Source organism: Dreissena polymorpha, chromosome 6, assembly GCF_020536995.1.
Source record: "Dreissena polymorpha isolate Duluth1 chromosome 6, UMN_Dpol_1.0, whole genome shotgun sequence".
NCBI lineage: Eukaryota > Metazoa > Mollusca > Bivalvia > Myida > Dreissenidae > Dreissena > Dreissena polymorpha.
This window is the reverse complement of record NC_068360.1, coordinates 95,822,207-95,959,144: the sequence shown is the minus strand read 5'-3', so window position 1 is coordinate 95,959,144 and position 136,938 is coordinate 95,822,207. Positions and strand designations below refer to the sequence as shown.

At 34.1% G+C, this 136,938-nt stretch overlaps 6 protein-coding genes and 2 long non-coding RNA genes across 10 annotated transcripts in view; 5 read left to right on the top strand and 3 right to left on the bottom strand.

The window, feature by feature from the left end:
* Positions 1 to 15,328: 15,328 nt before the first annotated feature.
* LOC127835913 (uncharacterized) lies at positions 15,329 to 24,672 on the top strand. The gene is made up of 6 exons (XM_052362334.1): positions 15,329 to 16,739; positions 17,262 to 17,330; positions 17,636 to 17,717; positions 18,095 to 18,205; positions 21,969 to 22,123; positions 24,535 to 24,672. The coding sequence occupies exons 1-6, from the start codon at positions 16,608 to 16,610 to the stop codon at positions 24,670 to 24,672; spliced, it is 687 nt and encodes a 228-aa protein (XP_052218294.1). The 5' UTR covers positions 15,329 to 16,607.
* Positions 24,673 to 25,864: 1,192 nt separating this feature from the next.
* Positions 25,865 to 32,884, top strand: LOC127836450 (uncharacterized). The gene is made up of 6 exons (XM_052363093.1): positions 25,865 to 26,011; positions 26,863 to 26,964; positions 27,298 to 27,414; positions 27,560 to 27,672; positions 28,062 to 28,162; positions 29,235 to 32,884. Exons 1-6 carry the CDS (start codon positions 25,955 to 25,957, stop codon positions 29,348 to 29,350), a joined length of 606 nt encoding a protein of 201 aa, XP_052219053.1. The 5' UTR covers positions 25,865 to 25,954; the 3' UTR covers positions 29,351 to 32,884.
* A 2,402-nt stretch (positions 32,885 to 35,286) lies between these two features.
* LOC127836413 (uncharacterized) lies at positions 35,287 to 37,593 on the bottom strand. Of its 2 annotated transcripts, none has more exons than XR_008028756.1 (4): positions 37,179 to 37,593; positions 36,704 to 36,906; positions 36,242 to 36,408; positions 35,287 to 35,737 (listed from the first exon to the last, which is right to left on the bottom strand). It is a non-coding gene; the product is annotated as an uncharacterized LOC127836413 (long non-coding RNA). The 2 variants fall into 2 exon arrangements; XR_008028757.1 differs by having other exon boundaries at positions 36,246 to 36,408.
* A 1,261-nt stretch (positions 37,594 to 38,854) lies between these two features.
* LOC127836414 (uncharacterized) lies at positions 38,855 to 56,833 on the bottom strand. Its single transcript, XR_008028758.1, has 5 exons — positions 56,347 to 56,833; positions 43,223 to 43,367; positions 42,604 to 42,712; positions 41,846 to 41,959; positions 38,855 to 40,568 (listed from the first exon to the last, which is right to left on the bottom strand). It is a non-coding gene; the product is annotated as an uncharacterized LOC127836414 (long non-coding RNA).
* A 12,577-nt stretch (positions 56,834 to 69,410) lies between these two features.
* On the top strand, positions 69,411 to 78,270 carry LOC127835912 (nephrin-like). Its single transcript, XM_052362332.1, has 8 exons — positions 69,411 to 69,568; positions 70,031 to 70,146; positions 70,894 to 71,211; positions 71,349 to 71,645; positions 75,976 to 76,083; positions 77,111 to 77,156; positions 77,317 to 77,369; positions 78,098 to 78,270. The coding sequence occupies exons 1-8, from the start codon at positions 69,411 to 69,413 to the stop codon at positions 78,268 to 78,270; spliced, it is 1,269 nt and encodes a 422-aa protein (XP_052218292.1).
* Positions 78,271 to 87,241: 8,971 nt separating this feature from the next.
* On the bottom strand, positions 87,242 to 119,223 carry LOC127833551 (hemicentin-1-like). Of its 2 annotated transcripts, XM_052358858.1 has the most exons (14): positions 98,169 to 98,367; positions 97,529 to 97,597; positions 97,087 to 97,398; positions 96,577 to 96,903; positions 92,729 to 93,022; positions 92,228 to 92,524; positions 91,742 to 92,023; positions 91,334 to 91,633; positions 90,910 to 91,227; positions 90,479 to 90,778; positions 89,397 to 89,510; positions 88,980 to 89,025; positions 88,707 to 88,759; positions 87,242 to 88,168 (listed from the first exon to the last, which is right to left on the bottom strand). In XM_052358858.1, exons 2-14 carry the CDS (start codon positions 97,584 to 97,586, stop codon positions 87,978 to 87,980), a joined length of 2,892 nt encoding a protein of 963 aa, XP_052214818.1. In that variant the 5' UTR covers positions 97,587 to 97,597; positions 98,169 to 98,367; the 3' UTR covers positions 87,242 to 87,977. The 2 variants fall into 2 exon arrangements, 1 of the variants encoding a protein (XP_052214818.1); XR_008027474.1 differs by lacking the exons at positions 87,242 to 88,168; positions 88,707 to 88,759; positions 88,980 to 89,025; ... (9 more) ...; positions 97,529 to 97,597; positions 98,169 to 98,367 and adding exons at positions 105,456 to 105,474; positions 105,874 to 105,987; positions 106,844 to 107,134; ... (7 more) ...; positions 111,031 to 111,196; positions 118,975 to 119,223.
* Positions 99,709 to 101,840, top strand: LOC127833560 (uncharacterized). The gene is made up of 3 exons (XM_052358870.1): positions 99,709 to 99,798; positions 100,492 to 100,833; positions 101,653 to 101,840. The coding sequence occupies exons 1-3, from the start codon at positions 99,753 to 99,755 to the stop codon at positions 101,658 to 101,660; spliced, it is 396 nt and encodes a 131-aa protein (XP_052214830.1). The 5' UTR covers positions 99,709 to 99,752; the 3' UTR covers positions 101,661 to 101,840.
* Positions 119,224 to 125,648: 6,425 nt separating the features above from the next.
* Positions 125,649 to 136,938, top strand: part of LOC127833554 (hemicentin-1-like) — a 168,466-nt gene continuing 157,176 nt past the window's right edge. The window contains exons 1-6 of the mRNA XM_052358860.1: positions 125,649 to 125,724; positions 125,937 to 126,275; positions 127,222 to 127,548; positions 127,770 to 128,060; positions 128,549 to 128,845; positions 129,302 to 129,583. Coding sequence (XP_052214820.1) covers positions 125,676 to 125,724; positions 125,937 to 126,275; positions 127,222 to 127,548; positions 127,770 to 128,060; positions 128,549 to 128,845; positions 129,302 to 129,583 — 1,585 coding nt within the window. The 5' untranslated portion in view covers positions 125,649 to 125,675. The remainder of the gene's footprint in view (positions 125,725 to 125,936; positions 126,276 to 127,221; positions 127,549 to 127,769; positions 128,061 to 128,548; positions 128,846 to 129,301; positions 129,584 to 136,938) is intronic.

The following is a 136,938-nucleotide window of genomic DNA, read 5'->3' as shown; positions in this document are numbered from 1 at the left end:
AAAACCTACTTTTTCAAGCTTATAACACTAACTTGTAACATGACTGCCTGGTTGTATATAAAGCCAATGCAACTTATTCATGCGTCTCATTTACAATCTGACAACAACCGAAGCGACAACCTGTTCGTCCAAACATTGTGCAAAAATTCATTCGCGAGAAAAGAAATTTCAATGCGAATGGGTCACCAGAAGAAGTACATGTTTAGCGTACATGTCCTTTCACAGATGTCGAGGGACGCGTTTTACGTCGATAACTAACAGTCCGTATGACTACTTGAACTACAAGCCAACGCTGGACCATGTGTTTCTCGATGAACCGACACTAGCTGCGTTTGAACGAACGAATTGACTTGATGTTTTCTGTTGCCGATGAAAAGATTGATATGTGCTACTTCAAAATATTGAAAACATTAGTACCAGAACATTTCGCAACTCTAAACGAGCGCATAAAGAAGGGTAGATACATGCAGTCGAATCCACACGTTAAACTACAGACTGCCAATATGCATAATACCAGTGTTGGAGTTGCATGGAATCGAGGATTTCAGCAAAGTTTATTCTGTGAAATCGACTTGTCTTTCTTTGGAAAGGACTCAGATACGATTGAAGCTGAACACCTACTTTCGAGCAGTCATGACATTACTACTCGATTGTACGGAAAACGATATCGTGGAAATATTGGTGAAAAAAGGAGTGCTACCGAGTAAAAACTTTCAGCTTGTCAGTCACAAGAAAGAGCTCACCATAGGTCTGAAAATTGTGAGAAGCTGTGGTGTAAAATATACGAAGCGTTGCAAACTGGCATCGAAATGAGAGAGATGAATGCTAACGTATACTCACTGCAACCAAAATATGGATATCCAAATACAAATTTGTGTCAGGCGTTAGAGGTTTTTGTTTGTGATGCATCCTTTGTACCGCAAGCACATCAACAGTCTTCACATTGAAACGGAGCTGATCGATGGGGAAAAGGTAGATTAGTCAATGCTATTCCTAATCGCAACGCAAATTTGTTGAAGATCCAAAGGATCGTCGAGACTCCCCAAAAGATGCTTTGCAAAAATTTGCAAAACAAATGAAATGCCTTGTTTTGATGTGAAGGCATGTTCGGAGCAAATGAGATAATCAGTATGCCGGTGATTTGTCAATCATGAAAGAAGAAATTGTGGAACGTTAACCCCAGAACAAGAGGTACAAGAACGCCCAATGCCGTTAGCGACATGTTACCTGAAGAAGACCCATGTAAAGTTTATTTCATCAATCAGTGTCAAAACGAAGAACAGAAGATATGCTCTCTCAAGCGGTTAGAACATGCATTCCCAACATTCACATCCCACCGAACTTTGTCGCATTTTGTGTGTCGAAGGAATTGCTGACAAACGGCCTCGTTTTGTACATTCCTGCAGATTTGTGTGGTAGTCTGTTGTGTGCAATTTTTTGTTATATAGCTATTACATGTGTTTTGTTAGATGAATGAAATAAAATCCAGCAATGTTGCGCTTCATACTATTTGTCTTGTTTGTGTCTCTATGTAGCTGTAACGATAAATGCTTCAAGAAATCGCCAGAGCGCGATCTGGGTATATACAATGGTGCATTCTCGTTCGTTTCCTATGATGATGCGCTAGAAAAGTTACGCAAAATTGTATATATTCCTGAGAGAATGTACACAACGCAATATGATATTCTCGAGGCCATACGAAAGTCATAAATCAAAATTTGGGCGTGAAAGACAATTATTTGACCATTGATAATCACAGGGACAGGTTTTGTTTCCAAATCAAAGGCAAACTCTTTTTGATTTTGACCGCGAATATAGGTAGGATGCTAGCTACTGATTCTCTATCGCGATTCTTGGTACCAGACAATACATCTAATCATGTTGCAGACATCGAAAAACGCAGTAGCGATAATGATTTCGTTACATCGACAGTTTCAAACGAAATTGACACACACACAAACAGAGAAATGGAAAACACAACGCTTGCTTATATCCCCAACAATGGTTCGACAACCACAAAGGTTAACAAAAAAAAGCACGCAAGCAACACTGAGAGTTGCACACGAACATACAACTAAAACATTAAGTAAAAACCTTAACACATCAGTTGTCAATGCCCTTAACAATGGTTCAACAACCACAAAGGTTGAAGAAAATAGCGATCTTGGCACATCGAGAGTTGCAAACGAAACTAGCACACGACAAAACTACAGTGAAATCCATAACATAACGAGTGGTAATATCACAAATAATGGCTCAACAACCACAAAGGCTAACGAAAATAGCGAAACAGGATCTGTCCTTGTTATAATCGAAGTTGTGTTTTGCATTCTAGCCGTGTTTGCAATCGTTCTTGGACTTATAGGATTTGTGTATAACGTTATAAAAACACAAGGGACTAAAATAAATATAAAACACACTTATACAAACGGATCTTGTCATTCTTGATGTTCTAAGCCAAGCATGCGGTCGTTTATCGTTTTGTGTTTGTTCATTGTTGTCCGCGCAAACACAACAGTTCAAAGCGTTTCTTCTTACGGTTTACAAAACTGTTATTGCAATGTGTGTGATCCGACTAAAAGTATTGGTAAAATATATGATGGATCTTGCTACTTTATCAGTATTGAGCAACAGTTCAAAGTTGGAAACCAGTTTTCAACGCACGTCAATGTACGTAAAACTGTAAACAGTACCGACTATAATGCATACGATGTGGTCATTTTTGGACAAAAAAACATTCATCTAAAAACGGTTTTCACTCAGTAAGCAACGAATTTATTTTGAACAACATTCAAGGTTCTATCAAGATAGCGCTGTTCAACAACAAAGATAGGCCTGCTCAATGCGTTCATTTGTTCAAACGAAAATATTTGGGCATTTCATGCGAAACGGCTAACGTAGCGCTGTTAAAAGCGGATCGAGGAGAGTTTGTGACTGTGTCACCTTTCAATCCGCGTGCGTACAAGACATGTTCATTTGACGAAAACGCAGCAGCGTCGATCACATCACCTAAAACTTGTTCGTGATGAATGAAGATGGCCAGTGCTTACCAGCAGTGCTGCAAACAGAAGAAGAGTTTCAAAACGCTTTTGACTATCTGATTAACAGAACGCACGACCCGAAGGTGAATGCAATATCTCAAAATTTGATGTTCAAAATTGACAGTCTGAACGAAACGCTCGAATTAAACGATTACGCGATAGTCTATTCGCGAGTGTCATATGATGAGAACAATACGTGCTTGTATATCGACGTGAATGAAAAATCTATTTCGTATGAAGATTGTACAACAAAACGAACTCTGTGTCAGATTAGAATTCCTGGTATGGGACTGGATTCACCGAGTGACGATGATTCTAAAATAAACAGCTTTTGGGTCTTATTTATTGCACTAACATTTGTGGTTGTTTCTTTGGGTATTGTCATAGCTATTGTGTATGTTTTGCAAGGATTTCGATCTCGACGTGTACGAACCACTACAACAGTTCAAATAACGAGTGCCTAATTCTGGTATAAGACCATTCACGCAAAGTCAGTAGTTGTCATAACGAAAAAAAAATGTTGAGCTGTGAGTTTGTGGCTGCGATGGTAGCAAATTATTTGGAATGCAAGCAGTTTGAGGACTCAAATGACTCTCTTTGTGACATTGTCGAATGTGTGATTTTGCTTGTAAATAGCACTGTTACGATGCATGTTCTTACGAAATATGACTTGATAAACTCTTGTGTCGATGAAGACTATTTCGCCGAATTGCTTGAACAAAAGCTGAACAGTGGTTTGAGCTGGGATGTGTTTGTGACTGCATTTGTTTTGTTTGTTGCCGTCGTGCATGAACGATCGAAATACAACCTTGAAGGCTTCTACCACCTGGTCAAGATTCAAGACGTTTTTCGAAAGTATAGACTAAATGACTGGGTTGAAAAACAACCTGGTAAATGGAATGCATTTGTACATTATTGTAAACATGTTTGTTGAATAAAAAGTAGAAAACAGAAAAATACGTTTTTGGTTGTTTTATTCATTATCGCTTTCACATTCAACTTCACTTTCTACAGATAACGATATGTTTGAAGCCAAATTTTCGAATAATTCACACTCATCGATAATGTCTTTGAGACCAATCATATCGATGATTTCTTTGCACATATCAGAACCATTGGTTTTTAGAAAACTGTGTTTCTTCTCAACCACGCCATCGCGGTCAAAAATGTTGAAATATAGTTTTGTATCGTCTGGTCTGTCCATAACAAGCATCAAGTCGTCCTCGTCGTCATCTTCACCCAATCTTACATACACATTCAAATGAACTGTTAGTCCAAAGCATGTGATTTTGATCTGATAATCGAACTCGGGTTGAGGTTCATAGTCAGGAGAAAAAAATGCATATGGTTCAAATGTTTCAGATTTTGACATGCGAAACAATTTCACCCTAGGCTCCTCTGTGGATATTATGCTCATATGCTTTGATATGATGTCCCACAACTTATTCGCAGCAGATTGAGATTTGATTTTCCATTTTCTTTTCTGTATACGTTTCTGCTCTGGTGTTTTCGAACGAGCATTGAAGCATATGCATTGAACGTTCTCCATGTTCTAAAATGTGACCAATGTGGCAACGTTTACAGACAAAGTGAAACGGTTTGTGAAATAGATCGTTACAAAATTTGCATATAAAAGCGCAGCATAAAAAGTAAGCTTCATTTCATTTGTTGATGTTCGCGACTCTATTTCTTGGCATTTTGCTTATTCGATTCATCATTGAAGAACGAAACCCCGATTTTTGGGATCACAAAAAGACTAAAATTGACAATAATAAGAAGCCATGATTGTTGCTACAATCCTAGCGGTGAGCTGTATTCAAGACTTGCGATGGTGGTTTTCTTATAGAAAAATACGAAAAGAACACATACAGGTTATGAAAGAACTTCGTGAAGGCTTTCAAGCAAATAGTTGCTGTCATCGCAAAGTCTGCAAAAAACGTATGGCTCAACTACAGCTGGAGAAAGAGCAAGCGGTGAAAGACTCACGAACTTGTATAGTTTGTCGCAATGACGAGAAAACCTGTGTGGTAACAGCATGCTGGCACTTGTTTTGCGTAAACTGTTGCTGGCGCATGCATATGAACGGGAACAAATGCGCTGTATGTAGAAGTGAAATGTGCGGTTGGACGCCGATTTATTGGACCGATTAGAAGTTATGACTTTGAGTGTTTTTATAGTATCGATAAATAAACCGTTTAAATGCATGTTATGTGTTCGTTGTTAGTTTGGGAAGAAGTAGTATATTTGAGTTATGTAGTTTTCGATGGATTGAAAAACTCGATTCGACAGTATCTGACAAAATGCTTACATATCACAATGCTTTGAACATGAAACGTTTTAATATCTCCTTTATTTTTTTTATTGTATGAATAAAACAAACACACAAGTTTACTGTTATTGTTTTTTATTTACAACATACAACATACTACACTTATGTCATGACATTTTCTTCTCTGCGCTTTCGACTCAGACTACGACTGAACACCTTTGTAAAGCTTTTCTTCCTAGGCCTTGAACGTTTTTCATCGTTTTCACTAAGTTCGTTGACAGACTTCGGTTGAAGGTTTTCCTTAGACTCGTTTTCTCTTCTGAGCAATTCGTTATCATACGCGGTTTTGTTGTGAAATGTAAGAAGTTGTGGAATGCGTTTAAGAAACATCACCACTTCTGTCATGCCTAGGTGCTCAGCGAGTTCGATCATGTTTACCAGACTAGAGATTGACTGCCAATCCGAGTAATCTAGCGTGAGACCGTTACATTGGTACTCAGACAGGTTCATGAGAATTTCAAACACGTTCATCAATTCTTGAACACTGTACTTCGGCTGAATCTTGACATGATTTGTCTTAACGTTAGTGAACATTTTCACAATTGCTGCTGGGTATGATCTTTGTTCTTTGCCCACATAAAATACAACCCTGTCTTTGCTTTGTTTAAGCGACTGAATGAGCTTTGAAGAGATTTCAATACCAATATCGTACTTCAGTTTAGTGAACAAGCGATTAGTGGCTTCGGTGTCAGTGACCCGTTTAATATCTTTAACGTTTATGGTTGACATGGTTGACATGGTTGTGTGTGGTTTGAGTGTTTCTATAGAAAAACTAACCTTAAATAGATTTTTATCGCAGTTTTCCAAACCGTAATTTGTGATTGTATAGACAGTTGAACATCCACAAAAAGTCATGTTTTTTCTTGAGCTGGGAATCACATCCTATAGTGTTAATCATAACAAGAAAAACATAAACGCCTAAAAGCGAGTAAGGACAGAGTGAAGTGTTTCTCGAAGTTTTGTATGTATCGTAAATAAACTTTATGTATGTGGAATTGTTAACCGTACTTTCGTCAAACAGAGAGAAAAAATTGTAAGCTTTCAGTCGGTTGTATCCACACATTGGATAACCAAACACTGAGTCAAAATGACTTGTTATTTCGCTAGTTGTCAATTTCGTGAACAGCGACATGCGTTCATCGTCTTTGAACTCATTGAGAACCATCGTGACACACGTTTGAATTCCGCACCCGAGTTTCGAGTTAATATCTACTAGCTTGATTTCGAATGTGCGTATTTGCTCTTCGTATTCTGTTATGTACTGCAAAATGCATAGCGAACATTCGTTGTGATGTCTCGAGTACATGGGTGAAAACAAGTAGGTGTTTTGAGCTAACTGTTCGTCTTCGTCAATAATCAAATCCTCATCGATATCCATTGATAAAGAAACACATGTGTACAGTTCAATGGTACAATTTATTTAACATATATACGAAAATATGACAAATACAAGTCAACATAATCATACAATATTGCAACAACGTAGTCATTGGTCATCATCGCTCAATTCTAGATCACTGAGTATTGTTTTTTCCTTTTTCGGTTTCTTAACAGTTTTTTTTTTCACCAGATTTTCGCATTCTCTTAACAGCCAGAGCGTTCATAATTTCCTCTTCATCATCGTTCAGCGTATCTGACATTTCTGCATCGGAGATGTCGATATCGGCATAGTTGCGTTTTTTCTCAACCTTGGAAGATTTGATTCGCTCTATCAAAGAAAACATGGTTTCGTCTTCCCCAGAACCGAGTATTTTGTTGAGCACATCAATTGGAACTCGATCGAAAACCTTGGAGCTCACAGTCTTCAAAACATCGTCTTGCAGGTTTTTTGTTTTCTTGATGCCCTTTATCAGATGCTGCGTTCTTACTTTGAGGCGTCTGTACTGCGCTAGTTTGGTATCAATCTGTTGTAATTTCTTAGAAAGGTCTTCTAACTTCGAACTATAGTTAGGCGACACGAAGACACCTGGCTCGACTTCAGAAACCCAATTCCTTTTCACGCCGTGTTGCAGGACAGCATTTGCAAACTCATTTATTCGTTCACGGTTGTTCAGCATTTGTTGTGCCATCGTTGAAAGTTATTGCGAGTGTGCTTATTTCGTTAAACGCATCAATATATATACGTGTGAAAAAATAATGCACGCCTTACTTGTTCATCATTGGCTTGAATAATCGAATGTAGTACGCCTCTTTGGCTTTACGCACGTGCTTGTCTCGCTCTGTCTCCAAAACGAATACAGTGTACCGTTCCTTAACATCGCACAAGTGTTTCCCACATTCTATCAAATGGTCAGTAGCTCGACACAAATGCTGCTCTGTTCGAATATGAGAGTTGTGTGTATGAATGCGTTTTCTCAGATTAATGGTCTCTCCAATGTACTCACCGCAGCAAGTGTTGCACTTCAGTACGTATATAACATCTGTTGATTTACAAGTTAAGTTCTCTCCATCTTCCACTATATACACAAAACCACAATTAAACTGAAAACTATTTCCACTCTTTATTTGAGAACATAAAGTGCAACGCATACCGTTACATGGTTTAACTTTGTAATCCATACAAATTTCGATATTTCGAGATTGTGAATAAAAATGTGTTTATACGCTTTTTTTTTACGCAAACGTGAAGATCAGCTGGTACCGTGAAATTTATTCCCTGTTCTTGCATAGCCAACGTAATGTCAAAACACGAACAGTTTTGCGAATTGAGCTGACTGAGATGTAACGTTTTACTAACGTTTGTGAAACAAAACTCGATTGTCAAGTCGAATATGCACACGTTTTCGTCTCCGATATCGTCTAGTATGGTTTCAAAAATGCTCTCGAGCAGTTCATACGAAGACATTGTAAATTGTGACAAGATGCATTCATCAACATGGATCCAAAATTCTTGAATGTAACCCTGGCTCTCGCTTTCAATCGTATACATGTCCTCATACGAAGAAGTCATTGTGAGTTGTGACAAGAACGGATACAAACGGTTTGATATATGTCATCAGTTTAAAACATTATCGTTACGACTAGCGATGTTGTGCAGTGCAACTATGAAGCAAATAACAGCCATCACAAGCACAATGAATCCACCAACACAAACAGCGACAGTTTCCCAAAACGTTAATTTTCTTAGTCCCGGTTCGTCATTCAATGTACTTTTACCCAACAAAACCTCGCAAATCGTGGGACTGTGTTTGCATTTTTCGATTGAAATGGTCTTTGATCGCATATCGACATACGTGCATTCTTGTCCACTGTTCGTCCTTTTGTTGTACACAATGAAGTGTTCGCTTGTGACAGAACTGTCATCTATATTTTTTATTTGAAACTTTGCCTCACTCATATTGTGTGCAGTGTTCTGAGTAATGCTAACCAAATATGAAACTAACTTATCATCCAAATCGTTAACACTCGCAATATTTGAGTGCGAACAATTTTCATCAATCCGAAAACATTTGCCATCATTCGCTTTCACAGCACCAATTTCGCAGTATGTAAAATTAGGCCATTGTATTCGTGGAACGCGAAAGAAATGTCCCTGTATCGCTATAAGCACAGCATTCGTGCTTTCGGTGCAGTTTTCAATATGGTATGTATTTCTGAATAACGACATACATTTTCTCTCAACAGTTTTGCCATCTTTGGTGCTGTAGACGGTAAGTTGATATGATGAGGTTTTTTTTGCGAGAATAACTTCGTTACTCACTTGTTTCACTGTTTGACTTAGTATCTCATGTAAAGCACGATCACGTTCGTTGATAATCAAGAGTTTGTACTCGCGAAATGGAGAAGAATGCGTATTAGAGGAAATCTTGAATGATGAATCCAAATTGATAAAATAGCACCGATTGTTGTGCAATTTGCCGATTGTAGTAGAACGATTGCATGTTCGGCAGTAACAATTTTGCAATCCATAAGTAGATACCTCTGCAACGGTCTGCTTGTCATGCTTAATTACCATTTTATGCTTGTTTATAGTATCTTGAATATTGCGAAATTGTTGGTTAACGACAGTATCGTTTTGAACTGGCAGATTTATGGTCTTTTTTGGATTGTTGCTTACATTTCGAATATCGTGAAATTGTTGGTGAACGATAGTATCGTTTTTTACTGACAGATCTGTGTTGTTTGTCCATCCGATTGTAGGTAAGATTTTCAGGTAACAAAAGTCGATATTTGGAACATTTGCATCGCTTTTCTTTTTCTTCGAATCATAGTCAGAGTAATCCTCGTCAAAGTAATCCTCGTCAGAGAGATCATCGTTAAAGTCAATTTTATCATCGATTTTTAAGCGGATCTCACTCATTTCTTGCTTAATTTGTGCGAGTGCGTCCCGCAATTCTTTGGACTTATGAGGGATATATTCTACTCCTAGATCATATTCTTTGACGTGCTTGTATAATGCCAAATCACTCAATTTTCTCTTTAATAACGCATCTTTGATTCGTGTTAACGCATGATTCAGTCTCTCGGGACTAGCACCTTGCACATTTACATCGCACCATGTCCCTAACGTTGTACACAGTTCAGTATTGAATCTGATGATGGCATGACCTTGTATCCCATTTGCACAAATTTCACTTCCAATATAGGTTAATGAAAAATTGTACGGTAGCAAAGGTATCCAAGCGTGTGTAGAAATCTCAGTGTACGCCGATTCCACAAACTCACTGATAGAGTACGTTTTCGGCTCAATTTGCAATCTAACTAATAGACTGGGTGTATCGTAAGTGATACCCATTTTTCCTACTACAAAACTATAGACTACACTGTATACCGGTTTCGAAAACGCTTTTCTCTTATTTGGACATCTAGAAAGACCTATGGATTTGCATTGTTGCTCATGTGCCTCTAAACTGAACTCTGGGTTTTTCATCCATTTGTTGAACAAACGTAAATCTTCGTTGACATCGTCGTATAATGACAGATAATCAAAGGTTACGTTTACCAACACATAAAAATCCCCATTTGTGACAACGATCAATTTATCCTGTAAAGGCTTGAAACAAGACTGTTCATAAAAATTTGGGTTTGGACGTCCTAACGCATTTGTTTCCACCACAAGAACGAGTAAAATCACACAAAAGTACTCACACGCACGCATAATGAACATTAAATAGTTGGTCACAAGTTGCATAAATACTTCATATATAGATTAAATCATTCATTCTTTTGCCAATCATCATCATGACAAGCAGTTTCGTGTCAACCAAAATACAAGATAAGGATGTTTTGAATCAGATCGAAATGTATGCGACTCGCAAGGCTGCTCTAGAACCAACAAAACGATCATGAGATTATTTGATGAAATTGTCGAGGAAACTGAAAGAAAAACTAATATCGGAAAAATCAAAATTCAACACGCACTAATGGAGTCTTGTACTTCAAGAAATACCTTTTCGGTTTGGTGTTTTGTGATCAAGGATGTGACAAACGAAACTTTGAGAGTTCTTGCTACGAAAGCGAACCGGTGCAGATTCGATTTGATGTATAATTATACTCACGGTGGAAACTGGATATGTGGCGCAATAGATTTCCACGGTTCGGAGAAGTCAGAAGATATTATCCAAGCGATACTTGAAACAGAGAACGTTTTTGAAATGTTTAGTGCCAATGCGATGACAAAATTTACCCATCAAATTGTGTCACATCGTGATTGTTGAATAAAATGTATTGTATTATAGCTTGTGTTTTTGTGTTTATTTTTTGATACTTCTCGAAAAACAAACAATACGCAAAATCGTTTTAGGTTTTTTTATTAACACATACATGCACAATCGAACACAAAAGAACAAACATGCCATAACTTTCAATGCCTGAGTCTTACATCTTCTTTGTTCATTTTCAATATCCATGTTATGATTGCTTATATTCAAATGTTTTGAGTCGTAGCGTTATCGAAAATACACCTAAACTTCCTATACAAATACATGGATGTTGCCTCTCATATTCATCCATGTATTGAACGAATGCCTCATAGTCAGAAAAATAAATATACTCGGTCTCTTCATCCCATAGACGTTCAACCTGATTTTGTTTTTCATCATCGATGCCACTGATTTCGTCCGAATAAAAATTGGTTTCTTCTCTATATTGGTCGTCCAAAAACTGTTCGTAAGATTCGAAAACCTGTTCTTCTAGTATATCGCAAGCATCATTAGTTCTGCAAACCCAACACATTTTTCTATCATGTTTCTCTACATCTTGATCATTGGAACCTTTTTGAGGTATGTAATTATCATCGTCGATTCTGTCCTGGTAATATGTTTGCTTTTGATCTCGTTTTGCATTGCGTATTTTTGTTCTTTGTTTTCTTTTTTAGCCTGTGTTCAGCCTTTTTACGCTGCTTTTCAGTTTGTTTTCGATTAGATTTGTAGCGGGTACGAGTACAAGTCTTATCAATTTTCGCCATTAGCAGCTCATCCAAATCACTATAATCATCGTATTCGTCATACTTTTGGTCATCTTCGGTTTGAAGGCTATCAACCGATTTATTTAAATATTTTTGGTTATCATCGCTAGAATGAACATCTTGATCGCTTTCTGTTTCCACAATTCCATAATTATCTCTTTCATATTGCTTTTCAAACTCGATTTCCAAGTACCTATAGCATAAGTCATAGTCAAAAAATTCAAATTCAAAAGGACAAGCACGGCAAAACCGTCGATGACTGAGTCTCACTTCTTCTTCTTTGTTCATGTTCCAATCGAACACAAAAGGGCAAGCGGGGCACAGCTGTCGATGCCTAAGTCTCACATCTACTGTGTCCATGTTCCAAATGGAAATGTGCGCATTGCAAAACACGCATCTAACGCAATTGAAAATAGTGTCGGAGATGACACAAGGGTCGTAGATGAACCCTTGGCTAGCCAGGTCTTCCTTTGACACCCTGCGTATGGATGGCCTGCCTTCAAAGGTTTGAAGTCTATGGTCCATATTTTGAAAGCGACTGAAGGCTCGTGGTTCAGATTTTCTAAGCCTCGCAAAACGACTGTACACAGACATGTTTGCGAACAAACGTTCTTAGACTTACTAACGTATTCATCTCCTATTTATACCATTTTTTGTAATGACTTATGCGATACAACTCTCGTAGTACAATTAGTGTTTGACATTGTATATTGAAAACAAAATTAGCCCGGCAAAATTAGCGGGGGGGTCTTTTTTAAAACCCCACCCCCCTTATTAAACCGTCAGAACATTTTCCGGGCATATCATATAGCGCCGCATCCCGCACCAAAAATGCACACAAGAAAAAAGTGGCTGTGGTGCTGTGCAGGGAGGGATGCAAGCAACTGAGTGATGATCAAACATCAAAGATTGTTGAAATTTTCACAAAAATGAAAGAGAGAGACATTGCTTTAAAAGAGATTAAAACAACTAGTAATTGATTTAGTGTGTTCTTTATAATATTTTGTTATTTATATAAAATTTATAACTTAATGGTCATTAAGGCATGCCTGCAAATGATTATTTAAATGGGTATGTTCAATTAAGTATGAACTGTATGATGTATTCAATAAGACCCAAACTTCACGACGCGATTTTCCCAATTTCAGGATTTCACGACTCGATTTTTCCCAATTTTGAGGTTTTCACGACTCAATTTTTCCCAATCGGACCGGTACAGGTACTTTTCCCAATTGGACAAGGAAAATCGCTGCCTTATCATCAATGCGTTCCAACGATGGGGCAATCTGTGAAACTGGTCCTGACGGGCAACTCTTCAACAAGAAGTTTCCTTCGCATACATTCCAAGTCTGCAATAGACATGTTTAAATATTTAATTCATTTTGAGGACTTCAGTACAAATACAAATTTGTACAGTTTATAAATTAAATTTCCTGGCAAAATGTAATCCATAGAGCATTACCCAGTACAAAAGTTGACAATCACAATAGCTCTATTTGCAATTTATGTTAATATTTCAGAACACTTAGTAATTTTTGTTGCACAAAATCAAAGTTTTTAATCACATCATCACTTATACATGTAAAAACCACCTTGCATGAAACTTTCTGTCAAGTAATACATATTAGGGATATGTATTTTACTCATGCAACTTTTTAAAAATGTTATGATTTTTTAAGATTCATTTTATATTCAATTTTCATGTTTGTAAGTCATTTTATCTTCTGTAAATGTTATTTACAAAAAAAGGCAGTAGATGTTGTTGAAAATAGAATATGATATCGATGTTGATTATTTATATTATTTTATTTTCTTTGAACTTTAGATAAAGTCACAAACTGAGTGTATTGCAAAGTCATGTTTAGTAATCTTCATTAAATTTTGACATAAATATGAATAGTAATTGCTATATATGACACATTTTTTATGAAAGCCAATGTCATGTGAGGCTTTTGCAAAACAAAAGGAAATATTATTTAATAAATTTCTGCTTTCTTAAATTTTCTAATTGAGCTTAATCATTAAAGGGGTTTCTTAATTACATTAGTTGATTTTACCTTATCGGTGGACCACTTTTTTGTGTAAATCACAGCTTTGCCATTCTGATTTATTATTTTGAAAACATGTGGCCTGCTGTGGTTACAAATGGGATTCATGTCGAGGTACTCAGCAAAGTTGTATACCTCACTGAGCTTGATCCCTGGAATCATCCATTTTAATATCTTAAAATGAAAGCTTGGTATATGTTTTTTATGTTTCACTTTGAATAATTCTTGTGGCTCTCAGAAAGACAAATTTTAACCAGATAATGAACAAATAAAGATGTACTAATAAAAAGGTATTGGTCAATCTGAGTATGGTTCATTTAATACACTTGCATGTCAACTATCAAGTGGCTTCAAAGTACTAGTATTGCAAAAGTTATGGCCAATGTTTGAGTCTGAAGCAAACAAACAAACCAACAAACAAACAGACAGGTCAAAAAAAAATATTTCCCCTAGCATAGACTAAGGAACAAAACAATGAAATTAAATACCTGTACATGTTGATGCCGATTTGTTAGCGATTTGGTAACAATTTAATAGACCCGATTTAATACTGATTCATTATTTAGTTGATTTTATCCCGATTTATTTGCACGATTTGTTTACGATTGATTGACGATTCATTAGTTAGCTCATTTGCTTGGGATTTCCATCGGTACCAAATCGTGAAAAAATCACGTCACTCGTCAACTGGTCTATTTACGATTTTTTCGACCGATTCATTCACATATTTTTTTGCTTGGGTGCAGTTAAATAATATACTCCTATTTCGAATATTTTAATGCTAATTCTGAACCTTAGTAAGGGAAGTTGTGTTTAAGAAGTATGTAAACACGGCCGTACGCTATTGTTTTGATACCTTGACTTCTCGTAATTATCAAAATAACAACAAATCGGCTTAACGGTTACCTATCATTGTTCAATGGAATGCTCCGAACGCTGGATTTGGGCAAGTTCATTTCTTAAATAGACAAAAATGTTTAGATAAAAACCACAAGACGAATAGCATTCTAAAATATCAATATTTGATTGAAAAAGTGCATTAGAGATTACATATGTTATGTACCCTCACAAAAGCATATTCATAAAAAAAGAATCGATAACACTTTCACATGTATGGTACGTGTAAACACCTACATGACATCATGAACCAATGACGTAAGACCGTGTGCAAAAAAGAGCGGGTCCCCCACTAACGGTCATTCTAGATGAAGTCTTTAAATCAGTGTGATGTGGATTAAAAAAAAAGTTTGGATTGCAAAATAAAAGTGAAAGTGTAACATTTTTTGGATGGATTACAGTGTTTATCTTATGAGGAGTTAAATAATTCATATTGGTGAAAATGACTGACTATGCAGTTTACTAAGAAATTGGATTGCATTTGAAGTGGTAAATGGATGCACTGCTCAATAATCTTAGCGTTTTTTTCTCCATTAAATTGAATGGTACTTTAAAATTATTCTTAAAGCCACACAACTTATTTGGCTTAGTAATTTTTTAAGTATAAATATGATACATTTTATGTATGCCAATTACAATATATTTGGAGATAATATAGAGAATATTGTGTGAGTGTTGAATAAAGATCAAGTTTTACCGACATCCGATGCTAAGAACCATGGTAGCGCGAGTCTAGCCGAGCATGATCAACTTGATCTTTATCCAAAACTCACATAATATTCTATTTATCCTATTAATTATTTATTCCATTTGTACATTTATAAAGTTCAAATAACGCATTTTTTTAGACAATTTTGACTTGTTCTTCACAAGATTATAGTTTAGTTGTATTGAAACTTATTTTGTGTTATTATAAGGGTAATGCTTAATTTAACATTAATCACATTTTTTAAACATAACACATCAGAATGATTATTCAAAATAGAAGGTCATAAAATTGTTATAAAAATTTATAATACCGATTTTTACTGTTTAACTAGTTCTTCTTGAATGCTCTGAGCTTTTATGATTTCATACGTACAACTTGTAGGGTCAATATGGCTGGGAGTTGTATAATTGCAACTAACTATTTACCTTGCGATTATTGTTCAATTGTTGAGATAAGAAGTCTCCACGCTAGGACTCATGAAAGTGCAGGTCAGCACAGAAGGTAATCGTGATGACTCCGCGATGACCTGTAAATAAACTCTGACATTCACACACTCCGGAAAAGTCTTCTGTTATGGATCATAATAAGGGACACGTCAGAAAAGTTTAACTGTTTCGCAATATAATTTTGGAGAATGATATGTTATTACCTGAAGTAGCTTCGTACTCGTTCCTGTACACGTTTGCTGATAAATGTGTATGATGACGATTGTGTAAAGCTTTGGGGAATAACATATTTAACATCATTATTCATAGTTACTGAAGTGATGGATTTCTTCTGTACAGGTAAGTTTGTTTTATTCCTATTTTCACAAGACGTCTATTTTCCTTTATTTTCTTCATGTCAATAGCATTTATTTTTATGCTACCGAGATAATCGTGTACAGTGATAAATCTTTTGAATGTACGGATAGGATTTATCGATAACAGTGCTAAAGAAGTGTGAAAAATAATACTTACCCAAATGTTGACAATCTTTCAAAATCAGGCTGTCAAAAATTGTCGTCCGTATCGTGTGTATGATGACGTCATACATTGATGACGCCATACACAAACTTTGAAATGTCAATAATTGTCGTCCGTATCATGCGTATGAGAACGTCATACACTAATGACGTCATACAATAACATAAATTTTGACATATGTCGTTTGGTAGTAAACATAACTGTCGAAAATCATGAGTTGGAACATCGAAGGGGAGTTTCCAGATTTTTATGTAACCATGAATGGAGTAAGGTGTGTTGGTGACTCCAGGAAACCTAACACCATAGAGAAGTGTGCCAGCGGAAATAACAAAGACGAAATATGGGTATGCCTTTTCCTTTTCTTTTGTGGCTAATTTCACCTATGTCTATTCGTTTAAAAGCTCAAAAGGATCATTGAAATTAAATGTACTGACAGTTTCATGCTGGTGATTTATTTTTAACTTGAATGTGCAGTTTATGTAGTGTTTTTTATATATACTCAAGGGATGATTGAACTTTACCGGTACGCAACACTTAACATCAAACAGCGTACCCTTACCCTAACCATTAACACTTAACACATAACAACTAACGCAACACCTTATAATCCTTTTTATCCTATATATTTCCTTTGTAACGGGGGCTACTGCCCCCAAACCCCCGCCTTGTCGATAGTGGTAAACAACTGCGTACCGGTAAAGTTCAATCTAGCCTATATTCAATCATTAATATTTCTTCAAATGCGATTGTCAAGTGCCCTGAGTGAGAATATTACCTGAATTAATTTAAACTTTAAATTGTATTGTTTAATTCCAGCCATCAGAGTGCATGTTTAATGCTTTGATATACAAAAAAATGGCTTGCAGTTCAAATTTGAAGGAGAAAAGAATGGGAAACGGTTGAAGCGGAGTCTTGTAGAGAAGGGTAACACAAAGGTATTCCTGTCCTGGGTGAAATAATTGTGTGCAGTGCATTTAGCTGCACATCGTTATTCTTATCGGTTTATCATAAATGTTTCTATGCCTTTCTTGATTTATTGTACCCTAGCGGTTTCTGCCAGCGACCAATTAGCAAATATTACTGTTAAAGATAGTGGTCACTGGCATTTTATTAATCAATAAATGAAACATTAGATTAAAAATATATCAAATTTAACGATTAATATCATATATAATGTACCTGAACAATCATTAACAAGGCAAAAATAAATTAAATGTTGTTATGTCAATTTCATTCACAGTTTTCATCTGCCATCTCCAATGCACAGTTTCTTGAAATGTGTGAAAGAATGAGGATTCCCGTGCAAAGAAAAGGGAAAAAAAGTAATTGTTACCATAATCATTAAACATTTTATTTTCAGTAATGATAAATCGACATGCCTGATTTCATTCAGGGAGTGATCAATCCAATAAATTATTCTATCAGGTTATTAAAAGTGCATCGTCCAACACGCAAATTCGTTGAATTGATATCTCCCGCGAAATAAATTTTGTTTATGGCCAAAACAATATTCCTCCACATATGGTGGATGAATCCGGGAGTATAATAACTCTAATTTGCAGGGAAATTACGTAGTGTTATATTGAAAATAGCATAGCAATTTCATTTTTATATAAATTATAAAGTTAATAAAATAGAAGTTATGTGAATTTGTATCATTGCATGTTATGTATCTGATTGTGTTTTTATTTAATGCAAGCTGTTCCTGCATGTACTAGTATTAATGTTGATCATGAGGTGGAACCAGTGCCAACACCTGTACCTTCAGAAGTTCACCAAGATTTGAAGATTTTAAAAGAAAAGTCTGCAGGTAAAAGTATAGGGTATAAAAAAAATTTACATTGACATATTGCTTTATATTTTTGCATACTTCTTTAACAACATAACCCCAATATATTAACAAGAGCAGACAACTGTATCAAGAATTTCTTAAGAATTATTATCCTTTTTATGTCACCCACCACTATAGTGGGGAACAAATTATTTTTGCCCTGTCTGTTGGTTCGGTTGTTGGTAAGGCCAAAATAAAAACAATGTGTTTGTGAAACACAATGTCCCCCTATATGACGTTTGATGTGGAGAAGATTATGTCAATGGGCATCGATGTTCTTTGCATTACAAGATTGCATTTAAATTTAGTATTTGACGAAATAAAAGCAAAAGTGTCGTCCCTGATTAGCCTGTGTGGACTGCACAGGCTAATCTGGGACGACACTTTACGCACATGCATTATGCACAGTTTTCTCAGAACGCGACTCGTTTGAGATACATGTAGTATGCCTCTTCTAAAAGTTTCATGAATCAAAACATGTCTGCCATACTCATATATTTGCATTTTTAATACTGTTCATCTCAGATGTTTTATGATCTCAAAGTAAATAATTCTAAAAGTAATAAAACATGTATGAAACTAGATCCAGTTTAATAATATCTAAAGTTTATGCTCTGTTTAATTTCAAAGTATTCATATATATGTTTAAATGGAAAACTGTATTGTTTTTAGCTCACCTGAGCGATAGCTCGAGGTGAGCTATTGTGATCACTCAGCATCCGGCGTCCGTCCGTCCGTAAACAATTTGTAAACATCTTCTTCTACTAAACCATTGAGCCAATTTCAACTAAATTTCATGTGGAGCATCCCTAGGTCATGGGACAAAAGAATTGTTAAAAAAAATTTGATCACATAACCAAGATGGCCGCCATGACCATATATGGTAAAAACCTTAAAAAATCTTCTTGTAAGAAACCGCTCATCAGATTTTCAAAAAATTTCACAGGGATGACCTTTGCGGGCTCCCCTGAAAAAGTTGTTCAAAGAAATTTGATTCGTCAAAAAACATGGCCGCAGGAGCTCGTTGAACTTTGCATGTTTATTCGTTTTTGCCTATTTTGTGAAAACTTTCAAAAATCTTCCACATTTTTTGTCCGATCCTTTCCAAATTTGCACAGTGTCTTTATATCAATGAGGACACAAACCCTACAAAAAATGAGCATTATTGGTCCATGAAGTACAGAATTACCTCCCCTTGAATTGAGAAAATGGTGTTTATGCAATAAAGTACAAATTTTTCATCCAATTCTTTCCAAACTTGTAAGGATTTAGCATGGTTCAAACAAGGGAAACAACTACGGTTTATGCATGTTCTTTTTATTACAGATTTGCCTCCCTTTAATTCATTCAAAATCTCATTTTACAGCAGAGATTCCAAATCTGACCTGTAAATGAGCCCCATATTTACTGCTGGTGCTATGTTACCTTTTCCCATTTGATCATTCTTAAGTATTGGTCTTGTAATGCTGCTACTGCTACTGCTACTGCTACTACTACTACTACTACTACTACTACTACTACTACTACTACTACTACTACTACTACTTCTACTACTACTACTACTACTACTACTTCTACTACTACTACCACTACTACTACTACTACTTCTACTACTACTACTACTACTACTAGTACTAGTACTACTACTACTAGTACTACTACCACCACCACCACCACCACCACCACGTCTTCTATTACTACTTCTACTACTACTGCCACTACTACTACTACTTTACCACTACTACTACTACTACTACTACCACTACTACTACTACTACTACGACTACTACTACTACTTCTACTACTACTTCTACTACTACTACTACTACTACGTCTACTACTACTACTACTACTACTACTACTACTACTACAACTACTAGTACTACTACTACTACTACTACTACTACTACTACTACTACTACTACTACTACTACACCACCACCACCACCACCACCACCATTCACAGTGACAAAAAAACGTATTCACACAATGGCTGCTACTACAACTTATAGCCCATATAGGGGGGCATGCATGTTTTACAAACAGCCCCTGTTTCTATGGGATTTTAACCACAACTGTTCATGTTTATCTCCGACACATATTTTTAGGTCACCTGTCATGAAGTGACACGGTGAGCTTATGTGATCGTGTGAGGTCCGGCGTCCGTTGTGCGTGCCTGCGTGTGTCCGTGCGTCCGTCCGTCAACAATTTGTTTGTGTAGACAGTAGAGGTCACAGTTTGCATCCAATCTTGATGAAATTTGGTCAAAATGTTTATCTTGATGAAATCCGGTTTGGGATTGTATTTGGGTCATCTGGGGTCAAAAACAAGGTCACTAGGTCAAATAATAGAACAACCTTCTGTAGACAATAGAGGTCACAGTTTTCATCCAATCTTTATGAAATTTGATCAGAATGTTTATCTTGATGAAATCTGGGTTGGGATTTTATTTGGGTCATCTGGGGTCAAAAACTAGGTCACTAGGTCAAATAATAGAAAAACCTTGTTTAGACATTAGAGATCACAGTTTTCATCCAACCTTTATGAAATTTGGTCAGAATTCTTGATGAAATCTGGGTGGGATTGTATTTGGGTCATCTGGGGTAAAAATCTAGGTCAAATAAATAGAAAAACCTTGTGTTGACAATAGAGGTCACAGTTTTCATCCAATATTTATGAACTGTGGTCAGAATGTTTATCTTGATGAAATCTGGATTGGGATTGTATTTGGGTCATCTAGAGTCAGGAACTAGGTCACTAGGTCAAATCATAGAAAAACATTGTGTAGACAATAGAGGTCATAGTTTTCATCTGATCTTAATGAGTCAGGTGAGCGATTCAGGGCCATCATGGCCCTCTTGTTTAAATATGTTTTTGATTGAAGAATATTAAATTTTGAAAAGGTTATATTATATTTGCCAATATAAGGGGAAAGTTCTACTGCCGTATTAATGTTATTAAATTATGTCTTCATGCCTTTCTAACCTGAACCCTGGGGTCCTTTGCACTAAGGGAGCCCCATTAATGGCCTATAGGGTAAATGTGCTTTAACCCTTCACCTTATAGCTTTGTTACGTGGCAGGTTAGCATGCTACAGTGGGTGACTATAATAGCCAAAGGGTACATAAAAGCTGTTAATATGGAACAATAGATACACAGAAAAGTATATATGTGCATGGTTACAACATCTAGCTAGGATAACACAACAATTAACTACAAATACAGCATAAAAGCAATGGTCTCTCAACACTTGAATAAAAAAAACAAAATCAAAATATTTCAAATGAACAATACACTGTTGAATCTACTGAAACAAATAATTCCTGAAGACTGCCATAGCCACTAAATAACTTATGCATCCAACCAAAATATTATTTTTCCCCGACTTTTCACTGACTTTCCTGAAATTTAATTTTTCACTGACCATTGTTTAATATTCCCTGTCTTTTCACTGACCTTGAAAAAAATCAAATTTCACTGTCTTTTCAAGTTAAGCAACAACTCTGTTAATGAATATGATGGCTTATGTTACACTGTCAAGCACTCGAATAGTCGTGCGTGCTGTCTTCTGACAGCTCTTGTTTATGAAAAAAATTTGTTTAATCTGTTTATTTATTATTTGTTAATTATTTGTATTCCAGTATGTCAATTCCATTGCCGCATAATTTTGTCATACTTAATTAATTGTTTGTTTAAACAATAATGGCGCGATAAAAATGTGTTATGTATTCAAATGTAACAGGTTTTTTCACGGTTGATCTGGATTGCCTTACGGCTCCAAGTGAAGAATTGGTGGTGCGATGCACAGACACTACATGGGTGCAGCAAATCAAAGAGAGCATGAGATCTCAACCATCACGGCCAGTCACAAGAATTCCGGTTCTGTGTGAAAGAGAGGTAAAAATATAATATCAGTTTCACATTACAATTAACGTGTGCCAATACTTAAATAATACATTTTAAACTTTTTACAAATCCCAAAAAATGTTGTTTTTTTTAAGTTTTCATTTTTAGCTCCACTGGCCAAAGGCCAGCGGGGCTTATGTCATGGTCCTGTGTCCGTCGTGTGTGCGTGCGTGCGTCCATCCGTGCGTTAACTTTTTTTTTAAAGCCACACACCTTAATATGAACTACATTTCATAGTAAATTTAAGTATAGATAAGAAACATATTTTATTTATGCCATTTAGAATATATCTGGTAGTTACAGGGTAGAAATCCATCTTTTTGCGCTTTAAAACTTAAAAAATAATCGCGTGTGTCGAAATGGACGTATACGTCTAGAAATCCTACTTTCGGTTTGAAAAGCGGAACCATTTGAAAAATAATAAATTACTTGCTAACTAGGCTATATATTTAATTTTATCTTTGCCAATTAGAATATATCTGGTGGTTACAAGGTAGAAATCCGTCTATTTTGCGCTTTAAAACTGAAATAATTATCGCGTTTGTCGAAATTACGTTTACGTATAGAAATCCTACTTTCGGTTTTAAAATTAAAACAAAATAATAAATTATTTGCTTACTAGGCTTTAGATATAATGACAATTTTGCACACTTTCAAATTGCATCAATATGTATTAATTAACATATATTTCATTTCAAGGTGTGTGGCTTTAAACATCAACTTCTCCTAAACTACTCGTCCAAATCTGATGAAATTTTCAGGAATGTTCCTGTGGTGAACCTTTTTCAAATTTGTTCAAATTATGCCCCTGGGGTCAAATTTGACCCTGCCCCGGGGGGGGGGGTAAAAAAATTGAAAATATGCTTATATAAGGCCTATTTTGTGCAAACTTTAAATATCTTCTTGTCCATAACCATTAGGCCTAGGGCTACCAAATTTGGTACGTATTGACATCTTATAGTCCTCTACCAAGTTTGTTAATATTATGCCCATGGGGTCTAATTTGACCCTGCCCCAGGGGGTCAAAAATTGACAATGAGCTTATATAAGGCCTATTTTGTGCAAACTTTAAAAATCTTCTTGTCCGTAACCATTGGGTCTAGGGCTACCAAATTTTGTATGTAGTGACATCTTATAGTCCTCTACCAAGTTTGTTCAAATTATGCCTCTGGGGTTAAATTTTACCATGCCCCGGGGGTCAAAACATTGAAAATTTGCTTATATAAGGCCTATTTTGTGTAAACTTTAAAAATATTCTTGTCCATAACCATTGAGCCAAGGGCTACCAAATTTGGTATGCAATGACATCTTATAGTCCTCTACCAAGTTTGTTCAAATTATGCCCCTGGGGTCTAATTTGACCCTGCCCTGGGAGGTCAAAAAATCGAAAATTTGCTAATGTAATGCCTATTTTGTGCAAACTTTAAATATCTTCTTGTCCATAACTGTATGGCATAGGGCTACCAAATTTGGTATGTAATGACATCTTATAGTCCTCTACCAAGTTTGTTCAAACTAAGCCCCTGGGATTAAATTTGACCGTTCCCCAGGGGTCACAAAATTGAACATATGCTTATATTGGGCCCATTTTCTGCAAACTATATAAATTTTGTCCTAAACCATTGGGCCTACTTCTACCAAATTTGGTAGGTAGTGACATCTACTAGTTCTCTACTTAGTTTGTTCAAATTATGCCCCTAGGAACAAATTTGACCTTGCCCCAGGGGTCACAAAAAAGAACATATGCTTAAATAAGGCCTATTTTGTACAAACTTTAAAAACCTTCTTGTTCTTAATTATACTAGGGCTACTAAATTTGGTATGAAGTGATATCTAATAGTCCTCTACCAAATTTGTTCAGATTATTCCCCTTGAGGTCACAAAACTGAACATATGACGTTTACCAGTGGAGATGACTGCGCCCGTTTGGCTATGACCAACAACAGCATCAACATCTTGTAAACATGAGATAAAACCCTGTCATTTAGTGCCATTTTAGGTCAGATGGTGACTGCTTACACAGGCATTGAAGTAAGAACATGTGTTATGAATGTTTTTCTTACAAACTGAAAAAAGTCGGGTTTTATTTAAATATGTCGAAAGTGACCATATATCCGGATGAAAATATTTTGGATGACATGTTAATTTCCATAGTAACTTTTTCCATACATGTATATAAAAATGCTCACCCTTCCAACTTTAAGCGCCCAGTGGGACGAGGGATAGAAAGAGAAAGTCACATGCTTGAGTACATTTCAACCCATGCGCATTACACGTTTTTTTCGCAAAGAAAAAACAGTGAAGCGATACAGGGCCATCATGGCCCTCTTGTTACTGTTATACCATAATGATTAAACACTTCTGAAATTCGCTGATACAATTATCAATACATGTACATTTAGATTCCCCCAGTGGATTTTTGCATTAACACAATGCATCCACTTCTGACACTGGGGGGAAACCATATGGTGACAGCCATGAAGGACCTGCTAATAGAAGAAGCTGGAAATCCTGATTATGAATGTTTGAGGCAAGTTTAACAAGAAAAATCAAGCATAATATTGTGTTGTCTGACTTTTGTTTGTTTCTAACAAACAAATTTCTTGTTAAGTTTTTGAAACAGGGTCTTTTTTCATTGTGCATACGTATGAAAAGAAACATTGTGGTGCATTCTTAATCATATTAGAGATCATTGCTTTCAACTTGGGAGATGCTCAATATGTCTAAGTAAAAAAAACAAAAAACAATCTTTTTTTAATTTGGTAATTCCGCTATCAATTTTGGGAAAAACTGACCTTACTTTCAATGGGAAAATGGCCATATTTCGGGCCCTGTTATAAAGCCATTATCAGTATACTATATTTCATAAAAACATGTATATTTACTCAAATTAAAATAATTAAACACATTTTTTATTCTTTTCAATAAAAGAGCGGAAAATACAAGTGAAAGATTAACTAATATTTTTTACTAGTGAATATATAAGGTTGGCATTTAAATCCAGCTTTTAAATGATGCAGGGATTTTCTTAGCCACTGTGGAACAACGAGCCTGCTCAAATTTGTGATTTTTTAAAGGACAAAATGCATTAAATTGTGAATTTTTACCAACTGCAAAGTGTGACATTTTAAACATTTGCATTTATAAAGAACGTATGTGTAAGAGACTTCATTCCTTCCTTTGGCCCATTCACCTTTTAATATTAACCACCACAGAGCATATTTTTCCGCTCTTCAACCTCCAAAAATATTATTATTTTACACTTTCAAGGAGGTTCGTTTTACGGCCTTACATAAAAAGCAGGTAAAATCCCTGCCTCAAAATACAAAACCTGGTGACGTTCTAAATTTTGACCCTCATTATTTGTTTGATATTTCTTCAAAAGGCATGAAGGAATAAAAAGAAAATTTGTTTGATTCAGTGTAAGATTGCATTTTTATCCCATTTTATACTGGCATTGACTGTATAACACAGCATGGAATAAACTAGGCTGAATACCACCTTGATACACAAAAAAAGGCTTATGCTCCATGTGTTCTAAGCCTCGCGACATAAACTTCTCTCTATATTCAACGCTAACCTAGTATTCTATATATATTTCATTCTTGGTATCAGAAACTAGATACAGAAACTTATATAAAACAATTGTTTGTATGAAACATGTAAATTAACACAAATTAAGATGAAAATCATGATTATAAAAATAATATAAAACCATAATTCTATACATGTACATGCAACTGTGAAATTACTAAGATTATACTGTTTTGATACAGGAAGGTGGATGTAGAAGTTTATGTTGGGCTTACGCCCAGAGAAGCCATGTTTGTTGGATCATGGCACAACATACAATGTTCACAGAAGCCAATGAACTTCCAGGTAAATAAAAAAATTACATAGTGATGAGTACAATTGTTCACAGGAAAGTCCGTGCGCTTTACATTTTCTTAGGTTGGCAAAATAAGAAAGATAAACAATATTAAAAAAATACCGGGCTTAAGTTAATGGAAGTTTTTTTTAGGAGCACTTCTAGCTTTGGTCTCAAAACTTCTAATATTCAACACTTAGATTTCGAAATCAGCCCAGTTTTAATTATATCAATTCATTCAGTGATTATAATTCATATCAACCAAATATAAGGCAACAAAAATACATATGCTAAACCATGACTGTACATAAAATAGCTTTTGTAAAGTAACACGAATTTATGTTAACTTCAGCTGAAAACATTAAATAATTAATGAACTTTCATATCAAAGCAAACTTCCAAAATAAAAGACCATAAAGTTGAGAATCCCAGTATTCATAAATTAATGTAAGCCCTGTAAAAAAATAATATTAGTGATCAAGATGTAGTCGCAGTTAAAAGTGTAACCTTACAAGAAACACAAAAGTTCGCATATAGTAATGGTGTTTTTTCCATTAACTAGCAATTGTCTTTCTAGTCGTTATATATATTTGATATCATTTCTAACATTTTCTTTTAATCTTGAAATGAGTTTGAATTTTTCTATTTGTTATAGTATAAACAAATACGTATTCACAAAACTCATCTTTAAATGTCCTAAATAATATTCAATTCATTTTTTTCTATTAAAATATTCAATGAAAAAGTAAAAAAGTAATAATAAAATGGAATTTCATAAGGTTTAAAATACAATTAACAGTGTACTCTTTCCATCATAAATAGGGTTACATATAAAACATAATCCTGACCAGCATGCTTTCAGGACAAAGTACGCATGGCGCGGAAAATATATGAAAGTAGAAGTACGTGTAGCAGCAATTGGAAGGGGGAAGTAATGGTGGCCCTTGGTTCTTTGGACAAAAAGGCATGTATCTAAATGTAAATGTACCAGTAAGCTGAGAACTTAGTCTTTTCATAAGTTTTGAATTTTCAATTATTAAAGTAAAAACAATCCTGAATCGTATATCTAAAACAGGTGTGGGTTGTACAAACAGCAAGTCAGTTACTGACTTACCATGAACAAAACATCTATTTAAAAAAATGATTCCATTATAATATATTAATGTTACAAGGAAATAATATTGGAAAAAAAACATTAAGATTTGTGCTGATTAATGCCAGTCATGTGTCTATAAACATAATCTTTTAAAACAAATAACAAATATAATGCTTTGTTACTTAAATAATTTAATAACAGGTTTACAAGCTTGAGGGCCTGGGCCCAGTTCTCTCAGTAGCTGCCTACAGCCAAGAAAACTGGGCAGCAGTAGAACGCATTTTCGAGTCCCACTCGCAAGAGTCATTCCCTCAAAACGTAAGAATCTGTGCATCTTACATTTTCTGTTCCCTTAAATAATTGACATACATGTATGTTAGTATGATTTGGTCAGTTCAGAGTTGTATCCTTTAAGTGATGGTGAAGGATATCAGTGAATTAAATGTTCTTGTTTAATTTTTAGTTATTCAGACAGCTGCAGGGTGTCCAAGACAAATCCAGGACACCCTACTTAATAAAGGCAATTGGCACTTCAGGATTAAAAGTTGCCAGAGAAATTGCTGAAGATAAAAGAAAGTAAGGTTATGTCAACATTGAAGTCCATCAGTTTTTAAGTTTTATTAACCAAGCTGAAGTTTGGGCATATTGTTATGGCCTTGGAAATCTTTATGTCATCTGGAGCTGTTCATGTGTCAATATCAATCTTGAAATAAGGAGTTTTGCCCCATAACTTAGCAGTTGGTAATATTTTTGTCATAAACTTTACCACACTTGCAATTCATGTATGCACAGTTGATTCAAAGACTATTAAATACATAATGGTGAAAAACATGGTTTTACACTAAACACAAACTAAAACACACCTTTAATTAATTTCATTGTTTTTGATTTTAAATAGCCAGCAACTCAGATATTTGTGTCAATACTTGAAATCCCATTTCAACCACCAATGTTTTTTTCATAAGAGACCACATGAAGCAATTAGCTGTGGCCACATTACAGATGGGGACGTGGGAAGACATCGAGGAGACATATACGTTGTCAGACAAGATGTTAGAGTTCACTGGTATGCTTATTTATTAAAGGTTATAATTTGGAGAAAAAATAGCCTATTAAAAATAATGGCTTATTTGCAATTATTAATCCTCTCATTACTACAATTGTATTCATTTTATAATGCTTGAAATATCATAAAATATATTTGTTACTTTCCTAAGAATTGAACAATTAGACCCTGAAAATCCTAGCCTGAAGTCCGCTTAAAAATATTTAACAGATCCATATTTCATACACAACTGTATGTTTCCTTGATCTTACAAATCCTTACTTCAAAACTTGTTTTAATTATATGCTTTCAAATTTCCAAAAAACATACGCCATTTTTATGGCAAGTTAAAATTGCAAAGCCCCTTCATACATGACATAGCAAGAGTACACATAGAGGATGAATGGACAATGATATTTCATTTATATGTTTCTGTATGTTATTTAATATATGCAATACAATTTCACCAAAAAAAACTAAACTGACATTTTCAAAAAAAGGTTTTATCATGAGTTAACAGAGCAATTGTTCTTATAGTTAAATATCACTTATATAATTTCAAATAAATCAACAATATTATAAAACATATTATACATCCAATAAATTCATCCAATCGGCATTCTTCATATGTGACCGTCCAATATATTCCGGTATTGGATCCAAAAAGTCTGTATTTTTTCCATATAGGACAGATGAGTACAAGTGCACTAAAGAAATTGTTTTATAACGATAAAAGCCGTTACTGAGAAAAAGTATCCGAAAGTACTATTATCGACTTGCACGGGCGCTCGTCTTGAAAATAGTATAGATGCAATTAAAGCATTTTAAAATCAAAATTAAAATGAAACAAAGAGCTGAAGAAAGAGATATATAATAAAAAGCTTATTTGACGTTTAAACTGTACAGTACGTGATATATTTGGACTCGCACACAGCCTTAAGGCTCATCCAATATGACGTCAGACTGTGTGCTTGTCAAATTATATATACGTATTGTGCAGTGAAACGTCTAATAACCTATAAAAAAGGGAAGTTTTAGATAACAAAGTAGATGTCTTATTTCTTGAATATCAATTACATTTTTATTATTACAGGTGACTTATCAACCCCTCAGGGACGTGAACGTTATTGTTACCACGTTGAAAAATTGTCCGTCAACGACAAAGATGCATGGACAGTTACAATAACTGTCAAAAAAAAATGGAATTGACGTGCCATTGCAGCCACAAATTTTACAAAAGTTCACTGAAAAAATTATTAAAACAGTGCAAAAAAATGTCACTGATTTTGAAGAATAAATAGATAGACGAATTTTGTTGAATTCTGTGGAATATCAATTTTAAGTCACAAGTGATCATGTGGGTGATCCACTCTTGAAAATACATTCTTTCTATGATCACGAGTGATTTAAAAATGATATTCCACAGAATAAAACAAATTTTATTTTCACTTCATGTTTTTTTTCAACGTTTATTGACATCGTAAACTAGTTTTGCTAAAGAATTTTGCTGGAATAGTGACTGTTATTTTTCACTGTTTGAAACAATGACGGACGGACGGACGACAGCGCCAAAACAATATCCCTCCGCCTCTGGCTGTGGATATACATGTATACTCATACCAAGTTTCAATGAAATCCGCCAAAGCACTTCCAAGATATGGCTCCGGACACAAAAGTGCCTATAGTAAAAAGCATTTTTTCAAGATACAAAGGGCCATAACTCTGTTTTTAACAGATGGTGTACAATGCCATTTGGTGTTCATCATCCTCTTATGCATATATATACTCATAACAAGTTTCAATGAAATCTGCCAAAGAACTTCCAAGAAATGGCTCTGGACACAAAAGTGCCGGATGGACAGCCGGACAGTCGGACGGACGGAAAACGCCAAAACAATATCCCTCCGCCAGAAACGCCTCTGGCGGGAGATAAAAATTCTCATATAAACTACGGTAATCTGGTGATAATTGTTAGTGACATACGGGACATAATTGTAACACTCTCATGTAGAGCTAAAATAGTAGAATTTGATTTCCGCATAAAGAGAGTGAATTATGTAAAGACTTTTAACTGAGATTATGTTCCGGTACTTTAATTTTATTTTTTTTTTCAGATTTTATTCAATTGATATAAGGGTTCGTTTAGAGTCATACAAGCAACTAGCTGTATTGTACATGTTAATACAATTTATTGTCAACCCTCGAACACCTTCTATGGGATGTGATATTTATATATCATTTGAATGCTTACTTTATTTATATTAATTTAAAATGTTCATGAAAAAAATGTCAAACAAATATAATGTGCATTTTCTCAACTAGGGGGGGGGGACAATTTTAGTATGAATAAGGCCAATTTTTTTTTACCTAAAACCAAAACCAGTCTTGGTTTTATTCATATGCAAAGATAACTTGCATGATAAATAGGAAATATTATACGAGTGTCTGATTGACATTAATATCATCATGCGAGCTTCAAGTCGAGCATGGTAATCTTGATTTCTATCCAACACTCGCATAATATTATATTTATCCAATTAATTTGTGGTCGTTTTTCGCTTTCGCTAAAAAATCAAAGCAATAGCGTTGGTTTCCCAATATTTGCAATGAATTGTTTGTTTAATTCAAACATTATCATTTGTTATGAAATAACATTGAATCATACAGTGTTATAAAATTAGAGGATCACAAAAAAAATGCTCTAAAATTAACAATAGTATAGAGCTAACGTTTATAGTATCAGTTGTAATTCTATCTGTTATCATGTAACAATAGGATAAACTATAATTTCTTCTGTTTAAGGCAATGGCAAACTGAAATTGTGTTGTTGTTTTACTTAAAATGTGTCATTTTTATGTCCCCCACCACTATAGTGGGGGACATATTGTTTTTGCCCTGTCTGTTGGTTTCTTTGTGTGTTTGTTTGTGTTTGTGTCAAACTTTGACATTTGCCATAACTTTTGCAATATTGAAGATAGCAACTTGACATCTGGCATGCATGTATATCTCATGGAGCTGCACAATTTGAGCGGTGAAAGGTCAATGTTAAGGTCATTCTTCAAGGTCAAAGGTCAAATAAATAGCTTCAAAGTGGCGCAGTAGGGGACATAGTGTTTCTGACAAACACATTTTTTGTTTTAATATGCATTTACTGTTAAGTTCCTGAACTACATTTTGATATTGTATTCGAATGACTGAAAATGATTGAACATGTTGATTATGTCATACATAATCTATGTATTTTTATTATTTAAAAAAATTGTGTCTACCTTCCAATAGTTATGTCAAATTAAAAAATAATCTGCATAAAAATCTTTTTTGGTGAATTTAATTATTACAGGTCAAGCTATTTAAGAGCATACACATTAATTTTTTAATTAATTATTAAATTTAAATCTATACCATACTATAAATTTTCAGTAAAAAAGAACACTATGAAACACATTATGTATTGATCCTCATTGTTAATATTGCAAGATTGCTAATTTATTTGTCTTTTTATGTGTGATTTGAAGCATTATTTGCATAACTAATGACCATTTTTCAAAGAACAAACATATTTACAATAAAATGAATCTAGCGTTTTTACTATTTAAACCAGCCAGAAATAAGGTGACCTTTTATAAACATTATTGGCATTAAAACCTTAATTTTGAAAACTGCATGTTGTTATTTATAACCATAATTATATGTAATGAAACATAACGTACAAGTCTCGATACATGTCAAAAACTTTCCAAAATGAAGTAAAACAGGGAAAACAATAAAATATGACTTTGCATAATGAAAATTGTTGCTTATTTATGAAATGAGGCATCCAGATGTGTTGAAAAATCATACAACAACAGCATATTATTTGATGATTTTTGATGGTTTACAGTGAAATATGTGTGACATAAAATGTATATTTCACTGTTGAAACAGTGAAAAATATAAATATTTTTCACTGTCATTTTTCTTTTTTTATATCCTGATCTTCTACAGTAAATGCAACGGCCCACAAATGACGTATGGCTCAAAATTGTGAGATGACGTAGCATCATATAATTCGTGTTCCCGCATAATATTTCAATAAACATGGAATTTATAGCAGTGAGTTTTTCAACTGGGGCATAAAATAATAAGAAAATTTATTAGTTTCAATAGACTGTCGATTTGTATTCGCTGGTGATCATAAAAAGTATATATTTTCACTTCCCCACACACAAAAAGAACAATTACAATTTCTATGATCACTTCACCAAACCAAAAAATATCCTACCTTTATTTCACATAATCATTCAGCATAAATCAATTGCATATTGTTTGTTCATACATATATGAGCAAATATTGCTACTGGAGCCTAATCCATGCATGTTTAGTGTCAAGCAAAGGCTAGTTTGCCCATGCGGTGCATGAGCAAAGGGGTTTGCCCAGACGGTGTATGAGCAAAGGGGGTATGCCCATGCGGTGTATGAGCAAAGAGGGTTTGCCCAGACGGTGTATGAGCAAAGGGGGTATGCCCATGCGGTGTATGAGCAAAGAGGGTTTGCCCAGACGGTGTATGAGCAAAGGGGATTTGCCCATACGGTGCATGAGCAAAGAGGATATGCCCAATGCGGTGTATGAGCAAAGGGAGTTTGCCCATACGGTGTATGAGCAAAGAAGGTATGCCCATGCGGTGCATGAGCAAAGAGGGTTTTAATCTTTGTTTTTATGACCACTGACATTTGCATGGTCAAAACAAAGCAAATGAAGCTGAAACAGTCAATTCTAGAATTAATGTCGTTTTCCAACTTCACATAATAGACTGTTATAATTTTTATGACACTTGATTGTTTATGGCTTTAAAAAGCTAGTGGTCCGGCCGAAATAACAACATCTGTAATTAAGTGGCCTAGGCTTAAATATAAACAATCTCTGCAATAAGTACTGTATAGTTGCAATCATCATTTGCACAGAAAAAAATCTCAAATTTATTTGAACTCCACACTCATTCCATCACGCGAAACCCTTAAGGTGTCGCAATACTGGTAGTTCAGAATGCCTTTTTGAAAACCACCGATGAAATAACATTTTAGTAGAAGATTATTATGCCTCACAAGATACAGAAAAGTATAATTTCCAAAACATGTCGATTAACGTGATCAGTTCTTTTTACTATATATCGTAAAAGACAAGTTATCTGAGCATATTGCATATTTATTTCTCTGGGGTAGTATCCATCAATAACAAACAAATGAAGCATAATATAGAATACAAAACATAGACATACGAGAACAAATGGCAAAAGGTTTATATGCATATGTATGTTATTAGCATTGCACTAACATGCCACAATGGTTTCAGTGTAACTTGACTAAACTTTGGTCTAGATCTAACTTTGGTCTAGATCTATAATGAATTAATAAAACAAACATAAAACCAGGATACAAGACAGACCATTATTTGATTGAAATAATCAATTACTATAATACAACACAAAGGACCTGGTTATTTTAAACTTAACAATCTTTTAAATGAAGAGTATAAAAATCAAATTAAAGCCCAATAAATACTCATCAATCAACAATTTCATAAAATAAAGTTAACCCATTATTAATCAGAGTTCCTAATAGCACTTTCAAAAATTTTTATTCAACAGGTTGTCTGGTAACATAATTGTTTGTAGATTCAAAATGCTTTTTTTTTAATTCCTGCAAATGCATCTATTTACGACACACGAACACTAACATGGTACCATGTAAGTGTACCATTTATATTATATTATAAAAAGTATAGATGGGAAAATAAATGGCATGTTAGTAAGAGCAAGAGCTATACCCATGGAACAAATACCGAATACTTTGGAAATCTTAAACAAGAGGGCCAAGATGGCCCTAGTTCTCTCACCTGAGAGGAGTCGGTTCATTTAATCTTTACCAAATGTCAAACTTGACCTAGATATTGTCCAGACAAACATCCTGGTCAAGTTTCATCATTAGTTCATCTGCGAGTCATGATCAATGTACCTATGAAGTTTCATGATACTAGGCGTAAGCTTTCTTGAGTTATCATCCGGAAACCATTTTTCTAAGTTGAGTCACCGTGACCTTGACAGCCATTGTGTGAATACGTTTTTTGGCACTGTGACCTTGGCCTTTGACCTAGTGACCTGATAATCAATAGGGGTCATCTGCGTGTCATGATCAATATACCTATGAAGTTTCATGAACCTAGGCATAAGCGTTCTTGAGTTATCATCCAGAAACCATTTTACTATTTCAGGTCACCGTGATCTTGACCTTTGACCTCCCTTCCCAAATAAGTGTGTAAAACTCGAGTTAAACACGAGTTTTATCCGTGTTAAACCAAGCGGTATTGGCAGTTGGTTTTTAGTGGGTTTTGGTATGTTGGTTTTTGTGAGTTTTGGTAAGTTGGTTTTTTCTGTGTTTAAAGTGGGTATTTTTACCAACTTGGTTAAAACTGAGTTAAACACAGAAAAAACTCACTTGTTACATAAATGTGGGCTTTGGTAAGTTGGTTTTTTGTGAGTTTTGGTAAGTTGGTTTTTTGTGAGTTTCGGTATGTTGGTTTTTTGCGAGTTTTGGTAAGTTGTTTTTTTCTGTGTTTAAAGTGGGTATTTTTACCAACTTGGTTAAAACTGAGTTAAACACAGAAAAAACTCACTTGTTACATAAATGTGGGCTTTGGTAAGTTGGTTTTTTGTGAGTTTTGGTATGTTGGTTTTTTGTGAGTTTCGGTATGTTGGTTTTTTGTGAGTTTTGGTATGTTGGTTTTTTCTGTGTTTAAAGTGGTTTTTTTTTACCAACTTGGTTAAAACTGAGTTAAACACAGAAAAAACTCACAAAAACCAACATACCAAAACTCACAAAAAACCAACATTCCAAAACTCACAAAAAACCAACTTAAACACACTTCTGTCTACAATAGTGTGTTTAAGTTGGTTTTTGTGAGTCTTTTGTTCGCTTAAGGGATCATAAAATTTTGCTTGTTTGACCTGTAACCTTTTTTAAAAAAAATATTTACACCTTAATGGTAAAAAGGTTATTTGAGATAAAATCACAACAGATCATTACAAGCCCCATGTGATTATAAATAAAAGACACACACAATTTGCAAAAAACAATGTTTATATTTAAAAAAACACAAATAATGTGAACATTTTTACAGTGCATTTTTAACAAAACCAGGAAACATCTACCCAAGATACATTATCACAATATGCGAGCACATTTAACATAATAAATTAAAATAAATAACATTCTCCTCTTTGGGCTACCACAGGTAAAAATGGGAGGAAGGGTATGAACCATGATTATATACAGTTTCAGTTAGTGAGGGGTGATACAGAGGATAAAATTAATAATAATTGTTTTTAACTGTGTTGGTGGTACCGGATTTATAAAATGACAACATTAAAGAATCCTTCATCCTATCTTTTCCTGGAATAGCCCTTTACACATATTTACACCTATGAACAAAGGAACATATTGCTCAGCACTAAACAGTTTATATATTCTCCCCGCAGTACATGACACGAAGCCTCCTCAAGGCCCATCTCATGTTCTCTTCCACTGTTGATATGGGCAGGGCAAACTTTTTGGAGATGACAACTGAAATGTATATGAACAATCAATGCAGGATTTTACTGTACATTACAGTATTAAAAAAACATGTAGAAGTTTATTCCACCCAAATCAAGTCTGATCTGAATGACTTGATTTTGGTCGAATAAACTTTTACATCAATATCATCAGTTCAGATATCCCATTTTAACATCATCTACATTAGAAGGATTTCAAAAGAGGTTTTTGAAACAAGGAGGCAAATTACTGTTGCTTGAATTTTTTATATCGTTCAAAATTAGAGCTTGATCGTTAACTTTATACTGAGGTTATTTTTGTCTGCCTATGTGTTAAATTCTCAAAACTTGTATACACAAACACAATTTTTAGTAACTCTTAAATTTTAGCAGTAGTATTAAATTAACGCAAGACAGATTATGTGCTGGAGTCAAATTTGAATCAATTGCATTATGTTTGTTTCAAAATGAATATGGAGGCAGTAGAACACCTATATATTTAAATCCCCTTTTTCCCTATAAAAAAGAATCATACCAACCATGGCGTAGTGTTCAGCAATCAGGAGACCCTCTCGAATCTCCCCCTTAGGGGTGGTTGAACAGCACTTCATAGAGCAGTCACCAGCTGATCAGGTCTGAAAACTATACTGTCATGGCCTTTGCGAGGTGCGTCTTGTGCATGATCTCATTTGAGATCAGGTCCTGAAAGATATTTTATAATGTAAGTGATAAATATTGCTGTTATGGTATATCTTGTTACTATAAATATTATTAATTTAAATCAAAACAAGTTTGTTTGCTTGTTGTTTTTGTTTGTTTATTTTTGCAATTTAAATCCTGTGATCACATGTGACTTAACGCTTGTCATAAATAATTAAAAGAAATTACGTGTGGTAGAAAATACTGTTTGATGTACCAAGATATGTGGTCTCATTTGGCTGTGTGGACTGGTCGGAAGTGTGACGCCTTTCAAATGCTAAAACCTGTATAGTTTTACCTCTCAACAAATCCAACTTTCCTTGGTCAAGGACAGGGCTCGGTTTTCCCACTCCTGATCTACTCAAGTTGGGCTGCTCGTGCAGGGTAAAATCTGGTGTCAAAATCCATACATCAGTAAGTCCCCCTTCTGCTGTCTTTTGGCAGGAATATTCTATCCAAAGAATCTTCCAATCAATGTAAATTTCACCTTGGGAGTTTGACCTTCAAATTTAAAATATAAAAGTTTTCATTGAATATGTGGGAAAGAAATCTGTTCATTAATGACCAGAAATAGGTATAAATAACATTTAAGATGACAATAATCATAAAATACAGCCATAATTATTCAAATGGTGTTGTTTTTCCTTATAATTGCATTACATTTATACTTATCCATTTACATTTCTAAGTGACAATACATAAATATGATAATGATCATAATTAATTCAATATAAAACTAAATAAAAAAGTGATGTAAAAATGAAAATACAAACCTAAAACAACTGTTCTTCAGTATTCCAAGATAACAGGCAGTTGATGAATTATGAGACCATATCACTTTAACCATCCACTTTGAATCTCCTTTGCAACAAACTTATTGTTGATTTACACATTGTAGTACATACACATTGTTTTCACCACACAATACTTCATGCTGAAAGTTATTCAAGACATTTTAAACTAGAATTATAAGTCTTAATGTTACTCAATTATACCTTAAAGCTCAGTCAGTTGATGAAAACCCCCTTTGTTTTCAAAACATAACTTCCTGTCTCCAGCCAATCAAAGTCGCTTGTTTTCAAATAGATGGTGGCTCAGCCAATCAAAAGTCTATCAACACCCCTTTGTTAGGCCTATAGATGGAGCACTGATACTGTGATAAGAATTAATGTTTATGATTTAATTGGGGGGGGGGGGGGAGGGCTAATCTCTTATGTGTGTCAGCCAATTACTAAATCTGAGAAATATCTACTGATTTCAACACCAGCATATATGTATTTATTGAATAATACACAGCACCCTTAGCATATTATATTTAATTGTGAATATTTAAAAAAAACATGCTGAATGGTGTTAGCAAATAATATTAATAGTATAAATATTATTTATTTTTATTGCCTTTTTAATTGTATGTTAAAGGTCAATGTGGTAGGCATTAATTGTATTGGGGTTAAATATCAGTATAAGAAAGTTAAAATAGTTATTGTTTTTATGTTGAGGAGATATAATTGATGCTGGCAAGCCCACATAAGTTTCCATATATTAATCAACACTTTCACACTGAAACTAGTTTTATTTATTATAGAAACAGTGTCACTCTCCCCCTCAAAAAATGAATAAAAAAACACACTGTAAGTCTATTGAATTCTCCAAAGAACATGAATTAAATGGAAGTATTCGCATTTTTATAGATGTGTGATTGTTCTTATAATATATTTAATATTTATGTATTGATTCAATGTGAAAGACAAACAATTTCATATTCAGGTATAAAACTAAGTTTGAACATTTTAACATATTTATAGTATCTGTGAACCTGTGATGTTCTGAAAGAGCAATTTTTATCCAATGTTTCCTTAAAATTATGGGGAGCCCATAAATGTACAAAAGGTGCAATGGCAAACAAGCTGTAAAAAAGCCCCTTTACAATTCACCTTGATAATATATGGCTATAAACATGAAACAAAGACCTAGTTGAAGAATTATTGTTTTATTGTGAGTTATGTTAATAAACAAAAGACCAACTTATTGATAAGTGTGTTAAAGTGAGTCTTTTAGCCTTGTTGCGGCTTTCAAATTATTTATAAAAATACCAACTTAAACTCGCTTAAACCCACTTCTGTTTATAAAAAGACCCACTTCTGTTGTAAAAGACTCGCTTATGAAACAAAAAGACACACTTAAACACACATAAACCAACTCATAAATAAAAAGACTCACTTTTGACACATAAAAAACCAACTTCTTACAGCAAAAAAACTCGCTTTAACACACATCTACTTTAAAAAACCAACTTTAAACTCAGTTAAGCACAGTTTAGCTCACATAAAACTCGCTTTTATTAGCAAAAACCAACTTCCGCTCAGAAAAACTTGGAAAAAACACAGTTTTATGTTGGTTTAAGTGTGTTTTGGTATGAAAGTGGGTTAACTTTTTGCAAGGGAGTGACCTCAAAATCAATAGGGGTCATCTGCGAGTCATGATCATTGTAGTTTCATGATCCTAGCCATAAGCGTTCTTGAGTTATCATCCAGAAACCATTTTACTATTTCAGGTCACCGTGACCTTGACCTTGTGACCTGAAAATCAATAGGGGTCATCTTCGAGTCATGATCAATGTACCCATGAAGTTTCATGATCCTAGGCATAAGTGTTCTTGAGTTATCATCTGGAAACCATTTTACTATTTCGGGTCACTGCAACCTTGACCTAGTGACCTGAAAATCAATAGGGGTCATCTACGAGGCATAAGCACTCTTGAGTTATTATCCAGAAACCATCTCGTGGACGGACGGACCGACATGAGCAAAAGAATATACCCACTCTTCTTGAAAAGGGGGGGGGGGCGTAATGAGAAAACTGCCCCCCTCCAAGCAGCCATGTTATTCAACTGACCGGAACCATTTTTTAACTCAACTCTCGTATCAAGGACACAAATGTTTTGAGCAAATTTCATGAAAATTGGGCCAAAAATGTGACTTCTGTGTTCACATGTTTTCACTATATACATATAGAGAAAAAAAAACGCCCACTGGCGGCCATGTTTTTTCACCGATCCCGACCATTTTTAAACTCGTCAGAGATATCAATAAAACCAATGTTTCGACAAACTTTCATGATGATTAGGCAAAAATTGTGACTTCTAGAGTGTTTACAAGGTTCTCTATAGCCAAATAGGGAAAACTGCCACTATATACATATAGAGAAAAATGCCCCGCCCACTGCAGCCATGTTTTTTCACCGATCTCGACCATTTTCGAACTCGTACGAGACATCAATTGAACCAATGTTTTGACCAATTTTCATGATGATTGGGCAAAAATTGTGACTTCTAGAGTGTTTACAAGGTTTCTCTGAAGCCAAATAAGGAAACCTGCCCCGCCCACTGGCTGCCATGTTTTTCAACGGATCGGAACCACTTTTAAACTCAACCAAGATATCATTAAGACAAACATTTTGACAAAGTTACATGAAGATTGGGCATGAAATGTGAATTCTACAGTGTTTACAAGGTTTTTCTTTTTTTTGACCTAGTGACCTAGTTTTTGACCCGGCACAACCCAGTTTCAAACTCGGCCGAGATTTCATTGGGACAAAGCTTCTGACCAAGTTTCATGAAGATGGGACAAGAAATGTGGCCTCTAGAGTGTTTACGAGCAAATGTAAACGGAAAGACGGACATACAACGGACAAAGACCGGTCACAAAAGCTCACCTGAGCAATCAGGTGAGCTAAAAAAAAGACAATACCAAAGTAAAACCAACAGTTAATAATACATAACATAGAAGTAACATATATAAAGCCTATAATAAACGTACAAAAACACTTTTACTTTACCTTTATAGCAAGAACAAAAGATAATGACCAAATACCCTTAATAATTCACATTTCTTTAACTTAAATAAAAAAAAGACTCACAGAAAATGAAAAAAGAAACGTGACTGATTGCTTACAGAATACAAGTGTTGAAACACATTGAAAGAGTTAACAATGAAAGTCCCTGTTCAAATCGTTTGTTTGCAGAATTTTAATAATATTGTCGCTACTTTTGGAGTTGAGGCATCTTGTGGATGTGATGCCCTTTTTAGAGTTGACTTTAAAGTCGATGCACCTTTTGGTTTAGGGGTCACTTTCTTGGTTCTTGGGTTCGGGATTTGTTCATTCTATAAGAAATATTTTAACATATAAAATGAAAATGATTTATATCAAATTCCTTGAATATGATAATATCCATTTAATTTGTAATTTATAACATTCAATTCAATAGCACAGACAGAAAAAATTTCAAACAATAAAACTGATCCCAACAAAAAGTTAACCAACACAAAACTAGAGCTTTGTCACAGACGTGACGAATACCCCCACATGCCGCATTGACACAGAATATTTTGCATGTTGTCTTAAAACAAAGCGGATGCTATGCTCAATGTTTAAAACGCACTAAGTGACCTAGTTTGTGACCCAGCATGGCCCATGTTCGAACTTGACCTACACATCATCTAGATGATACAACTTCTGACCAAGTTCGGTGAAGCTGTGATGAAAACTACTTGAATTATTAAGAGGATACCATGCTAAATGTTTATAACGCACTAAGTGACCCTGTGACCTAGTTTTTAACCCAACATGACCCATATTCGAACTTGACCTAGAAATCATATAGAATCAACATCTGACCAAGTTTGGTGAAGATCGGATGAAAACTACTTGAATTAGAGAGCGGACACTGAATACGGACCGACCGACAGACCGACAGACAAGCTCACTCCTATATACCCACCTAAACTTCGTTTAATTTCATGGCAGAAAATTACTCAATTTCAAATGATTAAGGGGGTATAACCCTTGAAATACCAAGTTGATCCTTACATGATTGTGCGTGCACAACATAGTATGATGATACATATTTATTAATTGTTTCATGAAATTCCATGCAATAGAAACAGCTATGAACAAACAAATTTCAGTGCATTTCAATTTAGGAGGCATAACTCTAAAGCAACCAAGGCTGTCAAACATAATTTGAGTGTGCACCACACACGAGTCATACTTATTTTATATATCATGAGCTTCCAGGAGACGCAGCCAAAAATGTCAATTCAAAAAGGACATAACTCTGGAGTAACCAAGGCTATTTACACTTTACAGAATTTACATTTGCATCTTCGCAGTTTAATAAATTAAACATTTCTTATAAGTTCCATGCAATAGTTAATTAAAAACAGCTCCAGACATAGAAAAAAATAAAAAAAATCATTAATTTTTATCAATATACATAACTGGAGTTACGAGCTCGAACCAAATAATTGTATGCGTGCATCTCCGCAATATAGTTATTTAGAAGACAGATGGCCGTTAAATGGATAATGGCAAAACAATATCCCCCCAATGGCAATGGAGTAAAAAGGCCAGATATTTAAAGAAACAAACATGTACATACCTTTCGTTTTCTGTTTTGTTGTTTTGGAGATGACTTCTTGCGTTTTCCAGAGGTTTTGGGAAGAGCTGAGTCGGTAACAGTTACTGGGTCCAACAGAACAAACGATTGAAGACTCTGGATGAAAAACAACCGAACATAATGTATAACGAAGGCAATCATAGACAAGTTATGTCTCCCAGAATGGGCGGTTCACATATTTGACACACAAATGTACATGTAGCATGACAATATTAAACTGGCACTGCCCAATATTCATGCAGAAATTTTAAAATCAATTTTACACACTATTTGATATGCACAGTTATAAGTACACGGCTTTTCGATTAACCATTGTTCTGGTCCCAATTCGACGTTAATTTGTTAGAATGGTTCGGTAAAAACCAATTATGTGGATGTTAAGATGATAACAAGCAAATGCAATGAATTGAAATCCATTGCCGAATGGAAATATCCTTCAGGTTGTATCAAGAGAACAACTCTAAACTGACTCTGGAACCCATATATATCTAATTAAAAAAACTACAAAATACGCATTTGCTTTGAACTTCCACTCATTGATATTTTTCAGCTTATGACGTTTCAGTACATAAGTTGTGGTCATTCGAAAGTTTGGACAAGGACGCAGGAAACACATATGGCAGGGGTATTTCTATTGCTCCATCACCATTTTTGTTTAATGTTGATGCATAAAACATACACATAAATATCATTGTTCTGACCAATAGCTGCATTGTAATACAAATGATAACACAATGTACCTGCTGGTCAAGAAATCCACTTGTTTCACCCCTGTCTTTTGGTTAATCATCTTGCTTCTTGATGTTGTTGACCACACTTGCTCCCATGGGTCTAGTTCATCCTTTGTGTCTAAAATGACATGATTATTGTTTACGCCATGCTTTGAATGATAATTGGTGATTAATGTGATAATGTTAAGAGTAATGAACATGAAACATGGATAAATTATCAATTATCTTCACATTTATGGTTTTATGAATCAATCAGCAAGGCTTAAGTTTGTTTATTGAAAATAGCAAACCCTTTCAGTTGATATTTTATTATTAAATTTATACTTAGTTGATTTTTTTCCCAATTCTTAAGGAAACCAGTAATTTGTCTCCAAGACTTAATTCAAATTCTGTAAAAAAATAAACAAAACAAACAAATACATTGTTAAAACTGAGTCCCATTTGTCTGTTTTTTTTTAATTTGCAAAATACATGTCCGCTAAACAGAACGATAACTACCATCAATTATAGAACATATTGAAGCATCGGAATAAATGCCTTAATGGAAGTACATGTATGCATCACTATTTGTAAATTCTTTCACTACACTCCTGAATAAATGACAATTAAGCAGGGACTGAGGACCTACCTTCAAGGTGTAAGATTTCACAAAGGTGGTTCCCAGCTGCTTTCAGATGAAATTGTTGTCCCACAGTCGCATCTTCTTTTAGTTGCACCTTGGAATAACGGCTGTTGTTCCATCAGAGTCAAAGAGGACTAAACCGTATGACATCCTGGAAGGAAGATATGACTTATTCACAGTTTGTTTTTAAAGTTTATTTGTCGATTTAAACTGCAAAATGAATGCCCATTATTGAGGGGAATGACGGTCGTTTTAATACAATAATTATCAATTTTCTACATGTAAGTACTGTTGATTATTGTCAGTAAGCATCTAATAATGGGATACTCTTGCACATTTCATTCATAAATATTTTACTCCTACTTCTACTGCTACTAAGTTTTTCTCACACTCGTGAGTACAACATTTTGCAGAATATTTTAAACAACAAGCAAGATGGTTTAAAACTTGTATCCTTTATGGTCTATAAATTATATTAAAGTATGTGTCTTTAATAATAGCTTGATAATGATAATTTGTTGATTGCAAAGATTTGATAGATATTATTCAGACATCACGCTTTTGTATTTTATGTGTACCTTTCAAATATAAAAAGTTATATGCAAAATGTTTCAGCAGTTTGGACCAATATAATAGTCAATTAGAATCTTTATGAAAACTTTATTACCACCTGCCATCCAATGTGGAAATCAACTGCAGGAAATTAAATATGAAACAAGATTCTCTTTGTTACTGCAATTTCAACCTTAAACTAATATAAGAAATATAAAATATGAAGTGAGAACAAAATAAATCACTGGCCTTTAATAAGTTTTTTACCATATTTATGCAATATGGATGTCAAAATTTATTCTGTGTAAAATGTACCACTGTATTATCTCGATGTAATTTGAAGATTCATTTTACGTTGACAATATTGGTTTCAAAGAAGTTAGCCCAATTTACTCCGTGAATGTCAAATGAAAATAATAGTTGATGGAGGGTCAGTCTCTAGACCAATATTAATATGTGTTATAATAAGGTCAAATATCATGTTTTACAGGAGTGCAAAAACTGAAAACTGTTCTTTATACAAACAAATAAGCTCTTAGTTTTAAATGAATAGAAAATAGCATAAACACAAATACAAACTTGGAATTTCAAAAGGTGTAAGCCCTAATATCTTAGATACTTGCGATTAATAAGACAATTAAATGTTAAGATAAGATCGCCGTGGTGTAGTGGATATGGTGTCCGCCTAGCGATCGGGAGGTCACGGGTTCAATCCCCACTGTGGGGGCGTTCTTTAGGAAAACGGACTCGAGAGCGTTTCATATAAGCTTAGGCTTGTTATGCAATTGAGCTTAAATAAATAGGTTTAAAATAAATGTTGTATGCAATTCTGCACCAGTTTTGAGTATTTTAAAGCTTATGATTGCAATAACTAAAATAATATCATTGAGCTTTTTAACATAGCTTTCTGTAATATGTCATATATCTAATGTCATTGATATCATCTTCATGAGCAAAACTTTACGTTCAATTTAACCGACGGACAGATCAACGTGTGCAAAACAATATACCCCCTCTTCTTTGAAGCGCAGCATACATACAAATTTGATTTAATGATGTATTGCTTAAAATTTTCAAGGAAGAAAAATGATTATGAACATTACTGTTTTTTTTTTACAATATAAGTTTTATTTGATACACATGTACATAATTCTTTATATTTAATACCAGCATATTCTTCAATCAATGTATTATGACAAACAGGAAATTGTTTTGTTTTATACACTTAACATGTCTTATTAAAAATGCAGCCTTTTGAATTCCACCATCCATTTCAGCCTCTTTTTCAGAAATTAATTCAGCAGTTATTATGCTTATCAGTTTTAACATAAATAGCATGTTAAGTGTAAAATATATTCATTCAACTCAGTTTAATACGTCAATAACTCAACATTAACACTTATGTGTGTGTGTGTGTGTGTTTGTAGCTGATAATGTTGTCCCCCAAAGTGTGAAATGAGAGTTGTTTCCGATTAATGATAATTGGCATGGTGTGGTGAGGATGAGGAGTTGATGGAACCTTGACCAGAATCCACTTCTCCTTTAAGTTGTCACACAATACATGTACAACTAAGATCTATCAAGCAAATGAACATTTTCATCTTATGTTCTTTTGGCATGGTGTAGAGGTACTTAAAATTTAGAAACCATAATAAACTGTACAGCCATTTTATGGCACAATTATAAGTAGCATGATCTTAACATGTTTAAGCATTATTGCTGCTACATGATTTTGTTTTGTGAACTAATCCTTATATTGTATAAATTGTATGTCTTCAAAAAGAGGGTCAACTTCTATTTTCTTGCAGGACCCAACCTAAAAAAATATATGTTAACATCAATGTTTAATGAACAAATGGCAAGAATTCAGAATAAATAATATTTTATGATTTAAAATACCGACAAATATTTCAAAGGTTCAGAATGATGGTCAAATTAAAAAGCATATAGTTATTTACAAATATCATAAATCCATGTACACAATTTAATTTTCATACAAAACTTAGAGTAAACATACTTCAATAAGAAACTTTTTAAATAGTGGAGAAACTCTATTGTTAAAAATATAACAGTTTGTGCTCAAATTTGTATTGTGATGGCCATGCATAGAAGATTTCTATCCTGACCAAGAATATCTTTTCTGATGCTCCTGTTGGACTTAATATCTGACCCATTCCCAAATCAAAATATGATTTCCAATTACCCCGGTAAGTTAAATTTCCCAATCTTCAAAATACATTTGTATTAACAGCAATTATCTTCTTAAATACATTCTCTTTCTGGTTGTAAAATTTGTTCTGTGAAGACTGATAGAAGAAACTGTTTTATCATACATGCCATAATTGTTCAGACCAATTCCGGGACATTGAGTTAAATTGTCTGGGTCTTTTGCCGATTCCGGGACATGTATAAAATGTAGCGATATTTATAGACGTTTGTTTTTTTTCGCATCGTTAATTGCAAAAGTTCGAAAGCCTATCCGAAATACACTTGATCTATTAACGTCAAATTAAACATTACTACTTCCGTTACTAGATACAAGCCACGTGTTTTCAGTGTAAGCGTTCTAAACATAGATGGTGACATCACTGCATTATTGTTATTAAGACCGGTGTGTAACGCGTAGTTGTTGATACGCCTTTATTCATTTATAACATTTATATAATAAAAAATACAACAATACAGTACCGTTAGATCGTCAACTCAAATCAATTCATAATACATACAACCAATCACAATAAAACTGCCTTTGCCCTTATGCAGCGGGAAATAATGACTTAGTAGATTAAAGTCAATTAACAACCACATTAAACAATGCCGCCTTTTCTGTTTGACCACGAACGTGAGACAATCGATATGATAACAGGACCCCTGTTAATTGATCGATTTTGACACGTAGCGTAGTCTGCCTATTCGTGCAGGCATTGTCATGGAGACGCTGCAGATATACACAGATTCCAGGTGCAGTTAAGCCTAAGATATTAGGTACATGTATATATGGATTTTGTAAATTCCGGGACATTTGACAGATTTCCGGGACAGCGGGACAAGTTCTTCATTTCCCGGACTGTCCCGGACAATCCGGGATGTATGGCATGTATGGTTTTATTTACTTTCAGAACTTCAAGCACACAAACCTAAGACACGCAGACAATGTTTTATTTAATCTGGTGCATTTTAAAAAATAAAAAAAAGCTTAAACACTATTATCATTCTAAATGTGCACATTATTCCCAAAATACCATTTTTGCTTAATCGTTTTCCCAAATTGATGGATCTCATGACTTAATTTTGTTTAATTATTATTGGGTCAGGTACCTATTCCCAAAATACCTACAAAAAGGCCTGAGTACATGTATTATTCCACATCCAATTAGGTACATTCAGAAACTTTTTAGGCAAACTGAAAGTTTAAAAATAAATTGCATTTTGTAGCTATAGAATATAATAGACTTTATTAATTACACAATTAAAACCTTATTTCACATTGAGTAGACCTGGGCAGCGTTGTGGAACTGTAGTTGTTTGTTTTTTAATACAATTAAATAGGGTCAATTGGTGAATTGAAAAATGGTTAAATCACATTTATATTAATTTCAATACTGTTTTCCTTGTAACAGTTAAATATGATAAACAAATACACCATGTAACTGTCAACAATTTTATTTGTTTCATCTATTCATACGTATATAATTAAATTATCGGATGTCAATTTTAATTTTTAATAACTAATTTAGACTAATTAAAACAAAATTGCACTTTCCTTGAACATTATTTCATTGTTAATAATATAATAAGCAAATGTAATCAAAACTTATAATAACTTTGCCATAAATTTGTTGATTTTTTAAACATATTATACGCTGGGTAGCTAAAACATATAAACATATCAAACAAACAAAAATGCTTTCAATAAAAGTAAAACTGATGCAAACAGACACAATTTTATTCAGCACAGAACAATATCTAAAGATTTAAGACGAAAAGCAAAATACCGCTATAGAGTCAAAGAAGGAGCACGGTTAAACAATATAGCTAAAACACAGCCTAAACAATTTTGGAAAAATATTAAAAAATGTCAAAAACAACATATGAGCATTTCTGACAACATCAATATAGAAAACATGTTTGAACATATCAATAATTTATATAGTAATGATATAAACGACATGCCCAATGAAAACATTGACAATATCCACCACAACACTAGCAACAGCAAAACAAATGATTTTCTTGACTCCCTGATCACAGAAAATGAAATACAACAAGCATTATCAACACAACACAATGGAAAATCAAGCGGGCCAGATCAGATACCAGTGAAATAATCAAAGCTTCATACACCATCGTAAAACCGCATCCGACACATATATTCAATAACATATTTGAAAGTGGAAATTACCCGAAAGATTGGGGATTAGGTTACATTACACCAATTTATAAAAGTGGTGACCCAAATCAAGGAGAAAACTATCACGGAATAACCCTTAATAATATTATATCAAAGATTTATTCACAAGTGTTATTAAACTGATTAACGAATGGTGCAAATCGAACAAATCAATACCTGAATTCCAATATGGATATCAAAAAGGCAAAAGTACTGTAGATTGTATTTTTATACTTCACAGTCTAATAAATAAAGTACTAAATAGACCCTTTTTTACAATAGGCCAAAATTGATAAGAGCCCAAAGTCACGTGACTCGCAGAACTCCAAAACGAGGCTGAACGTGTATAAATTTCCAATACTCCCGTGCAACGCAGTATCTGATTTCAGCCTTTCACTCTTTTGAACATTCGGCAATGTAACCACTTAGAAAACACAATATGACATTGTCAGAATTAGTTATATGTAATTCAAATTATAAGTGTCAATACATTAAACAAATTGTCTTGAATAATTTAATAAAGTACTTGTTTTTCTCCATTTTTTCACACATTTAACATGCTTTGTTAGAGCTTTTTTATCGCGCTGTTTGAAAAAAGATCTATCTTGTTTATTGATACATCTGTGGTTAAGCTGCCCCTGTGTTCCGGATAAACCAATTATCTCCTTATGATCAGATACTGTGCTGACAAATACTAAATAACAGCATGGTGTCATAAACCACCCGTGGTAGATGCCTGGTAATTGAACACCATGTATGGTACCCCAATGTCTTATCGTGGTATTAGTATTACGTAGTCATTTCTAAGACTCATGTAACGCCAAATACTCAAACTAAATACTGTATAGATATTAGCCAGTTTTAATCATAATAATACAGTGAATGCTGGACATTCGTCCTAGCCTATTTTTCACACAGATGAACATTCGTCCCCATGTTTTTCACAACCTGGACATTCGTGCCTTCGTTATTTTGACAATGCACATTATGCATATAATGGTTCCTAACTAATTTTGACAGCCTGGACATTCGTTCCTTCATTATTTGGACAGCCCGGAGATTCGTACCTGAATAATTGCTACCCCGGTCATTATTATCACATTTTATCAAAACTAGTGACCTCAAAATCGATAGGGGTCATCTGCGAGTGATGATCAATGTACCTATGAAGTGTCATGATCCTAGGCAAAAGCGTTCTTGAGTTATTATCCAAAAACCATTTTACTATTTCGGGTCACCATGACCTTGACCTTTGACCTAGTGACCTCAAAATCAATAGGGGTCATCTGGGAGTCATGATCAATGTACCTATGAAGTTTCATGATCGTAGCCATTAGCGTTCTTGAGTTATCATTCGGAAACCATTTTACTATTTCAGGTCACCGTGACCTTGACCTTTGATATAGTGACCTGAAAATGTATAGGGGTCAACTGCGAGTCATGATCAATCTACCTATCAAGTTTCATGATCCTAGGCATAATCGTTCTTGAGTTATCATCCGGAAACCATTTTACTATTTCAGGTCAACACGACCTTGACCTTTGACCTAGTGACCTGAAAATCAATAGGGGTCATCTGCAAGTCATGATCATTGTACCTATGAAGTTTCATGATCCTAGGCATAAGCGATCTTGCTTTATCATCCAGAAACCCTTTTACTATTTAAGGTCAGCGTGACCTTGACCTTTGACCTAGTGACCTGAAAATCTATAGGGGTCATCTTCGAGTCATGATCAATGTACCTATGAAGTTTCATGACCCTAGGCATAAGCATTCTTGAGTTATCATCCAGAAACCATTTAACTATTTCGGTCACCGTGACCTTGACCTTTGACCTAGTGACCTGAAAATCAATAGGGGTTATATGCGAGTCCTGATCAATCTACCTATCAAGTTTCATGATCCTAGGCCTAAGCGTTCTTGAGTTATCATCCGGAATCCTTTTTACTATTTCGGGTCAATGTGACCTTGACCTTTGACCTAGTGACCTGAAAATCAATAGGGATCATCTGCGAGTCATGATCAATCTACCTATCAAGTTTCATGATCCTAGGCCTAAGGGTTCTTGAGTTACATGTATCATCCGGAAACCATTTTACTATTTTGGGTCACCGTGACCTTGACCTTTGACCTAGTGACCTCAAAATCAATAGGGGTCATCTGCGAGTCATGATCAATGTACCTATGAAGTTTCATGATCCTAGGCCCAAGCGTTCTTGAGTTATCGTCTTACCGACAGACCGACCGACCGACATGAGCAAAGCTATATACCCCCTCTTCTTCGAAGGGGGGCATAATTATCTAAGATTAAAGTATAACAGGGGCCATAATTTTGTCAAAATGCCAGTCAGAGTTACATAACTTTGCCTGCACAGTCCCCTTATGATAGTTTGTACCGGTAAGTGTTGCAAGTATCAAAGCAATAGCGTTGATACTTTAGGAATAAAGTGAACCTAAACACAAAACTTAACCAAAATTTGCATTTTCTAAGTTTAAAAAAGGGAACGTAATTCTTAGAAAATGCTTGATACAAATGTCTGCTCCAGACCTGTTTACCCTACCGATTGCTTCTCAGTAGTATGGAGGGCATCTCTCAGTAGTTTTGGGCTGTTGTCAGTAGTTTTAACCTTTTCAATCATTTTGAGCATTAAAACACCATGACTGGGTCACATATCAGTTTAACGGTACATAAAGTATTAGATGAATTTACTTGCTAATAATTAAATCTGTTAAGTGATTTTATTTGCTTTTATTTGTGACAGCCTTTGCCATTTGGATTGGGAAAAATGGCGCGATAAACCATGAAATTGGAAAAAATAGCGTGATAAACCATGAAATTGGGAAACATTAAGCATTATATTAAATATGATTATAAGTAACAGAATTAAAATTGTTTTTAAGTGCATGTTTGACAGCATTTTTATATTATAAAGTGCTGCTTTAATGTCTTCTTACAATGAAGACAATATTTAATTAATATCCATCCGCATGCATATTAAACTTACAATAATCTATAGATTCTTAAATACACCATTTGATCTTAAGCTCTTTAAGAGTAGCTATTAATTTAATTCAGTCTTTTTTAAAATTAAATATCATAAGAGGAAAACATAAACAAATATTGACAAACACCCTTTAGTGTTCTTGTTGTGTTAATAATGTATTAAATGGAGTTAAAATAATATATTTTATTTGTTTACCTTTCAATATCTTGCACTTGACAACCTCAGTTCAATGCTATTTCATTAAACTGTACAGTGTAACAAACATAATAAAGCAGAATATGCATATGAATCTGAGTATACACAGATCCACTAACATATAAATCAAATCATGTTTGTCTCTTTCCTTTTGCGAACGATACTCATTATAATAAATGCTTTTACTTTGTGAGTAGACTGAACTACAATTTTCAAACACTTGTTTCCGTGACGCACATTCACAGTGCATATTTCTGATAAATATTTTATTTTTATTTGTATCTCAAACGTAGTATTTTGCGTGAATTTACACACGCATTACATTATTCCCTAATGACCATATGATATCCGTTGTTAATTTGAATGGTATTTATTAGTTTCGCTGTTAATTGCAATTTCTCGTCTGCTTGCCGCCATCTTGGACGTGAGTAAAAACAGGCGTGCTCAATCCGGATACATCGACTATCGTCGGTATTCTCCGCAATAGAGAGAGAGATGTGTATACTGGATAGCAACGTAAAATCGTATATTTTCGGCTCAATTTGCAAACCAATACGCAAGTCAGTTGTTGTTCGGTGACGACTCGACAAGCTCGATCAGCACTCGTTCCCCGGGAGACTTGAATTTTAACGTTTCTTACTACGCAAGCGCCAAAATGATTATGATTGATAAATTAACCGCAAAGACCGAAAATAAGCGAAAGTACGATTAAAAACTGAAATTTGACCTTTTTGAACGATGGATCCGTAGTTTTTCAGTACAAATCCGTAGTGCGTAGTTTAGCCAAATAATCCGTAGTAACTACGGCGAATCCGTAGAAGTAAACAGGTCTGCTGCTCTTGTCTATAGATTGTGGTCATGTTAGTAATGTGTTCATGTTAGTAAAGAAGTATGCAAAATATGAAAGCAATATGTTACGGGACATAGAAAACATTTGAGGTGGTACGCAAACTTATAAAGATTTATCAATAATTTGCATATTCTAAGTGGAAAAAGGGTCATACATTTTACAAAATGCTTGTTACAGTTATCTGCTCCTGTTTATAGATTGGGTTCATGTTGGTTAAGAAGTAAGTAAAATATGAAAGCAATATGTCAAGCGACATAGAAAATATTAGAGGTGGTACGCAAACTTTAACATAGATTTATCAATAAGATGCATATTCTTAGTGAACAAATTGCCACAATTCTTACAAAATGCTTGATACAGTTGTCTGCTCTTGTTAATAGGTTGGGATCATGTTGGTAAAAGTATGCAAAATATAAAAGCAATAATTTTCAAGGGACATAGGAAATATTTGAGGTGGTAGACAAACTAACATTACAACGCTTACGGGAACGCCGATGCCGGGTTGAGTAGGATAACTCCACTATATATATATATTTAATTATAATAGTAGAGCTTAAAATGGATGAGAAATGTAATTCATTTCTAGCCAAACTTTTTTCCCTTACATTATAAACAAATGGTAACAGCTCTAGTGGTCATATCCAGTAAATTTGGACTGATAACTAGTGTACAAATAAAGTAGACCCTAATTGATTAACAATTATATTTTAATACCTGAGCATATTATTAAATACAGTGGCTAGTCGTACGGCCAAGTAAAACTAGCCAATAGGCTAGCCGTACGTACATTTCATATAGGGACTGTCTAGTCGTACAGCTGTTATAACAAAAAAATATACAGATTATTTATTGATCTATGTGCAGATTATCTATTTAACGCGTCATTAGAAAACACACACATGCATGTACTTAAAATTGTGTGCTACCACACAGGCTGAATAGATGATGATTGTTTTTCGCTACATGAACGTTCTGCAAGATAATCAGTACATTTGTTTTAGGTATGGACATGTAAATTTATTTCACAGTTATGGAGTACAGTACAGGCACCGTGTACTTAAACAAAAACGCCTGTCCGCTGTGTTCACTTTTCCCGATTGGTGACATTTTGTGGGGTGTGTGTGTGGGGGGGGGGTCAGTACAAAAGGCCTTAAAAGAAAACCGCAGAATGCGTCTTTGTTATATTACCGAAACAAGCACCGAAAATCCAATATCCTATATGTGTATTCGAAACACAAACTTCATATAAGCACATGTCTTCTGTCAAAACAATCGTTGTACATGTCATTTAAAATATCGAAGTAATTCTCGTTTATGATATCGAAAACTGGGACTGGCTTTAAACATTTACAATTACGATATTTATTTTCATAAGATTTTCTGAAAACAAATGAGAACCAAACAAACGTACACAGACAACACAAAATATAAATAATAATGACAATTTTATTTTTTTTTAAAGTTGGTTTATTTTCAAAATATCGCTTTATTTTTTTCGCGATTTCCAGAAAATGCCTTATAAATGTTGAATAAAATCTAAATATATCTGAGGCTGTTCATTGGTCGTTGTCCAAGAATATTCATGAACTGTACACGGCACTTTATGTACAATGCCAATTCTAAATCATTTGCGAGAAACCCCGATACTTAAATGGAAATTCGCAACAAAGCTTTTACAATGTTGTCTGCTCTTTGCAGTTTTGTGTGTAAATATAAATACACCCATGCCTATTTTTGCGCGCTTTTTGTGAAGACAAAAACTGGACACAAAAATCTCATGGGCAGCCGCATATAGATGTATTTATTTGTGGCTAAAATTTGTAACAGAACACGAACTGTACACTATCTCGCGCACACCACATTAAGTTATTTACGCATGTTGGCCCAATTGGATGCCTATTTCATCAAGTCTTTAAATAGAATCATATGCTGAAATTCATTTGATACTTTTCAAAATTGCCAACGTTTGTGTTGTTGACATTCTTGTCAACATTATCGTCTATATTACACACCCATATTAAATTTGCTTTTAAAAATGGAAATTGGGCATATATGGGATTATCGAGTAATGAAAAAAGATGGGAGAAGTTGCATGTATGCGATTGAAACAGTTGACATGTATGTATCGGGGAATCAAGAGACTCGGGATACTATATACGATTACTACAATCAGTTATGAGTTCTGCATGGCTTCAAACTGTGAATTGCATAATCAAACACGCAATTATCACTCTTCTGCGTGCGGTTTCATACAGCTTGGTGCGAACACAGTTTTCTTTTATACGCAGCGTTTAAAGAGACAGAAAACACTGTCATGAGCATGGGTGTGAAATACATTATTCATTATCACTTTAAAATAATAAAAGGGATCAAAACAATACTTTTATGTTCAATAATTATTTTTAGCGGACACAATGGACACCCCGGTAGATATTATGGGTCTGCGGTGATTCGCGGTGTTCGCCTTATCGAAAACAGCCCCCGCGACATTTGATCTGAACACCTATTGTGGGGTTCATATTGGTAAGCGAACACAGTGAAATGAACACCGTGTTGAGTGGCGTTTGTTTAAGTACACGGTGCCTGTACAGTATATAAATACACATTATACATGCACATATCACAGGGGTTTTCAGCCTTATATAACAGGGGCCTATAAAAGGCCCTTTCCCAAATGAAAATTTCTTGAAAATCATGCAGTTTCCCCCAAAATCCTAACTTACATGTACATCAGCTTTTTCATTTCCAAAAGCAGTAATTTTAGAGAGAATTCTTCCCTAAATGAGCAATTTCTTCCCAAAATCCATAGGCTAGGGCCTCTTCCCGATGAAGCGAGGAAAACCACTGTATCAAATGCATACATTAAATATGTAGAAAATAATCTTAACTAAGTCAATGAAAATTGCGACATCAAAATCAGAAAAGTTTATAACAAAACAAATAAAAGGAAAATTGATGTGAAAAGACGCTGATTAGACAGTGTGAATACACAGGCTTATCCGTGTCTTCGTTTTTTGCATGTATGACACATGAGGTTGCTCATATCTTAAATCATGTAACTGAAAAGAACCACTAAGCGCGATGAGCAAGAAATTATACAAACTTCACTTGATTACCCGCCAGTCGTTTATACATCTACGCACTTTATTGATCATGTTGAAAATGATTATCCGTTCTACCTTCTATATGTGTTGACGATACTTGAAATATGCTATCTATATTGTATAATCAAGAAAAGATTTGTAATTCAACGCTACTTGAAATATGTATGAAACCATCTTTTAATCAATTGTCTTACAGTCTAAACGAAAATTAAATTATTTGTGTAATTCAATTTCTAAGACCTCCCTTTGACAGCTGCCGTCATTGAATTTCATAATATCAATGTTGCAACTCTTTAAAACATTTTTCATTCCTTACTTAGGAATGTGGACTAATTAAAGAATCAAATTAGAAACCGTATTCATGAAAGGAAGCTGAAACAGATGAGGAATTTGTGTACTTTTATGAGCTTAAACAATCTTATTACTGATTAACAGCACCCAATGACAATTCTATACTTTATTAAGAAGTACGGCTAAACAGTCTCTAAAGGAAAGGCTATACGTACAGAGCCATACAACTAGCCAATAGGCTGGCTGTTCGGGGCCATACGGCTAGCCTATTGGCTAGTTGTACAAACATCCCTAATTATGTATACCAGTAATAATTTTATAGTACCATATGTATATGGTATGTATTTTCGAGTCTTCGTAACTTGCATTAGACAATTACTACAAAAATGAAAAACAAGTAATGAGTTTGTCAGAAACACAATGCCCCCTACTGCGCCGCTTCAAAGCCATATATTTGACCTTTGACCTTGAAGGAAACCCTGACATAGACCTTTCACCACTCAAAATGTGCAGCTCCATGAGATATACGTATGCATGCCAAATATCAAGTTGCTATCTTCAATATTGCAAAATTTATGGGCAATGTTAAAGTTTTGGAACGGACGGAGAGACTGACTGACTGACAGTTCAAAGTACTGCTATATGCCACTTCCACCCTCCCGGGAGCATAAAAACAACGCAAGTAATACAATTTATCAAAAACGCAAAACATACAAGGGATATTAAATATTAATAAACTTACCATTTGTGTTGTTCAATTGTGTATAGTAAATCCTTGTTGATGGCAATTTCTTTATTTTCTTTAATACACAATTATATATACACTCCAATTGTTCGTTGGCTATAAATCAGCAAATGTTCAGGCCTTGCTTTCAGTGTCATAAAACAAAAGGAAAAAAAATGCTGCATTAAATAGCTTCAGCTTTATGGCTGGTCTCGAGACATGTCTTTGTGTCAGTGCAGACTTCATTTTGTATTTGTAGCACCTTGAATCTTAATATTCTGTAATGAAGTATGAAATACATGAAATCAAATTAGACTTTTTGCTCTCGAACAATTATTATAAGTTATATAAAGTATGAATAATATCAAGAAGGAACATTATAATTGTCATGCAAAACTGTTCAGGGCTCAATGTTCAACTGATAACTAACTTTACTTGCCAGCCAAATACTTTGAAAATCTATTTGCCCGGAACTGCCTGACCAGACGACTAGGTTTTTAAATAACTTGCCGGCACCCAAACGTAATAGGACAACCATTGATGTTGAGCCCTGCTGAAGTTAAGAAAATATATAGTTTAGATAAAAAACTTGTTAGAAAGCCATATATTGTTCGTTGATCATTGGCATATATCAGACGGGGTAATCACGTGACAGACAAGATGGCGACGTCCATGCAGAGGCAGGTGTTTTTCGTCGTTTGGTACCCTTTATTACTTGTTATTATTTTTTATTCAGCTCACTTTCCAGCCATATTAGGAAGAAAGTTACTGGCTTTTATTTCATAGTAATATTCATTCTATATCTCAACTTTACTTGATGCAAAATTTCTAAGCGGATGACCTAATAAGGGCTCCAGTAAGAAAATTTGCGGGGAGTAGTCGAGATATAAAGCAAATTCAAATACAAAATAAACATCTTCGTTTGTTGTTTTGTTTGTTATTTCTTTGTTATTAGATACTACTACTACTACTAATAATAATAACACATTAATTTAAGTTACTTTATGTTCTGAATATGAACATAAAACTTGTGCATAAGTGAATATAAGTCTAAGAATAAAGAGGTCTGTTGAGACTTGCTTATTTCAATTTTTTTCGCATGTCTGAGTTTTAACTGAAATACAAAATATGTAGTTAAGTGTAGGACACTTTAAATTTCTTCAAATACACAATTATTTTTCCGATATTCTCCATATAACTATTAATATTATCTCCTTTAACATTAAAACAATATCTTAATGCATGTACAATCGTATCGCCGTTGAGCAATGACAATCACTGAACGAACCTTAGCATTCAAATTGCACGCTTTGTAGAAACAATCATGTGCTTATCGTCATAAGCTGTGTGTGCAACATCATTGGTTTTGTGTTGACATAAATGATGTTGATTTTTTTACTGCACAAATGTATTATTCAAAGTGAGTGACTAGGTGTCACTAAATGCGTGTTACTGGGGATTTACAAGTCTTTAACTGGATGGTTTATAATGTGTTTCACTGTCAATTGTCGAATTTTAAAGTGGTCCGACTTTTCACGGATTTACCTACGACAAGAAAATCATGAATCGCGAAAAAATATTTCAGGATAAACTACAGTATGTGCCTTTTCAGGGCAAAATATTAAAGTTTGAGCCAAAGTAGGTCAAATTTATCCCGGCTGCCCGGGTGTTGGTCAAAGAAAGTAGTTTATCCAAATAGACCAGTGCATGATGTTCAATGAGACCTTAATGTGCACCGGTAGACCATTAATAAATTGTATTATGCATAAAACCGACAAAATTAAATCCTCATCTAAAAATAGATGTCCACGCCCCGCTACTTGTTTGCGGCATTGATTAACTCCGCCTTTTCATCTCTATTCACCGCTGACATTGACTGTGCATGGGTAGAGATATCCCTTGCAGAGTTGAATTCATCCCTTGCTCTGAATTCATCTCTAGTAGGGATTAATTCATCTCTTGCGATGAATTCATCCCTTAGAGAGCTTAATTCATCGCAATCCCTAATAGAGATTAATTCGGTGAAAACGAATTTATCCCTAAAAATCGGCTGAATGAGGGTTATTTTTTAGGGATTCTTAAGAGATTAATCCCGGAACAAAATCCCTAACCCCACTGTAGTTTTTGACCCGGCATGACCCATATTAGAACTTGACCTAGATATTGTCTAGATACAATAGATTGAGTCACATATTTAAAAAATATATTGTCTAGATACAACTTCTGACCAAGTTTCGTAAAGATCAGATGAAAATTATTTGAATTAGAGAGCGGACACGAAAAGTATGACAGACAGACTTACAGACGGACAGTACAAAAACTATATACCCCCTTTTCTTTTAAAGGCCTTAAGGAGGCATAAAAATCTATGTAATGCTACCACATCTAGCGTTGAAATTGTGGCAATTGCTATCAGGAACACTGATTGTTTATGTGTTAACTCTATTTTACAAAATACTTTATGAAATGTTCGTTGATTTTGAGCGTTATAGAGGCTTTAATGAAAGATGTGTTACCATGAATGAAGCCAATTTTATAACTCAATGTTGATGAATATACTTCCCTCTAGTTAAAAAAACTAGGTCATGAGGGGAAATCTTCGACAGATGTTGTACCAATTGTTTATGAAGGTGAGTGCGTTCGGGCCATTATGGCCATTTTGTAAATAATTCCTCGAATATTCCATCAAACCTCAAACATTATTTTAGTACAATATTCGAATCAATATTTTATCCTAAATGAGTACTGGTTATACAATTTTAAAATGTTCTTATACTTCAAATTGAAAGCAACATATAGTGGAGTTATAGATTTAATAAAAAATAGCACCGTTAAAATAAAATGACAGACAGACATCTATACGCAAATATTACAATTTCCACACCGGGATTAGACTCACTGTATCCAGGCAGACTGAACTCATGCCACTTCCACACACACACTAAGTGATGATGGTCCATTCAGACAACATTTTTGTTTCATATGATTTAAAGTCTTTATTTTGAATGTGTGTTTACATTCTTACTGTAAGACATGACATGTATACAACCATAGCAATGTACAAAAATAACAGATTTGCATAAAATAAGAACACATTGCCGCCTAGAAATCTTTACACGAACCAAATATTACTTGACTAGTAGTCACTACGCTGTCGCTTCCATAGTGTACAGTGATATATGCGAACGACAACTGTGTTAAGAAATTTTGATATAGAAAATCTAGAAAACAAAATACGTTGGTTTTGGCTATCGATTTTTTTTACTTTAAATGAAAAATATGTATTTTGTAGATATAGTTTAGTAAATAATATTATAATATTACTCTATTAACGCTTCAATAATGACGCAGACAGTTGAAGCATAAATAGTATTATTTACCTGCCTCGCTACCGATTCCAAACGAAACAACTAAAGTGTTCAAATGTATTATCTGTAGTGTATTGATGCACCTTATCCTATAAAACAAAGGATCCATAAATCTTAAGAAACATCTAATAGGGGCATACATTCTGCGTGCATTTTAACGTAAAATCCCGTTTGCATTTTATTTTAGTCTAATGCGTTAAGGCCTACTGTATGCATTAATAACAAAACAAACAACTCAAAACAAACATTAAAGCCACACATGCATGTATTGAAATGAAATACATAGCATAGTTAATTTAAGTATAAATAATAAACATATTTTATCTATGCCAATTAGAATATATCTGGTGGTTACATGGTAGAAATCTGTCTTTTGTGCGCTTTAAAACTTAAAAATAATCGCGTTTGTTGAAATGTACGTGTACGTCTAGAAATCATACTTTCGGTTTTAAAAGCCGTACCGTTTGAAAGATAATAAATGACTTGCTAACTAGGCTATATATTTAATTTTATCTATGCCAATTAGAATATATCTGATGGTAATAAGGTAAAAATCCGTCTTTTTTTGCGCTTTAAAACTTAAAAATAATCGCGTTTGTCAAAATGGACATATACGCATAGAAATCATACTTTCGCTTTAAAAAAAACTTACTTGCTAACTAGACTTTAGATTTAATGACAATTTTGCACACTTTAAAACTGCATCTAAGTTTAGATATGTATTGATTAACCTCCTGTATATCGTTTCAATGTGTGTTGCTTTAATATGATTAAAGCTGGGGTCAAACAAGCATTTGCCACACACTACGTAAATGTACATTCAAATGCATTTTTAACGCAAGACTTTCACAAATCTTATTTCTCAAAAATAATTTCAAACTTTATCTCTAAATTTCCCACTTTTGTTTTAAGATTATTTTCAAGTAGAAATGAAATCATTCACAAATGATACTCTGCCACTTCTGGAGCACGTGTGGGCATATTTTCTTTATCATAGTATAATTTCTTATTACAGTATGACCATAAAGAACATTATAATTATATTTTATTTAAAGCGTGTTTGTGTAATAAGACGATTGCATACTTGCCGATCGTACAAGATGCAATCTAAATAAAAACAAGTTCAACGCGCACGTTCAATACATGTATTGCACAAGTAACACAACACACAACAAACCCTTTATGTGCCATGAAAATACCCCATCCAAATATTTTTTTAATATGACAAAATGAACATGGCTGTTAAGACAAAACATTCAGTCCTTTGTAGCCCACGGGATCTTGAGTGAACCCGTATTCTAGAAAGGATGACCATTCCGTCGGCATTCACCTGATATGGGTTCTCAATCTGTCATCAGAGCACTGACACTGACCTACTAGGAATGGATACGCATTTAGTGCATGTTAGATTGAGTATATAACTAGTTCATAAAAATATTTGTATACTGTTTTATTATGTGACTTTCTAATATAGAGTGATATTGATGGTTTTAAAAATATGTCTGGAGATACTTTATTGATGTATTTTTTTACATTTGAAATATTGACTTAATAATCAAGAAATTATTAAAACTGTATGTGCTGGGTAAGAAGTGCCTTGAATTGTATATGATTTGCATGTATAGTTAAAATATCATTACTAAAGACTGTAAACATTAAGAATGATTTGGGTGACTTGCTTTTGTTGACGTGTTAAGATATTAAAACGATAAACATGTTCAGATCTATGGTTTTTATTTGTATTGGATATATAAATGTTGTTGGTAAATTATTTTTTATTATTACGATTGTTACCGTTTGTCATGAACAAAGTACATAAGGGCTTGGTTTACTAACATTCGGTCCTAAAATTTAAATCAGTTACATGAACATTTTTCATATATCGATTTACCTGTATTCATTCACAGGGATCGTTAGGTAAAAAATACTCTATTATACTATATACATATATACAAGGGATACAACTGTCAAATTTCCTGCACAACATCATGGTCTGAACAATAGCAAAAAAATCGCTTCTAAAAGCAATAATTACACCAAAAAAACTGTATAACAACAGCTCAGACATTTATCTATCAGATAATAACTATGTGTATAGCAGTAAAAGTGTTCATAGTTGTGTTTGAAACGAAAGTTTCATGAAAAACGGTAAAATTTTCGAAATGCGACACAGGTGTGCACACCCACTTTGACACATTTTGTTTCATAGTTTAATAATTACAGAGAAGTTGAGCAAATTTTACCTTGTTTTATTATCCATAGACACTTTATTAATCAAAGAAGACACCTTCCATAATTGCATGTAACTGCATATATGTAAAACACCGTAAATATTAAATTTGTTTACATTTCTACTATCTTCAAGGTTACGCATGCGCAATTAATTTCCTTCTATATTACATATAACATAGTTGAAGTTCGATATCAATTTTAACCATGATCAAGCAATGACCCACTATATCATCATACATCATTGGAAAGATAAATGCATAATCTTTTGAAAAAATGGATGTCATTAAATTCTATACATTGTAACTCAAAATATTCACCTTAGAATAGGCAAACCGGTTTTGACAGCTGTGCAGGCGACCATTTTGGGCTCAAATAGTATGACCTATTTTCAAAGCCGGGAACCATCAACAGAAAAAGTAGAGCACAAAAATGGCTTTTCTTCTTATTGCTTACAAATATACCTTCAAATTGATACCAAAACATTCCATTTGCAATGTCTTTTACAAATCCTATGCAGCATGCACTGAACCATGAAAAGGAAACTTGTTCAGTGAGGGAAAAGATAAAGCACAAATTCTATTGGATCAATTTAATTCCGTATTCACAAGGAGAGACAAACGCGTATTAACGCCATCAGAAAAACAGTATAAATCCAAGTTACCTCCCTTAAACATAACAACACCCGGAATAGAGAAATTATTAACATCACTCAAAGTCGCAAAAGCAGTCGGTCCAGACAATATTCCAAATATAATATTGAAAACCTTTGCTAAACAACTCGCACCTGGAATACGCCAAATCTTCCAAACATCAGTAGACAGTGGCGAACTACCATCCGACTGGGTTAATGCAAATGTCACGCCGGTATTTAAATCAGGGGTCGTCCACCTCGCCGAAAACTACAGGCCAGTATCATTAACATCCGTTCTGTGTAAAAATCTTGAACATATCATTTGTAAGCACTTACTGAACCATCTCGAGAGAAATAATATTCTTACAAACCTAAATCACGGATTTCGATCAGAATTCTCGTGCGAAACTCAACTACTAGTAACTATGAATGACTTATTATCTTTCTACGATGAAGGCATACAAACAGACGTCATTATACTCGATTTTTCCAAGGCTTTTGATACCGTGCCACACGACGAACTTTTATACAAGCTGGAATGCTTTGGCATAACTGGAACAATCCATACACGGCTCAAAACATTTCTCACAAAACGATTTATGCAAGTTGTAGTAGACGGCGAAGTCTCCCAGAAGTCCACAGTGGACTCCGGCGTCCCTCAAGGCACGGTACTCGGACCTCTTATGTTTTTATGTCGCATAAACGACCTGCCACTTTGATTCAAATCACAAGTGCGCATTTTTGCGGACGATTGCCTGCTATATCGGAACATAAAAACTCAGAAAGACTTTGACATCCTTCGGAATGACTTGAAAGAACTTGAAAAATGGGCTGATAAATGGGGCATGCGTTTTAACGCGAAGAAATGTTACGTAATGTCAATTAAAAACAAGACTCCACACTTTTATTCCCTATGTGACCATATTCTTAAACAAGTGCCCGATAATCCATACTTGGGACTAACCCTATCTGAAGATCTAACTTGGTCAACTCACATAAGTAATTTGACAAAGAAAGCAAACTCGACAATGGCTCTACTGCGTAGAAACTTAAAGAACTGTCCTATAGATTGTAGGAAAACAGCGTATCTAGCGCTAGTAAGATCCTGCCTGGATTACGGCTCTTCAATTTGGGATCCTTACTTAACTCGTGATATTGATAAAATTGAACAAGTACAAAAACAAGCTGCCCGTTTCATAACTGGAGACTACAAATCAAGAACGGCAGGCAGCGTTACAAACATGCTAAAGCAACTAGAAATACCACCTCTACAAGAACGGCGTAAAATCAACCGTCTAGTGATGCTCTACAAAGTGGCCAAAGGGCTGGTGCCAGCTATACCAGCAACTGACTACTTGAAACCAGCAAGGGTTAAAAGGCAAATTAAGGCAAAGCAATACAGTGACTGTGTTACATCAAATATAATAGATAAACAAGTGATAAATAACGATAGAGGTTTTGTGGTGAAAAACTCAAACAGTAATCAATACAAAAACTCATTCTTCGTGAAAACCATTATAGAGTGGAACCACCTGGACAGTAGAGTGGTCCACGCAGAGACAGTTGAGGGCTTTAAGTCTGCCCTTCATTTTGACTAGGCGCACTCCCCGGTGTACTACGCCGTAACTGGCCCTTCACCGTACCAAGCAGAAGCAGAAGCAATGTGTGCTAAGTATCAAACTGACTGCATGTAACCCTGCAAACAGGAGTTCCGGTTTGGGGTTATGTGACCTTTAAGGATTTGTATGCAATTTGTCAGGTAATGTTACGTGGAACGTGAATGGCTGGATTTATGTCTGCCGTGGAATTTCAACCAATCAAATCGCATGTTAGAAATACATGTGAACTATCCAAAATGAAAGTAAAACATTGTCATTGTGAAATTGAAGCAGATTGATGTGAATTTCTAGCAAAATATGCTCACTAAATAGTAATGATGTTCTATTTTACTATGAAAAAAAACTATCCAAGGAATATGTACCAGCAAAAGAGCTTTATAACAAACGAATACGAAAATTACTTCTAGAATTCTCAGTTTTCAGCTGTGCACACCTGTGTCCAAGTAAGGATTTTTGAGCATTTTGAATGAAACTTTCTCTCTTGGTTCAATAAAAAGCTTGTACTTTATTGCCAAGTGTATTGTTTTCTGAAAGATAAATGTCTTGGCTGTTGTAATACGGTTTAATTGGTGTATTTATTGCGTTTGGAAGCAATGTTATTTGCTATTGTTTACACCATGGTTGTGTGCAGGAATTTTCACAGTTGTATCCCTTGTATATATATGTAGTATAATAGAATATTTTTACTAAACGGTCCCTATGTATTCATTCTGTTTACCCTTTTTAGATTATCATTTCAAATATTGCATTTAAAAGGTTTGTATTTGCATAAATAGGTTCACAAAATCCAGTATTAAAATCAAATGCAACATTCGTAGATGCCAATGATGCATTAAAGTTGACATGCACTCATGCAACAGAGACGTGGCTCAGGTGGTGGCTCAAGCCAGTGGATGGTCAGTTTGATTATGTTCTGACAGTTTTATCTACAGTCAGCACTTGCTTGTTTGCCCCTGCCACTTTACCGGAAGTGTTTGCTGGGTGTGACTGTGCAGGATCCACATTTACTTGTATTCTGAAGTCCGTATCACGGAACAATAATGGAGACAAATGGAAGTGCTCTATAAATCAAAATCAGGAACATGTTTTCAGTCATGAAATAACAATTATTGTGGCAGGTAATTAATTATCAATGTTTGTATTTATTATTTTATTTATTATATTATTGTCTTCGGCGCAGTAAATATAAAAAATGATAGCATATTTCTATGTGTTCATTGAAAAAAGGACCACTGCAAGCGTTGACTTCTTAAAAACTCTGTATAAGAACGGCATAAATTGTTTATTTTGGTGATAAAGGACGCTAACACAACTATTATTTTGATTGGCTTCTTTGTAATATATAAATGCTTATAATATTTCATCCTTTTAAATAGGTGTATTGTTCTTATAAATGATTCTAAAAAGAAATATTTTTTTTTAATTAATAGCCTTTATTCACCTCCGTACAATACACAATTCATTGCTAGTTTGCATGTTAATATGTTAATATACAATAGCGTTATTTTAACAATTCAAATAGGTTGATACAATAGAGGTAAATAAAAACTATGCATTCCTTATATATTTAGACATGCATACAGTTCACACACACACACACACACACAGACACATACAAAAAAATGCCATGTTATGATAGAAAAAATAAAAGTTTTGGACTTCAGAAAATTATAAACTTAAATCAGACGTTTGGACTTCAGACATTAAATGTTCGAATTTAATAATGTTATTTAATATTTTAAGCAAACAACACAATTTACGAGAATACTATTCTATTGATCTACAAAAAGTTTAACAATTTGCCAGTTTAGTACTTCTTTTTCTGTATATTTTGTATTAGATTGGATTTCCCATGCTTTGCTAAGATAATTATTCAGACCTATTATTGAAGGTAATAGACCCTTTCTCTTGCATACAAATATATTTTTTTTAATTTCTAGGATGAGAATATTAATATCAGTCATGTTAATATTTGTACAACCAAATAACATTGTTTGACATGAAATCACAGAACATTTTTGCACATTATGTGATCTTAAAAATTCTACAACATAATTGACAATTCTCTTTGTAAAAATGCAGTCCCAGAATATATGTAATAGGGTTTCTTCATTTTCACTACAGAAGGAGCATAAATTATCATGAAAAATGTTCATTTTAAATAACAAAGATTGGGTTCCTAATATTCTGTGAACAATCCTTGTCTGGAACCACTGAGTGTATGTGTCTCTAGATATAATAAAAACAAGTGCATGCACTTTTGTCCATTCAACGTTATTAAAAAGTGTATTCCATTTTGAATGGCAAGTGGGTATTTCTGTATTAAAGCTAAAACATTTATACACAAGTTTGTTTTGATTACCCCCAAAAACTGTGTTATTCAAGTAAAATTATATAAATGCACAATGTATATTTGGCTTTTTTATGAATGGAAGTCCTGATAATCTGATAATCCTTCACAGTTCTGATTAAACCTTCATAAAATAGGAAGTTAATTTTACAACCAATGAGATTTTCTACAACAGATTATTTTATAAATTCTCCAGAAGTACATAATATATCTCTTACATATCTAATTCCCCTATCATACATATTTTTATTATATACAATATTCATACCTATCTTAAAATTGTGGTTATAAAATAAAGGCATATCAAGGATATCTTCACACTTACTTACATTTCGTTTATTGATATACTCGATGTAACATGTAAGGACATCTCTCCAAAAACTATTTTTTAAACTTATCATAATTTTTCTATATAATTTTTTCCTAAATTAAACATTTTCTTCACATCAAAAAAAGAATATACTAGTTGGAAACATTTTCCATCACTTAATACAATTTTCTAAAAAGAAATATAGATCTTCTGTTTTATGCCCGGTTGTGTAATGTGAATTTATAACTAAAAGATTGTTATCATTATGTAAAATTGTGGGGTCGACACGTTCTGTTAGTTTAATGTTTAGATGGCGCAAACATATATCTATGTATCTATTTGACAATAGCTTTAGGCGGTTTAAATATATGTTTCTTCTTTGTTTTCTTTTCATATTGATATTTTTCCGTTTACGTCAAACTTTTCATTGACATTTGTGTTGAAAATTAAAGTACGTCAAAATAAATAATAATATTTTTTCTATTAGTGCCTGTGGTCAATGTTACGTTGACCCCAGACCTTCCAGCGATTTCTGTCTTACAAAACGTACCAATCAGCTTCATCAAATGTGAATCATCAGAGGGTCGTCCTACTCCAAGCATTACTTGGTATATGGACAAAGACACCCCGTCGGATTACAACGATGATGTAAATATCACTGAAAAAAGCATAAGTCTTGTAGCAGGAGACCGGACGACAAGCACTCTGACAATTACTCCTTCACTGGAACATCATGGGACAATCATATACTGCAAAGTCTCAAATGGGTACGGGTCGATCTTATCCGTCAGGAAACCCCGTATTAACGTGTTGGGTAATTATTCAGTATTGTACTTAAACGTTAGTTTAAAATAATCTTAATATAAATAATTAAGTGTATTATTTTTGTAATTGCAAATTATGTACGTGCAAATAATAATTTATTTGAATTTAAAAATGTCTTCGTTTTTAAAGTAAGTTTTATTTAATCAAAAATGCTTTGTTCGCGCAAATATTCATGTTTTTATTCTATTTCCGTATTACTTTCGCTTCGTTAAAGTCGCCCCATCCTCACCAAAAGTTCTATACAAGAATGTGATTGTTGACACCATTACTGTGATACAAAATAGCTCTGTATCGCTGGAATGCACCTCTTCTGGGAACCCAACGCCTAACATATCATGGACATTAACTAATGGCTCTGTAATTAATAACGGAACTACTGAACTGAAATTTATGCAAAGTGTGAATGCAGTAACGATCACCTGCACGGCCACAAGTGACATGCAGCCAACAAGCGGAAGTACAACAAAATATAGTAATGCAACTTCTTTACTGGTTAACATTCTATGTAAGTAAAATTTTCTTCGTATGTCAGTATAATTTACTTTGACTACAGTATAATACATTGATATTATGTACTAATTATATAACTTAAGTGTCTTTATACTTTAAATAACAAACCCACTAACATAATGCATATGCCTATTACGTTGAGGTGTTATGTAATCATTCGGCAACTATTTCATAGTGTATTTAATATCCATACAAATTGGGATCAGAATGACTGTTTTGATCAGATAATACAATCGCTATTGTAGTGTTGATATATGGACATCAGCTTATAATGTGTATTGTACATAGCGGGTAAAAGCAAAAAATCGGTTAATTTTAAACAAGACAGATAAAGATTGCGAAACAATTGTCTGTTGGATTTAATAATTGCATTTTTACAACATATCGACATTTTCTGAGCTTTTTAATTTACGAGTTATGATTCAGGTGAGCATTCCTCTAAAGTAAGACGCAACCATAGTATTATATGTTTTATGGTTCTTTGACTTTTTGACATTATTTACTCACTAAGCTACTAATTCAAACACTTTGTTTTATAAATGTAATTACTTATTAATGAAATTGGCTTGAGCTATAAATTGATTCACAAAATAAAAAAAATAAGATCAATTTTAAGGACGTTAGCGAAGATTTGTTTTCGTATAATTATTGTTAAACTATTTATCTGTATCGTAGAAGGACACACAGTACATAAATAATGTATCGTCAGCGTTATTTGTGTTCAAAATTGTGAACCTGCTACATGTTTATTTGACTGACTTCATATAAAATTGGGAAAATATATTGGTTTAAAAAAATCTTGAAAATATATAATATGTTTGTTAAACTAAACTGATTCAAATATAAGCATGCCTACATTTTGTATCAACTGTAGCCAGAATGACGTGATTTACATTAACTGAGATTCTGTAAATAGGTGTCCCCAGTGTTTCTATCAATTTCTGTCCGGAGACAATTTCTTCATAAAAGACAAACATAAACCAAAATCTGTGTACATTTTATAACCACATAAACCACCGGATATGTTCTCAAAGCTTTAATGTGTTTTATTGCATAATACAGTTTAAGCTGATCATAAGATATGCCAGGAATAAACCGTGATAATCGTTGCTTTGCAGATCCACCGACCACCCCAATGTGTGTCATCGGAAATAATGTTATAATATCAAATTACATTCGTGCAATTAAAAACACATCTATTACAATTAATTGTACAAGCAATAGCAACCCCCCTCCAATGAACTACACGTGGACGCTGCCTGGTGGGCTGAAACGAGATGGACAAATCTTCACGATACCAAACGTACTATCTAGCGGTACTTACAACCTGGATGTCAACAATGTGATGAACGCAAATTCGGCCCCGCAAGTCGTTATTGGAAATGCTAATGTGATGTTTACACTTGACATGTTATGTAAGTTTCGTTAATATTTCTTATTTTTATGTGATCGGCTTGTATTTGCATTGTATTTAAATTTTTGTTGGACTGAATACTAAAATATCCTATTCGAGGGTAGATTCATTGATAATGATTCGTCAAGTTTCAGGACAATGAAACTAGTAGAGCTATTTCACTATAATTTGTTTATACGTATACTTGTGTTTCTCATCCTATGATATTTCAATATAAATCATTCGAGCCATGTGTCAACATTCACTTAAGTCCGAATTGCCAATTTTGTTGAAGATTAAATGTACTGAATACTAAAATCATCGAATTTCGAGGAAAGTATCACGGAAGTCTTAGTTAAATGCACCCTGAAAAGCTATTTTATTATGTGTATGTGTTGCAAGGTCTTTGATACTATGGTGGTGCACTATACATTACTCTATCGCTGTGTTATAATTCACTTCAGTCGCAGTGGCGGTGAGACCAATTGCGAATACAACGGTGTTACAAAACAGGACATTGTCTGTCACGTGTCCATACACCGAAGGAAACCCACCAAAGACGAATTTCATGTGGAAACAAGTAAAGCCATCGCGCGTTGTCGGAGTCGAGCAAACTCTTACATTTCAAAATATGCAAATCACTGACGAGGGATTTTATAAGTGCATAGTAAACAACACAATGGAACCCTCAGGTTGCTGTGCACAGACGACATACGATGAAACAATGTTTTACGTTGATGTACAATGTAGGTGAATGGTACATTAATAAGAATATGTGCGTATAGTTCAACACTTTGCAAAAGAAAATTCAACAAAGTTATTTGTATACGTTAAATGTTGATTATTGTATTTAAAATTGCAAGGTCATAATAAGTATTTATTTATTGTAGATCCTTCCAGTATACAGAGATTTTTTGTAGACGGATTTGAAAATGCAAGGATTATTACTATAAACCAAAGTCAGACTGTGATATTATTCTGCGAAGCTTATAGTGACCCTGTGGCTATCCTGTTTCTAATAAATAATACTCGAAATGGACGCGATTTACTGACTGAAACACATAATAACACAATATCTGCTTCTCTCGAAAATGCGCGATGCGAATTTGACAAGGGGATCTACCAATGTCAAGGGAACAACATTCACAACGCCGTCATGCAGGTTCGAGAAATAGAGATCATCATCCGATGTAAGTCAATATTATCAAAGATACGTATTTGTGTTATGAATATGAACGTTTGCGATAAGGCAAACATAAACTAATGTTGTATTTCTCTTTTTTCTATTAAATTAATGTCGTCCAATTTTACATCTTATTGTTTGAAGGTGCACCGCGAGCTTCTCCATTTATGCCTCCGGTACCTAAAGTTTGGACGAAAACTAACAGTAGTGTAATTCTTACGTATACTATTGTGGCGCATCCTCCTCCAAGAACTTCATCGGCATTGGTTTGGCGGAAACAAGTTAATAATGAATGGTTTATTGTTAATGATAATACAAGAATTAATATTCAAATTTCCCAAGACAGACTGCAGACAAACCTTTCCATAGTGCAAGTACAGAAAGACGATTTCGCAACCTATACGATCAATGTGGACAACGACATTGGCTCCACAGAGCAGACATTTGTTATTCAAGTGAAAGGTAATAATTTGATGTTTTTCGTAGTTCTATTTTTGCTTTAACTTAAGATATTGTAGTGCCTTTATTTCGATCGCATATTCACACACTAATTCATTATGGATGGGCATTAAGAGGCTGTTGAACATAACTATTTACAGAAGAGCCAGCTATTCCAGAACAATTCGGTATACCAGAAAATACGATAACAGACAGCTCTGTCATCGTTGAATGGAAGCCGGGATTTAACGGTGGGGATGATCAATGGTTCGTTATTGGATATAAACAACACACGGGTGAAAAATGGACTTACAAAACTATATTAGAGCATATCGAACGAATATCGATTGAAGACTTGGTTGCTGGAACCTCTTATCAATTCATAATGTATGCAGAAAATTCAATTGGAAAATCAGCGGAAACAAATGTTATAACAGTGACTACACGAGCCAAATCTGGTATGCCTACTTCTTTTTTAGTCTTATTTTTAAGGTTCGTACACTGTTTCTTAATATCTACATAAGGTTAGTGTGACGATCGGATTGTCGGATTTATCTTACAGGTTGACTGCCTAGGAACCATCATGTTAACGTGGACTCAACTGCTAGACGCGCATTGCGCTAATATTTTCTTGGCTGAACAATCTTTATGTGTATGTAATGGTAATGTGATTATAGCTTTAACCAGTTTGTTGGAATTTTTGGTAATTGTCATGACCCAACTTTAAAGTCGGAGTATAAAGATTTGCCGTTGTTAGTCCGTCCTTTCTTCTTACATACGTCTGCCCGTTTGCTTTTTTGTCGGGCCAGACTTAATGAGTATTTTTGTTACAGGGATAAAACTATCAATTTATAAACCAGCATGTGAAACAACCGATTCATGCAAATACAGTTTTTAACTTGTGTCTCGTGCTCAAGAAGTATTTCTGTTAGAGGGCTAAAAGTTTACAAACATATTTACCAGCATGTAAACAATTATATCAATTCAAGTATGAAAGATACAAAGAATTTGTGAACATCAGTCCTGTTCAAACGAGTTAGAGCTTTGTCTGTTTCCAAGCATGTTTTGTAGGGCATCATTCACTTTGACAAAACTCGTTATTCTAAGTGTTATACTGTTGAACGTATTGCTCAGTATTGAAGCGGAAATTGTGCACTTGACTTAAACATACCATTTAATCCGACGTATTTTCCTAATGCGAATTCTTTAAAACATGTCGACTTATTGTAGACAATCGCTGGCACACAGCCGTATTATGAAACCCATTAGATTAATTGTACTTTCAAAAGAAATATAATGTAGTGTTATACTCGTATTTAAATAACACTGTAAATGTGTTAATGCTCATTAACAGATCTATGTTTTTTTCTTTGGTTTTGATCTGTGAATAAGGCCCGGCGAGTTTTTCTACTGTTTTTTTTTGTTCGAATAGAGTCTAACCAATCTGTGCTTGGTTGTAGAATGCTCCTCTACCAACATCCTCAGCATGGATGCCGCCGTCTTAGAATGTTGCGGCCCTTTTAATTCCATGAACATTCTGATAGCGGTGGGTCCACAGTGATGATCAGTCACTGTGTGTTGGTTGATTGCCTCCAGCTCTTCTCCGCTCGCCTTAGCCACAGCCAGCTTGATGCCCGTTCAGCTGCTTGGCTCAGTCTCTGAATAGCCACTTGTCTCTCCCTGCCAGTAGTTCCTACTGCTGTCATCAGCCTGTGCACGGACTGCGAACAGAACCCTCTAACGCCAACTTCCACGGGAACTAGCCAAGTACGCAAGCCTTGTTGCTTTCACAGATCCATGAGTTCTGTGTACTTTACCTTCTTCCGCTCGTAGGCCTCTTCACATCTTGCCTCCCATGGTACTGTCAGCTCTATGGTGACGAGCTTCTTTCCTGTCTCTGACCACAGTACAATATCTGGTCGTAGGGTCGTCTGAACCACGTTTGGGAAAACAAGCCTTCTTCCAAAGTCAACTTCCATCTTCCAGTCTCTCGTGCCATCAAGAATTGATGTTTTTGTTGGTTTCTGTGTCTTCATGGTCTCACCCGATTTGCCGAAAGCGATGTGCCCATGACGGGGGTAATTACCACGTTCCCTCTTTCGTTCTTTCTCTAGCCAGTCAGCCAACTCTCTGAGAACTAAGTCATGCCTCCATCTATATCTTCCCTGTATCAGTGCTGTAGTACAAGATGAGAGGGCATGCTCTAGGGTGCCTACTCTGTCACACAGGCTGCATTTTGGATCTTCTGCGTGTCCCCATCGGCACAAGTTCGCTGGGGATAGAAGTAGGTCATAGACAGACCTGAGAAGAAAGGAAAACCGAAAAGGCTCATACTTCAAGATATCTCCCCAGGTCAACTTCCTGTCTGCGGTTTCCCATGTGGTCCATGCTCCCTGCGCTCCCATTTCTACAGCCCTTGCTTGTCTGGCATTTTCTTCTGCTCTTCTGACCTCAGACTGGATCATCGCACGCCTCTCTTTCTGGTCTGATCGGCTCCACAGTACCACCTTTCTCGCACCAATTCCTTCACGTCCAACAGCAGTCACTCCGACAATGTCTTTGTGCTTGAGCGCGTTCTCTGCCTGGCTCACAGACTCTGTCGCTGACCATTTCCTGCTCGTTCGGGTTTGGATCCCTGCCTCCCGGATGAGCTCATCCGGAGAGTCCCTCAAGGTTAACACAAGTCTTGCTTTTGCTGTCTTGAACTCTTCTACCAGTGAAGATAGCGGGAGCTGTAACTTGTTGCTCTTCCCGTAGAGTCCAATACTGGTAAAGCTGGGTGGAACTCCTAGCCACTTCCTGAGGTGTCGACTAGTGGTTCTCTCCAGGGCTTCCACTGTTGTGCTGGGTACCTCGTAAAGCATCAACGGCCAGATTAGTCTTGGGAGCAGTGCGTGCTGGTAGAGCCAAGCTTTGAACTTGCCGGGTAGTCCGCAGCGGTTTATCTTCTTGAGACCCTCCTCTACCTGTTTCTCTAACTTCTTGACATTGTCGCGATCTTGTAGGCTTGAATCAAACCACTTGCCCAGGCATTTAATTGGACTAGTCACTATGGAAGTAATCTCTGCGTTCTGTACGTAGAGTTTGAACCTTTCTGGTGCCTGTCCTTTCTTTATGATGAGAGATCTGGATTTTGCTGCTTTGAACATCATTCTTCCCCATGAAGCAACATCCGTCAGGGCTGTCAACATCCATCTAGCTTGGACATGTATTGTTGTCGTCAATGTGAGGTCATCCATGAAGCCTCTGCTAGATGGGAGATAGATTCCAGACTCTGTCTTTGGTCCATGTGTCTCTCGTTTGGCAGCATTTATCAGCAGGTCATCCCCATGATGAAGAGCACCACGGAAACTGTGCAGCCAGTAACGATTCCTTTCTCCAACCTCTGCCATCTGCTTAGCTGGTCACCAACAGTAAACCGGAGCTTTATTCCATCCAGGTAACTGGTGATGATTTTCTGTATGTGGCCGTCCACATGGTAGTGTAAGAGCGCTGTTTAGATGAGTTGGTTTGGAATGGACCCGTATGCGTTGGCCAAGTCGAGCCAAACTACTGTGAGATCTTTCCTCGCTTTCTGTGCCTCACTTAATAGTTGTGTGATAGCACTGGTTTGCTCTATACAGCCGGAGAAACCGGGCACTCCTCCCTTATGGACCGAAGTGTTAATGTATGCGTTGCCTGTCAGGAAAGATGTAAGTCTTCTTGCAAGGATGGCGAAGAATATTTTCCCCTCGACGTTGAGCAACGAGATCGTTCGGAACTGGTTCACCGTCTTGGAATTGCTTTCCTTTGGTGTAATTATCCCCTCTGCCTCTTTCCAAGCCTCTGGTACATCCCCCTTCCTCCAGACTACTTTGCGAAGCCTCCATAGACGCTTGAGAAGTAATGGGCACATCTTGTACACTTTGTACGGGATGGCATTGGGTCCTAACGCTGAGGCGGCTCTGGTCTTTTTCACAGCTTCCTTCACCTCGCTTAGCGTTGGTTCCGTCGCATTCAGCTGTTTTTCGGGTTGCTTCGCTTGATCTATTCGGTCGCAGTCTCCTAGCACGTCCTCTCGATTGGGGTCAGAATGGGTCACATGAAGGTAGTTCTCTGCTTCCTCTAGTGGAGTTCCCAACTTTCCTGACATTTCTTTGTCGAGAAGAGATCTGCCGAACTTGTATCGGTTGGCTGTGAAGGTTGCCCTCTTCTTTGCCAGTTCCCGTGTCTTTCTTCTGCTGTTTTCGGCTTTCCGTAATGATGTTAGCTGTGACTGAATTGTATCTCTGAGCTGTGTAAGTCCAATCCTCTCTGTGGGTGAACTAGCACAGTACCTTCGTGTCAGCTGCTTGAGTTCACGCCTCAAGTTCTGGATGCAGACTTGCCGCCTGTTTGGTCTTGGAGGTTCCTTTCGCACTCTCTCATCTTCTAGTTTAAACCTCTCCTTGCTAACTGAATATATCAGGTTATGAGGGTGGACAGCTTCCGGTCTACTGGTCCTTGCGTGGATGTTTCGGGGATGTTATCTAGGTCCTCGTACAGTTGGGTCCATGATGTCTTGTCTGAAGACTTGGGCCCCTTAATCCTTGGTTTCCTGGTTCTAGTGGCAGTGTCTTCCTGTGGTTAAAAATATCCCGTGGATCTGCAATGTTAATGGTTATTTTGACATTCCCGAGTCCGCAATTAATTTCTGGTGTAGGCCAACATTTATTATTGTATTTTTTAACGAGAAACTGTATTGGAAAAGATTAATCGGGGGAGATACATGTTTTATTATTAACTCGCTTTGCTTGTTCATTTTATTAGATCAACGGTCTTCCTCATATGTTGGGGCTGCAGCGGGAGGTGCTGTAGGCGGTACGCTCCTGATAGTCATCTTGGTGATGCTCTGGAAATACAGAAAAGCGTTTAAACGTATGTATACACTGGAATTACCGTTGGTATTATGGTATACATAAATAGCATTGTAAAATGTATATATTTGTTGAACAGTAAGTAACTTGGCTCAATAAGGTTTTTAATACTTAGTGAAAACTTCATTTTACATCCCCCGCTGCAATATTTGGTTCGATACTCCTAAGTACTGGTTCCATGCTTTGATCACAGTGTGGACACAGCGGGGACACACTAAATAACATAACTTATTTTACGGCCATCAATACATTTAAATACTTTTCAAAACCGTTGCTTTGAAAAATCTGTGTGACAATTATGTAACAATAACTTAAAGTGGAGCGGTAATTCACCGTTAGGCCAACGTTTTAAACATTTGTTTTACGGGAGTCACTATCCCATTTTTAGGAAATTGTAAATGCATAAAAAGAAATTGCGATTTGTATTAAATTTCAAAGGCGACTTGGTATATATTACAAAGAACATCTACTAATGATAACTTTCGAAAGTAATTTGATTTATTTAAATAAAATTTATTTAAATATGTTGAAATTAAGTCATTTTTATTTAACTTAGCTCTATTTTATGGGCGCTTTTTAGTTTTGACTGCTAAAACAATATTATTTTTAAAAAAGTAAAAAAGGCCATCTTAACAAATTGTATGTTTTTTTTTCCAAACTGTGTTTAAAATTGATTGTATTATAATGGTTGTTTATCTCTCAACACAATTTTAAGCTAAAAAAACTCGTTTTCAAATTAAAAAATGGTTGGCTTTAACGTGAATTTTAAAGTCATTTTAATAGAAATTAATTGCGGAATCGGGATAGCCCCAATAAACGTAAAATTTGCAGATCCGTTTGATATTTTGAATGTAAAGCTTTTTACTTTTTAGTGTAAGACGTTGATTTGTTTAAATGTACCATTGTTGAAATTTTGCATACAGTGTTACTCATGTATGTTAACGCCTATATCAAACCAATCGTTTATGTATGTGTCTCAGCTCCTAGTGTGTAATTGTTTAAATATACATTTTGTTTGACATGTTCAGGTCAACCTGGCGAAGGTGCTCATTACGATGACCTGTTCAATAGACAGTATGTTACCATTTTTATTTTTTTGGATGAACATTCCATTTTGCAATACTTGTTTCCAACTCATTGACATTGTACGTTAACATTATTCTGCGTAGTTAAGTTATTTATTAGTCTGCATGATGAATGCAACACTATAAATCAGGACATATTTTTGCTCCAGAGCCAATGTCCCTGCTGCCAATACCAGTTCCGAATATGAAACCTACAAAGTCGGTAAGATCTTATGGATAATGTGTTCTGTGGTTGATGCGTGGACAAATTTATGGATCATAATGCATGTCGTAGAACAGCGTTATCTCGCGTTTTTATATAAAAATTAACTAATTAATTAATTGCAATGGCATCTAATGCCACCTGAGTTGTTATCCCCATACAGTGCTAGTTTTCCACAGTTTTTAAATTTGAAAAGTCAATATATACTAATTAATCTGGTGAATCTTTACCCGCTAACATAAACACATATTTACCACTAAAAAGTATGTTCTGGTAAAAAACACGATTTAAATATCACTGACAGGACATTGTAAGATCATTGTGAATTGAACTTTATGATAGACTGGAGACTCTGACTCTGTCAGCATCAACATTTGTCTGTATGCCATGAAAATACAGGCCGCAGAACGCGCATAACATATAATTGAGGAAATTTGTGAACACATATTTTTAGTTTTAGAGTGTTGGGTATAATAATATATTACAAACAGTTCATTGGTACCATTTAATTTAAACAGTTGTGTAACTTTAAATGACCAAACTATCATGTTGATTTAATAAAAGATACTCGTTTCGCATGCCTAATAAACACAGGATAAAAGAGGCAACACAATATCAATAATAACTAATGCGCATTTTTATAGTGCATGTCAATGATGTTGGGTTTCCAACCACTTGAAGGCTACCAAAACATTTTGAAATGAATGCAACCCATTGTTTCATTTCAGAATCACAGCACACAAACCAGTACGAGACATTGGCTGAAACTTCTTTCCACGAGTATTCGGTGTTATCACCTGGCGGTAAACAGGATTATAGTGTTAGGAACCGTGTAACTCAAGTTACTGAAACTGATAGTGCTATCGTGAATCAGGAAAATTTGTCATTTTCAGAAACATAAATATCGCTTGATTTTGTGATCGGAGTGATAACATCAATTTTTTTATAGCGCACATTAAAATATTCACACATTCAACGTTGTTTGATTAGAATTTTTAATGATAGTTAGTTGTAAGTATGCGCAAAATGTGCATTGTATTTATACAATCAATATTTTCATTTAGATTGTTTAACATTTTTTTATTCATATTGAGACATGTAGAGATAAATTTGATGAACCATAAGCATACATGTGTTTAATTTTCCGATAAGAATGCAGCTTTTACATTCAACTAATCAACGCTTGTTATTATCAAACCGTTTTTCGTTGGTTAAATAACTACTTTTTTCTTACAAATATGAACATAGAAAATATCTAATAGTTAAATAATAAGTTTACGATTTTAAGTGCAATATTTAACGAAACAAGTGAATATAACAGTAACAGATAATACACTATTTAATTGCCTATAGTAAACATATGTATGACGAAAATCCGTTGCATTATAAAATCGTTTACCAAGTAAAGGGATGCAATTAAAATATATTTTTACACTTAAGTTATTGATATTGTTATGCTATTATTTTCGTAAAACTAAATGAATATACGAACGACATGTTTTATATGATTAACCGTTTTTTTAACAATATTACTAAATATATGGTTGTTATTTGAATTAATTAAACACCTTTTGAATCATATTTTAAACTTATGATCGTTCGTAGCAGATTATTAATGTACATGTGTTTGTTACAAGTGTTATTTAGAGATACTGAAAACATATGAACCATGTAAAATTAAATACTATTAAAATGAATTGTGTTCATTTCATATGAAGTATTTGTTTTGCATGCTTTCTTTTAAAGAAATTGTTAACAAATGGTTTATTGACTGAATAATCAATTATCTTTTAAACTATGTTCTTTATGAACATGTAATAATGTCAACACCACCGGTATTATGGTACTCGATCAAGGCGTCATGAAATCTCATGGGCATTCACTTCAACCTTTTATTGAATAATATAACACCATTATGTCGATCATTTAGTCGGTCATCGACCTCGTGCGGGAATTGTTATATAAAAAACCGCTAAATATGTTTTTTTTTTGGGTGACATTGAGCCTTTCAAATGCCTTAACAGCGGTTAATGCCATACTTTAGCTCTCATATTCCAGCACTTTTAGCGTGTTATGTAAATATTTTTATGTTTTAAAAATCTAACTTTGTATACACAGATTAAATAAATATCTATATATCTCTCTATATGTTACGTTTTAAAAACGTTTTAAAAACTGAATGAACTATACGAAAAGATTTTTTTTACAGCTGTATCATCATTTCAGTTTTAATTCTGGGCTTAGGGTGAGGTTTGGGATCCCTTCAACCGGTAAAAAACACAGTTTTAATAATGTTTATATGTCGCTGAAACGGCTTGTAAAATTAAAGACAATAAAATTGACAAAGTTAGCGAGTTCTGTGACATTTTGGGAAACAGAATCGATCGGGCGAAATAACTAAATGTGATATCCCCCGTATGTGGTAAACTTAGACGATATGAACATTACATTTTCAAATACACAAACTAAACAATATCTACGTTATGGTTGAGAAATATGATAAAACACCAACGACTATACTTGCAAAAAGTGAGACAAAAATGGCTTTGCTCAAAATATAATTTTCCTAGTTAAGTGCAGCAAATTAGGGGAAAATTACTTTCCTTTGCATACGAAAGTCTCCTGTAGGGGTCGCTCAGTGTTTTGTATTGGCGGGTAAATATTCTCGTGGAATAGCAATTCGGCTTTGCGATACGAACCAGAAAACACATTAATTGTCCTGCAATTTTATTGGATATATAATATTGACAAGTTTTCTCATGAAAATGATTATATTCAGGGATATAGTCTTTTTGTGTAAACTATATGAGCTTTAGTTCATGCATGAGTTATGAAATCTATATCAAAATGTGAAATGTTCACATTTGTTTATTGTCATACGTTATAACTCTGGTCCTACGCATAGACCAAAATACAAGCTGTATTTTCAATTTATAGCGTTGTGTTTGTTGTTTAGTTTGGACACGTATAAGGTAAAAGGGACGCATAAACTTGCAAAGGTCTAATTGAAAAACACGTTAAGTTAACAGATCGCCCGAAGCAGCAGATTTAAGCGAACCTTATAACACGTTTAATAGCATTGTCCTCTGCTGTATTGAAGCTAATGAAAAATGATCAGATGAAACACGAAAACTTCGTGAATACTCACTGGATTATGCAACTCAACACTATTCAGCCTCAAGGAATAAATAAAAACGACACATAAATATAAAACAATATTCACATTCATGTTTAGCATCCTATCGTTTATTGTTAAATCGATAACATGGACATTCTGGGCGACAGTGTATACACACAGTTTCACTCAGCGTAAATAAAAAAAAACCGACAAAAACGACACATAAATATGGAACAAGACTAAATACAAAACGTTAACATCAAATGTTAATATTATATTATTTATATCGATAAAATTAACATCACGGTGTCAGTCAATAACACACGATTTTAGTTATCGGAGAAAAATAAATACACATAAAACGAGACATACATATAAACAAAACACTAAGTACCAAAAAGTTAAGAATATTGGCTAAGGCAGTTCAGTAACAATGTCATATCCTTGGTGTGTATATCGAGTTATGCAATTTATATTACTTCGTTGTATACTTGCTATGTGTATACTAATTGAAAATTATAGACATATTATTATATATTTCATATATAAGGAAAACCTCATTTAAATTGATTACTGCTTGTCATACTTGTTTTATAGCCAGAGATTATTCATTACACATACACGAATTGCCATAAAAAAATAATTATGAATACCAATAGTGTAGTGTTGCATATTTGCATTAAGTCACAGCAAAAGGATATTTAAGTAAAATTTTTAAACACGTTGTTTTAAGGCAACATCGATATGTTTCAAACATTTTTTCTGACAGATTGAACGAATAATAATGTGTTTCGGTCAATGCCTTTCTGATGATTATTTTTTAATTCTAAATTTTTGTGATGCTATGTGCAATTTATATCGTGCTCAAATTCTTACCATTTTTATTGAATATGTTTCATTTTGCTGTGCAAGTTAAAAAAAAACAGAGTGACTTTGATTTGAATAGTATTAACTATAGACAACTATGTGTAAATGTGTGTGATACAGATTCTAATAATTATCAAAAAGGTCTTTTTTTCATTTGAATAGGGCTACTGTAACGTTCTCGAAGATGAGTTCCGTTTCTTACTTGAATGTCCAGTTTTTAATAGCCTCAGAAAACAATATATACATAGATATTATGATTGATTTCTTAGTTTCTAATGTTTCAAGAATGTTCATATTTCCATGGCTACCAGTCAAATTGACACCAGTTACCAATTTTGTGTATTAGTCCATACATAAGTGGCATTAATGTCATGGAGTTTATGGCTATTTGGCTGTTGAAATGGATATATCACAGTTGATTATTGCAGACACAGTATGGTTTCAGATAAGAGATAAGCCCAAGCCAAATTATATCAACAGACATAAAACTGTATAAAATGTATTACTATCAGACCAGTGCTACAGCTAAGCTAACCAAGGAGTGCAGCTCCATGTCCCACCAATGTCCCACTCTGCCCACTTGGACCTACACCATGCTATCGTTTTGATTATCACGTGATTATAACGGAAGTTGTATTTATCAATAAATTAATATAAATGGTCACACTGAAACTCTTGTATTATGAATAGAAACAGTGTTTTAAATTTAAATTCATGTAATTAGAAATATTCACATTCCTTCCTAATCAGAACTGGTGCAAGTATCCGTTGTATTTTTTATTATAAACCAGTGTTTTGTATAACATAGTCATATTCAACAATCTTGTACTGAAGAATAACAAACAAATATTTTTTTCCCGACACGTGCATGAAAAAAGTTATATATTTACCAATCCGTTTTCCCAACCAGGTGGTCGTCTTGAGCATCGACCTCGCTGTCCGAGTCAGAATCAGATAAATCTGACTGACTGTCGCTAAATTGTGGCTCGGTACATGTACGGTTGAACGGAAAGCTCATCATAATCACTATCATCTTCCATTTTCCATCAATTTTTCTTACAAAAGTTTCGAGAGATAAAACATCCGAAGCCATATAACGCCGGTTAGTTATTGAGAGCATGAACAATGGAAACAAGTGACGTCACTTCCTGTTTAAATGAAAATGGCGAAAAGATCGCAATGTGTGAAAATTCGCGACGTTGTCATTTTCGTTCTCGCTAACAACACCGTTAGTGAATTGAAGTTTAGTGCGAAATAGTTTGAATACGCACTAAACTCGACAAATAAAGGGGTTTTATGTTGTTTTTTTTTTAAATCGCGGCACGTGAACTTTAAATTATCTTAAAAAAATGAGAAAAAAACTTATTTAATGCCGAACATATAATCCTAATTTGCCGAAGAATACCCTTTAAATTGGAAATAAGACTAGTTATACAAACATATCCTGAACAAAACAAGAGGGCCTGAAAGGCCCAAAGTCGCTCACCTGAGATAAAATGAAATGGCCTTGTCTTTGCAGCCCAAGATATTAATGGAACAAATAGTTTAACCAAGTTTCAGGAAGAATGAACAACAAATGGCCCTCTGGGGGCCATGTTTTTCAACAGACCTGAACCATTTTTGAACTCGTCCAAGATATCATAAGAACAAATCTTCTGAAAAAGTTTTCGTGAAGATCCGACAATAAATGTGGCCACTACAGTGTTAACAAGGCAAATAATCATGACGCACAACGGGAGACAGACAATTAAGAAAAGGTGATCACAAAAGTTCACCATGAGCAAAAAATATTATGCTCATAAAGATTGTCACCATGTTTGAACAAGATATTATTAAAACTAATTGAGTAAATTAAAGCAAGATATGATAACAACATTTGTACTCAGCAAGTGTCATTCAGATTGAACAAAAAAATGTCACTATGAACAACTGTAGACATACAAAAAACTGCGACCCCCCTGAGAGCCTTGTTTTTGAACAAACATATGAACTATTTTCAGACTCACCTTGCAATTATCTTTCTAATTAAAAAATCAATAAATCCATTTTAAAACACAAACAGCACAACAAGGTATCAATTTGCTGATCTAAAGATAGAACAACAATGTTTACTCAGAGATGTGTATTGATTTGTGTACAGGCAGCTGATAAGGGTCAGTTGGAGTAATTAAGTGTGCATTCATAATTGGAATTCAAACAATTTAAGCTATGAACAGTTATTTCTTACTTAAGTAATGTTCTGCGAAATAAATATTACTACATTAAACTTCGAAAATATTTAACTAGAGTGTAAACAAGGTTTTACCATATAAGGAAAAATGCTCCACCCCCTTGGTGGCCATTTTTTTCAACCAACCTAAACCATTTTCAAACAATTCCATTATATAATTAGGAAGAATTTTCTGATAAAGTTTCATGAAGATCGAACAATAAATATGGCCTCTAGAGTGTTAACAAGGTTTTACAAAAGCGATATATTGCCATATAAGGAAAAATGCCCCCACCCCCTGGTGACCATGTTTTTCAAGCAACCGGAACCATTTTCAAACATGTCGATATCATTGGGACAAATCTTCTGACCAAGTTTCATGATGATCGGACACTAAATGTGGCCTCTAGAGTTTTAACAAAGTTTTACTATAGCTATGTAAGGAAAAATTCCCCGCCCCCTTGGCGGCCATGTTTTTCAACCAACTGGAACCATTTTCAAACTCATCTAAGATATTATTGGGACAAATCTTCTGACCATCTTTCATGAAGATCGGACAATATATGTGGCCTTTACCGCCCCCTGGTGGCCATGTTTTGAAAGCAACCGGAACCATTTTCGAACTTGTCCAAGATATCATGGGGACAAATCTTCAGACCAAGTTTCATGATGATTGGAAAATAAATGAGGCCTCTAGAGTGTTAACAAGGTTTTACTATAGCCATATAAGGAACAATATCACGTCCCCTGGCGGCAATGTTTTTCAACCAACCGGCATCATTTTCGAACTCGTCCAACATATTATTGGGATGAACTTCTTACCGAGTTTCATGAAGATAGGACAATAAATGTGGCCTCTAGAGTTTTAACAAGGTTTTACTATAGCCATATATAGCAATTTAAGGAAAAATGACCCGCCCCTTGGCAGCCTTGTTTTTCAAGCAAACGTAACCATTTTCGAACTCATCCAAGATATCATTGAGACCAATCTTCTGACCAAATTTCATGAAGATTGGAATAAATGTGGCCTCTAGAGTGTTAACAAAGCAAATATTGACGCCGCACAACGCACCGGGGACGACGGACGACGGACAAAAGGCGATCAAAAAAGCTCACCATGAGCTATTAAAAAAGGTAATTTATGTTGATCCGTTATGTCTAGTTTGAGTCAAACGATCATAACATGAAAACTGGTTAACTACTTCCTCTTTTTGCGATTTAACATCATATAACCATTTAAAACATACATACGTAATCGTTTATTATCCTGCATCTTACGGGACAGAAAAGATTTGCAGTAAGTGGGACACGGGCGGTATACATAGTTTGGGATGATGATACTTCGAAAGAAATGTAAACGTATGCATCTTTTGGGTTAAGTTATATTTATTCCACAAAACTAGCATTGAAAACTATTAAGAATGTATCGGTTTATAAATAAGCGGAATAATGCACTAAGGTAATGTAAGCCTTGTTAAAACACTCTTTGTTTGACGCCACCCTTACACTTTATAAATTATCATATTCTTGCCAAGGTGTACCAGTTGTAGTCAAAGTGTAAACTTATAACAGCGGGCCTTTTATCCGCTGATTTTATTACACGAAACGCAATGAATGATATTACAGATAATGTAAAATAGTTCTATAAGAGGGTAAGATCTCATTAAACAATGATAAATCTTATAATGTTCATAAGGTGTTCACGAATACAAACATTTTACGAATGCGTTCTTGCCATAAAAATCAGAACAAGCATATGAAACCACTGTTAAGTTGATTCTTTTTTATTCCACCCGTGTCAAAAATATGCTACGGTGGCCTTTTCACAGATTTTGGCATGTTTTGAAGTGTGTCATTAAATGCTTTATATTGATAAATGCAAACATTGGATCTTAAAAGCTCCAGTAAAAATCAAGATTACATTTAAAAAAAGGAAAAAAAAGTAGCCCCGAGCAGGGCTCGAACCAGTGACCCCCGGAATCCTTTAGTAAAAAACAATTAGACCGCTTGGCCATCCTGCCAATTATATATCGGTGTCGTTTTTTATACTTTATATAAGCAATCTGCGTAGTTTCAAACAATTAAACGACAACAACAGAACTCTCCAAATTATTCAATCGTTTCGCGTTGCAACGCTTTATAATTTTCCGGTTTTTAAATCGTCAAAAGATGCATATTATGGCTATATTAGACCATGGTAAAATGTTCAGTTTTACTGTTTCATCACAAATATCATAACTAAAACGAATATTTGCGAATCTGAAACAACTTTATCAATTTTGTCAATTTACCAAAACGTGAAAAGATCCCTTTAAAAAGAACTCAATACACGCGGAAACTTCATTTCACGATCATTCGGTTATATCACCTTGTGGTATACAGGATTACAATGTAAAGAGCCGTGTCCCTGAAAGTTCAGTAAATGAATGCACAATAGTGAGGGACTAAATCGCCTATGTGAATGTGTGATAGTCGAAACCATAAACATCGTACCATTGTTACTGTAATGATAACCTCAATGATAATTATAGGGCATATGCATTTGTATTCACATACAATATATTGAATTGCAATGGTCAGTGTTTGTAAGCTTTACATAATCGATATTTTAATTATTGTTGTTAAACATATGTTCTATGCATACTAGAACATGTTATTGAGAGTTTATTGACCTCATATAAACATACTTTATTATTCATTCAGAATGCAGCGTCTACCTAAATTGCAAGTGTTTAACTAAATTGTACTATCATTTACGAAACAGGTTTACTACTGATCATATCAGTTTGAATTGCAGACAATATACATATTATTTTAAATGAAGGAAATCATCGACATTTATTATTTATAACAAAAAGGGCGTGTATTACAGGGAATGTATAAATGCAACATATATTTATTCATGACTTTCGATATCTTTATGATATTATGATTGGTTTATTATATTTTGTTCAAGAACGATATGATGCATTTGATTCACATAATATCAAACAGATTGCTACATGAACGGGTACAATAACAATTTAAGGCCATGTTTACAGTATTAAAAACTTGGATTTATCAATACCATCGGTTTAAAGGGTTAAATATTTTTGAGGAGTTGAGTCTAAACATGATTTATTATGTTTTATACATGTATATATTAAGCTTATAAAACAATTGTTTTAATGATGATTAATGTTTTATTTGTACGAGTGATTCGAACCTTCAACGTGCTCCTTGTGTTTAGAAGTTACTAAAGCACAAGATGATAATTCAATATGCTACACATCACAAATTTGATCAAACTTCAATTTCAGGTTTGCTGGTGTTCCATTAGGTGTTTACATTAAATCTACAATTTGTGTCCTGCATTACACTGTAAAAGTATACGAAGAGGTTAACAAACGACTTTTGTCAGGTTTAGGCAAAATCGCGCGTTAATTTAAGATTATATGACATTCCCTATTTATATAGGTTATGTCATGTTTCAATTTACACACCGTCTTATTAGCTCAACGTAACTTGCAGCAGATAACTGTAGACGAACATTGACCCTGTAAATAGGAGATAGGGACATATTTTGTATTTTGTCGTCCATGTTGAAAAGTAAAGTCATATAATTATTGTATGCATCCATGATATTAAATCTGAAAATATTAACAATTAAACGATCTATAATAGATTCACGTTTTATAAACATAAATAAAAATCTAATATATTTGTAAAGCACACGATGCCAATGCAGAGTTGTTATGGTTTGCTATTCGTCATCTATATTTACAAAGATTAGAGAAAACTGTTTCAAAGAAACATAAAATGCCAATCATCTGTTTATCATTCGATACCGCATGTGCGTCTGGTTTAAAATCCATTTCACATGATGTGTTAATTTATCGATAGAGCTTAACATTAGGAAAATAATGTGTGGATGAATTCAAAAATAAACATAAAAAGCTCAACATGCATAAGAAAAATAAACTTTATGCAAAAAGAGGTTAGGTTTTGATGCGGTGTTATAATTGCGTCTAGACATTAAAAAACATGCACTTGCATCTACAAATATACACAAGTTTTAGTAAATAATTCGAATTTAAGTGTTATTCTACAATTCATTACATAAATAGAAGGACACACAATATATGCTAGCAAGTGCACAGACATTTTTTTTCTGAATGACAAATGAAGTGTATTGCAAAAAAAACCACTTAATTCTAATTGTACACATATAATATTACAATTGTCATATAAACACTGCTTATTTGTTTCATTATGAATAGTGCGTGTTTTCAACACTATCAATTCAAATATCAGTCATATGCTCCCATGCCAATGCGCTTTTCACATATTCACGTACGTAACTAGCACTTCGTATTATATATGCAACTGTTTAATTTAGTAATTTTACAAATGCAAGAAACATACGTTACTTTGTTTAATTTTCAGTCTTCGATAATACTAAATTAACATATGATCTGTCTTCTCTCCCTACTGCACAATCATTATCTGAAGCTACAGATTCACGGTTAAAAACACTAATCCCCTCTGTGCCGATTCTTGATATGGCTGAGTACACATGAAACGAAGTTTCAGCGAGTGTCTCGTACTTGTCCCTCTGCTGGGATTCTGAAATAAAACAATGGCTTAAATTGATTTCAAGCGGTTCTGAGAGTCCTCAAGTGGTTTTAATTTAAATTGGTAAAACGGCACTGACCCCATTTCAATGATCGATCTGTGTAATGTTTTGTAGTATGTTAAGTGTTTTTCTGTATATGCAATCAATTACATTAAATACACTTTTTATATAATGACAAGAATAATATATCTCGTATGAATATGTATACATTAAAACAGATCATACTGATGATTTTTTTTCAATTCGTACGAAAAGTCAAGAATTATACACATTATTGTATTTTCATAAAGATATAAAACCAAACGGTTTGACCGCAGCATACATGTTTAAACAACATAAATGACATGCATAAAAATATGTATACATTTTAAAAATTCCTATAATGTGTTCACTTGATAAGATATGGCAATAATTATACGCATTATTGTACTTTCATCAACACAAAGAACCTGATGGTTTGATCACAGCATACACATTTAAACAACATAAATGACATCTATCAGCTTATTCACAAACAGACAGACATACCAACTCTGCATGCTTCATATTCGGAGCTGGTATTGACAGCTGAGACATTTGTCCTGGAGCAAACAATATCATGATTCTTAGTATTGCTTACGATAAAGTGTACACATCTAGAAATAATTAACATTAGGCGTAGTATTAATTAAATGCTGACGAATAATTAAAACCAGGCGCAGTATTATGTTCAAATTTGAAGAATAATGAACTGTAGGAGCAGTTTTTATGATGATATAGATATAAACGAATCTTATCAAATATATCAAAATGGCTGCATACTGTCCTTTGAATAAGTCATCGTAAGGAGCACTAGCATCAGGCTTTCCTGAAAACGGATAAACACTAGACTCGACGCACACTCAGTGCTTAAAACATACTTAAAAAGTATTACATCTATAACTTATACTTAATTATTTATCACCATTTAAAGTGTGTAATTTAAGGATGATGCTCAGCTCCAAAATAGGTCATCAAAAAGTATACTATTATTATCCGATACAATTATGGTCAATGAATAAGTAAAATGTTTCAATCTCAGACATTTTGCTAGCTGCTAACTCGATATATTAATGCATAAATTGTGCAATCCTAGTATATGTATATATATATATATATATATATATATATATATATATATATATATATATATATATATATATATATATATATAATACAATTACTACAGAACATACATACTTTTAAAAGTAAATGTGTTTCTACATTTCCAAAGAACAATGCAGATGACTATCATAAAAATTCCACCGACAGCCCCTCCCACTGCAGCCCCGACAGGTGAAGATGATCCATTATCTAATTAAATGCATAAAACAGTGTGGTCTGATATGTGTTTTTTTACAGCCTTATTATAAATCACATCTTTTGACATATTTCATGTTATGGTGATCAGACGTATTAAAAATATTGACAGTGTTTCAATATCGGTAGCCAATAAACACGGAGAGAAAAAAGTACAATTGAACTATTTTATTAAGTGCAATTATTAACCTTTCTAATTACATTATGAAGTAAATTATGTAATAAATCATTTTAAAATGTTTATGAATTAACTATTGTTTTTTGAAATCAAGCACCCCAGTTTATCATAAAGAATGGTTTTAGGGCAAACTGTTTTAGGATCGTGTGGAAACATATGGTCTACGGACACACCGAACACCCGACCGATCGACCAACCGATGAGGTGCAAGAAATATATCCACGCTTCTTCGATACTGGGTTCAATTAACTTTTACAGATATATCTCATTAATATTTAACATGCATCGTCGGCATAAATTTTTGATAATTATTTAAACCTTCTCAAAATATATTTAGCGCGCATACTCATTATTGATAGAATCTGTTTTACAAATTAATTTTTTCTAATAAAACACGATATGGTTGTTTATTAGTTTATTAGTTTTATCAGTAAAATTCGGCGATATTTTTTAAACACTTACCAAGATTTTAAGTGCAGTGGCATTGATGTGAATATTTTACAGCTTTATTTTGCATGATAAAACAATACGATTTGATGAAATAGCCATCTGCATAATGCCTACAATTATACGTTATGAAATGTATATACACGAAATTCGTCATTTACGATCACCTATACTCAATTATTCATTGAATGCCTTCATCTTAATATTATCAAAAACATTTTCAACTTGCGTTACCGCATTATAACGGCAAATGCAAAGCAATGAGGTCGAAATCGACATGCATAGTGGAATTCTTACCTCACGTGTATATTCAGAGATAATGGAAAAAATTGCATACCAGCTTTGGCTGCTCGCGTAACCAATGTTAAAACAATTGTTTCCTGTGATCTTCCAACTGAATTTTCTGCATACATTTTGAATTGATAAGAGGTTCCGGCAACCAGTCCTTCAATCGCTATTCGAGTGATATTTTCAAGTTTAGTTTTGTAAGTCCAATTTTTTCCCGTTTCTTGTTTATATCCAATAACGAACCATTGATTTTCCCCGCCGTTAAATCCCGGTTTCCATTCAACGATTACAATGTTGTCTGTTACCGGATCTTCAGATACACGGAAATGCTCTGGTATAGCTGGCTCTTCTGCAAATAGGAATTGTAAAACACCTTTTATCTATCCATCTCTAACAACATAATGTGTAAAAAGTCGATCTTAAATACGCAAATACAATATCTCAAGTTTTGACTTTAAAAGAACTGCATCATATTATAACCTTTCGCTTGAATAACAAATGTCTGTTCTGTGGTGCCAATGTCATTGTTCACTTTTACCGTATAGTTTGTAAAATCGTCTGCATGAACTTGAAATATTGAAAGGTTTGTCTGAAGTCTGTCTTGAGAAATTTGAATATGAAGTCTTCTCGTATCATTAACAATAAACCAGTCTTCATTTACTTTCTTCCGCCAAACAAATGCCGATGAAGAGCTTGGCGGAGGATACGCCATGATAGTGTACGTTAGAATTACACTACTGTTAATTTTCGTCCAAACTTTAGGTGCCGGTGGCATAAAGGGAGAAGATCTCGGTGCACCTTCATAAACAGAAAGTTTAATAATTAATCATTACTTTAATTGAAAATGGTTAGCAACATAATACTGTTACGTAGAAACAGAAAACAAACACATGTAGTAACTCACATTTGATCTTGATTTTAATCTCTCGCACCTGCTGCACTTTATTGTGCGTGTTGTTCGCCCTGCATTGGTAGATACCTATGTCATATTCACATCGTGCATGAGGAATATATGCGGATATTGTGTTGTAATACTTTCCACTCAGTAAATCATTTTCACCGCGAGTATTATTTATTAGTAGCATCGAAGGCAAAGGGTCGCCTTCAGAATCACAGTATAATATCACCGTTTCATTTTCGTTTACCGTAATAATTTGAGAATGCTCAAATCCGCTAGCATAAAACCTCGTTATATCGACGGCGTCTACAAAATAGAAAATGCAAAATATAAAAAAGTTTAAATATATGAGACGTCAATAACACTAAAAAAGACGTTTACGTACATAAATATACGTATTTACCATTCACTTACATTGTACATCAACATAAAATATCGTTTCATCGTATGCCGGTAGTGCACAACATCCTGTAGGTGTCATTGTGTTGTTAACTCTGCATTTATAAAAGCCCTCGTCAGTGGTCTGAATGTTTGGCAACGCAAGGCTTTGTTGTCGTCCAACAACACGAGATGTATTCACGTGTATCCATGTAAAAGTCGTCTCAGGTGGGTTTCCAAGTGTATAAAGACACGTGACAGATAAAGCCTGGTTTTTCAAAACGGTTTTATTCTCAATACTATGTACGGCCACCGGAACTGAAGTGATAAATTGCGCAACGACTATATCGCAATTAAGGAACGTTACATGCATGGACGCCTCGAATTTATAGTATAATAGCTCTACATATAACGTTGATTTATTATGTGACTGATATGATGGAAATCAATGGTTCTGCACATAAAATGTGTATTAATTGCTAATGTAAGATAAATATACAAAGAATAAATGCTGAAACTTACATAATATGTCAAGTGTAAATATGATATTGGCATGCCCAGTAATAACTTGCGGTAGCAATGTTGAGTTCATAACATTATTGACATCAAGTGTGTAAGGACCCTCCAACAGTACGCGTTGTATTGTGAGTTGTTGTCCATCTTGTTTTATTCCGCCAGGCAGTGTCCATAAATAGCTCGTGGGAGGGGGGTTACTCTTACTTGTACAATTCATATTCATTGGTTCATTTTTAATTGCCCGAATGGTATTTGCTGTAATTAACTTATCTCCGATTGAACAGGTTGGGGGTGACGGTGAATCTGTAACAATTTCAACTATGTTCAGATACATATTCCTTAAAGGACAACTGAAGGATTCAACAACATTTGAAATGTACTTGTATTATTTTCAGTGAGTAAGTCATCCTATCGAGACAATTACACTTAAACGATACAAATTGAATCACTGGTGATGTATTATTATTATTTATGTGATAAACATTAATAACGGTGAAACATACTTACATAAAATGGTAATCCATAAATCAGTTGTATTAGAACGTGTTAGTGTAGTTCCAAATGTTGGCTGCAACGCACTTGTGGCCGTGCAGGTGATCATGTCTGTGTTTACTCTTTTCTCCCATTTAAGTTCAATAAATGTGTTGTTAATTACATAACCAGTTGATAAAAGCCATGAAATGTTTGGCCTTGGATTTCCAGAGGAGTTACATTCTAGCGACACAGTCCTGTTTAGTATCACGGAAATGTTTTCGCCGATAATAACTGATTTGTGTAGAATGATCGGCCTTGATGGAAAAACTTTAAAAATAGCAAAAGTAATTTTTAACTATAAAATACTGATATCACACATTTTATAATGGAGACTTAAACAAACAAGAGGGCCATGATGGCCCTGTATCGCTCCACTGTTTTTTCTTTGCAAAGAAAACGTGCAATGCGCATGGGTTGAAATGTACTCAAGCATTTGACTTTCTCTTTCTATCCCTAGTCCCACTGGGGGTTTAAATTTGGAAGGGTGAGCATTTTTATATATGGAAAAAGTTACTACCGTGTTAACTAAACAGACTTAAAAGCCCGGGAATTGCTGCACAGGTCCTTTGCTTATAACGTAGGTACATTTATCTCTCCAAAAGATATTGTCGTTCTTTCCATGTCACATATTTTTAGATGATGAAGATCAAATCTACGCATTTGATTTGAAACAGATTCTCAAGACCCATAGTAATCAAAATGCCTTAACCCTTTACCAAACGACACATTTTGGACTTTCCCAATTTGAAAGAGGTTGCAGACGTTAATTAAATTAAAATGGAATATGAAGGAAATGATCAGGTAGGGTAGAAATCATTGTGATAAAAGGAGAAATTGCTCATCAACCCACACATCCCTAAGACCAACAGGCCTGAGAATATTATGATAATCTAAAGATTATTTCTTTATATTTATAAATGTATTTAATTAAGTAATACATTTGACTTCTAAGATCAATTCATAACTTATATTAAGAAAATTATAAAATGGTCAGAAATATATATGGATTGTTGAGCAATTGACAATCATATCCACGATCATGAGTCACGATTCACAAATGGAACAATGAATCATTAGTGATTAAAAAGCAGCATATACGATAGTTAAGAACATTGCACTTCATTAATTTCAACACCTTCTCTTGGATACAAAGTTTGAGTTTACCGTGCAGTATCATATATTGACTTTTCTTGAAATAATTATGTTCATGGAAGTTGTGTTTTTAAAATCAATAACATATTATAAAACTGGTTTAAACACTACAAAAGACCTGAAATTAACATGTCATCCAAAATATTTTCATCCGGATATATGGTCACTTTCGACATATTAAAATAAAACCCGACTTTTTTCAGTTTGTAAGAAAAACATTCATAACACATGTTCTTACTTCAATGCCTTTGTAAGCAGTCACCATCTGACCTAAAATGGCACTAAATGACAGGGTTTTATCTCATGTTTTCAAGATGTTGATGTTGTTGTTGGTCACAGCCAAACGGCCGCAGTAATCTCCACTGGTAAACGTCATATGTTCAGTTTTGTGAGCCCCGGGGCCAGGTCAAATTTGAGCCCAAGGGAATAATTTGAACAAATTTGGTAGAGGACTATTAGATATCACTACATACCAAATTTAGTAGCCCTAGGCTCTATAATTAAGAACAAGAAGATTTTTAAAGTTTGCACACAATAGGCCTTATTTAAGCATATGTTCATTTTTGTGACCCCTGGGGCAAGGTCAAATTTGTTCCCAGGGGCATAATTTGAACAAACTAAGTAGAGAACTATTATATGTCACTACCTACCGAATTTGGTAGAAATAGGCCCAATGGTTATGGACAAGAGAATTTTTTTAATTTGCACAAAATGGGCCAAATATAAGCATATGTTCAATTTTGTGACCCCTGGGGAACGGTCAAATTTGATCCCAGTGGCTTAATTTGAACAAACTTGGTAGAGGACTATAAGATGTCATTACATACCAAATTTGGTAGCCCTATGCCATACGGTTATGGACAAGAAGATTTTTAAAGTTTGCACAAAATAGGCCTTATACAAGCAAATTTTCGATTTTTTGACCCCCCAGGGCAGGGTCAAATTTGACCCCAGGGGCATAGTTTGAATAAACTTGGTAGAGGACTATTAGATGTCACTACATACCAAATTTGGTAGCCCTAGGCCCAATGGTTATGGACGTAAAGATTTTAAAAGTTTTCACAAAATAGGCCTTATATAAGCAAATTTTCAATTGTTTGACCCCCCGAGGCAGGGTCAAATTTGACCCCAGGGGCATAATTTGAACAAACTTGGTAGAGGACTATAAGATGTCACTACATACTAAATTTGGTAGCCCTTGGCCCAATGGTTATGGACAGTTAGATTTTTAAAGTTGTCACAAAATAGGCCTTATATAAGCAAATTTTTAATTTTTTGACCCCCCGGGGCAGGGTCAAATTTGACCCCAGGGGCATAATTTGATCAAAATTTTTAGAGGACTATCAGAAATCACTACATAGCAAATTTGGTAGCCCTAGGCCCAATGGTTATGGACAAGAAGATTTTTAAAGTTTGCACAACATAGGCCTTATATAAGCAAATTTTCAATTTTTTATCCACCCGGGGCAGGGTCAAATTTGACCCCAGGGGCATAATTTGAACAAACTTGGTAGAGGACTATAAGATGTCACTACATAGAAAATTTGGTAGCCCTAGGCCCAATGGTTATGGACAAGAAGATTTTTAAAGTTTGCACAAAATAGGCCTTATATAAGCAAATTTTCAATTTTTTAACCCCCCGGGGCAGGGTCAAATTTGACCCCAGGGGCATAATTTGAACAAACTTGGTAGAGAACTATAAGATGTCACTACATAGCAAATTTGGTAGCCGTAGGCCCAATGGTTATGGACAAGAAGATTTTTAAAGTTTGCACAAAATAGGCCTTATATAAGCAAATTTTCAATTTTTTAACCCCCCGGGGCAGGGTCAAATTTGACCCCAGGGGCATAATTTGAACAAACTTTGTAGAGGACTATAAGATGTCACTACATAGCAAATTTGGTAGCCCTAGGCCCAATGGTTATGGACAAGAAGATTTTTAAAGTTTTCACAAAATAGGCCTTATATAAGCAAATTTTCAATTTTTTGACCCCCCGGGGCAGGGTCAAATTTGACCCCAGGGGCATAATTTGAACAAACTTGGTAGAGGACTATAGGATGTCACTACATAGCAAATTTGGTAGCCCTAGGCACAATGGTTATGGACAAGAAGATTTTTAAAGTTTGCACAAAATAGGCCTTATATAAGCAAATTTTCAATTTTTTGACCCCCCGGGGCAGGGTCAAATTTGACCCCAGGGGCATAATTTGAATAAAACTTGTTAGAGGACTATAAGATGTCACTACATTCTATATTTGGTAGCCCTAGGCCCAATGGTTATGGACAAGAAGATTTTTAAAGTTTGCACAAAATAGGCCTTATATAAGCAAATTTTCAATTTTTTGACCCCCCCGGGGCAGGGTCAAATTTGACCCTAGGGGCATAATTTGAACAAATTTGAAAGAGGTTCACCACATGAACATTCCTGAGAAATTTCATCAGAAATGGACCAGTAGTTTAGGAGAAGAAGATGTTTAAAGAAAAAGTTAACGCACGCACGCACGGACGCACGCACGGACGCACACACGACGGACACAGGACCATGACATAAGCCCCGCTGGCATTTGGCCAGTGGAGCATAAAATTGGAGTCCGAAAATATTGAAGAAGTAATAACCAATAATAGTTGTTCACGATTAAATCAGTCAGTACACAATAATCCGCTTACCCAACACATTGATATTGAGCCTCACGTTTGATATGATGTGCCCGTATCCGTTTGAGGCCTTGCAATAAATACTTGAACCTTGATCTTCCACCGTAGCGGTAATTGTAAGAGTACTCGTCGTTACGTCTCCTGTTGTTTCACTACTACTAGTTGCTGTGATATTTACATCATTGGTGTCATCCGACGGTGTGTTTTTATCTAAATACCAAGTAATGGCTGGTGTTGGGCGGCCCTCTGAGGATATGCATTTAATGACGCTGGTTGCAACGTCTTGTAACACGGAAATCGTCGGTGTGGCAGGAGTCAACGTTACAAATGTCACCGGAACTAAAGAATATCAACAATCATATTAAGGCATTATTGTATTCCGGGATGAACATATGTATATATATAAATTATAAAAATGTATATATGTAACCAAAGGTACGTGATATACGTCGAATGGTTATGTAAAAAAGTTATGAAAATTATAAAAAGTACTATAATATTTTATTTGTGTACAATATATACCTGAGTGTTCTAAAGTAAGCGATGAAATGTTCGTTGTAAAAGGGATGGAACACGAATAATTGCCGTCAGATGAATGTGTATAATTTTTTAATGTCAAATTAAACTTTTCTGCCTCAGCGTCGTATGTTAAAGTGTACAAGCTTAGGCTCTGTACACTTATTTGCCCCAATTTATACTCTGCTATTTTTGAATTATTGTGATAAAAATTTGTAAACGTTGTTGAAGGACAAACTTGACACGTCAGGAAAACTGATGATCCGAGATCAACCAGATTCGTTTTTGCTGCCAGAGTTATATTACAGGAACTGATTTCTGGAACACAACAAATTGCAAACATTAAACAAACGGTGAGACATTCCACGTGACGAAAACAAATCGAAGCGTCTGATTATCCGAATAAATGTTTTAATAAATACGTGTCTAACTTATTTTGTTTACGTACCTTTTATAAAGCTTGAATGTGTCAACCACAACGCTATGGTCAGTAACGAAAGCCCCATGTTGAGTCTCGCTGGACAGTTTTCCCAAAGTTAATACATTGTATTAAAAATATAATACGCGTGTATTTATACATAATACATATATGAGAGACATATATAATCTGCTTTCAGTAATAGCGATGACACTAAAACCAAAAACTCGTAAACAAAGTACATAAAACATTAAAAAGTACGATTAATAACAGTCTAGACACATTATGTTGATATATATTGCGACTACTGCTTTTGCTACTGGTAGTACAATTCAAACTACAACAACACAAACTAATACAAGTCATTCTTCAACAACTGTAATTGTAGATGAACAACTACTACTATCACTACTTTTACTTCTACAACTAATATTATTATAACAGTAATCATATTAGTACTAAAGTAGTTCGTGTTTATTTCAATCGATAACATTCATGTTACAGTGTTTTTAAGAATAGTAACTAAGACAAAAAAGGTTTCAAACAAAAACACATATACAAATACATCTAACTCATTTGGTTTAAACATTATGATAACATGCAAACACTAAAATAAGGAGCATAATTAATCAAGGGATTGTAAATAATTTGTAAAAAATCTTACGTGTACCTCGTATTTTAAAGACAAGGAAGTGAGTAGTTGAATACGTACACGAATCTCTTATCGATTAAAGTTTAAACCTGTGTAAGACTTACCTGCTATTGCCAACGAAACACATGGGTTTATAAACGAAATCCATAGTCAGTAGTTTTCCTGAACATTTTTCTACTGTTCAGCGGTCGTGAAACCTCTGCATAATGGATTTCCCTATATCGTAATAAAGCACTCTACATTTTTTTGGATTTTGTTTCATATTTGACAATAGAAATGTGAACATTATATTGATTTAAGTTAAGGAAACTAAAATTTAAGTGTGAAAATGTTTGCTTAGAGATAACATATCGACATTCAAAATTGCAGGCACTATTCCTTCTGACATGACGTTGGTTTAAACAGTTTGTAAGTGATAAGAATAATCATCGATTAACAATTTCACAATGCTATGAAATAAGTATTTGGTATAATACTTAACTCAAAGTCATTGTTTTTATTTGACATACTTACATTTTGCTACTACTGAGTCTATCCAAAGTCAATAATTGGTTAGCTGCTAGGAGTACAATGTTAAATATATAACTTGTATAACTTAAATGTAATGTTCAACGAAACCGTCATCTGGATAAGATTGCTGTAATAAGAAAAGTTGTACTAATGGTAAAATGAATAATTTGTAAATACTTATATAACATATATAAATAAATAAATAAATATAAATATATATATATATATATATATATATATATATATATATATATATATATATATATATATATATATATATATATATATATATATACTACAAAATTCATCAATCAGATAGTAATATCACCATTCCATCTAACATTTAACATTTAAAAAAGATGATACTCTATGGCCTCCCAGTACCTTCAGTAAAGTAAACGTTTCGATGTAACCGAGCTGACAAGACGACAAATTCGACAACAATCGGCCCAGCTATCGACAACACTCTAACAATGCAAACTTTATCATCAAATGCAGCGTATAAAGTCCACTTCGACACCCTTGAAAAGAAGCTCTCTGAATGTACCCACTTCTCATCTGACTTCTTGAAAATATTAAAGAAATGTTAATCACATAACGTCGAATTAAACGAGATACCTCCCCTCCTTCATAAGAGCAACAGCTTAAAAAGACGCCCGTCGATTAAGCGAACATAAATTATAATAAACACTATTAAAATTATAAAATATATATCATTTTACCACATCCTTGATATAAATAAACTTAAATTCATGAATTACCTTTTTATTTATTTAACTGATAAATGGCTACCAAGACATGTTATTTAAAAAAATGAGTACTCCAACCGTAGTAAACGTATTCAACAGTGCCCGATCACATTGAAAAAAGACCGTAGACAAGTCTTTATAATACTGATTTTTATTAAATACAATAAATTCCAAACCGAAAATTCTTCAGGTACTCAAAAGACTATTAGTGATTGGAGTGATAAACTATTCAAGGAGCTTGTAAGTTACCAATACTCTCTACACTATCGCTTTAGTTTATGTAATATGCTTTGCGTAACTGTTATGTTTCGTCGTTCTTAGTTTCGGAACCTATATTGCAGACATGTTTGAAAATGCAATTTGGTTTTGTGTGGTTTTGGGTCTTTCAGGTAAAACTGTAAATTAAATGTGTACGTATTATTATGTTTGGTAATAAAAATCATAGTATGTATATCTTAAAATTTACTGTATAATAGTAAAGGACACATTTGATTAATACGCTTTACGATTAGTAAGTGACATGTTCCCCCCCCCCCCCCAATTTAAAGACACACAGTTCAATTTTTCGCACATACATCAAGCTGCAAATATACATTGATTTTGACAAAATTAATTATGTTAACGGTGTTGCAACAGAGATTTTTTGATCCATGGTTCAGAGAGATTAGATTTCTTTTTCGATTAACTAGTGGCGAACTTTAATTATAACTAGCTAACACTTAAGTGCAGTTATCGGTAAAATGAATGCAGGCAGCGGTGTTATATGTACATTTCTTTTACAACGACTTAATTACAGCTAATGATTTTGCGCGACGCGAGACGTGTTTCAGGAACAATTTGTGTGTGATACATTTAAACTTTTGTATTGAGAGTTTATGAGACAAAAGATGTGTTAAGCAAATAAATATAAACTAAATATAGTACAAATTACCCGTCAATATGAACCTACGATCAAACGCAAAAAGCATTAATGTAAATGATGTTGATTCATTTACATTTATTGCATATGAAATTATATCCAGAATTATAATATATTGCATTATAACTTAATATAATATTTATATTTTGGGTCTTTATAAAAGGTGCCCCAAATCCCGTTTTGGTGTCTAATTCAACATCGGTGGTTGCAAACGATGCCTTAAAATTGACGTGCACTCATATCTCGGCGACTATTGTGACATTGTTGCGAAAGCCGATAGGAGGCAGTTTTTTCGACGATACTCTCATAGCAACCTCGGGCAGCTCATGTGGGCTTTTTCCAACTCAATTACCGGACGTCTTTGCTGAATGCGCTTGTGCTGGTTCTACATTTTTCTGTATCCTCAAACCTTTGTCACTGGCAAACAACGGTGATAAATGGAAGTGCTCTGTATCTGTCGGTGGTGAAACAAAAGAAAGCCAGGAAATAACAATTGCAGTGACAGGTATTTTATGAATACTCAGTTTATTATTATTTATTATTATATTATATATTATTTGTAATTATAAAATGTTAATGCTTTATCCGTGGAATGCATTTTGTTTATGTTTGGAAATGAAAATCAGGTCACAATCCTTTATCAATGTATTGTGTTGTTTGACGTAAAACTTTCTTTCTTGTGACAAAAATATCAACAGTGATCCTTTTGACAAACTTGCATAGGTATTCAACAAACAAAGTTTAGTAATTAATTATAATTTCATGAAACTGCTTAAGTATACTTTGAACGCCGATGGCAAAGCTAATACAAAATATGTGTCGTTAATACGGGAACTCTAAATTAGAACTAATTTTCTTCATTTTTCTTGAATTTGTTTAGACAAAGTGTAATTGATATTGTGAGTGGATTACTCTTTCACGACTCACGACACAAACTGCTTTTGTATGTGCAATGCGCAAAAGTTTTAATCGCTAAGATACTTTGGAATATGTAGAAAGTTGTTTTTAGAGATCTTCAAATATACTTTAAACTAAAATAATAATTTTATGTAAGAATCTCGCATCTTTTGCTAAAATGAATGTATGATTTTCATAAACTAAAATATTACTGTCTCATTGTTTTGTACATTGTAATATCGTCATTACAAATGACAAATACTGTTGCACTCTTATAAACAGCAGGAGGTCTTTATTGAAGGCAATTTAACAATATCATAACAACCACTCCACAAAAACCATACAAGCGCAACACATACACATTGATACTTTTTGGGATTTTGCCTTTAAATATCTGCTCATGTAAATTGTATCTATTATGTTGCAGCAAAGTAAGACGAATACTTCATACTTTACTCGGCATGAATAACACTCAGATTATTAACTCGGAATCGTTAGATAAATGACTCAAACAATCCTGATTGCAGACGTGCACATTGACATTATGATATAATGCTAATAAAATATATTACATAAAACATATGAATTTTAAAGTAATAAAATATGTATTATTAACTTCTAATTTTAATTAAGTTCTACATCAAATCCTGTTTTATCATTAATTTGAAGATACGTTACTGTTCCCATTTATGATTGTGTATGTTTGAAGTCATTGTTAGTGAAATATTTTTTAATGTTACGTGTTAAGATGTTTTATTTTGAATGTATGGTTATGTTTTGACGTTTATACATTGACACACGTGCCATATTTGTATTCTTTATCTTGTTTATATTTTAGAGACCTTCAAAAACGATTAAAATAAAAAAGCGCAGATGTTATTATAGTCGTTTTCTGTCGCCTTTTAAACCCGCTTTCACGCCAACAAAATTATTCTCTTATCAGAGCGTATATTTGATTCAATCTATAAACCAACACAAGTGTGCATAAGTAATACCTTCATTGCGTTAACAGTTTGGCAATTTCCTCTGTACATGCTTGTGTCTTGTTGTTAGGCAAAGAGGAAGTATTTACTAGGCAACCTGTATACATGCGTTTTGTGTGCGCGCAGTGGATCAGTTTGTTACGGCATTGACCTATTTGTAGTCCATTACATTATAAATTGAACATATCATGCAGTTGTGCACACGCAATTTATGGCCTCACGAAGTAAACATACAAAGAGAAATAATCCACGCTCAAACGTAAATTGACTAGGTTAGGAACCCTGATGTGCGTAAGTGTTGTGTTGTTATGTAAAAACTCGAAGTTAAACAAATAATTATTCACATATACACATTTTGTTGTTGTTACTCTGACTGTGACGTTTGTAGGCATATTTAATGAATGTTGTATAGACTGAAAACAAGATGCGATATGGCATAAATTAACAGAGTAACCTGTTGATTTGATAAATTACAATTTTAATGTACCATTTAAGGGCAAAGCGGTTAATCAATGGAAGTAGTAACGTTGTATACCGTTCAATATATAGACTATTAATCTGAGGTATGGTAGAATTGTATGTAAGAGATATTGCAGTGTAGTATCATTGTGTTGTGTATATGAAAATGGTCAACATATTTCAAAAAAGCACCGATGATTCCTTAATGAACGTCCGTCAGATTGACAGATTAGCTCAATTAGCCTAATTAAAGTTTAACTCTGTAATAATTAAAGTTTAACTCTTTAATAATTGAACATAATACACGAAAGCCTAATCACGAATTTCATTATATACTTATTTTTTACTAGTTAATTAAAGCAGTTATAAGGAAATGGATTCGAAAGATGAAGACCAACCAAAGAGAGCTTTTCCAATTATTTTGATATATAAAATGGTATTTGTCTGACAGACGCTTACACAGACAAAACGATTAATTACGAAAAACATCCCATACTGTTAATATGTAAAATTGATAAGATTTAAACCTGCAACATATCGTTTAGCCTAAAATCAGGTCAGCTTTTCGCATTTCTGAAGATAAATTAGCCATTATCAGTCTTACTTATTTGTTTTCGCATAGTGTCTGTTTTGTTCAACTTTTTAAACATATCTATTTCCACATTGTAACAGACATCGTAGCTTTTACTGAACCTGCAAGATAATAAATCAAAAGAAGGTTTTAATAATACTGCTTACGTGAGTCAATTTTTGGCTCTTGGTACTTTGATACATTAATTTGTCAGATAGTGTTAATTTATTCTTTCACCAGGGCGCATGATTAAGACAAGTTTACACCGACATAATATTCAACAAACAACGAATTGTGAAAAGGTATTTAATCCAAAGAGATGGCGATGAAGGCAACAATGTATAATATGCAAATGCAACAGCATGTGAACTATGCTACAGAAAGCTATGAATTGTAAAGAATGCGATTTTTTTTCTGATTTAATGTTTTGTTTTGTATTAACCGACTTATACGATCAGTTTATTAAACAATATTTTGTGTTGCCTTTTAATTTAAACAATTTTAACAAACTTTTGTCTACGTGTAGTCAACGCAACTGATTGTTCGATTGGCCAATCGAAATAATCATTAGTATATAAGTATAATTGTATAAAGAAAATAACAAGTAATAAGTGTGCATTAACACCATTATAAGCAGCATTCGATAAATCTGACTTTTTTGTTCTTGTGCAGAAGTGAACTGAATTAAAACAAGATGCGTCAGAACACTACATCAAAAAGCAGTTAAGAATCTTACGATTTATACAATAAAATAAACACATAAACTTATTACTACACTATTTACGTTTATCCTTTCGCAAATTGCTACTCACTGGGGCCGATTTGCAATTTTTGATTATTACACATAAGTATGATTAAGTGTATGTGATGTAATTCACAGACAAAACATAATGTTTGTGTTTCAGATAATGTAATACAGGTGTGTTTTAAAGAACTTGACAAAGCATAAAGGGAAAATAGATTCTCAATAAACCCATGCATTAACACATCGTTATTGAGTTATTTTATTTATTTAAAGCATTGATTTGTCATGGAGAATTAGAAATGGGTATATGTGTTAAACAATATCAATTCAAATATATTATACTTTCATGTCAATGCGCATGATACTAATAATTATATATACAGGCGTTCAATATGTTAATACGTCAAATGCACTTTAATTCTTATCGATGTAACCAATCCATAAAAGTATGTTAATGTGTTTAATTTTCAGTGTTCGATAATACTAAATTAACATAGACTTTGTCGCCTTTCATCACTTCATAATCATTATCTGAAGCTGCAGATACACGGTTAAGAACACTAATTCCCTCTGCGCCGCCATCTGATATGGCTGAATACACATGAAACGAAGTTTCAGCGAGTGTCTCGTACTGGTTCCTCTGCTGGGATTCTGAAATGAAAGTATGGCTTAAATTGATTTCAAGCGATTTGATAGTCCAAGTGGCTTTGACTACCGCTTTGCGTTAATTGGTAAAAAGGCGCTGACTCAATTTCAATGATCGATCTATGTACTGATGCGTTGTATGATAAGTCTTTCTATGTTTATGCAATCAATTAAATTAAATACACTGTTTATATATTGACCAGAATAATTTTTCTCGTATTAATATGCATAAATTAAAAAAGATCATATTGATTATTGTTTAATTTCAAATGGCAAGATTTATACACATTAGCGTATTTTCATAAAGATTTTAAATCAAACGGTTTGACCGCAGCATACATATTTAAACAACATTAATGACATGCATTAAAATATGTATACAGTTTAAAAATTCCTATAATGTGGCAATAATTATACACATTATTGTATTTTCATAAACACAAAAAAACCTGACGGTTTGATCACAGCATACACATACAAACAACATAATGACATCTATAAGCTTATTCACAAACAGACAAACATACCGACTCTGCATTCTTCATATTCGGAGCTGGTATTGACAGCTGATACATTTGTCCTGGAGCAAACAATATCATGATTCTTATTATTGCTTACAATAAAGTGTACACTTCTAGAAATAATTAACATTAGGCGTAGTATTAATCAAATTCTGAAGAATAATTCAAAACAAGCGCAGTATTATGTTCAAATCTGAAGTATAATTAACTGTAAGCGCAGTATTAATGATGATATAGATATAAACGAATCTTGTCAAATATTTCAAAATGGCTGCATACTGTCCTTTGAATAAGTCATCGTAAGGAGCACCGGCATCAGCATTTCCTGAAAACGAATAAACAAAAGACTCGACGCACAGGCAGTGCTTAAAACATGCTTAAAGTATGTTTTGCATTTATAACTTCTACTTTATTATGTATCACCACTTTAAGAGTGTAATTTAAGGATGATGCTCCGCTCCAAAATAGTTCATCAAAAAGTATACTTTTATTATCTGATATAATTATGGTCAATGGATAAGTCCACACTGTGATCACAACATTGAAACAGTGCAAAATAAGACGGTACAAACGATTGTAAAATCAAACACAAAGTAAGCCAACTGGGTATGTAATAACTAATTGAGACATTTTGCTAGCTGCTAACTCGATATATCCATGGATACATTGTGCAATCCTAGAACATGTACATTTGTACAATAAAATTAATACAGAACATACATACTTTTAAGAGTAAATGTGTTTCTACATTTCCAAAGAACAATGCATATGACTATCACAAGAGTTCCACCGACAGCCCCTCCCACTGCAGCCCCGACAGGTGAAGATGATCCATTATCTAATTAAATGCATACAACAGTGTGCGTTGATATGTGTTTTTTACAGCCTTATTATAAATCACATCTATTGACATATTTCATTTTTATGGCAATTAGACGTATTAAAATATTGGCAGTGTTTAAATATCGGTAGCCAATAAACACAAAGTGTAATACAAAGAGAAAAAATACAATTTAACTAGTATATTAAGTGCAATTATTTATATTATTTATTATATGTTAAGGAATTAAAGAGTGTTTCTTGAAATCAAGCTCCCACGTTTATCATCAAGAATGGTTATAGGGAAAAGTGTTTTTAGGATTGTGTGGGAACGTATGGTCTACGGACACACCGAACACCCGACCGACCGAACAACCGTCGAGTTGCAAGAAATATATCCACGCTTCTTTGAAACTGGTTTTTTAAAATTAATGTTTACATATATATCTCATTAATATTTAATATGCATTAACGGGATACATTTTTGATAATTATTTAAAGCTTTTCAAAATATATTTAGCGCGCATACTCATTTTTGATAAAATATGTTCTACAAATTAAATTTTTCAAATAAAAATAGCCTTGATGTTAATATTTTACAGCTTTATTTTGCACGATATAACACAACGATTTGATGATATAGCTTCATAATGCCTACAATTATACGTATGAAATTTATATACACACAATTCGTCATTTACGATCACCTATACTCAATAATTCATCTAATGACATCATCTTAATTTGAACATAAACATTTTTAACTTGCGTCACCACCTTATAACGGCAACTACAAAGCAGAGAGGTCGAAATCGAAATGCATAGTGTCATTCTTACCTCACGTGCAGATTCAGAGATAATGGAAAAATGCGTACCAGCTCGTGTAGCCAATGTTAAAACAATAGTTTCATCTGATCTACCAACTTAATTTTCTGCAAACATTTTGAACTGATAAGAGGTTCCGGCAACCAGTCCTTCAATCGCTGTTCGAGTGATATCTTCAAATATAGTTTTGTAAGTCCAATTGTTTCCCGTTTCTTGTTTGTATCCTATAACGAACCATTGATTTTCCCCGCCGTTAAATCCCGGTTTCCATTCAACGATTACAGTGTTGTCTGTTACCGGATCTTCAGATACACGGAAATGCTCTGGTATAGCTGGCTGTCCTGAAAACAGGAATTGTAAAACACCTTTAATCTATCCATATTTAACGATACATTGTGTAAAAAGTCGATCGGAAATACGCAAATACAATATATCAAGTTTTTACTTTAAAATAATTGCATAATATTAGTACCATTCGCTTGAATTACAAATGTCTGTTCTGTGGTGCCAATGTCATTGTTCACTTTAACCGTATAGTTTGTAAAATCGTCATCCTGCACTTGCAATATTGAAAGGTTTGTCTGAAGTCTGTCTTGAGAAATTTGAATATATAGTCTTCTCGTAGCATTGACAATGAACCATTCTTCGTTTACTTTTTTCCGCCAAACAAATGCAGATGAAGAGCTTAGCGGAGGATACGCAACGATAGTGTACGTTAGAGTTACACTACTGTTAGTTTTCGTCCAAACTTTAGGTGTCGCGGGCATAAATGGAGAAGATCTCGGTGCACCTTCATTTACATAAAGTTTTAATTATTACTCATACGTTAACTGAAAATGGTTAGCAACACGAGACGTAGAAACAATAAGCAAATACATGTAGTAACTCACATCTGATCTTGATCTCAATCTCTCGCACCTGCTGAACTTTATTGTGCGTGTTGTTTGCCCTGCATTGGTAGATACCCATGTCATATTCACATCGTGCATGAGAAATAGATGCGGATATTGTGTTGTTATAATTTCCTCTTATTAAATTATTTTCACTGCGAGTATTATTTATTAGAAGCATAGACGCCAAAGGGTCTCCGTCAGAATCACATTGTAATATCACAGTTTGACTTTCGTTTACCGTAATATTTGGCACATTCTCAAATCCGGTGGCATAAAACCTTGTAATATTGGCGGCGTCTACAAAGTAATTTGATCATGCACATTTTTTTTTAAAATTTAGGCAGTTAAACGTATTAGGAAATCAAGCTAAAGTTTAAAGCAATTAGATTTTCATCATGTAAAATGTCTTAAAAAGGAGTGCATACATATACGTATTTACTACTCACTTACATTGTACATCAACGTAAAACATGGTTTCGTCGTATGCCGGAAGTACACAACACCCTGTAGGTGTCATTGTGTTGTTAGCTTGGCATTTGTAAAAGCCTTCGTGAATGGTCTGCATGTTTGGCAACACAAGTCCTTGGTCTCGTCCAACAGTGCGAGATATATCCACGTGTATCCATGAAAAGCTCGTCTCAGGTGGATTCCCAAAAGTGACAGGGCATGTTACAGACAATGTCTGGTTTCTCAAAACGGTTTTATTCTCAATATTGTGTACAGCATCAGGAACTGGAATAACCAATCGCACAACGAGTATTTCGCATTAAATGACGTTTATATGCATGAAAGCTCTATTTCAGAATGTAATAGCTTATTCAAGTAAGTTTATTTATAATAGGGCTCAACGGATGTAAATCTATCGGTATTCCATTATAGATTAACAAAATATTAACGCTGTGACTTACATAATATGTCAAGTGTAAAGATCGAATTGGCATGGCCAGTTATGACTTGTGGTGAGAATGTTGAGTTCATAACATTAGTGACATCAAGTGTGTATTGACTATTCGAAAGTACGCGTGGTATTGTGAGTTGTTGTCCATCATGTTTCATTCCGTCTGGCAGTGTCCACGAATAGCTCGTGGGAGGAGGGTTGCTCTTACTAGTACAATTAATATTCAGTGGTTTATTTGTTATTGCCCGTATTGTATTTTCTGTTATCAACTTATCGCCGATTGAACAGGTTGGGATTGACGGAGAATCTGTGAAGAAACAACGTGTTTTTCAAGGTTGTCCATGATATAGATACTATAAAAGTTTATTAACACATTTTGCAGGTGCCAGTCAATTAGTGTGTCCTTTAAAAGACAGTCACATAAAGCTTGTGATTCAATTAATAATGAATTCCGAAAATTCTTAACTATAAGTTATCGAATTAAAAGTCATTAAACAATTGACAGGGTTTAAATCAATGGATTAGAAGTTGTATTGGATTGCTTTTCAAATATTACACATAGTGTTAGCACATTAATCTTTACATATTTAAGCACATAGCAGTATAATACTTATCTTCATACCTTTATGTTGGTATTTTTTCAAATTAATAAAGTATAATAATATGAAAAATATTATTAAAGATAAATAGAGATAAATTAAACGCTATCTTTTGTTTTGAGAATCTAGTAATAATTTCGTTTAAGTAGTATACGACTGATGTAAATACAACAAAATACGACGTTTAATGTTATCAATGAAAAAAAATCTAAATCATCATAATCAACACGTAATGATGGATATTATATTTTTTACTAAGGGAAATAAGACACATGGTCATAAAAAAACACACACTATTTAATCAAATGAAAAAAGTATTATTTTCAGCGAATAAGTCATCACATTGAGACAATAACACGTAGACGTTAGTAAGTTAATAACCGGTATTGTATTTATGTGTTAAACATTAATTATACTTACATAAAATGTTTATCAATAAATCCGTGGTATTATATGTTGGTATTATAGTTCCATATGTTGGCTGTAAAGCACTTGTGGCCCTGCAGGTGATGACATCCGTGTTTACTCTATTGTCCAATGTCACGTTTATTGCTTTGTTGTTAATCACGGAACGGTTTGATAATATCCATGATATGTTTGGCTTTGGATTTCCAGAGGAGTTGCATTCTAGCGACACAGTACTGTTAAGTATCACATTCATTGTGTCGCTGATAATCACCGATTTGTGTTGAATTGTCGGCCTTGATGGGAAAACTTTGAAAATGTCAAAATTCAGTTATTAATATTCATAACTAATTACACAAATATTTTAATTAATAGAGACTTGAACGGAAAGGACAACCAAAAATATTGAAAAAGTAATTAACAATAATCGTTACATTCGATTAAATCAGTCAGTATTAAAATGCCCTTACCTAACACATCTAGATTAATTCTCCGGTTGGATATGATTTGCCCGTATCCATTTGAGACATTGCAATATATAGTTGAACCGTGATCTTCAGCTGTAGGTGTAATCGCCAGAGTACTCGTCGTTACGCCTCCTGTTGTTTCACTACTACTACGTGATGTAATATCTACATGGTTGGTGTCATTCGAAAGTGTTTTTCTATCTAAATACCACTTAATAGAGGGTGCTGGGCGGCCCTCTGAGGATATGCATTTAATGACGCTGGTGGCAACGCCTTGTAACACGGAAATCGTCTGTATGTCAGGAGTCAATGTTACAAATGTCACCGGAACTTTACATAATGAGAAAAAAAAAAAAAGGCGATTGTTAATTCTTATATTTTGAAGATAATTCTACAAAGCTATACGCTTTTACGCTAGGATATATAAGCCGAGGCTTAATTATATAAATCGAATTGTTCTGTTCGTTAGTAATGAAGCTTATAAAGCGTACTCTGTTATTGAATTTGAAAAACATACCGGAGTGTTCTAAAGTCAGCGATGACATGTTCGTTGTATAAGGAATGGCACACGAATAATTACCAACAGATGAACGTGTAAAATTCATAATTGTCAAATTGAACGTTCTTGTCTCAGTTTCGTATGCTAATATGTACATACTCTTGTTGTTTACACCTAAGGACCCAAAAAGGTTTTGTGCTATTCTTGAACCATTGTGATTAAAATCTGTTAAAGATGTTGAAGGGCAAACTTGACACGCCAGAGAAACAGGAGATCCCAGATCTACAATATTCGTTCTTGCCGACAGGGTTATTTTACAGGAACTGATTTCTGGAACATAAAAAGCTACATCACTGAAATTAATGATGAGACTATCCATGGTACGAAAACAGAGATCTACCAACTGATAATTTGAATACATTCTTAAATAAATAGGCATCATACTAATTATGTATACGTATCATATGTATACGTACCTTTTACATATATTGAAAGTGTCAACCACATTGGTATGGTCATTATCGAGAGTCTCATGTTGAGTCCCTCTTGATAGTTCATTAAATTTAATACTATGAATACCATGCTAAGAGATATGCATCAATACGACCCATATATAAGCTGTAAACCGCAGATGAGATGTCCCTAAAGCGAAAGGAAAAAATCCTCGTAAACACAGAACATTACACCTTCATTTTCATAGTAAATAATAACTACTACTACTACTACTACTGCAGCTACTGATACTGTTACTGCTACTGCCACTGCTACTGATACTACTAGTGCTACTAGTTCTGCTACTACTTCTACTACTACTACTACTACTACTACTACTACTACTACTACTACTACTACTACTTCTACTACTACTTATACTAACTACTACTACTACATCAACACAACCAACAAATTTGTATGTGATGTAACACCTCACGAAAGGCCTATACCAGCATTAAGTGCATTTGCAATCAGTAACATTTAATACCTTACACAATGAAAACAGACGCAAAATGTGCTCGAATCACGGACGTAAAATAATATATGCTTATTGAACTTTAGTATTTCTTTCTAGTAACAGTGATCTTGATGAAACTGGCCCCAAAATAAGTTCATGCTAGTTGTGCTTGTGAATTGTCTAAACATAATTCTGCAAGAAATGCAGCTAATATTTATGGTTCATTGTCAATGACCTCATCTGAATAACCCGCAGCCATATACGACGTTTCAATTAAACATTTGTAGATGTTGAATTTATATTTACTTAATGCTTGTAAAGAGAATTTCAACTTACGTGTTAACCTTTACATTATATTTCTAAAGGCGCAAACTAATAGGCTGGTCAGTCTTATAGTGTCTGTTAATAAAGACTCTGAATACATATGCACAGTTCAATGCCAGTACCTGTCATTGGCGTCGCACTGAAGTGCGGCGACCAGTATGTAATACGTTTTTTTCGCATATGGGCGGAGAAGTTATTTTACGGATCAATGTATATTTTTTTGTTGTCAGAATATCTTTCAGAGTTGTGATTTTTTGTGTAAATTAGTGTAAATAAGTACTGCATTTGTGCCTATTACATTTACTACAATATTTATTGCCAATAATGCAAAGCTAATTCTTTTAATTAATAACTGATCACAGGGACTGGGCAATAATAAAAGATCACAAGGACTGGGCAAATACGCGAACCGGTGAAATTTTCTTGTTTTGTATAAAAACAAAAACTTCTTTCTTCCACTATCCTAGCAACCACCTAGTTACAAATAAAGGCGCTATAGAGCGCGAAGCGCGACACGTATTATTAATTGGAATAATGAGTCTTGATAAAGAAGCAGCCGCTTATCAATGAGGAGCACCATCACAGCACCCCAGTCTCATTACCATCAAGTCCCCCTACTGGTTTTTTGTTAAAAAAACACATATAGAAGGCCGCAGGCGTAACCCGTATCTTGCCAATTGTATGGACCCTTTGGTATGGACCTTTAACCCCGCTCACTATCCAGCGTTTAAACTTCCGGGTTTACATTCAAACCGACTATTAATAGCTTATGAATATCTTAGTTAGAAGGTGATTTTTCATGCGTTTCCGTAGTGTAGTGGTTACACGCTCGCTTCACATGTGAGAGGCCCAAGGTTCGAGCCCTAGTAGAATCAAATTATTGTATTTGTGTTCTATGTTAACTTTTTGTTTTGATGTAGACATTTTTGTTTAAATAAATATGCTTTTTTATTGTAACCATTTTTTGTTTTTATTTTTCCCATAAAATATATGTGTGAGAGGGTGGGGGAGTCGTAAACACATAAAAACTTTCACAGTGTTTTCATATAAATGAGTACTCAACCCCTATGGTAAATGAGCAACGTAAGAATAAGTTTAGAATCATATCCCCTTAAAGTTGAGAAAAATATGAAATAACGCTTACAAGATGAAGCAGATTTTTAAAAACCTACACAGTTCTGTTCCATTAATGAAAACTACACACAGATGCCAGTAAAAAGGGAAAATAATGTAATAAATAAAATGAACTACGAAAAATTTGGGGGTTACAACACAAAATCATAGAGAATGGTTATTTGGGAGTTATAACACAACATCATAAATAATGGTTATTTGGGGGTTATAAAACAAAATCATAGATAATGGTTATACCAGTATCTTTTTCTATTTTGTTTAAAATAATCGGCCAATATATTAATATCTACAGTGGAAAAAAATCGTTCCATGTAACTTCATCGAGTGCCTTTTACACTGAAATTCCCGACGCCCTTAAATGCTTGGCATCAATACTTATCTTGTTGATATATGGAGTAATTCGAAAGAGACATGATTTTGCTTAATTGAAGGTCAGAGTTATGAGCTTTGGTGTTTTACATCGAAAGATGATCTCAAAACATGCCTGAAATTTTATTTGAATAGATACGGAGCGTGCAAATTGCAACATTCTTTAATCAAACTGTAACCGGACTTTCGTAAGTACAATAATCATGCAAAAGAACGCTGGAAACAGTTATAGGTCCTAGTAAGTTAATTATAATAAAGACCCTGAAAACATATTCTTCATTATATTTCTTTGGAAAATATAGAAAATGGTAAAGCTACAGGTTAACCCTTAGAGCATTAAACATGGGCATAATTCTGATAAAATTCAGGAGAGTTATGGATTGATGCTACCACACGCAATGACCTCAAAGCATATGTGTGATTTGTCATTTGAATAGTTTTACCTGAAGTGAAAACAGTGACATCAAGATGTATTACCTTTACCTTAATCAAAGAATTATTAGGAGCCCGATATGCTAAAAGTGTGACTACGACTTTAAAACAACACGGTTTCACTATAAATATATCCAAGAAAAACTGCCACATCAATGGCATCCATGTTTTGTTTTCAGACTAAAACCATTTTCGAACTCGGCTGAGATATTATCAGAAAAAACGTTTATATTAAGATTCATGAAGATTGGCAAAAATGTGACTGCAAGTGTTCACAACGTTTCAATTCATCCATATCAGGAAAAGGCCCCGCCCCCTTAATTTCATGTTTTTAACGGACCAAATGTTTACATCCTTACCAAGATATCATTAAAACATATGCGCTGACCAAGTTTCATGATGACTGGAATAAACTGTGACCTCTTGAGTGACACAACGATTTTAAATACAGCCGTATAAGACAAACTGCCACGCCGGTGGCGGCGAATTTAGTGTACAATGATTTGACAATGTTCGGACTTGGCTGAGATATAATGAATAAAAATGTTTATAACAAGTTGCATGGTGATAAAATTGACAACTTCGACAACTAGAGTGCTAACCAGGTTTCAGTGTAGCCAAATCAGCAAAAACTGCCCACACATCAGGCCGCAAGTTTTTGCAACGAACCCAAACTATATATCAACTCGGCTGCGATATTTTTTTTAAGAACAATAGTTCTGACAAAGTGTGAAGATGTTCGGACTAAAATTCGATAACAATGTTCCACTTAAGCAAACAAACACTGCGCCGCACCTGAATGGTGGCCATGTTGTTTAACAGACCGAAACCATTTTCCCACTGTTTCGAGACCGCATTAAAATCATGCTCTGATCAAGTTTCATACACAATGCACAAAATCATGTGTTTTCTATGGCGTACACATTTTGTTTCTTTATATTAAAAGTGACATAGTTTTCTCCTTTACATTTCCCAGTTGCTAATCAGACCGCGATATCATTTGGGCTTTTAATCGGTCTAAGTTTAATGAAGTTTGGACAATAAATGAACATATATTGTTAACATGGCAAGTGTGTAAAACTCACTGCGAACGACGGATAAAAGCGATAACAAAAGCTCACCATGAGCAAGTTGAGTTCAAGTGAACTTAACATATCATATAAATTGAATCTGTAGTACAGCTAAAAATGTGTCACAGACACAGATGTTTCAACAACACATGTTTGAACACAGACAAATCAACTATAAATATTCAACATTAAAAAAAATATAGAGGGCCATACTTTAGCCAAAACAGGTCGCAGCAAAATTCCTATCTGAAATATCGTCTTCACATGTAGATCATTCAGTCATGTTTAAGCGATCCGCCAAGCAGAAAGAGAAATATTTACCGAGACAGTTTATCTTAGTGAAGAACATACAAAGGATCGTAATTTTGCAAAAATCCTTCAAGGTTAAAATGTCTTCATTCGTCATTATCTACATCATTCCGCCTTAAACGTGTGTGCGGGATCCGTATATGCCCTTTTAACATGTATTTCATAAAGAAATTCCATTCAGCTGGTGTAAACATGTATAAATACCCCGTTTAAATTACACGACTGTATTCTTGAACAGTAATTATTGGTAATTTAAACCAGACAAACGTTTTGTGAGTTAAACTTAATTTATATGCAAGAATACAAAACAACAAATATTTCAACACAATTTTTCAACAACAAAGGAACTTCAAAACATAAACAACTATTATTTTTATTTACTGACCTACTGATAAATAAAATTAAGATTCAAATCGGAATACCAAACCAGGCCTATAATAAATTACGAAACATGATTTGATTATATCAGAGATAGAGAATAGTTTAATCATCAACAGCAAATGAACCTGAAATATGTAAAAAAAAATACATAAGATTGTAAGCCCTAAAACAAATTTAATGAAGATTAACCAAAGTTATAATGAGCAACATATCAAAGGAAATGGACATCAATTAAACAAATTCAGAAACTGTGAAAATACTATTTTAGACAGTTAAAAACATTCTGAATAAAAAAAATCCACTTAATGTATCCTTTGTAATTAATTGATGAATATGTCATGATTTAAATTGTCATTATAAGTTTCAACACATTAAGTAAACAACGTAAAACCGATGCATCACGTTGATGGCGGCAGACATTCAGGCAAAAAACAGGAGGGTCATAGTGGCTCTGAAGCGCTTACTGAGTTCAAGGTAAACATACTGTCGAAGACTTTACCATGTGACCTAGATGTTTTACCAGGTGACCTAGATGTTGATCCACAATAACACCTATTCAAACTTGACATAGATATTGTCAGCCAAAGGTTTATAGTTATAAATGTTTCTGGGGGAGCGTGCAAAAGGCATCGAATCAAGATATCCTTAGGCTTATGTTTCGGTATTTTCTAACTGCATCCAACGCAGCTCTGTGTCTAGTTTATACAGGTAATTATAAATTTTCGCCTAATGAACCCCTTATACATAACACTGAACACCCCATATTCATGAAAGTGTATTGCGGGTGTTAGGTACTTAGAAAAATTTAGTGGGAGTGTCAACGAATTTGCATATTGCAGAAAACTGATCTATATCTTAATATGTTTGTTGATCCAATTGGATCTATTGGTTATTCGTCAATGTTTAGGGTCCGTTTTTATACAGATCCCTGAAATACTTACTACCATAAAACTACTTTGTTTTGTATAAAAGACTTAATGCAGAACACTACTTAAGTTGCCAAACGGACTACTTGTGTCTACGGCAAATAACACGTGAAAGCTTAAGGGTAAACTCATATCTAGATTTGCTTCCCGTTTACGTTACTACACCGCACACGTTAAAAGTTTTTCTGGGAAAATGTCCGCAAGTCTGCAACAAAATTTCTTACTGAGGAAGATAATTTGAAGACCAAGATGTTCAATAAAGACATGTTTTAAAAGAAACAGTCTTAAGAGTAATTTCTAAAAAAGACACAGACATTATCTTTAATAAGTAATTAAAATTATTTAAGTTAAAATTTCAGTGCGTTGAGAAAACCCTTAAGAATTTCGAACGTTAATAAAATCACTCCTCAAGGTTAAGTGTATTCTAAAGTTGTCTAACTTCCTGGTGCGATGACATTGACAATTTTACTCATACATAAAAAATTCAATTTCTAGGTAGCGCTATTTAAAGAAGATGTATCAATACTGATAATTGTATTTGCATTTATCTGTGTTAATAGTTCTGCACTGTTTGACATATGCGTAGATAAACGACGCAACCATTTATCAGACAATAGGAAACACAATTACAATTGTTTAAAATTGCGAACACTCCGTTATTTCATGTTAAATATACGATTTAAAAGTAATTTAAATAATAGAAAAAATATATTCATGTTTGCTATCAGAGAAATACTCATGCATGCCAATTAAACGTTAGTCAGAACGCCATTGATTTGACTGGGAGTTGTATTTAATATCTAACACGGATGCATTCATCACGTACATGTACTTAAGTCTTTATGCAATGTATACGTGTCGAATTGTATGTCATTGGACTGTATTCTTCGTGATCGGTATCCTTGTTGATATAGTGCTTACGTTCGCTGGGTTTAAGATTAAGATAGGTTATGTGCGTTTGTGGCTCTGATCTAATGGGTAAAGTCACACGGTTATATAGGTCTCGGGTAATGGAAAGTATTGTATGCAGCACGGATTGGTGGTCAAGGGTTACCCACCACGGTAGGGAGTGTCGTGTTAGATATAGTTGTTATAGGTCAACTGTATCTGGGTCTCGGGTTCGGGTATATCGAATATTAATACCACGTATGTGGCGCTTGCGTTCACAATTGTTGGTAGAGACACCATGGTCTGAGGGCATCTTGTTGTGACATAGCGAGGCATATGGAAAAACGATGGTCTGTGGGTCTCGGGTACTGATTAACCGACTATATGGTTCACGGTTTATGGGTCTATGGTTATGTTATTAATATCGGAATAAGGAGTCAGTGGCTCTCGACTCTAGACTCGTCACATACCTTTGAGTTAAATATTCCGAGCGATTGTACGGACACTGTCGTAACCTATGGGTATCGCTTTATATGATTTATAAATAAATAAATCGCATTTGAATAATTTTAGGTTGCTTTAAGCTTAACAAAATGCTTATTGATTTCATCTTGTTGAACTTCTCTTTTGTAATGTAATAACATGAATATTAAGAATAAAAATCGTATGTATATCATAAGGTATAAAGTACAAAAAACTTCTTTTATAAGAATCACATTTCATATCGGAGACTACGATTTGCAATGGACTCTTTTCATGATGAAGAATTATTCGTAATAATAAGTTTACAAAGCATTAACAATTTGATTAAAACTATTAAGTAACTTAATCTAAAGCAATAGTATGATTATCAAATTTCCAAAAATACTCGTAACTATGTACCTATAACACTGGTGACTTAATAGTAAGCAGTTGCAACTTACTAACTATCATTAACACGTGTGTATTCGTCAAAAATGCGATATAATACAAACATAGATAACCAATATAGGAACGTTGCTTGGAATAGATTTGTTATTTTGAATCGAAATGGGAAGAGGACAACGACAACGAGCGAGGCATGGTATTGTAAAGCGCATGGGAGGGGGGGGGGCTAGAGGGTTAAGGTAAGTGTTAGGGTTAGGGTTACGGGTCGGGTCTGGGTAAGGGTTAACCTTTACCCTAACCTTAACCCGACCCCTAACTCTAACCCTAACCTTAAGATAACACGGGCATATCTCCCCTAATACCATGCCTCGCTCGTTGTTGTTGTCCTCTTCCCCATGTCAACAGTGCGCATGAATTTCAATGTTCACGACGCGATATGACTCACTGGTTCAATCATAGCTTCATGTATACCCTTGCCGCCATTTACAACCACCTAATTATGGTCTTGTACAACAGTAATGTTATTTAAATTGATTTAAAAAAATGTTTGTATTTTCTGTAACAACGTTTACTGTTAACAATATACAAAATTGCATACGCATGTTAAACTATTAAGAAAATAACACGGATTTTCTTTAAAAAATGAAATACCAGAAATCATTGCATATCTTCAATAATTGGATCAATCTTTAACACTTTTTCAGAGGTGACACTGCGTCGAATGTACATGAATTAGTATAAACCAAATACGTACATACATATACTTACAAAGTGTTTTGTGATCTTATCGAACGACAACTCCGCTCGGCGATTGTCTGACATGATCCATAAACATAGTTTAATTGTCCCTTTTCTTAAAACGTTTTAAGATATACGCGCGTTTAATTGTATAGCTTGTTGTAATAGTGAATTATGTAATTGTGACGATACAATCATCATATAGACAAGTAAGCACTCCGACTATTATTTACCTGCCACTTTTTTCCCAACGAAACAGCTAAAGAAATAGAGTGAACATGAATCAATATTGTGTACTCGGGTACCCGATCCTTTCTTGACTATGTATACAGTATTGAAGGTCTGGCATAAACCAAATATCTTACAGTAACACTGGTTTAAGTATGTAGGGCGACATTACGACATGACGCGTTCCTATATAAGGGTAGTTATACCGAGTTCGCAATCATGTTCTTGTGTTAATGGGATGGTTATGACTTCGATAAAAGCTTTAACATTCTGAGTCTATTGAATCGCTGTATACTGAAGTGATATGTTTTAAATCGCACTTGGATGGTTGCGTAGAACGGTCAATTTGAGAAATTGTTAACAGTTTTGTAAAATGATAATTTCTAGCAATCGTTTGATTAAAAACCCGCAAACATACAAAAAACGTATGCATACTAATCATAATCACACCCCTGACTAAGAAATTAATGTTAAACATATTAGTTCGTTAATCGATTAGCATCAATAAATATCGGAAAATATAATATATATAATATACGTTTGTAACGCTTTTCATCGATGGTATTTTTGTTAACGTTTATTACCGACATAGCGTCTCAACTAGCATATAATTTGAAAGGCTACGTGGCGAAGTGTTAGCAGCGCGCAATCTTTATTTTGTAGACTTCGAGGGTTCAAATCGAAGGGGCAGGCATATTTTATGGCAAGCATATTTTTAATTGAATCAGTTGGTCGCGGTAATAACTTATTAACTTATTAGATTAAACCTATTTATTTTATCTCGATTGCTAAGCAAGCCAACGGTTTCCTGGGACTATAACCAGTACTTGGTGTCTATGGGGGAGATCTAAAGAACGCTCCCACAGTGTGGATCGAACCCATGCCATCGCTAGGCGGACAACATATAATATACTCCACGGGGACCTCATAGTTTAATTGATGTAATATAAACGAGATGCAGTGTACAAGTGGCATAACTAGAAATACAATAATTGAATAGTCATTGCACTTTGTTAATGCTCTCGTAACTGCTAAATTAGACGTAGCTCCCGTCGGTACATACACGATATAATTCACACGTTTGGCGCCATAGAGCCTGTGATGCATGGACAGTGGTTGGTATTTTTTTAATGCAATCAGCTCATTAATAAACCTTTCCTGGAGCGGGGAATTATTGCGATATAGATGGTGACGATTCCGCGAGCCTCGAACCTACACATCTTAAGGATCACGGTAGGGCATTTGATTGCTATGTCCCACGAAGCTTTGAGTCTTGTGTTTGCTTATTGCATACTTTGAACCCCTTATACAGGTTATTGAAGACCACAGATTGATATAAGCATAGTTTGAGTGTAAGGTACTGAGAGCAAGAATAGTAGGGGAGTGTCAACGAATTTGTATATTGCAGAAAAGTGTTATGTTTGGATTCTTGTAGGGGTCCAAGTGTGTTTATGAGTGTGTATAGAGACCGAATCAATGCAAACGACCCCTGAAATTACTGATAATTATACAAACAATGTCATTGTAGTTGTTTGCAATAAATATAGCATTTGTTTATAATTTTAAGAAAAAACATCAACATGATTGTTTACACATTAAATAATGCATGCTTGAATCCGTAGAGGAGAATCATACATAAGCTCCGATTGATTTAACATTTTTTTTATTAATTGACACTGAACTTGATAAGATTAACATATATTAATACCTGTTAGGGAAAGTGTGCGCATATGTGTGACGAAATTTCTTTCTGACATATTGAATGTTTAGATCGGGATGCTCAATTTTCAGAAGAAAACGACGCGGTAATCTTGAATAAATATTAAATGATTTAAGGTTTAAATTTCTTTGCGATGAGTAAATTCTTTTTAGTTTCGACAGGTAATAAGCACACCCAGGTTAAGTGTATTACAAAACGGTGTATCTTCCTGGTGCGATGTCATTAAATTAGGTTTATTAATATATGCACATATTTAAACGTCTTGTTATCGATATAAAGACGATGTATCGATACTGCGTATTATATTTGCATAAATATGTGGTTACAATTTATGCACAAGTGCCATGGTACAGATCAGTACATATACGAAGAAACTGTACCTTCTTACGAAGAAAGAAGAACCTGCACCTTCTTGGAATAACATAAATCGTATTTGATTTCTTTCCTTGTTACATAAAGGTTAATAATCATCGATTATATGATGAATTGCACGTAGAATATGTAGTTATGGCTAATTTATGGACAATTTATGTGAACAAAATGTTAGAAGCTTGAATATCTAGTTTACACAATTATTTACTTGTTAAATTCATGACTTAATAGTAAGCATTTGTAACAAACAAACTATCATAAATAAGTGTATATGTATACATGTCGGTAGTGTAAATACAATTTAATTATGTTTTACATACTAACAAGACAGTTACATTAAATGGATTTGTGATTTCAAACATAAATGTCATCTATTTACTAACAAATACCATTTATACTCATATATGTATTGCACACTGGTTCCTATATAATACCATGGCTTCGTTGAACACCATGACTATGGCGACCTCAAATATTGGTGTCATTTGATAAGATTTAATGTCTTTATTTTGTTGTTTTATTAAATTAGTCTTTTAATGCAAACCATATACACAATATATACATGATTTGCATAATACATAAGAAAACGGCCTTCATATTAGAATTTAATACAGATCTGGAAGGATTTAATATAGCTTTTAATCTGCATGGAGATTATCATTGTGATGAGAAAGAATGAGTTATTTACATAGGAACAAAATTTACTGAGATACGATTCCATAGTACATGGTGATATCTGATATGTTACGTTATTGCTATATAGAAGGCAAAGGCGTTGGTTTGTTTACTCTTTAAAAACTGTAAACTTTTAAACTTTCCCCAACGAAACAAATAAATCACATGCAAGTATTATTATCTTTACTTTGCAACTTCTTTTTTTCGGTGTTAAAGACGGCTCATATGAAGTTAATTCATTAATATTCAAACATGTTCAGTCTTACATCCGAGATAGCCATAGATTCTAACCCATTTCTATCTCAGGAACAAACCATATTCTGCTAACGATGCCCCGTTCCCGCAACTGCTTCCTTTCTTACCGCAACTTCTCTAATTCTGAAACTTTACTCTTCCACTGCTATCCCTTTCCTTCTCCACTTATTAGCTCTTATGCTATCTACATTACTCTGTTATAATTTTTGTATTATAGTTTATATTAATTTTACATTTCTAACCAGTATGCAATAATCTATCACTGTAATATATTGTTCGTAATTTTGACATGTCTTTAAATAGTTGTTATACGTTTGGTTGTTTACACCATTACAGCAGCGCTTCTAACTGACAGAAGAGAGACATAGTATAAGCCTCGAGCTTCCTTCTCAATTCTGTCCAATTGTATTCTACAGACTTTATGCAAAGCAATACTGCAAGTCTACCTGCCTAGCATATTGCTCAAATATAATATGTATGTTTGTATTGTATTGCTTATATGTACTTTCAATGAACTAAATAAATAGTGTTTAAACCAAGTATTATTATCTGTAATTTTTCAATAATATGCACAAACACTTCTCAAATATATGATTAATGAAACTGAAAAAATAGCATTTAATTAAAATTCTTGTTAACACCCGCTACTCAGTGCATGATTTTACGTACAAATCATCGTTGACATAAAAATGATAAAAGCTTGGTCAAATAAACTTTGTACGACGTTCTACCTAAATATACATACAAAGGCAATTATAACGCAACAATCTCCACGCCAATCTCTTGCACGACGGTTACATTACATTCACCTCTGTGTTGGGCTCAGAAAGCGTCTCATTCATGTCATGATCATTCCAAGCGTTCATCATTGAGGTTACAGTTTACTAAACAATCTCTTGCACGACGGTTACAATGATTTCACTGCTTAAAAGAAAACCATCTCATAACATGATATCTTATATCAGTCTTAATTCATTATTATAAAATTGATGTGTTTTTTTGATGTTAAGAAACCACCATACATAAATACGTCGAAGCAATGCCTAACGTCACTCAATAAAAAATATGTTCAATTGTTTACATTTGTGAAGTGCGTGGAATGATTCCATCTGTGGAAATGGGCAATAAAATAGTTCCAATGAGTTGCATTAAAACTCACAAGTTTTTGCACGATTTATCGTTAATTTCAAAGTCATATTTCGTAATTTAATGCATGCGATCTTAATATCCACTCAACTATACATTGAATGCGTTTGTTCGGTTTTACCTATTTGGTAGACAAAATGGCATGCTGAGCCTTACGCAGAGGTGTATGTGAGAGCAAGGAACGACAACTCTGCGTGGAGATTGTCTCCACGCATGGTTGTCGTTCCAGATTCGGGAGGAATTCGATTGTTTTGTTTGCTAAAGTATTTTATTATGAAAAGAAGTACCATTTTGTTACAATATATTTTGAAAATAGTGAATAGGTTTAGGTTAATGATATAAACAAAAAAAAAAATTTGTAAAAAAGTCAAAATAACAATATGCAAATTAGTGTACCACGTGGATCGGCTATCGACACGTGGTTGATTATGTAGGCAGGGATTTGATCCAGCTATGCTGGTTCCAGTCAAATCTCTCCGCGAGGGTTGATAACGCAATACGTTTAATAATATAATTTCTCAAAAAACGTCTCATCACCTTTTAATTTAACAAAGTTCAGTTTGAGAACATTTTCTATCAAGTTGAATTAAAATTGCCATGATGATCGGACGCTTCATAACCTGGAACGGGCGTATTTTCCTTGAACTAAACATTCACAAAGAAGCATGCGAAAAACGTTTAATTTTCATATATTTTTTTTGACAATATGATCTTACAAGCAAATTTGCGAAATAATAAAAATGTTAATTAGTCATTATGTTAAACAAGCATTTAGGTGTACATGATTTACATTGAAATATACCATTAACTAGAGATGAGTTGATATGGATTCAGAAAATGTTCAACTTTTTTGCAGTATATTAAATTATCATTAATGTACTGGAAAATGCTCTCAGTTTTTTCAATAAACACGCTTACACTTGGTTATTTTATGTGGCAAATCAGGACAAACATATGTTTCACCAGTTCTGCATATTCAAGAAAACATTTACTTGGATATATCATCAGACCGAAATCATATGTTTTGCAGTGCAAAATGTAGTTTAACTTATAAAATTGCACTTAATCGCTTGTACCTTATCAAAAATTTGAACATGTTTACAGCTCAACACAGTCACGAATATTATGAAACAAAGTAATCATAATAATGATACCACTTCTATTTGTACTACTACTACTACAAATACTTGTATTACTACTACTACAACAACAACTACTACTACTACTACTACTACTACTACTACTACTACTACTACTACTACTACTACTACTACTTCTACTACTACTACTACTACTACTACTACTACTACTACTACTACTACTACTACTACCACTACTACTACTACTACTTCTACTACTACTACTACTACTACTACTACTACTACTACTACTACTGCTGATGCTGCTGCTGATGCTGATGCTGCTGATGCTGCTTCTACTACTACTACTACTAAAAGAACTACTACTAATACTATTACTTCTACAACTACTACTACTACTACTACAACTACTACTACTACTACTACTACTGCTGCTGCTGATGCTGCTGCTGCTACGTCTTCTACTACTACTACTAATACTCTTACTACTACAACAACTACTACTACTTCTACTACTACTACTACTACTACTACTACTACTACTACTACTACTACTACTACTACTACTACTACTACTACTACTACTACTACTACTACTACTACTACTACTACTACTACTACTACTACTACTACTACTACTACTACTACTACTACTACTACTTCTACTACTACTACTACTACTACTACTACTACTACTACTACTACTACTACTACTACTACTACTACTACTACTACTACTACACTTAATATTTTAACAACAACTATTACTACTACTACTAGTCTACTACTACTAGTCTACTACTACTACTACTACTACTACTACTACTCCTACTACTACTACTACTACTACTACTGCTACTACTACTACTACTACTACTACTACTACTACTACTACTACTACTACTACTACAACCAATACTACTAATACTACTACTGCTGCTGCTGCTGCTTCTACTACACATTAATTATAATATTAACCAACGCGTAGGTGAATAAACTATTAAATTGTATTGTTGTTGAAGAGTCCTTGTGTTGTAGCTTTGAGTAACACTATTTTAAATTTTTTAACCAGAATTCACTCAAATAAAAACAATCAACTCTGTTGCAAAGAGGTTCTGAAAAATAAATTATTGCTACGATGATATTTTGTAAGCCGAGTCTGATATAATTGTACAAATTGTGTATGCTTTGGGTGACTTTCTTGTTTTGTCGTGTTTGACTGTGTGAAAGAAAAGATGTTAAGATCTACCGTTTTGATCTGTATTGGATATATACATGCTGTAGGTAAATAAATCTTAACTTCTACAACAATGAACATTTGTAATAAAGAAACTATATTTTCATTTAGCCTACTGAAATTTTGTCCTAAAATATAAAATGGTTATTATTAACAGTTTTAATAATGGATTCACTCGTATTTATTTCTTTTAAATCATGTATCATGTTACCATTTCAAATAAAGCTTAAAGGTTTGTGTCTGCGTTTGTGTTCAATAGGTTCGCAAAGTCCAGAATTGCTTTCAAATGCAACATTCGTGGATGCTAATGGTGCATTAAAGTTGACATGCACTCAATCAAAATCGAATGTTGTGATATGGTGGCGGAAGCCAGTGGATGGTAGTCAATTTGACAATGTTCTGGCAGCTTCCACAGGCAGCACATGCTTGTTCGACCATACACCTTTACCTGACATGTTTGCTGGGTGTGACTGTGCAGGATCCACGTTTACCTGCACCCTGATATCCGTATCACGAAACAATGATGGAGACAAATGGAAGTGTTCCGCTGTTACAAGCCCGCAGAGTTTCAGTCAGGAATTAACAATTGCTGTGGCAGGTAAATAAAAATCCATATTGATTTATTTATCCCCTCATTTCCAATAGTGTTTTTCTCCAGTAAAATAAATATTAGCATCGCTCTGGGAAAACGGGGCTTAATGCATGTGCGTAAAGTAACGTCCAAAAACGCCTTTGCTATACGTATAAATGGTATTTTTTGTTTAAAGGAAGTATCTTCTTACCAAAAATCCAAGATCCAATTTAGGCGGATAGTGTTATCCTGATTAGCCTGTGAGGACTGTGCAGGCTAATCTGGTACGACACTTTACTTACATGCATTTAACCCAGTTTTCACAGAGCGAGGCTCATATATATAAATTATGACAGATCTTGTATTTTCTCCTTGAATATATAACACCTGTTTTTGTTGATTAATAATTAACTGTGTACCTTTACGACATTAAATGTTTATTTTGAACCTATAAACGCTAACACAACAGTTATGTTGATCTACTTTTTAATATAATAGTCTTAACATTGTCAACCTTGTTCAATAATTGGTTTTTCCATAATAAATTGGCTTAAAGAAAAATATAGATATACTTGTACATACATGCGTGCAAAGTTTGCTTATTTAATATAATTATATGAGATAAAACACAATCGCCTGAATCATCCAATTGATGCATGAAATAAATATGAATTTGAGGAAATATGAATCATTAGTTATTTGAAAAATACCAATGCAAAAAAGTTTAAAAGATATCATCTGTGGTTCTGTGATGTACATGTTTATCTTGTGGATTGTAGCAAAAAGGTAAAAAGTTCAATCAGGGCTCCATACATTATGTAAGTTTACTTTGAAGATGGCACACACAAGTAACTTTGTATTAACTGACCATTGTTTTAGGCACAGCATTCTATAATTCTTCATTTTTTTCTGTGCGAAAAACACGATCAAGTATGTAAGAGATTAATAACTAATATTATATTTATTCGATTAGTGCCTGTGATCAGTGTTAAGTTGACTCCAGACCTACCAGTAATTTCTGTGTTACAAAACGTATCAATCAGCTTCATCAAATGTGAATCATCAGAGGGTCGTCCTACCCCAATCATTACTTGGTATATGGATAAAGTCACACCTTTGGATTACACCGACGATGAAAAAATTACTAAAGGAGGCATTAGTAATGTAGCAGGAGACCGGACGACAAGCACTCTGACAATTACTCCTTCACTGCAACAGCATGGGTCATTTATATACTGCAACGTCACCAATGGATACGGGCCAATCATATCCGACAGGAAACTCCGTATTGACGTGTTGGGTAAGTATTCAGTATTGTACTTGAACGTTAGTTTAAAATAATCATAATGTAAATAATTAAAAATATTTTTATTATTGCAAAATATGCACGTACATTAACATTTATTTGAATTTTCAAACTTTCTTCGTTTTAAAAGTAAGTTGTATTTAATCAAATATGCTTTGTTAGCGCAGACATTTATGTTCTTATTCTATTTCCCTTTTACTTTCGCTTCGTTAAAGTCGCCCCATCCACACCAAAAGTTCTGTACAAGAATGTGATTGTTGACACCATTACTGTGATACAAAATAGCTCTGTATCGCTGGAATGCACCTCTTCTGGGAATCCAACGCCAAACATATCATGGAAATTAACCAATGGCTCTGTTAATAATAACGCAGCTATTGAACTAAAATTTATGCAAAGTGCGGACGCAATTACGCTCACCTGCACGGCCACAAGTGTCATGCAGCCAACACACGGAAGTACAACAAAATGTAATAATGCAACTTCTTTACTGGTTAGCATTTTATGTAAGTATAATTTACTTTGTATGTAAGTAAAATTTACTTTGTATGTAAGTACAATTTACTTTGAATGTAAGTATAATTTAGTTTGACTACAGTATAATACATAAATATACGTATTAATTATATTACTTGTGTGTCTTTATACTTGAAATAACAAATCCACTAACATCATGCATATGCCTATGTTGTGTTGTTATGTACTCATTCGATAATCATTTCATAGTGTATTTAATACCCATACAATTTGGGATGAGAATTACTGTTTTGATCAGATAATACAACCGCTATTGTCGTGTTGGTATATGGAGCTCAGCTTTATATAACATACATAGCCGGTACAAGACAAACATTAACCAAAACCTGCTAACATTTTATAACTCATAAACCACCGGATATTTTCTCAAAGGTTAAACGTGTTTTTATTGCACAATACTGTTTAAGCTAATCATAAGATATTCCAGGAATAAACCGTGATTATTGTTGTTTTGCAGATCCACCGACCACCCCAACGTGTGTCATCGAAAATAATGTTATAACATCAAATTACATACGTGCAATTAAAAACACATCTATAACAATTAATTGTACCAGCAATAGCAACCCCCCTCCAATGAACTACACGTGGACGCTGTCTGGCGGACTGAAACGAGATGGACAAACTTTCACGATACCAAACGTACTATCTAGCGGTACTTACAAATTGGATGTCAACAATGTGATGAACTCAAGTTCAGCCCCGAAAGTCATTATTGGAAATGCCAATGTGATATTAACACTTGACATGTTATGTAAGTTTCGTTAATATTTCTAACTTGTATGTGGTCGGCTTGTGTTTGCATTTTATTTCAACCTTGATTGTACTGAAAACTAAAATATCAAATTCGAAGGCAGATTCATTGATATTAATCCGTCAAGTTCTCGGACAATGAATCCGGTAAAGCTATTTCATTATGATTTTTTCATGCGTATCACTTGTGTTTCTCATCTTATGATATTTCAATATAAATTATTCATTCCATGTGTTAACATTCACTTTAGTCCGAATTGCCAATTTTGTTAAAGATTAATTGTACCGATCACTAAAATCATCGAATTTCGAGGAAAGAAACATGGATACAAAAAAGTTAAATCTTAGTTTAATGCACCCTGAAGAGCTATTTTATTATGTGTATGTGTTGCAAGGTCTATGATACAATGATGGTGCACTATACAGTACTCTATTGCTGTGTTATAATTCACTTCAGTCGCAGTGGCGGTGCGACCAATTGCGAATACAACGGTGTTACAAAACGGGACATTGTCTGTCGCGTGTCCATACACCGAAGGAAACCCACCAAAGACGAATTTCATGTGGGTACAAGTAAAGACAACGCGCGTTGTCGGGTTCGAGCAAACTCTTATGTTTCCAAATATGCAAATCACTGACGAGGGATTTTATAAGTGCAGAGTAAACAACACAATGGAACCTTCAGGTTGCTGTCCACAGACGGCATACGATGAAACACTGTTTTACGTTGATGTACAATGTAGGTGAATGGTACATTAATAAGAGTATGTGCGTATGGTTCAAAACTTTGCAAAATAATATTCAACAAAGTGATTTGAATAAGTTAAATGATGATTATTGTGTTTAAAATTGCAGTCATAATAAGTTTGTATTTATTGTAGATCCTTCCAGTATACAGAGATTTTTTGTCGACGGATTTGAAAATGCAAGGATTATTACTATAAACCAAAGTCAGACTGTGATATTATTCTGCGAAGCTTATAGTGACCCTGTGGCTAACATGTTTCTAATAAATAATACTCGAAATGAAAGCGATTTACTGGCTGAAACACATAATAACACAATATCTGCTTCTCTTGAAAATGCGCGATGCGAATTTGACAAAGGGATCTACCAATGCCAAGGGAAGAACATTCACAACGCCGTCCAGCAGGTTCGAGAAATAATGATCATCATCCGATGTAAGTCAATATTATAAAACATACGTATTTGTGTTATGATTATGGACGTTTGCGATAAGGCATATATAAACAAATGTTGTATATCTCTTTTTGCAATTAAATTAGTGTCGCCTTATGTTACATCTTATTTGTTGAAGGTGCACCGCGAGCTTCTCCATTTATGCCTCCGATACCTAAAGCTTGGACGAAAACTAACAGTAGTGTAATTCTTACGTATACTATTGTGGCTTATCCTCCTCCAAGAGCTTCATCGGCATTTATTTGGCGGAAACAAGTAAATAATGAATGGTTTATTGTCAATGCTAATACAAGAATTCATATACAAATTTCCCAAGACAGACTGCAGACAAACCTGTCCATAGTGCAAGTACAGAAAGACGATTTTGCAACCTATACGGTCGATGTGGACAACGAAATTGGTTTTTCAGAGCAGACATTTGTTATTCAAGCGAAAGGTAATAATATGATGTATTTCGTAGTGCTTTTTTCTTTAACTTAAGATATTGAATTGCATTAATTTCGATCCCATATTCACACACTGATTCAGTAGGGATGGGCATTAAGAGGCTGTTGAACATAACTATTTACAGAAGAGCCAGCTATTCCAGAACAATTCGGTATACCAGAAAATACGATAACAGACAGCTCTGTCATCGTTGAATGGAAGCCGGGATTTAACGGTGGGGATGATCAATGGTTCGTTATTGGATATAAACAGCACACGGGTGAAAAATGGACTTATAAAACTATATTAGAACATATCGAACGAATATCGATTGAAGAATTGGTTGCTGGAACCTCTTATCAATTCAAAATGTATGCAGAAAATTCAATTGGAAAATCCGCGGAAACAAATGTCATAACAGTGACTACACGAGCCAAATCTGGTATGCATACTCCTTATTAAATCTTATTGTTAAGATTCGTACACTGTTTCTTAATATCTACATTAGGTTAGTGTGACGATCGGCATGTCGGATTTATCTTACATGTTGTCTGCCGAGACACCTTCATGTTAATGTGATCGTAAAGGGAAGGCATACACGTTTCGACTTTAAGCCGTTTCTATTATTTGGACTCAACTGCTAGATGCATCGCGCTATTATTTTCTTGGCTGAAAAATCGTTATGTGTGCGTAATGGTAATGTAATGTTGGTGGGAATTTTTTGTCATTGAAATGACCCAACTTAAAAGTCGGAGTATATAGCTTTGCCCTTGTAATTCCGTACGTTCTTCCTTCTTTACATACATCTGCCCGTTGGCTTTTTTTGTCGGGCCAGACTCAAAAAGTATAAAAGTATTTTTTTACAGGGATAACACTTTGTCAATTTATAAACCAGCATGTGAAACAACAGATTTATGCAAATACAGTTTTTTAACTTGTGTCTCGTGCTCAAGTATTTCTGTTTGAGGGCTGAACGTTTACAAACATATATACCAGCATGTAAACAACTATATAAATTCAAGTATAAAACCTAATAAATAATTTGTGACATAAATCCTTTTCAACTGAGTGGGAGCTTTGCCTGTTTCCAAGCATGTTTTTGAAGGGCATCATTCACTATGACAAAACTACATACTTATTTTAAATGATATACTGTTGAAAGAATTGCTAAATTGGAATGTGTGCACTTAAACCATACCATTGGATCCGACGTATTATCCTAATGCAAATTCTTTAAAACATTGTAGATAATCGCTGGCACACAGTCGTATTATGAAACTCAGTATATTATTTGTAATTCAAACAGAAATGTCATATAGTGTAATACTCTTATTTAAATTACACTGCTAATGTGTTAATGCTCATTTACAAACCTGTGTTGTTTCTTGGGTTTTGATCTATGAATACGGCCCGGCAAGGTTTTATACTGGTTTAAACAAGTTTAGTAAAGTATTGTATCTAATTCTCTATACTGTATGTGAAAATGGTTATCTCATATATATATCTCATTAGATTGTTCTCCTGAGAATATTTCTGGACTTTCAACAACTATATATTAAAGATAAATAACAAGATTATAAATACTTTTCATTTTATTATGAACACATATACCATGACGTATACATGTAAACGCAATGCAGACTGTTAATTAATGTTGTTTAAGCAAGCAACACCAGTCCGTAAAATATTCAAATTCAGGCCACTAGATTATTTTCAGTAGGTTCTTCAAAACAGTATTGCCATATTACATTACCAAAACTAATGAGCGGAAATTAATTTGTTTTTCTTTCTCATTTACTCATGCACTCGTATGAAGTCATCAATTACACAAATAAGAAAAGTACAAAAATGAGTGGTTTTACGTTTCTTAAAGTACCAACTCTCTCTTAACTCTCTTAACCACACGCATGCGCACACATACTCAAAACACATACATAAACATGCACGCATATACAGACAAGAAAAGAAAAACATACGAAAGTAAATAACACAATATTAAACATAAGAACATAGAAAGAGATTTTTACTTTTCTCTTATGATAAGAATACTTCCTTTCTCACATATGTTCTTTTTTAATTACTTGAATTATTGCTCATTTCAATAATTATTAATTGTGCTAAAAATATTTTTTTAAAGGTGTAATAATCATACGAATTGTATGCTGATGCTGCTTAATAACTATTGCTTAGATACATTTATAAAAGTTAATTTTGCCATTGTCGAAGATGCAGCGGTATATTGCCTTGCACATATCTACAGAATGATGTGCCATGTCACCATGTAACATTAACAATCGGTATGATATTTACATAAGAAAAAGAATACGCCTGTCGATTTTGAGTTCAACCGATCGAAAATTAACTATAATCTAGTATCAGAGATGTCGTGTTTAAAACAACATTTAAAAAGTTAAACAGTTTTGTAATATTAAACGCATATATTCAAATAGATATACACATTCATACGTTATTGAACTTCAATTTCTGCGTTTGGAAAGAATGAATTAATGAATAGTTTAAGTAGGAATTGCAATTGCAGACCACTCCCGACAATAGCAAATGCTTATAAAGAAATTGATTAATTACTTTTACTAAAAACGACCTCGAAAACATACAGACACTTGTTTATTCATTTAATTAGATAATAGATCTTCTCCATCGATTGGGGCTGCAGTGGGAGGGGCTGTTGGTGGAACTGTCGTAATAGTCATAGTGTTTGGGATGTTTATATTATGGAAGAAATCTAAACGTATGTATAAACTTTATATTTGTGCAATAGCATTGCATAATGTAAAGAGAGAATATCGATAAATAATAATAACTTAATAAGGTAAATAGACCAAGTTGAATAAATCCATATATGCCTGCTCACTATATAGTATTATAGAATTGTACATATAATTACTCTGACGTTAGGGAGCAAAAAACCGTTTCTAGCCGATATTAACTTTATTAATTCATTGTATTTAACTACTAGTTATTCTTCTTTAAGAAAATATGGCAAATAAAATCAGTTTTCAAAGTATAAATATCCTCTCTCTGAGTGTGTTTTGCCTAAATAAATGTTTGTACATTTCAGGCAATCAAGCCAGCGGTTCAAAGTACGATGACTTATACAATGCACAGTATGTAACAATAATTATAATTATACCATACTTTTCCCCGTTTCCAAATTGTAAAATCCCACATAACTTACGTTTATATTTTTTAAATTTCATCAACTTGGCACGTTATATTTTTGATAACTTTTATAAGTGAAACTTATTCATTCGATCACGTAACGTGTCGTGGTACCACATAGTTCATTTCGCCTATGGTTATTGTGGCTGTAATTAAAACTTTTAAGTGATTCGCAAGTGGCTAAATTTGATATGTTATTGTGGTCTAAACTAATAGTTGATGGGCATAACTACGAAAGTCCTCATTATTGAATATATGAGTGTTTTTGTATAATTTATAACTGTAGACCTATTTCTAAACAGATTTCAAACTTTATGTTGCCTGTTATCCGGATACATGAACTTGTTTGATCAACAATTGTTTATGTGCATCTTACACACGCAATATATTCCATTATAAACCTCTTTTTACTGTTATGATACATGTTTACGGAAAATGATATTTTATTAAAAATACACTTGAAAAAGACCGAACAACTCTGAAAACAAAACAGTCAGCCTGGTTCGGTTTAGATAAGTTTCACATTTTTTTTGCCTGTAGATATCACGATCATCTGGGTTCAATATTTACTATTCCCATTATCTGGCTATGATATTTATAAAATATACTTAAAATCGCTATCATGTTTAGTTATTACTTCCCCCTATTTTAAATGTATTTTATATAACTTCTATTCACAATCGGATACATGACCTGAAAAACCTACGAGAAACGTGTTTTTGTTTGCTCCAGGATTAACGTCTCTGCTGCCAATACCAGTTCCGAGTATGAAGCCTACCGAGTTGGTATGATCTTTAAATAGCAAATGCATGCCATGTCACGTTTATTTAATATGTATGTCCTGGTGAAATTGTTACGATGATTTAAGGTTAAAACATACCGTTAATGTTAACAAGGTGTGGTCATTATAGTGCAGTTAACAAGGTATATATAGTCAATATAGTGCAGATACAAATTTGACAAAATTGGCATAGTGAAACTTCTAAAACATTATCAGAACAATTCGGTACCATAATATATATTTCAGGCAATATGCCTATTTCGAATTAAAGACATATAAAGTTGCGACACGACACTTAACATAACAAATGCGCATATGTACAGTAAGTGCAACTCATTTTGGGGTGTTCACGTCTTGAAGAGAACTTTAGAGAAAGGAATGTAAACCGGAGTTTCATTTCAGATTCCCAGAACAGAAGCCAGTACGAAACACTCGCTGAAACTTCTTTTCATGAATATTCGGTCATAACACATGGCGGCACACATCAGCGAAATGTTATAGAACGTGTAAATGATGTTACAGACAATGATTGTGCAAAGGAAGAAAACAGCTATGTGAATTTAGTGTTATCGAATACTGAGACTCAGTAAAATATCGTTCTTGGATTTGAATTATAATGAAAAAGTAGTTATCATCGAATTAAATTACTTATCGAATGAAGTATATTAAATAGGCTATGTAGTATTATGTATCTATGAGAAGTATGTATACTGAGCATGAGCTGCTTGTAATTGGTATAAGAATGTATGTAATGGGTAATCACAGGTACTGTTTATATTTCAACATATAGATATTATTTTCGAATGACGTTTCTAATATCTTGAGTATGGTATCACAATTCGGCCTTTCCTACAAATACATTTGAATTTAATTAACAGGTTAATTACATGTAAACACACAGTTATATCACAGATTATTATCATTTTGTCAGCTTTTGTGAAACGCCTTTATGATTTGTTGCGTGTTTAGTTCGTACATTTGGTAAAAAAGATGAGAGTTGCAATCACTGTGAAAATGTTGCTTCTTTTGCATCTTAATATATAAAATGTTTGGGCTAACATGCATCTAAGTACAAACAATATGTGGGCTAATGTAACATGGGCAACACATAATACAATTGATTTTTGGTTGACAGAATTGCTTTTCATTGTTTAAAAAGTTGCTATTACAGTAGGACATACTGAAAATTTTGCTGTTTACTATTAAATTTAGAACCTTAATATAGGGGCTACTGTTACATTTCATACTGTGTTAAATTTTATCGTTTAATAACATATAAGGTTAATGTCATATTTTAATTGTCTTGATAAAATTAAATAAATAAAAATTCTGTGTATTTCAGAACATGCTATATTTATAACATATTTCTGTGCCTACAAAACAAGTTCATATATCATCGACAACACTTCAGTACTGTCATCATTAGTTTACCTGCACGTAGGTAATGAGTGTGATTTATATCGATTTAAATGCAAGAACTCAACACAATTTCGCTTAATTGTTTTTGCAAAGCATAGGCAATGCATTTTAAAGTTGACGTTTCTGAAACAAAATAGTTAAACTTTACTTAGTTTTAAACTCTCCGCGAAATATAAATGAGCGATTAGTTTTGGCAGAAGAAACCGTAGTCCAGCAGGGAGATCTCTTTGAGGAGTTTGTTTTTTTAAATTTCAACTCAACTCGTATAAGGTCCATATAATTGTTAACGAAAAGGTTCGAAAGTAACAGGGACAATCATGAGCCTGCTATCATTTTAACTGCTCGTGCAAGTTTAGATAAATATATTAAAACTTAATGGTGGAACATATTAAACTCCAGAGTTTCAACAAACCAATTTAAAACTGGTATATTGTAAATATAGGAAACTATAAAAAGTTTATATTGTTAATATACTATTAACATCCGTATGGTATAATACGATATTTTATTATAAAGATCTACCAATAACCACATTGTCTTAGAGAGAAATCAAAACACTACTCCCGGCTAAAAACATTGCGAATAGAAAATATTTTATACAGTGAAAACCGTACAAGTTAAACAAGAACCCGAATGTAGGTAAATGTGTATTTCTATTTCTTTTTAAGAGATTATTTTTGTTACAACGTGTATATACGTTACTTCAATTGTATTTGTTTTCTCTGAGGTCACCTCATTATGCAACGATCGCTTGACTTTCCACGCTGAGAAGACATAAAGTTGAATTTGATTGTTTAGTGTTTTGAGGCATTGCAAAACTGACCGACTTGAAAGTGTGTATTATTGCTGGTGTCGCAAATTTGATTCCTATTAACTATCAACAGGGTTTTATTATAAATTATACCATCAACTTGAGATTTGGGAACAAAACTTACATCGTTTAACATTTAAACACAATTTTATGAACACTGACATTCCGTCGTTTTGCTCCAACGAATCAGCAACCATTCAAATGCTAGCTTAACAAACATTTATACGACACAAGTTATTTTTGAAACAATTGCATGTTGGACTAAAGGTGAATACGA

Bases quoted from the DNA above. Each gene is read 5' to 3' on its own strand.
- LOC127835912 (XM_052362332.1), top strand. From the start codon at position 69,411: ATGAACTACACGTGGACGCTGCCTGGTGGGCTGAAACGAGATGGACAA. The intron at 71,212-71,348 runs GTAATAATTTGA...AACTATTTACAG, and splicing joins ATTTGTTATTCAAGTGAAAG to AAGAGCCAGCTATTCCAGAA. The intron at 76,084-77,110 runs GTATGTATACAC...TGACATGTTCAG, and splicing joins ATACAGAAAAGCGTTTAAAC to GTCAACCTGGCGAAGGTGCT.
- LOC127836450 (XM_052363093.1), top strand. From the start codon at position 25,955: ATGTTTGTTGGATCATGGCACAACATACAATGTTCACAGAAGCCAATG. The intron at 26,012-26,862 runs GTAAATAAAAAA...GCATGCTTTCAG, and splicing joins AGAAGCCAATGAACTTCCAG to GACAAAGTACGCATGGCGCG. The intron at 28,163-29,234 runs GTATGCTTATTT...TTATTATTACAG, and splicing joins CAAGATGTTAGAGTTCACTG to GTGACTTATCAACCCCTCAG.
- LOC127833560 (XM_052358870.1), top strand. From the start codon at position 99,753: ATGTTTGAAAATGCAATTTGGTTTTGTGTGGTTTTGGGTCTTTCAG. The intron at 99,799-100,491 runs GTAAAACTGTAA...TCTTTATAAAAG, and splicing joins TGTGGTTTTGGGTCTTTCAG to GTGCCCCAAATCCCGTTTTG.
- LOC127835913 (XM_052362334.1), top strand. From the start codon at position 16,608: ATGAGTTGGAACATCGAAGGGGAGTTTCCAGATTTTTATGTAACCATG. The intron at 17,331-17,635 runs GTATTCCTGTCC...TTTCATTCACAG, and splicing joins TAGAGAAGGGTAACACAAAG to TTTTCATCTGCCATCTCCAA. The intron at 17,718-18,094 runs GTAATTGTTACC...ATTTAATGCAAG, and splicing joins GCAAAGAAAAGGGAAAAAAA to CTGTTCCTGCATGTACTAGT.
- LOC127833551 (XM_052358858.1), bottom strand. From the start codon at position 97,586: ATGGGGCTTTCGTTACTGACCATAGCGTTGTGGTTGACACATTCAAGC. The intron at 91,228-91,333 runs GTGAGTTACTAC...CTGTTTATGAAG, and splicing joins GATTAAAATCAAGATCAAAT to GTGCACCGAGATCTTCTCCC. The intron at 88,760-88,979 runs GTATGCAGCCAT...TGTTTGCTCCAG, and splicing joins GATGACTTATTCAAAGGACA to GACAAATGTCTCAGCTGTCA.